General features: G+C 40.2%; 1 protein-coding gene and 2 long non-coding RNA genes across 3 annotated transcripts; 1 reads left to right on the top strand and 2 right to left on the bottom strand.

Annotated features, from left to right (window-relative positions):
• Positions 1-19,125: 19,125 nt before the first annotated feature.
• On the bottom strand, positions 19,126-27,210 carry LOC107497722. The gene is made up of 3 exons (XR_001593878.2): positions 23,410-27,210; positions 21,614-21,772; positions 19,126-20,281 (listed from the first exon to the last, which is right to left on the bottom strand). It is a non-coding gene; the product is annotated as an uncharacterized LOC107497722 (long non-coding RNA).
• A 12,156-nt stretch (positions 27,211-39,366) lies between these two features.
• On the bottom strand, positions 39,367-112,213 carry LOC107497721. Its single transcript, XR_001593877.2, has 3 exons — positions 112,102-112,213; positions 95,596-95,635; positions 39,367-40,022 (listed from the first exon to the last, which is right to left on the bottom strand). It is a non-coding gene; the product is annotated as an uncharacterized LOC107497721 (long non-coding RNA).
• APCDD1 (APC down-regulated 1) lies at positions 111,892-143,556 on the top strand. Its single transcript, XM_016119895.2, has 5 exons — positions 111,892-112,126; positions 124,380-124,563; positions 127,736-128,267; positions 140,689-141,010; positions 142,460-143,556. The coding sequence occupies exons 1-5, from the start codon at positions 112,069-112,071 to the stop codon at positions 142,909-142,911; spliced, it is 1,548 nt and encodes a 515-aa protein (XP_015975381.1). The 5' UTR covers positions 111,892-112,068; the 3' UTR covers positions 142,912-143,556.
• The last annotated feature ends 623 nt before the right edge of the window (positions 143,557-144,179 follow it).

The raw sequence follows: 144,179 nt of genomic DNA, 5'->3' as shown, positions 1-144,179 counted from the left end.
GCAAGGTTTTGTCAGCCACATTCACAATCTTCTTAAAATAAACTCTAATGGAAATCATAATCTAAAGGAGACAATTGACTGTCACAAATATTTTAACATTTAGTGAAAAAAGTTGGAAAATATAAGCGATAATGTATGCCTAAGGGAAAAACCAGCTGCTGTACTTGGGTTCCAGAAATAAAGAACAGAATAAAAAATTAAAACCCCAAGCCACTTCTAAAGAGTGTGTCTTTCATAGCAGAATATTTATTTAGAATATTTCAGAGTCTATTCGTCTGTGTTGACTGTTCTCTTGATCATTTTATGTTTATGTTTAAGATGGTAATAAGTCAGTTACCTCATTTACTCTCCCAACTTCCTATCAAATTACTCATAAAATTACACAGAGAAAAGCAAACTCCCAACAGCACTGGAAACGAGGGCTCTTCGCCACCATTAGAGAATTTCACCTACCCCATCTGTTGAATGTCTGGATAGATCTGTCCTCAATCATGATGGAGAAAAATAAGGCCAATAAAATACTTAGAACTACACAGGAAGAGCTCATTATATTCAAGAGGCAAAGAAAAGGCATATCAGAAATAATCATGTTATGAGAAATACCAGGATGTTTTAGAAAACATCTAATCATGTTCTCAATAAATCTCAACAAAACGTGAACTTCATGAAGAAAGAGATAAAGACCAAAATGCAAGCTGAGATGAAGCGCATGCTAGCAATGGTAACTTAATAGGCAATAGCAAAATGTTTAAAAATCCACAAGGGGCTCAAGTTTGAAGTGGAGCTTGGGCATATATTTACCTTTCCTTCCAGCCCCAATTCTATGGCAATGAGAGAGATTTTATAACAGAATAAATCCATAGTAGGGATGCAAAATGAATACATTGCCCCTGGCAGAATTTGTTGAGGACATTTCAAGGCAAATGAGGTTGGATTGTTAGAGAAACCAAACTCTGCCTCACCCTCAGCCTTCTAACTCAGGAGATGGAGGGGCCAGCAAGAGGAATGCGAAGTTGCCAGCTGAGAGAAGGGAGAGCTGCAGCTCAGGTAGCAACTCTCTGAATTAATAAGAGATTCCTATGGTGGGTATTGTTGCTGGAGAAAGATCCAAATGACTGTCTAAGTTAACCTGTGGCTGCCACAGCAGAGACCAAGGGAAATAGAATGACCATTGTCCCCACTCTTAACAACGATAGAAACGAAACTGTGCAAGTCACTCTGCACAGCTGTGAAGTCACAGAACACTTTCCATCCAGACTTTCCTCGGCTCACCTGCTGCCCCTGGAGACCAAATCTAAGCATCCTGGCTACTTCTAGGCTCAGAGTAAGTATCTGAGAGCAAAAAGAATGAGGCACTAGCCACTGCAGTAAAACTTAAGAGGAGTGTAAAAAAAATAATCAAGATTAATCATATTGTAATGCCATGTTTAAAAAGACAAAACTAATGCAAAAAAAAATCATAATGAAGTATCAAAAATTTAAATAATTTTATAATAATTCATTAAATAATTAGAAATTGTATTTACTAACTTTAATTTACTACTTAATAATTATATAATAAAATTAAATTAATTTAAATAAAATTTTAAAAAATTTAAATAAAGATGGGATCTACTTTTCTGGTCCAGAAAGTTCCCCTATTGCAAATTGCCCATTGATTTTGATTGTGGGGTCCGTCTGTAAACTTTCATATCCTTTGATCACAATGTGGATTTCATCCCCAGTGTTGGCAGGCTGCTGGTTATTCCTGTAGGAGATAAGCTGTTACTGGGGGGTCAGGAATAGAAAACAGAGGCAAGGGTCAGCTCTGCAGGAGTCAAAGTTTTCTGCCTGGAAGAAAGAGCAGCACTGCTCTTGCAGGAAGTAGAGAACTGAATTGCACATAAAGACCCCCACAGCATGTTCTTTGGCAGCAAGATCTGGGACCCTGTGAGATTTGAGAGGGAGGAGTTCAGAACTTAGAATCATACCAACATGTGAGTGTTGAATATTTGGATACAGTGCCTGAATAGAAGGAAATGAAACTCTTTACACCTGTTTATCTACAAGAAAGCAAAACAACTTCAAATGAAATCCTGAAGAAGAAAATCGGATACTCAGGAACATTTTTGAGGCACCTAGGGTGTGCCCTCTTCTCCCCAGCCCCACATACACCCAGTGGTACTCTTGATAGATATGAGAGCCCATTTCCTGACCTCAAGAGCTTCTGGATAGAAGAGGCACAGGACCCAAACAAGGAGTGTCTAGGGTTCTATAATAGAAGTATGGGCAGTGGGCAGTGTGGTGGTAGGGGCAGGCATGGTGTATTCTACCAGGAAGTGATGGTTTGAAAAATCTTTGTAGGAGAGGGTACCATAAAGTGTTGGTAAACAAACTTCAACTGTCATTACTTATTGTCAGTACTGGATTTAAAGAAATTTAAAGCACACTGTCTATACTGCTTAATTTTGCTGTATACTAGAAGTACTTATTAACATATTCATAAGTTTACTCTCAAATCTGGTCCTCCTACCTCTATTTCCCCCATAAGTCTCCAGTTCTTCTGTCTCAGGGGTCTTCAGAAATCAAACCTCATGTTAAGGAGAGAATCTTGTTCATCTTACAATACCAAGTGGCTGAGTCAGAAGCCAATATGAATCACTGCTCCAATGAGTACTTTTGGAAACCCATACCAACAAGCCACTCTGGGTATTTTAGGATGCTTTCATGAGGATAAGTAGGGCCTGTCACAGATATCTAACAAGGGTTTAGTTAATCAACACATGAATAATACAATCCATTATGTGTAGACTAGTTTTGCTCTTAAGTCAATCTCAGAAGGGCCTGTGTGGGGACAATTAAAATGGATAAGAAAAAATAAAAACATTTGTGGTTGAGGGGTGAGACAGAGGGTGATTGCCTCTGCTCCTGTCCATGGACTTCGAGGCATTTGTTCCAACTCTGACGATTTCTGTGTGCTGCTCAAGTATCCCAGAGCCGACTGCAAAGAAATCACAGTCTTAAGCTTTCTGTGTCCTGCCTCTCACCTAGTAGAAGGAACGACTTAGTCGAATTGTTATGAGGATTAAATCAACTTATATCTAGCCCATAAAAAGTGCAAGTTGTTACTTTGTTTATTGTCCGCCTTCGCACTCAATTATGCACCTTCAGTATGGTCACCATGTCTGCCTGCCCCTCTGATAAATGCCAGGTACTTAGCACAGAGCTAACACAGAAAGTATATGATATGATAAATACTTGTTAAAAACCTAGGTTCAGCTTTCAAAACACTGTATTTTACAGGGAAAAAAGTAGAAGCCATCATTTATACTTTTCCTTTTGACTACCCCTCTATTTTTGTACTTGTCCCTCAGTTATGCTCACAGAGCCATAAAGGGGCCAGGACTCCATGGTCACCATTTGCCTCAGTTTGTGGAGTTAAGATTTATGGCTAAATTACAGAAGACACAGAGAAACCTGTTGCCTCCACTAGTCCCTTATCAATTGCTTTTTCTCTAGGCAAACTCTTTATAGGCAATCCACTGATTCAACTCTTGTAGAGAAGATGTCAGGAATGACTCAACTGTATCTGTATGTAGTTCTTCCAAGAAAAGTGTGTGTTTTGGGCCCATCTCTGCCACTGAGAGCACCTTCTAGCTTTTCTCTTTATTTAGCTCCTGCCCTTCAGTTTAGTTTTCAGTGAAAAAAAAAAAAAGTATTGGACTGTGTTCCTGTTGATTGGCAGGGCTGGGAGGACTGAAGAGGGACAAGGAAAAGAGGCAGGAGAGTCGATGGCTGGGACCTGATGCCCTCCTACCTCCCTTCCTAAGCAAAACTGCTCCTCACATCTGCCATACACATTGATCTTCCACATGGAAGCTTGGATGTACTTTGACTCAGTCTGCTCCTTATTGAAAGCTTATATATACTTTTATAATGAGTTCAACATACAAATGAATAGAAATAGTGACGTAGTGAAATGCAAGGTGGCTTTAATCACTCTTAACAACAACAAGCACGTATGTGGACTTTCTCTTCCCTCCTGCCACCTGTTCTAAACCTGTTCTTCATCTTGTATTGATTCTCTAGTTTCAGTTGAACATGTCATCTCCATTAGATCCCCAGGTTAGGGCTGGAGATCATTTTCACACCTCCTCCCCTCCCTCCCCCAGCTCTCCTAATCTCCCCACCCCTCACCACACCCGTTCACTATGGATTGAAAGCCTCTCAAACTTGCTTGTAGTTTTCTAAATATGCCAAACTCCTACCTGCCTTCATAACTCTATATGCATATGCCCTATTCCTGAGAACGTTTTTTCTTCATTGTCTCCCTGTTGAACATTTAGATAGTCCATACTCTGACCTTTGGAACCTACTCCTTTTATAGCTTCTATCATATTTAATTAGGGTGACTCAAGTGTCTATTTCTTCTAAACTGTGAGCTCCTCCAGCGCCATGCCTGTTCCCTTTTCACCTATTCCTAGCATTAGGTAGACACTGGATACTTAGCAGGTGCTCAGTAAATGTCTGATGCATACCGAATGACTAATGTGATTATATATATATATATATATATATATATATATATATATATATATATCAATTATAGCTCTTTGGGTAGGTTTCTAGTGTTAGTTTTTGTAGTCTCACACTAAGAGAAGATGATTTTTATGAGGTAGTTTCATGGGATATTCTTATCCAGTACAGTGATCCAGAGATTAGAAGACACCTGATTAGAGAGAGAATTCTCACTAGTGATTCTCAGCACTGCACGGAGAGCAGTGGGAAAGGATGCACTTCCCTTCCAGTGTCCTAGCAAAGGAACTAGAAATCAAATTATAGGAATTACCTAGGAGGTTGACAAGTTCAACCAGGAAAAGGGAATATTTAAGGACATTGATTCTCTATTTTCAGATGTTTGAATGTCAATCATATAAGTGAGAGGGTAGATTTGTTCTGGGTTTCTCCATCTTGCAAATAAGAACCGGTGGCAATGAAGATTGGAGTGTAATATGAAGAGGAACTACTGTAAAACTCCTCTGTCTCACAGTGGAGGAGCTTGCCTCTAATGCACACCATTCTGCCCCTGACCAGGAGTAGCTTTACCTATGTCAGGATGCCCTCTGTCAGGGTATCAGAGAAGACACTCCCTCACAGAGCTGGTTAGACCAGACATATTTTCACCCCTTCTAACTCTGGGATTTTAGGTTCGACAATTTGGGAGAAGAAAAAAGATAACCAACATAAGACAGTATCTTTGGGAATTTTGATACTCACAAATAATATTAAATCCCCCACACTCCAATGTTAAACTTGCTTTGTTGCTCAAGATAGAAATACTCTGCGTCTGAGACTTTGTCATAAAATGAGTTTTTTAATTCCTAAGCTTGTTTGAGCCCTGACCTCCAATCTATGAGATGGCTCGTCATTGTAGCTCTTCTCATTATTTGTTGGAGGGGTCAGAATTAGTAATAGAAGAATATCCCTTTCTGGCCCATTTTCAATTATCAGAAGATTTAGTGGGCTTTCGGGGGGACCCTGCTCATCTTTGCTGCCCTGCGACCTCCTAAGTTAGTCTCTTTTATCTCTTTCTGGATGTCCCACATCCCAGCATGCCACACTGCACTGGCTAAATAAACTCGTAAATCTAGCTTTTGTGTCTTGCTAATCCTTTTATTTCCTAAATCTTATTTAATCCGAAAGCCTTCCTTTCATCTCTTTAACTGTCCACAGGGTCACCCTCGCATCCTATCAGCAGTCCTTGTGACCTTGGATAGAGCTGAAAAGCTTCACAGAGTCTCCCTGATTCTCATTAGATTCTGGGCAGACCAGGAGACACCTGCTAAGTGGCACATTGGAGAAAGGTCCCGCTCAGTGGCGCCTGCAGCACTTAGTGAAAGACCTGTGCACTGCCCTGCTTGCCAACGAAACCAGCCACTCTTTTTTGAGACATTCCTGGATTACTGAAGGAAAAGAAGGGCTGTATTTCTGACCTCTGAAACATGGGACCACAGGCCAATGACAAAATTAATTTAAGCTCAGAGGAACACAAAAGGACCAATTCATGCTAAATGAATTTTATTTTTGTTTAACTTAAATAAAGATGAACTTCAGATTTTGAGGAAAGAATACCATTAAATGTCACTGGTTAAAGGGAGCCAACAGGCAAATTCATATATATCCCAAATTAATATTCCTATTTTAGCTCCTTCTAGATATTTATTTGGAAAAGGAATATAATAGGATAATTAAAATACTAGTCATCACATTTACAATTTTTCTTGTCAAAGTCCTTTTGCTTCCTTTAAAAGTTTTACTCCCTCGTGCATGGCTCCAGCCTTCCTAGCTCTGATCTGTTCTCTTTCCTGTTAGTGATTGGCATTCACTGGTCTGTTCGTGTATTGTCTGGGTTGATTAATTCTGTTTGCATGAGAGTAGCTGAACATTTCTGAACTTGAAGTTGGGAGAGCTGGGAGTTTCACTTAACTTTAACTTAGGCTCTCACCACTTGTCTGTCCTTAGTTAAGCGTGGCAGCTCCCAGTGCTTCAGTTTTCTCCCATAACTTATCTACAAACTGGATAAGTTATACTGACATTGTAGAATTGGTCATGGGTTAGATGAGATAAAAAGTGTAGAGCAGCTGAAGAGAGGGACACATAGGAGGTGAAAAACAGATGTAAGTTTTCACTATCTAAAAAGTTTTGCGAGAATTCATAAGATAACACATGTGGAAGAAAGCTGCGCTCTCTACAGATAAGAGTATAAATGATGTTTGCATATGTTTTGTTTACTCATCTAGGTAGTAAAATACGTGAATTATAAGGATGTTATAATTCATCGAGTTTGCCAAGAACCTGAAAATATTCAAAGTAATATATAAGTGTAGGAAAAGAATACCTCCAAGGCCATATAATTAGCGGCTGGATTCTAGTTTAATTAACCAACTTATGGACCAACTTAAGGAAAGACTCTCTTGTCAGATGAGCCAGTGGGGAGGAGAAAATGGGAAATATGGAGAGGCAGGTTGGTGCAAGTGACCCAGCTCTTCAGAAAAGAAGACAAAGCCTCTGGGGGACAGAAGTTCTCTGAGCCACCACACCAAATTTTCATTAGCTCCACTGTTACCTGGTTGCAATATGCTTCAAGGCAATCTAAACCTACCATCACCAAGCAATCTTCTGACCACCCATCCTCTCTCCCAAGCACCTTGGAAGACAGTCCAATTCACAGAGAGTTCTTACTCACAGTAAATTAATACTTTGCTGGTCTCGGATGCACAGCAGTCTCTCTTGAGGTGAATCACTGTGAGTCCATTATAGAGAGTCTGATCTTTGCTGAAGGTGTTGTTTCTTCACCTGCCAGACTGAGGACCAAAACCAGATGACTGTAGTTCACCATGGTGATACCATAGCAGATGTCCTTTGGATAATGCCATCCTTCTATTGGGAACTGTTCATTAGATTTTAGTCAAAGCATTTAGGAATTCGAGACTTTGTTTAGTTTTCTTTGTATTTCCTATGAAGTGTGAAACACAGTGCCTGACATAAACAAGGAGATTTAAAAAATTATGATAAAGAGAGAGACATAATATAGATGGGACAGAGATGTAACAGAGTTGCTGTTTCTTAGTGATTTCACAGGACCTTCTAAATGGTCATCCCACACTGAAGTATGGATGTCAGCTGTAAAATTTCTGAGTAATGTTTCCCAGCATGTGCCTAGGTCCATCTGGTATTAGAGTTGTCAAATATATGACACTCACAGGTCTCCTTTAGGCATCTTTCCTCCTTATTTATGTTACTAAAACATCTTGACATTACTTTTTTTTTTTTTTTGTAGAGCTTCTTTTGTTCTTTATTGCTTTTTTTTCTTACTCAAATGGTCTTTATTTTTAAAAATATACTTCTAGCTCCCTAAAATATTAGCTTCTTGATAAGGTCCATGTTATGTATTCCATCTTAAAATGCCCTTTCCAAAAATACAGTAAGATCTCAACACATATTTTTTGAAAAGAATAATGCCACCTCTTGGATGTGGCTCCCTTGGATTTCTCTAGTTTTGATGTTATCTGATCGAGTATCAAAGCTGGTTCTAATTTGTCTCATGGGACATCAACCCAGAAGAACCTAAATCTGGAGGGGGGGAAGCCATATTTTTAACCTATTGAATTCCATGAGAAATACTTGAAATACACCTGAATGTTAAAAAAAAAAAAAAAAAAGGAAAAAGAAAATTCGCTAATACAGAAGATTTCACAGTATAGAGGATTTTTTTATTTCCACTGAAACGCTGAACCAAACCGTGGTACCAGGCTAGGAGAGATGGAGATGGTGAGCAGATTGGTGGTGATGACAAACCAAGGGATAGGCGTGTTACTCCCAAGTATTTGGTTGTCTTGTGGGAACAAACCTACCCTATTCCTTGAATCATTCATTTGACTGATCACATTGTTATTCTGGGGAGCTTTTGAATGTCCAAATTTCTAATACTTTGAAGGTTTTAATAATTTTTCCCCTTAAGAAATAAGTTGTATTTATCTAACAGTATGTTAAGCCATCATTTAATTCTCATGGTATGCAGTTAATTAACAATTTTTAAAAATGGGACTGGTCTTTAAGGAATTTACTGCCTCAAAAAGAGAGAGAAGGTGTTAACACAAACACGATGTATAAAACGTAATGACAGCAACCTGCAAATATAACAGGTGGGCAGAGATAGACTCACAGGTGTTAAGGGGCTTTCTCAAGGGGTTTGAACAATTGGAAACCTTTCCAAAATTCTAACACACATTAGTTTGAGCAAATACACCCCTCCAGTCTATCAAAAAGAAAAGTCAGGTATGGTGTGGGAACCAATTAGAGGGAAGACTCTCTGTCCATGAGTGTCCTCTCCTGTGATTTGACAAAAGATCCCACTCTAGTTTCCACACCCTGTGTGTTAGCTTCTATGTTTCATAGCCAAAGCACCCACCCCATGTTTTCCTTTTGAGCACATACCACACCAAGTGTGCACATGTCACATGACCAGAGGGGTATGCATCTGAGCATGCAGAGAGGGCCTGGAGAATTAGCAAGGTTCCCCAGCCCAAACTCCAAGGGGACAGTCATTAAGTGTCCGCAAAATGCCAAAAATAGGCCTGAGACTTTAAGAGGAAAGCATTTCCATTACCAGCGCTGTCCAGTCTTGCCAATGTGAACTAGCCCAGTGCCTAAATGTGAATAACCCCCTTTGAAGGGAAAAACATTGCTTTGCATTTCTACAGTTGACTTAAACCTACTTTGTTATTTATGCAGTATTACTTAAATATCTACAAACACTAAATTATGTACAGGGGCTTTACACTCTCAATGCTGAACTCTGTAGGGGACAAGGTTAAAGTGCCTACTATTAGGCAGCTCGGGGGCTCAGGATAAACATAAGTACAGTTATAGAGGTGAAAATTTTCATTTTTGTACATACATGAGTTTATGTAGTTCTGAAAAATGAACCTGTCATAATACCTGCAAATATGTACATAATCTTTAAAATTTTAAGTCATTCCAGATAACAACCATAGTGGTATGAATGTCATTTATTAGGAAATGCTGATTTGATGGAAATAAAAGCATTTTTGTCAACAGAGAAGAAAAACGCCCCTGGTAAAAATAACACATTTACCTAAATTTTCTTGGTTTCTGAAGCTATGAAAGTATTCTGAGGCAGTATATTTCCTTTCCATGAGAACTTTTTTAGTCTACTTTCATTTCAGCTTTAATCTAGAAAAATCTCTTGTATTAAATATTTTCTTGTTTTAATCTGAAGTCTCCATATGACAAGTGAAGGAGGAAGGAACAAAATAAGCTGCCCTCCAAACCTTCTTGGTCAACATGGATTTGAAAAATCTTGACAAAAGGACCCACCAGAGGCAAATGCTCCCACTTCCTGCCAGGGCTGCTAGTGCCCACTGGGATGATGCACAGGACCCACTTTCAGAGGGTGTCACCCATTCCTGCAGGGCTCTGTCTGCCCGCAGGGAACTTCAGGAAAGGCACAGCTGCCTCTAGGCTCAGGCATATCCATCCATCCATGGAAACTTGTGTTTTTCTGAAATCATCATTAGATAAATTATAAGCTCATTTTTCCTAGGGCTATTTCTTACCATTTATATCTGGTCCTAAGCTTGCTCAACATAGCACCACAAAATTAACAGAGTTCAAGTTCTTTGTTGTTACCAGCCACTTGGGAGAGTCTTGCTTCTTTCTTCTTGCGCCTTCTTCCCCAGCAAAGTCTTACCCCAAAAGGCGATTGTATGACTAATGGTAGTGGTAGGAAATGGAGAAGTAGTAGAATGCAGGATTTTTGTACTGATAATGTCCCAAGGATGGGCTTTCTCCAACATGGGCATGTAGTAAATCACAAACCCTGAGACTGAGTGGGGCCCAAATTTTGGCTTCATCTCTTGAATTCTAACACTCTCTTACCTTCGGTGCCCACATTTGTAAAGGGGGACTAATAGGAATTATCTCACAAGGTGGTTAAAAAATGCTTGCATGCTCCCTGGCATGCAGTCGGCTTTTGATAAATGCCATTTTTAACTCCCAGAATTAATGTGTTTTTGTTTAATGATTAAAAATGCTCAGGCCTTTCAAAGGATGTTTAGAAAGAATTCTTTTTCCATATCCTATCTCCTTACCCTTGCTACCTAGGGGATCAATAGCACTGTTATACCTCATGTGCCAGGAAGTAAGAAGAGTATTGATGGGACCAGATCAGCCGGAGCCCAGTGCCAAGTGCCCAAATTAGTTAACATCAAAATAAATGGGTGCAACAGGATGGAAGCCCATAAAGAAAGGCCAGGCAGTGAGGAACAGGCCAAGAGAGAAGGTATGTGGACAAGCAAGAAGAATGAAGGCACATGCAAAGAGCCATGCTAACCCAGATGTCTGTCATCCCACTTGAATATCCCCATGCTCATGTTTTGGGTAGCGTGTTTGGATTCTGACTGTAATGCTAGATGTCCAAGAAAGTAGTGTATTCGGCACATGCAAAGGGTCAAGCACTATGCTTACATAATTGCTGACCCTAACCACAGCCCTGAAAGGTTTTCTCACATGTGGATACTCAAGAATTTAGTGATAAGATCACACAGCCAGGAGGTGGCAGATGGAGAATTTCAAAACAAGGCTGAAGACAACAGAGCTGCTGTTCATGCCATGACATCACACTGTGTCTAGGCCTGAGAGACAGTCTCATCTCCTTTCCTTATTAAAAAATTTCCTGCTTTTCATTAAATCTCTATTCAATGCCATACATCTCCCCAGGAGGTTCTTGAGAGACCAGTTATGGGAGAAAGTAAGCAGAAAGTCCAATGTGAGACTTTTAGGAACTAATCTCACCTGTGGGAGCACTACCAGAGGAATCGTGCCCTGAGCGACATCTTGCTTAAGCCTTGGACCTTAATGGGGCAGAACCAGCCAGCCCATGGCTGGGGAAGCTTATAAAGATGGCCTCGCCACAGCCTCATTTTATAGACAATGGAGCTGAGGTCCTCATTTGTGAAATATGATCTTCCTTTTAGTCTGGCTTCCCAGGGGATTGGCCATTTGTTTAGTGCCTGGAGCTAGACCTCTTCTTCCCTTTTTGTAGATTGTGCAGGAGGCAGCAGCTTGGGTGACTTGGCACCAGAAGACTTGGGCCAGCCCATGCTTGTGAGAAAGCCCAGCCCAATTCCCAGCCTTCTGAAAGGAATAAGGAGGAAGAAATAATAAAGAAAATGCCAAGGAAATCAGCCTCATAAGCCAGGAAGCCTGGGGCCTTTGCTCAGTCCCACAGGTCATACAAGATGGGGCCACATATCTAGAACGGAGTCGCTGTCACTCAGGGAAGGCCCAGAGAGACACTGTGCTCCACTGTGAAGTCGCTGGAGGCTGTCTCCTTCATGTCTTGAGATTTCTCAGGATCACCTCTGTCTGTATCTTGGGTACACGGAGACAAATGATGATGACACAGTTTGTTGATGATGTCTGGGAACAAGAGAGCTCTTGGGTATAGAACCCTGCTACTGCTGAGAGCCCGTCTTTATATCCATGCAGGGGCACAGGAGGGGCCTCTTCCTCTGATGAAAAGCCACACCAGCCCTGAGATAACATATGTTATGAGTGGTTCCCCAACCCAAAACACTGATGTGGGGGAGGGGCGGCCAAACACATAAAATGTACAGGAGTTACCCCGAACCAGAGCACCTGGACAGGAGCTGCAGAGGGTGCCTAGGTGAGAGTCGCAAAGGAAGATGCTTCAGCACTCTTCCCCCCTTGTCCTATTTGTTGCCACTACATCTCTCCTTTTTCTGCATTTTCAGGGGTGCCACATCCAGGAATCTCCTCTTCCCTCTCAGCTCTCATTTTGTCAACTCCACACCCTCCCCTCCACGTGCTTGTCCTTGGATGCTCTCCAACTGCTCACTTATCCTGGCACCCAGGGCATCCCCACTCTCTACTAGGGCTCCCACGTAATTTCCTCTGCCTTCAGCTGCCATTTATAAATTCAAAGTATTAAACCCTATGCTTCAGCCCAAACCCTTCTGTTGAACTAATTCTCTATTCCCGATGGCCAACTGCCACTCCACATGGGGGCTCAGGTACCACCAATTCAGCATGTCTACATTGAAATCAATCTTCTCCTTCCATGCTGTGTCCTCTGTATCTTTTGTCTCAGCAAATGCCCTCATCGCACACTCAGTGGTCACAACAGGAGCCTGAGGAGTCCTGTATTCTCATGCTTTTCCTTCACCACTTCCCCCTCACATCCAGGCAGTGACCAAGCCCCCTGGCTTTCACATCTCTATTCTTGCTCTCCCCTTTTCTGCCTGAATTATTGCAATGGCATGATTCAAGGGACACATTCCCTCTGCGGGAACAGCCTTCCTCCTCTCCTCGGAGCACAGAATACTTTCCCCTTCATCTTCATATCCTTGCAGGGAGGCTACGTTACATCTCCAAGCCCAGCGCTAGCCTCATGTGCTCCTTCTGGACTAGACCCTGGACACCTTGGGTGGGAACTATTTGCTTATATTGCTGTCTCCTGTGAGACCAGGAACTTCACTGGAGCCAGGCGCACATTCTGCTGATCTAGCCAAGTAGAAGTGTCGTCTCATGTGCTCAATACATGTTGTCGATGGCAGATGAATGGGCAAAGATGGCGACTTTTGAAGGAATAAGCACAGGATATAAAAATGAACAGTAGAGCTAAGACATCGAGGTAGTTTTTATAATTAGGAGTTTTATATTTTTTTTATTCATCAAGGAAACTTTTGAACACATAGTTGCTTCCAGGTGCTCTTTCAACCACTGTTGACCCAGCGATGAACAAAACAGAAATAAATTTTAGCCCTTGTGAAACTTGCAATTTCGTGGCAAAATAGAAAAGTGAAGTAAAGCTGAGTCAAATAATGACAAGTGCTACAAGAAAAACAAAGCCGCGAAGAGAGAGATGGAGGTGTTAGCTAGGACAGCCGGCTCAGGGGGCTTCTGAGTAACGACTGAGGGAAGGCAGAACAGCAAGCAGACTTCCCTGGAGACGCATTCCGAGCACATGTGAGATCTTGAGGTCCTTGTGTGCCTGCGGTGTTTCCGAAGCTGCAAGTTAGAAAAATGGCCACTTGTCATTGAAGTTGTGCAGTACATCAGGGGAAAATGTATGCAAAAATGAACCCATTCAACCTGGTTCTCGGAAAAAGAAAATGTTTGGGATGGGGGAGGGAATGGTGAGAAAAAGACAAGGAAGACAGTAATTCTCGGGGTGACCACTGGGGAGCTGCGATTCCACCTCCTCTTACCCTCATTACCGGGCAGCGGGCATCCCAGGCTCAGGTGACCACATCACTAGGGATTTCGCTGGAGCCTGGCCTCCTCTTGGACAGGCCTCCCCGGCGGGGCCCAGGGGGCGGGGCAGTCACTCAATCGCTGTCTGTGTGCATCTGCAGGGCCCTGGACAAGGGGGCCTCAGAGAAGGAGTTGGCCACTGGCCCCACTGTGGCAAAAAGAATTTGAAAGCAGAGAGGGTGAATTATTTCCAGTAAGAGAAAGAAGTGGCTGAAATACTGAGAGCACAGAGGGAGATTGCCCTTTTGGAAGTGTCTGAGGCAGGGATGAGGATGTTCAGGGCCTGGGTCACCTTACCTCTGCCCTCTGGGAACGCTGTCTGCAGATGGCCTCACTGAGTGTCGCTTGTCCCAATGCACAGGCTCAGTGAGGCCCATGTGGTCATGGCCGGTTCTCAAGCTCACTCTGCATGCGCAGCTGGCCCATGATGCATGTGTTGGGAAGTAGACTGAGCCAGTGAGCAGAGATGACAGGGACCTTGCCTTGTGCCTGACACCTCAGATCGCCCCCTGCTCCACCCCAGGAGCCCTGCCCACTCCCTTTATAGCAAGCCCACCCTTTTGCCTCTGCTCATTCTCTGCTCCTGGGTGCCCACCCAAGGCTCTTTCGAAATGCTAAGAAGTGCCAAACATTGAGGATGAAACTCCCCAAGTTCATCTGCCCCCCCTAAATTTCATGTGAATTAATTCAATCAGATTCTTTCCCCAGGGTTCTCCTACACTGAGGCAGTGGGGATTTTATGGCATGGGGGAGAAGGAAAGAGAAATATTCAAGCTGGGGAAGTGAGGGGCCCCGGGCCCTACGTGTGATGCTCAGAGATGGGTTGCATGCTTCCCAGGGGTCCTCATAGCTAGGTTGGGGTCCCAGCCCTGTAGGTCAGTGTCCATGATTTCTCCAGACATGCACAGTGGTGTGGGCTCTGGGGTGACATGGCCACGGCGCAGCCCTACTCCATCCCTTGAGGAATGATGGCAATAGAGAAATCATTTGAGCTTCTGCTCTCCTTTCTAATCTGTAAATGGAAGTGCCAGGAGTACTTTCTCCAAGGACTGCTTTGAGACTCAAAGAAATGAATGCTACAAAATGCTGAACGAGCGTGGTGCAGGGCATTAAGGAAGTGTTGAGGAACATCAGGGACAGCACGCCAACACACGCCAACACACGCCAACACATGCCAACAGCACACCTTGGCCACCTGTGAGACGCACCTGAGGTGTGCCCAATGCTTCAGGCTGGACCTCTGCCCTCTGGCCATCTGAGACTATGCACTGTGAGTGAGGCTGCTGGTGAGTCCCCCTCTGCCATCAGCAGGGGTTTCCTCATTCCACTCCCTCAGCAGCCTGCCTGATCTCCACTTGGTCATGAGTCCTTCTGACCAGGGCAGAGAAATCTCACTTCTGAAACAGCAAGGACTCCCTCCAAAGCACACACATGGAATTCTGAGATATTAGGCTTTAAATAAATGAATGTGGCATTATTTTCTCAAAGCTAAGTTGCTATTATCTCTCATGGGTATGAAAGACATACCAGTATTCTACGTTTTGGAAAGAATGAAAATATAGTGCTGATTAAACTGTAACATGCCATTGATAGATACTTGCATCATGGATTTAAGGATGTCAAAATGCTGAGAGTGAATTTAAGGATTAAAAAAATATACTGTATCTTTTTGGCTTAATTAGATACCATCTTATGTTACATGTATTAGTAATGACGGTCATAAAACTTTTGAAAATGTATAAAGCACTTAAAATAAGAACATTTCCTTCAATAAATTCTGCAAATGTGAGAACTTTACTATTAAGTTTAATCAGTAGTGGGGGGAGCAGCACAATTGCATGGGAATGTGCAGAATTTCTCCCAAGAATGAACAGTCTGGGTGATGGCAGTGACTGTGTTATTTAGTCTTGGCTGGAGGCTTTGTGATCAAAAGTGACAGTGAAGTCAAGACCTTCAGAGGTTAGGCAAGGCTTGGGGCTCCAGAGGGCTCTTCTAATCAGGGGTTCTATGAGCACCAGTTGTGGTAGGCTGGGCAAGGGCACCCTACTGCAGGCACTGGGCATGTGACTGAACCCCAGTTCATTTTTTCCAACCCCCTGAGCTGTCAACCCCAAAAAGCAGCTTAGAAAGACAGGACTGACTCTATTTGGGCATAATTGGAGTCAGAATCTTTTGTGTTTTCCAGAACTTATTAATTTTAGGATCTTTACAGAACATACACACACTAAACAAATACACACTCACATATGCAAATATTCACAGACCTTCTCACACTTATACTTACACATACCCTACACAAACCCACACTCACACGCACAAATCATCCACAAACACAAATGACTGACACTCACACTCAAGTGTTTACGATTATTGCTACCATCAGAACCAAATGGTCTAGCTTGAAGAGAAAAGAGGTGTTTCTGATGTCTGAAGGGTGGGGGGTGGGAGGGTATCAGCATAGGAAAGGATCATCTTGAAGCCTCTTTGTTTTCCATAACTCAAGGAGAACAAATTACATCTGCTTTTCAGAAAACTTATTTTCTATGAAAAAAGAAAGAAAACACTGTCAGTCAATAATCTAACTTGTTGATGGGTTGTGGAAAGTATGAGAGCTGGAAAGAATCTTTGGAATTACACACACACACACACACACACACACACACACACACACCCTTGCTCACAAATTTGCAACCTGAGACTGCTTTCAGATTTCTTTCTCTTGATAAAGAAGCAATTTTTTTTTTCTGGATGCTCAAACCTAAAAGCAGGATAGATGTTACCAAATTATCAATTCCGGTTCAAGTTATTTCCTCTTTTAACTATAATATTACAAGAAAACTTATATTGAAATATAAACCATATTTTAAGGAATATCCATGTCCACATTTTCCCCTTTAGCGAACTTATGTTTACCTGTTTTCTGCATTTGCACCCGGGAGTAAAATATTTCCCTCCAAGACCAAGCCTGAGATAAGTTAAGCCATTGAAACTGTGTTCCTGGCGAGACCTCAGCTGTGTGCAGAAAGGCCCCAGAATGGGCTGGGTTGGACCTGAGCTGGAACAACGGAAGGCCGCTGCTGAAAAGTAAACCTTGGGTAGAAAGTAAATCTCGCCTTGGCATAGCCACACATAAGAAAAGCAAGAAAAAGTAGGTTTTCAGTCTCGTGGTGAGGCCACTAGGTTTTTACATATGAAAGCTGTTTAACTATGTTGACAAAATCTCAGTCCTTTGTCCCCCCTCCTCCAAACTTTGAGGTTTGTGCTTGTGGTGGGGGTAGGGGAGAAGGCAAGATTATAGGGTATGGCCCTGGCTGGGCGGTCTTTTCTGACAACAGTCTAGAAACTCAAGATTGCTAGGTTCACTTTGTCAGCCTGTGGCTTCTCCAGAAAAGGAGGGTCCTATGGAGAAGGTGGTCTGTGGGGCCATGTGTCTCTCAGTTCATAACACTCCTAGTCCCTCACTTTTGCTTTCATTCTGGGGCTCTGAATGTCTGTGTACACTAGAAACCCTTGGGAAAGCAGTTGCTTCTTGTTAGCAAATCTAAGGAGGTAAGCTGAAGTATTTAACTATAGGCTTCAGTTCTTAATGATTTTCCTCTCCTATCCATCTCTAGCTAATGCATCTGCATTAAATTCATCAATCTTTTATATTATTTATCTGTATACTTGTGCTGGATTTCATTCAAGAAAGGATTGTAAAGCTACTTACAAACTATTATATATAAGTTAAAATAAAATTTATAATAAAGGATTGAAAAAATATGGACCGAAAGGCAAAACTGCTAAACTTGAAAAAAGAAATCATCATCATTAAGCAGACACATTTCAACTCAAATTTAATACTTCATTACTTCATAAAAATAGAGATCATTTATACTCTTTACAATCAGTTCATGGCATCATCAATGTGACCTAAATGTTCTAAAAACTTTTAAAATTCAAAAAGTCCCCAACAACTTTTATAGAGAAAAGTTTTTTACAAAAAGTTGGAAAATAAAATTAAGTTTAAATAATTAAAGATAAGTAACTCTAATATTTAGGTGTGCTTCCTTCAAGTTGGAGATATATATGAATATCCATATCTATACAGATAGATTGGACATATCAGAGTTGGAGTTATGCTATAATAAGTTTTTTTCTATTCTACCATATATGAAATGTTCAGAATAGGTAAATTTACAAAGAAAGAAAGTAGATTGTCAATTATATAGACTGGGAAGTGGAGAGGTGAGAGGGGTTGCGAAATGATCATTAATGGGTAAAAAGTTAGAGTGATAAAAATGTTCTAAAATTATTGTGATGAATTAACAACTCTGTAAATTTATTAAAAGCCATTGAGTTATACACTTAATTGGGTGAACTTTATGGTTTGTGAATTATATATAAATAAAGCTGTTAAAAATATTTCAGTTAGCTACATATCAAGATTTCACAAAATAAATTTCATATTTTCTCTAAAATTTTCTTCCATCATCTTATGTTAAAAGAAATGTCAGTTTGCATTAATTTGTTATATAAATTATGAGCTTGTGAGGGTGATCGCTTTGTTTCCATCTGAAAGCTTTACAAAGTATTTAAATAAAATGATATATGGCCTTCAAGGAAAAGAAAAAGCGCGCCATTTCCTGGATTAACATACACAGTAACAATAGATATAGACTCATTCACTCATTCATTCATTTATTCAGTAACCGTTGAGTACCTGCCATTCACCACTCCCCTGTCTAGCCACTGAGTATATAGCATAGAACAGAAGAGACTAAGGCCCTGTCTTCATCAGATCTTTTCTCAGGAGTCATAGCATGCAGTGGTGCACTTGCCTGTCCCTCGAGCTTCTCTTTTTGCCAACCAGTGAAGTAATTTGTTAAATAAAGTATGAAAGGCACATTTTAGAGGAAACGTTTGAGGCAAGTATTGATTCAAAGAATTTCAAAACTTTAAAGGTCCATAGCAATTTTTATAATTCTATCATTTTATAGACACAGAAATTGATCCACAGCAGTTCGGTGATTTGATCAAGAGGTGAGTATGTAGCACAATGAAAATTATAAAACACAAACTCATGTATACAACACAGCAAAAAACAAAATATCTTGAGGCATATTTCTAGGGCAGATTTTCTAGGAGAGTCTCAATTTAGGTGCTTTTATTCTTTTCCAAAGGCTGTTTAAAATGTATAAATATACAGATTTATTTTTATTCCTTTGTTAAGGCTTATAAAAAAAAAACAAATTCCTAAGTCAAAGTGGAATTTTTTTAAAAAACATGTTTTTGATTTCATTGTCAGGCCATATTTTTGGTTTATAAAATACAGTTACCATAGCCACATTCTTCTCAAAAAGAGTAGGTGGTTGTGGCTTTGGAGTTCCCTGTCCTCTCTGTCTGCCAATATCATTAACTCGCTAAACCTGAACTTCTGCTTTACTCAAAATCTTTAATTACTCCCTACTTCTCTCAACCCCTTCATTATTACAAACAATTAAATTGCAGAAGTAACGTCATCTTTTTGACATCTGGAAGATATTATCACTCATCTCCTTTCTCTCCAACCAAACCCCAGCCCAAGGCTGAGTGGGACCCCCAAAGCTGATGTCTGTGAGGGGAGGACATGCAGCCAGAGGTCAGAACAGAAAGCTGGCTGGCCCGGAGTCATCAGGTCACTTCGTGACTGGGGATGCTCATGCTGTAAAATGAGAGACTCTGTTATATCTGTATTTCTCAGCCCCTGATACTCAAGTTTGGGTGCATGTGAAGACACAAAGAGCTATGTTGAATATTCCTTCTGGAAAGTCATTATTTAATAAAAACTGAAAACATTATTTCATTAAAGCAATCAGATGTGTGAAAGAATAGAATATCAAATTGACAAATTATTGAAGCTAAATATAGGTTTTTAAAATAAAAGTCCTAACTTTTTTTTAAGAAGTGTTTTCAGTAAAAACTTCTTGTTAAACGCAGAGCCTCCTGGGGCCTAGGGCCCTTGGGTGGGTGCTGTGAGAACACAGAGATGGCTAGCATTCTTTTCATCTTCAAAGCCCTAAGATTCTGCAAAGAAAGGATAAACCTTGTACAGAGGCCCTAAAGAAAGCCTTTATTTCATTAAAGAACAATCATCCCAGAGAGCCTAAAGGCATGAGTGACCTTTTATTAAACCAGGATCTGGATTTCCATCCAAGGGAGGAGCCTCTCTCAGTTGAGGGTGAACAACTAACTCCTCTCGGCTTCAGGAACACTTCTCTTCAGTTCTGGTACTTGGACTCCAGGGGTCTCTTCTTCCAGTTGAGCCTCCTCACACCTTGGGCAGACTGTTCCTGGTGGAGACATCTCTCAAAGAGGCCTGGGGTGGGGCGCCTCTGTGTGGGGTCCTGTGCTTGGGAATCCTCCTTGCTGGGTGGCATCTCTCCTAGCCTGCAGCCTCTCAGATCAAGCTTCACGCTGTTGACTGGAAAGAAGCAGAGAATTAAGAAAAGGTGAAGATGGCAGCCCCAGTCTTCCAGAACCAGGGCAGGTTGCACTAAGTAGAAGATGAAAGTGACTTCACACCCATTAGCATGCCATCCCCCAATGCAGTCTCCAAGAGGAAGTATCACAACCACGTCTGCTCTGGACAACTGCCCAGTGTTATAAATCATAGAAGCGCCTTGGAGGTCACTCTCCGACCTCTTCTTTCATTTGTTTGTTTTTTAATTTTATTTTGCGCTTCAAGTTATGTGTGGTTTGTTTGCTTCTAAACTTTGCTGTAGTAATAGCACATATTTTTGTTACTCTAGTTTTAGTAAGGCTTTTCTTATATAGATGGCCAATGTTAGTGAATATTATTTTCAGTCACAGTGTCACATTCTACCCAACATATGCTGTATTTTTTTCAAAGATGCTCACAACAATTTCTTTTCAATGAGACTTTGACCCTCTTTTCTTCAAGAGGAGGTGTCTATTTCCTTATTTCCCTCAAATTTGGGCTACCTTGTGACAGGACCCAGTCAACGGAATGTGGCGGAAGTGATGGTATGAGACTTCTGGGGCTGGGCATGAGAAGCCCTGCACTTCTGTTTTCCCTCTTGGCATGCCCTAAGAGCTGGGCTGGGACACTGGCAAGCCTCCTGAGGATAAGAACTAAAGCATCTCAGCCTACTGCTAGCACTGACTGCCAGGCACGTGAGAGAGATCACCTTGGACCTTCTAGCTCAACTAACCCTCCAGCTGAATAGAGACACATGAGTGAATCCAGGTGAAACAAGGCTGAGAATCCACTCCCTCAACCCAAAGAACTGTGAGAAATAGTGAATGGCTGTTAGTTTAAGCTACCACATTTTGGGGTCCTTTGTAGTGCACTAAAGGATAACTGGAACTAATAGGAAAATTATGAATTTGACAAATTTACAATCCCACTCTACCAAACCTTAGGAAGAATTTGCCTCTAGCAGTTGACTGAGTATAGAGATTTATCTGATAGTGGCAAAATTGGTGAAGAGACTTAATAGAAAGAGAATATTATAAGACAGGAACTCTCATGGTAGACTAACTTACAAAACGATTGTCTTGTAGCAAAATGAGAAAGCCAAAGTTCTCAGATGTTAAACAATTACGGATAGGGTTCAAGAGCATGGGCATTGTCACTAACCAAACATGATTTCGACTCCTATATCTGCCACTTATTGAGTTAGCTATATACTTCTTAAATTCCTCTATTTGTTTCCTTATAAGATAGAAACAACAATATCAAACTATAATATTTTTGTGAAAGTTAAATAAGAGTATGTATAAAATACCTCACCTTGTTCTGGACAGAGCACTCACTCCGTAAGTGATAGCCACTAAGGCCCTTGCCAGTGTCACATGGGTAGTAAGTGAAGAACCAGCATTGTCTCTTCCGTCTGACTCCAAAGTTCATGTTCTTTCTACTATATTTCACCTTTTATTCCTAATGCTCAGTCTGGAAAACAATGAAGAACAGATTTTACTTCATGTGTCTGCTCGTGCTCATTTGTTCAATAAATTTTAATCGAGTACCTACTAAGGACCAGGTATCAAACACTACTCTGGGATAATGTAATGAGGCAATGTGATATGAAAGCCTGTCAGGGCAGACAGATGTTTATAACACAGATAATTCTGTAATTACAAACTGTGTTCAGTGCCAGGAAACACAGGACCATGTCTCATAAAGGTGAGGGGTAGGAATATATGACCTAGATTAGGCATGGAACTGACCAAGAAAAGGTTCCTGGGGAAGTGAAATCTGAGCTGAGATGTCAAGAATAAATAGAAGTTAACTAGGTAAAGAGGGTGTGTTGAGATAAAGAAGGACAATTCTTGTCAGAAGGATAGCAGTTTTGAAGATCTTAAGGAATATGGAACTTTGGGGGAGCTCAAAGAAATAATGTAGCCGGGTACAGAGAACTAAGATGAGGCTTGTCTAAAGAAGAGACTAGAGAGAAAGCAGAATCAGATTCCCATAGGTTCAGGGGGGTGGGGGGTGCATATTAAAGACTTTGGTCTTCATCTTATAAAGAGGGAAGACACCGAACTATTCTAAGTAGGGGAGTGGCATAAACAAATTGATGAGATGGCAGCCTGGGTCTTGGTTCTTCAAAACACAGCAGAGTGATCTGTTAGAGATGTTGGTCATGATCTTGGAAGATGGGAATTATCAGTAACTCATACCAAACCCGATCATTCCGCTCTAGCACATAATAGGTAAAAAATAAGAATATGTTTAACAAATGAATGAATAAATAATTGATTTTTTAGTGGTAAACTTTCAAGCACTTTGATAGGCTAGCCAGGAAGGGATCTAGGTGAGGAGGACTTTGATATTGACTTCTCAAATTATATCAATAAGGGTAATTTATGCAACCTATGGTTGGAAAAGGACCTGATGTGTCAGATGCAGTAAGAGAAATTGGGGTATCTTGTAGCCAGCGTTCCCGGAACTTTACCAAAAGTATATGAACTTTTCTTTTTTAAAATTTCTGCTTTCCTCTAGTCTCTCTGTTTGGTAAATTGTCAGTTAAGTGTTCTTTAAACGTCTGTTTATAAGGTGCTTATAGATTCTGAGATGAAAATTATCACAGAAACACCAGAAGCTGCTTCTTCTTTCCTTTTTAACACACTCTTTTGATTTTCCTTCCATCTCTTATACAACCTTCTTCAATGGGGGTCACTGTCATTTAAAAGGACAACTTATTGCTTAAAAAATAAAAAGAGTTGAACTATTTCTTTTTGTTGCCAATTCTCTTAAACACAAGTCACCGCCCAGAAACATATAAGGAAACGTTTTCAAACCTCTTTTGCATATTCTCCTTAGAGAAGCCACACTTTGCTCTGCTTCTCATATGTGACCAAGTATACAGACAGGGAAATATACAGATAGACATTATGAAAAGAAATCCACTAAAAATAAACAAAGCTCATTCTACTATATATTTTTAAAGACACATCTGTGTAATTCAAGATCAGGCATTTAGAAGCAGCCCCACTGGATGCCACATAGCATTAAAATCCAGCCAATGTGAAATGAGTCATCCTATAAGAGCAGGTTGGACTGAGGCTGTGTCAGAAGATGCTTACATTCCTCTCTGAAATTCATTCTTTAGATAATGAAAGGGGTGTAGAGTTTAAAGTGACCACTCATGATGTTCTGGAATGTTCTCATGAAAGACAAAAGTCCTTGGAAAATATACCCAGGGGTTCAAAGATGTAAGTGTAGGGCCAGGAGGACTATGAAATTGCCTCCTCTGGGGCTAATAAGGAGCTGAGTTGCATTCTCCTTTCCTTGGTAACTTAACCTAAAAGAAAAAGTAAAAAGAAAAAAAAAAAGAACTTTATTTCAGCATCAGGCATATGGTTGGCATTCACCAAGTGTTTATTAATAATAATGACTTATGTATGCCAAACCCCCTTTAGAGCAAATTGTCCCAGATCCAAATTCCACTATGAGCCAAGATTTCAATGCCCTGGCAGGAAGCTCAAAGGATCTGGAACAATTCACACGTAGTGCAACTCCTGCTCACAACACAGTGCATTTTTCCCACCCACTTAGCCCCTCCTCAACCCACCCCCACATCTAGTGGGGTAGCTCATTGGAGCCCTCTACCATATCTCTTAAATTAATAAAGGGATGTCCTTTTTTTCTCATCTATAGCAGGCTTTCCTCATTTCCTTTGCAAGATAAACAAGGTTCTAACTTGGTTATTTCTCCCAAGAGCATGAACAAAGACAGCTTTTATGAAAGGAAAAAATGCAGCAGCTGCGCCAGCGATGAGATGGTAGTAAGAAGGGCTGATTAGTTTTCTGCAAGGATGCGCAGAGCCCTGCTACTGGGCCATTTCCCATCCTCATCTCGGAGGTAAACAGGATACTCACCTGCTTCCAGCCCTGATTACCTTGGCAAGTCTCCAGCACTTGAGAGAATTTAATCACTCAAAACATTGTTCCAAGTTTGCAGAGGAATAAACTGAGGCCACAGGTTTCTTCACCTTTGTGTCTCTCAAAGATAAATACAAGATGATGAGTACCTGGCTTGGTGAGGATGAGCCATATTCACCATGGATAAACCTTCGACTCAGCCTGTGGAACTGGGCCCACATTGCCCTCTGTTCCTTTCTTGAACAACATGACTCACCTTCTTGTCCAAGGGGAACAGAATAAGATCCTTATTGTCACTTAGATTCCCATACAATAATGGATTTTGCTAGCTTTACTGCATTTTCTTCCCCAAATCCTTTTGCTTGCACAAACACACGCAGCTATTCACATCATCTTAACTATAAGCCATTTCAATTGCCAACATTTGCCAGAGTGTGAAGGGCCAGGATAGCTTTGTTCATAGGTACAATAGGGACAAGGAGATTGTTTTGTTTCTGTAATTACTATTTTAATTTGCTTTCAAAAACAGTAATTTTACTGAGCTCTGTTGTAAATTAACATACATGGGAGAAATACTTTAGTAACAGCCAAAGAGAAAGGAATTTCATTTTTTACAGATGTAGTTCATTTTCTTTCCAGCAAGAGCATGGCTCTTTCTCCTTAGTGTCAGTCAACAAACTTCTTCAATAAATTAAGCCCCTCATGTGAGTCAGGCACTCTGATATAACCCTGAAGACACAATAGTGAGCAACAGACATGCAGTCATGGAGCTTACCATCAGATTCAAAGCAGAGATAGTCAAATAAAATATAAATAAAATGCAATTTCAGTGTTCTGTTTCTTAATCTATTTGTTGACTACACAGGTGTGTTCAATTAGTGAAAATTCAATGTACACTCTGCGTGTGTGTATGTGTGTGTGTGTGTGTGTACACATACATACACTTATATCTTCATCAAAAAGCTAAAAACACTTTTCAAATCTAATGACTAAATCTAACATATGACTGTACAAGGAAAACACATTTTTCCAGGTTCTGAAGATCATTCCCCTAAAAGAACTCACCATCTGGGACAGGGCATGCTGAACAAACACAGCAAATAGAAAATGCACAAGATAAAGAGCTTCATGTGTAACTAAAATGACTATCGATTATATCAGTGAATGTGCAAAAACAGAAAGGCAGGGATTTCATAAGTAATGTTGTGAGGTGTTTCAGAGATTCTAGTCAATTGAATGGTTTTAAAGGGAGTGTGTCTGAAAGCAAAGCCTTCTGGACCATCTGAACTATAGAATAGAGTGGGGGTGTCTGATGCTGGGCAGAGCTCTGCTCACCAAGATGAAGGGTTGGGGGTGTTGACCCTAAGTAAATAGAAGCTACATATTTCTCTAGCAAGATTGGGTTTATTTGGGAACAATAAAGGCTTGCAATTCTAGAAATGTGGTCAAATGGTGAATCATGTGCAAGTCCCGAGAAAAAGAGGAGAGGTAACTCTTTTATAGAGAAGAGGTAGTTGGTAGAGAGATTATAAACAGAGTTCTTCCTGTGACGCTCCACGATCAATGTAGAGTGCGAGAGTTCCCTTTCTGGCCTCCAAATTCATTTTAAATGAGGTTTCTGTTTATTAATTTTTACTGGGAGCATCTTATTTGATATAGAAAGTGGCCTGCAGAGATGATCAAGTGAGTCAAAGCAAAGCATAGGAATCCATCCATGGTTCAAGGAATGATCAAAGCCCTGGTATTCAGGTAAAGACCAGAACAGGGTGGTGAAAACTTCCCAGGGTGGCTGGTGAAATGGGCGCTGAGCTGTTGTTTGCAGGAGCTCTTTCCATTTATGACAGGATTCCAACCAGAGATTTCAGAATAAGGAGTGTCCAGCTGTTATGTACTAGTGGCAAAGAAGAGTCAAGGGGAATACAAAGGTCGAAGTCAAGTGAGGAAATGAGAGAGGAGGATAGAGGCAAAGCAGACAGCCAGGTTACAGAGTGACGACTAACCTAAAACTCATTCTGGGAGGTTGAGACTTCTGCTTCCAGCAAGATAGAATTGCAGGGCTGGGATTTACATTCCCACCTAAATAAATAAACAAACAAATATACAAAACCCAAAAATCCTAAAACACTAAACAAAACATTTGAAATGAAAATTTTCAGACATTACCCAAGAAGCAAGAGTGAGAGGTAAGAGATTGAATATACAAACAGACTTTGGCCAGAATACATATAAAAATAGAACTCTTACCCACCATCTATAGCAACCAGCCCAGGAGGCAAACCTACTATATGCAGTAACCACCCTGCTAACTAAATTGTAATTTTTGCCCCCACCTCCAACTTAGTACCAACCAGAGAAAGCGAAACTGTGCACCATTTTTTAACCTATCAGACAGGATCAGGATGACCCAATTCTGGTTAGCCTGCCTACAGCTTCCCCACACAAACAGCTCCAAGCAGGAAATGTGTTTGTTTTCATTTGGGTGGTCTTTATTTATTTCCGCATGAAGAAATGATTAGGTGAATCCTATGACCAACCTAGCTCACTGCCTGTGGAGAGTTTTCAGGGCACAGCACAGGGAGGGCACTGGAATGGAACAGAGTAAGAGTCTGGGGTGGACAGGCTGGCTAGAGTTGATAAAATAGAATCTTGGAGAGGAGAGAGCTGCACAGATAACAAGTCCAGGGTACAGGATCAGTCAGTTAGTGCTATGGGCAACTGGAGCTCAGTACCCTAAGGACATTTGAAAGGCTATGTAGAGCATATCTCAGTTACCCTGGCCAGAAGGTGAGGAATCTAGTGTATGTTCTCTCTCTCCAGCTGAAGGTTGCTTCTTAAACATCAGCTTCCCAGTGTATATGACTTGCTCTGCTCCAAGGGTAGAAAAAAGCCCTAGAGGGTCCCAGTTGAGATATGGGTAAGTCACTGATAATAACTGCATTACCTTTTTATTTTTAATTTGCTAAGAATTAATTTTTTTAATGAACTGACAATAAACTTTATTAAATATACTTTATACATCTATTGATATGATCATACTTTCTTTTTACTTTTATTCTATTGATGTACTGAATTACATCAATTCATTTTCAAATGTAGAACAAATCCTGCTTCCTAGAATAAACCCAATTGTTTCTATTATCACTTTTATATATTACTGATATTCACCATGTATTTCGAAGTATACTATATATACCATAAAGTATCTAGGATTTAACTGACACTTTATTTAGGGCTTTTGCATCTTTGCTTATGAGGGTAACTAGCTTGAATTTTTTTTTTCTAGTGTTTTTGTCAGGTTCTGTTATTAGTTATTCATGAGCTAGGAAGTATGCCAATATTTTCTATTTTCTGGAAAAGTTTATGTAAAATTGGTCAAAAGAATCTGCCAGTAAATCCTTTTGGTTCTGGAGATTTAAGGAATGTGTTTAATTACAAATTTGAGGGTTTTTTTTTTTTTTTTTACAAAAAATAGTACTATTCTGGTTTTCTACTTCTTCTAGAATCTCTTTTTGCCAGGTTGTAATTTTCAAGTAATTTTATCTAAATTAAAAAAAAATATGTGTAGACTGAAGTTTGGAAAAATATCAAAAGTAACTAAATTTAATTATTATTGCATATGTCTGAGTGACAATGTTGATGGGCTAGTAATGTTTGGGAGATAAAAACAATAAAGATCTAGGTAATTAAAAAGTTATTATATATTTATTTCATGAAATTTATTTTCCTTTAAATGGAATCACTATTTATGCTTCCATAATTAAAATTTCTTAAATAAATTTTTTAATTTTTCAATTACAAGAGGCATATAATATTATATTAGTTTCAGGTATACAATATAGCGATTATAGAGATTTATATAACTTAGGAAGTGATTACCTTGCTAAATCTAGTACCCCATACATAGTTATTACAATATTATTGACTATATTCCTTATGCTATACTTTACCTCCCATGACCATTTTGTAACTACCAATTTGTACTTCTAAATTCCTTCCCCTTTTTTACTCATCCTCCCAACCCACCTCCCTTCTAGCAACCATCACATTATTCTCTATCTATGAGTTTGTTTCTATTTTGTTTGTTTGTTTGTTTGTTTGGTTTTGATTCCACATGTAAGAGAAATCATATGGCACTTGTCTTTCTTTGTCTAACTTACTCCTTTCAGCAAAAATACCCCCTAGGTCCATTGTTGTTGTTGCAGATGGCAAGATTTCAGTCCTTTTTATGACTGAGTAATATTCCATTGCATCTATGCACCACCTATTCTTTATCCATTTATCCATTGATGGACCCCCAGGTTGCCTCCATATCTTGACTATTATAAATAACGCCGCAATAAACATATGGATTCACATATCCCTCTGAAGTAGTGTTTTGGGTTTCTTCAGATAAATACCCAGCGTGGGATTACTGGGTCCTTCTTTGTCTCTTGTTATAGTCCTTTTTTTAAAGTTTATTTTGTCTGATATAAGTATTGGTACCCTAGCCTTTTGTTGGGGTTTTGTGAACCTTTGAGAGTTTTTAGGAAAGCCTGTAGCATGAGCCAAGATAGGCTATTTGTATGAAAAAGCCACTGGAAGCAGTTTGGGTGAGTCCACAAGTTGAGTGAGACAGGGTCTTAGATATAGCAGCCACTAGCATCTGTACACTGGGGAGAGCTCAAGAAAGAAACAGTGGATTCTGCCAGCACTTCTGTCTGAGAGAAGGCTGCTCCTCTAGCCCTTGCCCTAAAGCCAGACAATTAACTTCCTCCCTGTATGTCCTCGGTGCCTTTCAAGCTGTTGCCCCAGTGCTGGAGCTCAGAGTGAGTGAGTCCATCAGTGAGTAAATCCATGCACAGACCATTTAAGAGAAACACCCAGGACTCCAGCAGCCCTCCATCTCATTCAGCCACAATCTCCACTGATTTTCACAGCCAGAAATTTGGGAGACTTCTCTTTCTGGTACTGGAACACTGAGCTGGGGAGTCCGGCATGGGACATGGACCTTTCACTTTTCTGGAGGGTACCTCTGCAATTGAGATATCCCTCCTGATATTTAACTGCCACACACAGGTGTGGAACAGGCCCATTCTGTGTCTCTGTCCCTCCTCCCATTCTCGAGGTGGTATCTTCTGTATATCCTTAGTTGTAGGACTCCTGTTCAGCTAGAATTCAGGTGATTCTCAGTATAGTTGTTCTGTAGTTTGGTTGTAATTTTAATGCTTTATCTATTCTGCCATCTTGACCAGAAAATCCCATAATTGAAATTTTTACGTAATTTGTGTTCTGTTGTTACTAATGCCAAAAAGAGGCAAACTTCTTTGAGCCATTGTAGTTTTTACATTGACTTTAATTAGTTTGAATTTAGAGAAAGAATTCTGCCAAGATAATAGCAACTGGGATGCCAATAAAAATGTTAAAGAAATTTTTGTATTCAGAAATTAGCCATAAATTTTAGCATACCATGATGCATACATCATAATGGGTCAGGATTAATTGTTTTTATGATAGAAAATTTTAGGAACTATTTTAATTTTATTATATCTATTGCTATCATTTATATTGTGATTTTCATCATCTGTCTCTATACAGTATTTCAGTTTTTCTTCCCCTGAATTAAAAATTTTTAGATTGTTATAAAGAAAGTTGAAAATAACAGGTATATTGTCTAATTTATTTAATTCTCTTTAATTAAAATTATATATTGTAGTTTGATCTTTAATAACCAGAATATAGTCTCTATAAAAATTGTTTTTTGGTTCTTTGTATGTTAATCTTTTTCTTTTTAATCATGTAAATATTTTCATTTAAAAAGTATCTTATAGTTTATTGAAATGGTACCCTTGTTGAAAATTCCATATACAATTTTATTTTTCCAACATTTTACCATGAGTATCTTCAGAGACAACAAATTTGAAAGCTTTTCTGTAGATAGCTATATATCTCCTACCTCATCTCTACCTTTAACGTTTTACAATTGTTGCTTTATTGCATATGTATACACTATTCGTCCCCTTATACACCCATTAGTTCACCTTATTTTTGATGCCTTATAAAGTAAATTATAAATATTAAAACAATTCCCCTAAATATTTCATCATATGTAATTTCCTTTGATTTTAAGAACAAATTTTCTCCAAAAATTCTTTTACGACTGTTAAAATGATATTGCTAAAGCTTCTCTTAAAGTAACATACTAATAGTAAATTACAGTTTGTGCTAATTATAACCATTTAAATTAAATTCATTTTATCCAAAGACCAAAATAAACTCTTTATTTGATGATATTCTATTATTTTTCTTAACTATTTCAGTGCACATCTTTTCTACATTAAATCTAATTTTTAAAGCATTTCATTAGTATTCCCATAATGTATCCAAAAGTGGCCATAAGGTCATATTTTGTGTTTCATATGGGCAGATGCAAAAAAAAAATTATCACATATAACTACTGATTCTGAAGAATAATATCATCAACACCCACACAACTGAGACCATGTCTCTTTGATAACAAATTCACAGTTTTATACTGGCACAAAAATCTTTTTGGATTTCTGGTCAAAATTCTGATGACATCTTTTCTTCTACCAGCCTTGGGTTCTATACCCTCATGGACAACCCTAGAAAGTTTCTCAAATAAGTGCTTCATGTTAAAGTTATTTTTTCAGTTCTTGATTTAAGTCAAACTTATGCTTTTTAAAATAACAGGTGTAAAATCAGTGAACTGCTCACAAATCCCAATTTTCTTGAATGTTCTGCTGGTAGTTCAATAGTATAATAAATATTAATTATTCAGTGTGACTTTTTTCCTCTAGTACAACCTAGTTGAAATGAGTAATAGTTAATTTTTTAAAATGTTATATATGTTTTCTTCTCTCACTTTATTACTCCTTAAATTATTACTCTCATTTTGAATTTTTCATCCCAGAGATTAGTCATTTGTTTTATTATTTTTATCTGTCTTTTATGTTTATAATTCTAAAATCAAATTCTGAAATTATTTCTACTAAATCTATAAATGCTCCATTATATTCCATAAATATTGTGCTGCTAATCTCTTAAAAATGTAGTTATGCTTGGTTAAATGCTAGACATTATTTTACAAGAATATCACATCAATGCACTCTATTAATGTTTACTTGTCAGCAAAACCCACAGACCTTCATGACATTTTGAAATAGTTACCTCTTATATCAAGGATATAAGGCATGACATATGGACAAATATTTTCCTGTTCATTACAAGAGTGAGTGTTTGGGTTAGTAATTTCACTTTGTGCATTTGTGACATGTAGGGGCCTCAAAAGTGTGAGACTCTTAAGAGTTCTTGCAAGGTCTGTAGGTTGTACTATCATGAAAATACTACTTAATCATATAGGTGCTCGCACTCTCTCTCTCTCTCTAGGGTTATATATATATATATATATATATATATATATATATATATATATATATGTATATACACACATACACCCCACTATATAGGGTATATAGTTGTTACCTATATATAGGTAACAGGAACAAAGTGAGAAGTAAATAATTCAACACTTTTAGTTGGAGTTTTTAATATACTTCATTATCTCTATTAGATCATGTAAATTAAGTATAGTAAAAGATATAGAAGATATAAATAATGCAATTAATAATTTCAACTTAATAGGTATATATTAAACTTGACTGTATTGTGAAGCTCATTACCACTATGGAGGAAGAAATAACCATTAACAGGAAGAAAAGTGGTCAGTAAATAAAATGTGATCATATAAACAAAAATAAGAAAAAAGTAATCAGATAGGAGAAATAATGTTCATAAAGTAATATGTAAAGACTAAAAATTATTACAATAAACATAAAAAAAGACTAAATTTTTCTATTGCAAACCAGGTATTTTCAGAATTTATTAAAACAACAAAACCCAGCTAGATGCTAAAAATTAGAAAACCACTTAAAGGAACAAAGAGGGATTTAGAATAAAGGGATAAGCAAGAAGAGATATGCAAATACAAAAAAAAAATAAGGTAGGAGAGGCATTATTTTTTAAATTCTCGAATAATTTCAAAATCCTTGTTTGCTAATTTCATAGAGAAGTCGTCTGGAGTCAGTATTTATTCACATTTTCTTGTCTATGGGTCACATTTTTTGTTTCTTTGTATGTCCAGTAAATTTTTATTGTCTACTGAATATTGTAAACAATACAGAGAGAGCCTCTAGAGTTAGTTATGTTCCTCTGATAAGTGTTGAGTTTTGTTCTAGCAGATATCCAAGCTGTCTCTCCTGTGGTGTCTAACAGCTAATTCTCTCAGTTTTTTCCACTTTCAGCTGCTTTGTTTTCTAGGCTTCTTGAATTCTCCCATGCATGTGTATGGTTCAACAGTTAGAAGAATTTATTATTTGGAAAGTCTTCTCTCTGCAGTTTCCTTTCTTCTGGAATTTGTCTCCAAATTTTCTAGTTATCTTGTCAGACCAAAACTTCGACTTCTCATTTCCAAAATTTACATAAGCCATCTGTCCTCACAGTGCAAACTGGGGAGTGCCCTCAGGCAAAAAGCCCCAAACATTTAAGTCTCACTGTGGAAGGTGGGGTTCTGACAGTCTCCAAGATTTTTAGCTCCAGTGCACGTGACCTGGCTATTTTCTTCCCCTTGAGTGTGGGGGAGAGTTATGGAAATGATGGGATTTCAGTCTTGTGATTAGGTTAATTATGTGGGAAAAATGAAGGGTTTATTTTTTCAGATGTAATTAAGTTTTCTAATAAGTTGACATTGAATTAATCAAAGAGGAGATTATCATAGGTGGGCCTGGCTTATCTGGTGAGTCCTTAAAAGAAGTCAGAGAGATAAGAAGTAGCAGATGCTCTTCTATTGGCCTTGAAGAAGCATCCTCCATGTTGTGAGGTGGACCATGTGGCAGGGCACAGTGGGTAGCCACTAAGACCTGAACACTTCAGTCTTCCAGCTGTAAGCACCTGACTTGTGCCAACCACCCGTGAGCTGGAAGAGTATCCTAGACAATATTGTAGCCCTGGCTGTCACTTTGATTGTAGCCTGGTGAAAGCTTGAACAGAGGATCCAGCTAACATGTTCCCAGATGCCTCACCTACAGAAACTATGAGATAATAAATTTATATTGTCTGAAGCCACTAAATTTGTGGTGGTTTATTATGCAGCAATGGAAAACTAATATGGTTACCCAGTTCAGTTCTCATCTTTCAAGGGTTAACTTTCCTTCAGTTTCTCTCTGCTTTTGATAGTTCTTCAGTGGCTTCTAGTTGTGACTCCTTTTTTTTTTTCTTTTTCTTTTTTTCTGGCAGGATTTTGAGCAGATTTTGTAAATGTTATCTGTAGAAACATTGATATGGCCAAACTTCTAGTCATTATTAGAAGACAAAACTCTCAAACTTTCAATTAGTTTAAATTTACTTGGGCTATTTAAATGAAACTCTTTTACAATTAAAAAAAAATTTTCTTACTGAAAGGAAGACAAAACTAATTATTTGTTTTTAGCCTCATTAACCTTGAGAGTATAAGAGAAATGGAGCTGCAACATGCATCACTCAGAAAGGAACAGAGGGACAGTCCAGGAGAATTTGACCCGTGTCCTAATTCTGTCTGAATGCTGACCCCGGAAATTTGATTCTTCTCCAAGATAATAAATAGTCAACTTTGGTGAGAGTTGCAATCTGCTGGCCTATGATTTTCCTCCTGCTTCCCATAAACCCTCCCTTGAGAACCATTTTAGCAGGGCACAAATCAGAGTATCCTATGAAATGGCAGCAGCTTGTTCAGTAAAGTTTAGGAAATTTGGTTTCCCAACAGCTTCTTAGGAATAAACAAGTCAAATGTAATTTTTAATTTGGGATATTCTATTGTTTTGTAGGAGAGAAATCATAGCTTGCCAATGTTTTAACTGGCTAAAAGAACAAATGAGACTAGTCCACATAAATTGGCCCTCAGGGGTTTTATAGGCACACATGTGCACCATGTGGTGAGACACTGGAGTGAATGTGCACCAGGAGGAGAGGGTCCGCATGAAGCAGGCGGAAGTTTCCCAAAGACATGTCTGTGTTTGCCTTATTATTTGTGTGCAGTAGTAACACTCTCTGGCATCTGCTAGGAAGCTTCTTCCCCAAACTCTTCCAATCGTGCAGAACTTTGAATTTTCAAAGGAAAAATGACTTCCATTTTGACATGTGGAACATTTGTTTATAGCTGGGCTTGCGAAAAAGAATCTGGAATTATTTATTCATAATTTGTACATTACTAAATAACAGATGGTCTGCAAAAGAATATTTCTTTTGCAACTGAAAAAATGGTTGGATTTTAAATGCTTAATGTGGAAGGAGTCTCATGTTTCATAAAAAGTCCTTCAAGGAGCACCAGCCTGCCAAGGCCAGGCAAATACCTCCAAGATCATACAAATCTGTTTAAAAACCAAGAGATTTTCTCTCTGTGACTTGGGGGTGATTCTGCCCCTGCGAATTGCTGTTCGCGTGACATGTAAATACAGTTACATGCTACTGAGGTCCTCGCGCTGGAGCTCATCCCTGCATTTCTCCAAACAACTGAGTAATGATAATGATTACAGTTTCATTTTAATTCTGTGGACACGCTGCACCTAATGATCTAACACACACAAAAAAGGAAAGATAGAGGAGTAAAGGGGAGGGACAGGGGCTGGCGGGAAGGGAAAGGAAAAGAGGGAGGAGAATAAAACAAAACAAAGGGGACAGAGCAGGCATAGCCTTGTTTGTTTTCCCTAAATAACTGCCTAACTTCTCTTGGTGGAGGTCCTACTTCCAATGATGGGGACATTTGCTTCCTTAGGAAGAAGCCGGACAGCTGCATGATGCCAGGCATCAGGCCATTTGCACTGTTGCCCCTGTAGCCCAGGGCTCTGAGAGAGGACTGCTGGAAGGTGTTAGACTGGAGGAGGTGCCCTATCACTAACAGGAGTACTTGTGCGATACAGGAGATATGGCCTAAGACATGGGGAGAAGCCCCTTTCTTTCTCTAACTATGAGATAGTTCTCTGCTTTGGCAGCTTAGGCAGCTTGCGGCGTAGGCAGTGCTGTGTTCCTCTTCCTCCTGCCTCCTCTCCAGGCTTTTGGACTGATGGAGGAAGGGGAGGGGAGGAAGGAGAGAATCATCTGGAAGACTGAGGAAGAACCAGCTATTTTCTGTCCTCATAGTGAGGATAACTGAGTAAAGATGAGTTGACTTTTTGAACTTGGAACTCTTTAAGGGCTTAGTTTTAAGGCTGGGTTTTTCTCTTTTCAGAAGAAATATAGAGGCAATACTGGCTTAAGAGCCTGAAATTATTTACAGCTGGCAAGAATTCCACTGGGGCTCTTTTTAGGCTAAAGTATTTCAAATATACCAAAAAGAAAATAACTTGAGGTGCTTCTCAATGTCCTTCGGAAGCTGTTCAGGACTTCCAGTTCCTAGAAGAAATTTGTATGGGAATTAGTCCTATTGAAACTACTTGGAATTTGAGGCTCAATTTGACCTTTACACCTCCTGTGCCCCCAGAAGTTTCCGTTTACTTAATAATAACATACAAATTTATATCAGTAGATTTTTCTTAGTGTATGTTCTTCCTATCCACTGTTTCATTGTGCTCATATCATTTTACCTTTTAATTTTTTTTTCCAGAACACATTTATAAAATTATTACCAAAGGAAGAGAGATGGAAAGTATCAGAATATCAGTAGGGGAATGCTGGGGTGTTCTCCAGAGGTACTTCTAAGCAAAAAAAAAAAAAAAAGGAAAGGAAAGGAAAAGGGAAAAAATAAAAATAAATAAATAAATAAAGGAAAAAAGAAGGAAGGAAGGAAAGAAGGAAGGAAGGAAGGAAGGAAGGAAGGAAGGAAAGAAGGAAGGAAAGAAAAAAAGAGAAAAGGTCCCTAAGATGCATTCTCAGTTAGTTTATTAAATAGAAAGAATGAGTCGCTCTAGCTTGCATTAGCCCTGTGAACTGAAGCGAGATGGGCTAATTTTATTCTCATTTTACAGATGAGGCAACAGGGATCTAGAGCAAAAATGCGACCTACCTGGGGTGAGTTCTTTAGTGACAGAGCTGTGCCAGGGCCCAGGCCTGCAGCCCTCGAGCTGCTTCCACTGTACTGGGGGTGACCCAGACAAAATGTCCTGAGAAGGTCAGGAAAAGCAGATGAAGTCATCTCACCAGGAGCTCACTGAGGAAAGGGCATCTTGGGGCTCCACGTCTGGTCATGTGGAAAAAGCCATTTGCCATTATGTATTGGTGTTGGGCTCAGACCCACTGAAACTGAAGCAACACACCAAGGCAACTTTTAGTTCAGGACTGGTTTTGTCATGCCCAATCCTGTGATTTTAATCTAGTAGGTATCCAAGGGAAAAAGAGTGAGAGAAAGACCCTTGCCTTATCACTACATAGTCTCCCAGTTGCTCACTTTCTCAGCACATTTCTTTTCTTTTTTGCCTCTCACTCATGTGAACTTCAGTGACTCCCAACCAGAGTCTCATCTCATACTCATCCTGTGGCTAGGATAACCAGAGCATCCCTCCACGCTGTCCCTCACTGCTCTGCTGGGGAACCCTCCACACCTATCCCCAGCACTGGCTGTCAGCAGCTGCTCCACAGTATCTGACCATGTGGTGAGTGCCCTGCCCTGTAGGAGCCAGTGGTCTGAGGTAAGGCTCACACAGATTTGTCCCAATTAAGGATTATGCAGCCCTTTCTCTTTTCCATCTGCAGGCACAGGAAGGAGGTTAAAGTAGGATTGGTTTATTTCTGTTGCCCTCCATTATCAACTCTGGTAAACAAACAAACAAAAAGCCTTGACTTGGCATAGAAGGAATTTAAACTATTAGCTCAAATGGAGATTTGGGGATTATCTGTGGATTTCCTGTATTTGTTCTCTTTCCTCCTTTGCCATAGCTAATCCAAATTTGATGGGAAGTGAGGCATAAGCTTTTCCAGAAACCTCACAGAATCCTTTGTGATGTGGGATCTCAGCCCAAACATGGGTTTATTTTTGTCACTTCTAACCTTCATGTCCCAAGTCTGTGCCCATCCAGCTCCGTGCATTGTGCTGTTGTATTTCCTGAGGCCATCTCACAGGTGTTTTTTGACACAACATGGTTCTTGCAGGCCCATGGCCTCGGTTAGCACTTTCCAGACCTTCCAGAGCAAGACATAAGAGCAGCCCTGACTCCAGGTCTAATGTCTTTTATATTTGGGTGAGAGCTGGGGATAAACCTTGTTCATGCTACAGACCTCTGCTCCCCACCTACACACATTTCCATGAGCCACCATGTCTCGCATGGCTCCCAAAGAATAAATAGTGATCCTAATGGGCATGTTCTCTTGGGATTTGGGAGGCTGGGATGGAGGACTGTCACTGTGAGAAAGGATGATTCACCCCTTGAGCAGCCCCCGGGAATGTCATTAAGAGCTGCACCATGTCCTGCCTGAGAGGCCCTCGAAGCTTTATAACTCCAGTTTAAAAACACGATCACCTCTGAAACATGTTTGTACAGAGGCAAAAGATAAAACTCACTTCTGTATTTTTCTGAAGCTTTTAAAATCTTGAAGGTTGGTCTGACTTTTCTGAGCGTGATCCTGACAAGGCTTTGCTCAGTACCTGTTAAGTAATTTACAAGGGCTTTTCTTTTCAAATGGGTCTTACAGTCCTTTAAGCTTTGTGTGAATTGCTATTCTTTATCTTTAAAACTTCTTTTAAATTATCAGGAAGACAAAAGGCAAGTTTAATAAATAAAAAAAGACATTTTATTAGAAATTGGAAAGTTAGATCCATGTCATTCAAGAATGAAAACTATATGCCTGCACTAATCGCATGATATATTTGAGAGCTGATTTAATAGAATTAGTCAAGAAAAGACAGAGATAAAAAGAAATTATTTCTCTCCCAGCAAATGCAAATCAACTGTGGATAAAATACACCATACAGTCAGCTAAGCTTTAGAGCTCTGACTCAGGCTCAGGGGGAGTGAAGTTCGCTGAGTGTGGGGCGTGCGTCCCACCCCAGATTAGGAAGCCTCTAGGCCCTGGGAACCGAGCGCCAGGCAAACTTTTTTTTCTTTTTTAATTTTTGGGCTCTCAAATTCTAAGAATGAAAGTTAAGTTAAACAACAGATTTTTGAAAGCAACTTTTCTGGAGAAAAAAGGTTTAGGGAACATTGTGAGATTTTTAAGTCTAGTTACAAATCTGTCCTCAAACATTTATGACTTAAAATTCCTGAAGACATCACTCATGGATTTCAGATAATTGCAGCCTGTGTGAGGGTGTCTAAGAGTGCGTGTGAGATGAAAATACAGACACATCTCAGTTCATGTCAGAAATAAATAAATGCACTTTAAATGTTCTTCAAATAGATAATGTTTTTTTTTCTTTTTGGAACAATACACAATGAAGTTATTTGAGAAAAAAAATAAGCAGCAGTAAAGATTCTGGTGGCCAGTGAAGAATTCAAAATAGAAATATCACCATAACACATTACTTATTCTAGCTCACAAAACTCAAGCCTTCATAGTGCTTGAAATACCAACTAACAGTCCTTCATCTGCTGGCTGTGCATGTTTATTTCAACACCTTAGTTAATTTTTACTCATTCTTTAGAGGCCATTTTGAGCTGTGGTTTAAGAAAGGAACATGTATAGATTTTAATTTTGATCTCTTAAGATTCCTCGGTATGGCATGTAAACACTTCAGAGACTTTGTTCCTTACACGTGTTACAGTGATCCATCGAACACGAGCTGCTTCAGTTGTCACAGCTGGGTCCCAGCCTCTTGACACAAGACCCCAAGGAAAACCTAGCACATTTTCTGCAACTTGTAGAAACAAATGAAATCACTGGTTACTATGTTCTATCTCCCCAACCTCAAATACCAGGACATTAGGTCATTTAATCCAGCAGTGAGGAAACTATTGGATTGCTTGAGGGAATGGGCACTGGATCACACAGTTAAAGAGGAAATCAAGTTCACTGCTATTTTTCTGAATGAAAAATAAGAACTGACGTTAAGATTTCAATGGCATTAGCAGTCATTTAGAGCTGAATGTAATTCCTAGACATGATAAACCCTAGTTTCACATGTGTCATACCAATTTTAACCAACTTTCAATCTGGTAGAAAATAAAAAATAAATTAACTCTCACTAATTTTAAACTGTAATATAACTTGGCTAGAAAAGAAAGATGGTTATTTAGAATTTAAAAATATATATATTTTTATGAAGGAGGGATATATAGAACTCCAATTAAACTTCTTTCAAAGATAAGTTTTGTGAATTGGCCACTACCCATCACAGACTCATAGTATCTTCAAATGAGCAAGAATTTAGAGGCAAGTTATTCTCAAATGAAACTATTGTCACCAAGTTTTAGTTACCTTCTAGATGGCAAATTCCTACAGACAGTTTTTGGTCCTGACTTTTTAATGTCTTCTATAACATTTGACACTCCTGGACATACCTAAATTGAAATTCTGGCTTCTTTTGACACCTGTGGAACTGCTCTTGCCTGGAGTCCTGTTCTTCCTTGCTTACAGCTCCTAAGCCCACTTCATGGTCTTCCCTTCCTGTGTCCACATCACAGATGTTGGAATTCACTATGGCTTCCTCTACTTACTTATTTTCTCATGCTATCCAATCTTCATGGGTGATTTCATTCAATGCCATGGCTCTACTACACCCTGAAAGCTGGATCCTCTCTTCCGGCTTTGACATGTATTACCCGATGTTTGCTGGGCATCTTCTCAGATGTCTCCAAAGCATTTCAAACTGATGTAGGACAGGGCAAATTTCCTTGAGTTGGTGGGGAGACCAAGCCCTGCACCAAGAGAAGAAAAGGGTCCTTCAGCAGAGAGTGAAGAAAGAATTCAACATATGCCAAAGTTAGAGTAAAAAAAAAAGTTTATTAGAAAAGGGGTAATACTCCACAGAGTGTGATCTCTCAGAGGTAGAGAGTGAGAGGGAAAGTGAGAGAGCGAGACAGAGTAAAGGCACCGAGAGGGGCCCAGAGTGTTCAGAGAATTTAGTTTTTATGTCATTCTTTAGTCCTTTGATATGGACATACAGTGAGGAAGGGGAAGAGAATGGAATGTGAAAAGATAAGAATATTTAGAGTGAAAGGCATGCTAGCAATTCCTAGCCTTTAATCTATAGGTTTCTCATGGTGTTAGCCATAGGGAATGACTCTTGGTTCCTACTTTCCCTTCACAAGTGTGGAGAATGGGTTACTAGTAATCCAGCAGAAATCTTCCTTTGTCCTGCAGGTCCTCCTGGCCTGGCCACAGGATAAGAGATGTATGGAAGGATTGCATCTATCTACTCCTCAATCTCCTCTGGGAAGTGGATTACAAGGTTTCTAAAAAAAAAAAAAAAAAAAAAAAAAAAAAAAAAAAGGCTCAAATCTGCCAAGAAAGAGTCAAATACCTCAGCTTCCACCTGTCACAGGGACAACACCAGAAAGAAAAACAAATGATCTGCTCAATTCCCATCCCTACCACCCGGTGACAAGTCCGCAAATTCCTCGGAGGAGCTAGCTTCTGCAGAATCTGGAAACCCAATTTCTCCCTCCTAGCCAAACCCCTCTATGAAGCCACAAAGAGGGGAGAACGGGAATGCCTACTCTGGGAATCTACACAACAGAAGGCCTTTGAAGAAATCAAACGGGCACTCCGTAACGCCCGCAGACTAGGACTCCGAGACTTAATCAAATCTGCAGAGTGGGAGTGTGTTCCAGACTCCTCCCAGCCTCTCAAGGAAACACTGGCTGCACTGGCAGACCGAGGGTAAGACATCGGCCTCACTTTCATCACACCGGAAGCTGACCAATCTACATGCAGCAGAAGCCTGAGGATGACGACTCATCAAGATGGGACCCTAGTAATCTCTTTGGAGGCTGGTTCTCCACTTTCGGTGGCTTTAAGACCTTAGCCGGGGTAGTACTCCTCCTCCTCAGGACCTGCCTCCGCCTCCCGTGTCTGTCTACTGCCTCTTGTTATCCCGTCAACCACCTGCCTCATAGAGGCTCTAGTAGAAACACTGTAGCAAAAGGCCTCATACTGTGGAGGTACCAGCCTCTAAACCAAAAATTAGAAAAAGATGATGTTCTCTGACCCAGTCCTGGGTCCAACCATCAAAGGGAAGAGTGTGGCAGCCTGGCCCTGCCTGACCATTTCCTGCTCGAACAAGTTAGTTCCTGGCTGCACCGCGCCCCCCCCCACCCCCCCCCACCCCCCCCACCCCCCCCCCCCCACCCCCACCCAGGACCCTGCAGCTGACGCGGCAGTCTGAAAACCCACTTAAATGATTAAGCCAGTTTCCTTATAGTTTGGCAGCCAGTCAATGTTCTCCTTAGGTTCTCTTTCCTAATATAAAATATCTATAGCTCTGTAAGAATGCGCAAGTACAAGATTGTATAAAAGTATTCACCATGTTGTAATTAAGGCTTAGCCTTTGGATAAGAATCCGCTGAACCAGTGCCGGCATCAATAAATGCTGCTTCCTGCTTATAGCCTCGGTGTCCCATCTCTCTGTTTGAGAATCCTGCAACATTCCTGCAGTTTTGAAAAATTGCATGCATTGGCACTGAAAGCATTTGGAGAAGGCATGGGACGGAAGCAGTAGAGCGCCTGCAGCAATGGCGATGGGATACAGTAGCAGGGATGCTTCCGGGCTGGTGCACTGCAACACCCTGGATAGGAGGGCCGGCCCAGTGGGTTTCATGAGTTCACTCCAGTCACAGTCTGGTAATAGCCTCCCTGACTGGTAAGTACTGCTGCAATTTGAGCTATGGGCCCTTTGTGGGTTTGATATAATTTTTGCTTAACTACACATGGGCTTTTAGAGTTTTTAAAATGCTTTTATAAATATGATTACAACCACTTATTCTATGGGGAAGGAAACCAAGTCTTAGAAATTGATATATCTTATCCAGATTCACAAGGCTGACGACTGGATGCACAAGGAAATAGAAACTAGGGTTTTCAAATTCCACTTTATGACACATGCAGATGTCTAATTTAACTGCATCACACATGTGAGGAAGAAACCTAGAAAATGAACAATCAGATATGTGGTTTATGCTTTGTTAAGGGAGGGTAAAGGGCCAGGGGGAGGATCAGCACGCCCGAGTCTGTCAGTTCTGGCGCTGGCCAACAGGGGTGGGCAGGGTGGGGAAGGCTTGGAGGAGGAGACATGGACTTTCCCTACGTGAGGAAACTTTGGACTAGCTTTTGCTGAGAAGGCTGTGGACACGTCTTCCAGGGTCTGAAAGGGCACCTGGCTTGTCTTGTGAGTGAAATTCTTCTGTGGGGCATGACAGCATGTGGGTGGAACAATTACACTGGACCAGCTTCTCTCACACTAATCAAATTATCATGGAATGACATTAGACGCCACTAAGCTTCAGAACTTCATAAACACAGCACAAAGGCCTGCAAGGAAAACTGTCCTCTAATAGTTTGCTTTCCCCATGATTTTAAACAGTCTATGCTGGTCCCTTTTATCTTGTTATGACTATTTATTTTTCTGCTTTGTTCTGTTGGGAGAGCCTAAGGCAGAGTGTGGTGGCAGGCAAGGGCTTCCCGGGACAACCAAGGCCAGGGGGAACTGTCTTTTCCTGGGAGAGTGAAGAGCGCAGGTGGATGATTAGAGTGCTGTTTTTGGAGCCAGGCAAACCAATGTTTGAGTTGTGGCTCCCCTTACGGAGTAAATTTATACAAGCTGTTTATCCTCTCTAAACCTTAGTTTCCTTCTCAGCAGTGTTGAGATAATAATAGTACTGTGTACCTACCTACCTCAAATATATTGTCTTCCATGATGTGTCATTACTTCACTGAAGTCTGTCTTCAACACATTCACACACATGCACACTCACATGCACGTACAAATGCATAGCCCCACACAGATGCACGTACACTCTGAGTCAATCTAGTTGATTCCAAGAGAAATGCAAATAAAGTGTCAGTAGTTTCACCTGCTGTGACTAATAGCATTCCAAGAGTGAGTTGGGTATTTTCCTGTTGTTTATCTGTTTTTATATAAGGGAGTATTAAGTGGCAGTAATGAAGATAACGGGACCAAAGAAACATTCAAACTCTACAAAGATTTTTTCGCCTCCTAGGCAGTTGCACAATTTTTATAAGTTTGAGTGTAAGCACTGTCATTGACATCAGGGGTTGGCAAACTCTGGTCTGCTGCCTCATTTGGTACAGCTTATGAGGTAAGTGATTTTTACCTTTTTAAATGGTTGTGAAACAATCGAAAGAATATTATTTTGTGACATGTGAAAAATATATAAAATTCCATTTTATGTTTATAAATAAATGTTTTCCGGTGCACTCATTTATTTAAATATTATCTACAGCTACTTCCATCATATAGCAGCACAGCTGAGTTGTGACAGAGACTGCCATAGGTCTGCAAAGCCTAATATATATTTACTATCAGCTCCTTAACTGAAGAAGTTTGCCGGCCCTAGATGTGCATGGTTTAGTCAGTTAATCTCTCTAGGTCTTCGTTTTCGGATCTGTAGAATGGAGAAAATGATTCGCAACTCACAGGACCATAGCGAGGGCTGGATGATATCATATGTAACCTATAACACAGTCACTGGTGCACAACGGCCATGAAATGAATCTTGGTTCCTCCCTCCTTGTTCTCTCCTATCCCCTTCAACCAAGACACAGATGCCATATAGCTATATTTATGGAAGGATATGCCAGTCTCCCATGGCTGCTAAGAGCAGTCTGATGGTGCCATTACAATCATGTTTGTATGTTCTGCTGTCTTCTGGAAGTCTAAAGGTGGTGGCAGCCCTGTGCATTCATAATTGTGAGGGAGGCTGACTAAGTCTTGATAGTTCTCTTTTTCTGTAATGTATCAGTTATCTATCAGCACAATAACCCCACACAACAAACAATCCCAAAACATGAGTGGCATATAAAAATATACATTTACTAAGCTCCTGAGTCCAAGTTATTCCACTGATCTGGGTGGTTCCCTCACATTTCTGGGATTTGGTCGGCTTTTGGCTGCCCTAGGGTGGCCTCAGCTGGACTAGACACAGGGGAAAGACACAGGTTCCCCTGTGTCTTTCAGCCTTTAGCAGGCTAGTGAGGACTTGTTCAACTGACAATTGCAAAGGTGCAAGAGCAATCAAGCCCAATTACCCAAGTGCCTTTTAAGCATTTCATCTGTCCCACCGGCCAAGATAAATCGCAAGGCCTAGCTCAGAATCCGGATGCTGGCAAATAGACTCCACCTCTTGATGGGAGAAACTTCAAAGTCTGTTGAAAAAGGGTGTGAACAGAGGGAGGGCTGAGGAACACTAATACTATGGGGCTCCTTGACTAGAGCTTTTCTGCTGTCTTCCCATCCTCCCAATCAATACCTATTTTCAAAGCAAGTTCTAGAGTGCATTCATAAGCAAAATAGCTTTCAAAGGAGTAACAAAAGTTTAAAATAGTATCCTAATTAGTAGTATTCAAATTTTAACTGGGAATAAATTTTGAATTAAAAGCATAGCCCTCTAATGGTGGAATTTCAGGCAGCGAGAGGCAGTAGTAGTTCAGAGAATTGTGGGAGAGGAGAACCTGCCTTCTCATTTCCTTTGGGGGCACACAACTTAGGTGGTCTCCCACTTGGCCAGCTGGCAGCAGGAGTGGAAATGGAAGCTATTTACTCAGGGAACTCTGACCGCATGACTATTAAAGTCTCTTGGAAACCCTGACAGCTCTCCACTCACTACCATTAAAATGGCTTGAGCTCCCTTGCCAGCTGGTGGGCCTGGGAGTGACCCTCTTTCCCCACCTATTCCCACATTAGCATTCTGCCAAAAAATACATTTGTCTTCCAATTGTCGTAGAATTCATAGAAAACTCTCCAGACATTCAAGTCACTCATTCTTTTTAAAACGATCTCTTCGTGTGGCTGTATTCTGATTTGGTAACCAGTGTTTAAGCTAAGATTTATTTGTTTATCTGTAATGTCTCATTTTCTGTATATGTTCTGCTCTCTTTGGCTAATATTGACACTTTTTGCATATTCATGTCCAGTCGTGGAAACAGAAATCATTGGTTCTAGGAATTCTTGCATAAGACTGGGAAATTATGTGTATATTCTTAAATATTTTTTTTACTCGTGTGTCAGAGAGGTCCCCTGGAACTATTGTGTGTCTTCTCTCTCACCCTAAGCAGTTAGTCTCATTTTTTTTGTTCATTAACATTCAATGCACTTTTATTAGGCAACTAGCATGTTTGGCATGGTCTGTCCTATTGATCCAGAAATAAGTAAAATATGGATTTGATCCCTAAAAACACGGTCCACTGAGCACTGCCAACAAAAGAGACTTTTTAGATAATTCTTTCCAATGTGGCCAACAGTTATCCACTTTTCTAGTATTCAGAGACATTTATCCAAATGAAACTGTAGCCATGCCTCTATCGGGACTGTAAGGAAATTGAAGAATTGATCCATTCCTTTTCCTTACTTCCTAAGGGAGATGGAGGCTTTTGATCATCACAGGTTGTGATAGCAGAGGCAGAGCTAAACTTTTCCTATAATGGTTGAAGGTTGTTCACTTCCCTTCCCATAATAGGTAAGAGACTTTGCAGTTTCACAGCTGACATGGCACAGACCTCAGGCCCTGGTGGGTCACTTTAAGGCCCGCCAACGAATCAAAATACACTTTCCTTATATAGAAAGAAAGTGAGGAAGTGTAAGATGCATATAAAAGGGAAAGCTCCCCTGCAAGAGAGGGGTGGGGTGGGGGGGATGGGGGCAGGAAGGGAAGGTTTAGCCTTTGAGTGAATCCTCTGAGCTGGTTCCAGAACCAATAAATGTTATTCCTGCGTATTGCCTCGGTGTCCCACCTCGCTGTCCTAGTATCCTGCAACAAGGTCACATCGTAAAGATCTCTCTCTCTCTCTCTCTCTCTCTCTGGTTATCTATCTAGTTCCCTTCACTGCTTCTTCAGAGAGGATGAAAATTCACCCATATGTCCAAACTCAGCCAGAGTTCAGCCTCAGTCCAGAGAGCAGACATTCACTGAGCCAGGTGATAGATCCAGATGCCTAAGATTTGGTCTTTTTCACAAAGACCAGAGTCAATAAGGAAGACTCAGTCAGTGTCCATAAATAAATTCCAGTGCTGTGCATATACTTAAAGTCCTGTAAGGACATAGATGAGGGAGGAATTGATGCTGGAGAATTAAGGACTTAGCAAGGTTCCACAAAGCCTTTGGAACGAGCTCTGATTGTTTCCTTTTCTTAAATTCACTCAAACATGCAACCATTTATATAAACATCAGTGTTTCAGTGATTCTGTGGGAATTCTAAAATGTGCATCTATTTAGTCTAAGATGAAATACTGGTTATAAGATGAAAAAAATTAAACATGCATTCTTCAGTGCTAGGACCTCAACCATAAACTGAACTCACAAAGAGTCATTAAATCACAATGTGTGCTTAAAATAACAAATTTGAAAGAAAAACGTTCCAAGACATTAAACTTCGAAATGATCTCCAACTGTGATACTACCTCTTGCTCTTGGGTCTGGACATCATTTGGGCTCCCCCTAAAACATCCAGGGAGAGACTGGCAGGGGGACCTGGCAGGGGACACACATGGGTCATGCTGAGGGGGAATATAAGTAGTCGGGGGCTTGGAGTCCCCAGAGGATGCAGCATTCGTAACAAGTAGTTTATGTGTGAACATCAGAGTCTAGATTCAGCTTTAAAACCCACAGACAACTTTTCTTCCCCTTGAAGATTCTGAGAGAGGAGAGAAGCAGCTATAAATGGGCTCACTTGGGCCAGTGAGTAGAAATTTCTCTGTGGAATGCAGGAGGGACAAATCAGGTGTCTTTCCTCAAAGGGTGAAACATTCTTGGGGCAGGGGTCCTCACTTCTAGTAAGGGGCATGTGAGTATCAAAGTCACCTGGAAGCCTTTTGTGAACTTCTCTGTCTTCCACTGCTCTGGCCTGCTTCCTCCCCTTGCAGAGAACCTCTGCCCAGGGAAAGACCAGCCAGGGCCATCTATACTACTTGTGCAGGAGAAGAAGAAATAGTGACTAAATTGTATAAAATTTTAGATACACATCTTTACTCCAACTACTGATTGATTACAACCAGAAAATCAGATATATATTTATAACCTTATAATAATAATACTATGTTCAAAAACAATTACTTTCTGACTTTAATTGATGGCTGGGTACTTACAGTCTATCAGAGGGTGGGAGGATGAACAAGATTGCAAGGTGAAGGGGTGAGGGGGTGTCTTTGGCTCTAGACCAGCCCAAACAACACGAGGGTAGGGCTGGCATCTGGGATGGTGAAAGAACTAGAAACCAAGTCTTAAAAGGGATGCTTAAAAAACTACATGTTTACTGGAGGCAAAAAAGACAAAGGGTAGATGACAGTATTTCCTTCAAATGTTTGAAGTGCTAATGTTTAGAGGAGAAAAAGCTTTATTTTGTTTGGCTCCAGAAGATAGAATTAGAGCAGATAGGAAGAGGTTACAAGGATCCAGGCTTCGCATCAATATAAAAAGCATTTCTAACAGAGTTGTTTAGAAAAACAATAATCATTCCCTAAAGAGAAAGAAATTCATCTTTGAAGTCATTTAGGAAGAGCTGGAGAAGCACCTGTCAGGGATGCTGGAGAAGATGCCCCTAACCCCTGATTTGAGACAGACGGGTGAACCAGATGACCTCCAGGTTTCCTACTAAGAATCAAATTCATTGTTTAGAAGTTAGCCATGAAGAGCTGAGGCTGCTTTCCTTGCTGATCTCTGGGGGAGGGGAGAAAAGGTTGATTCATCCGTTTGTCAGCAGAGTGAGCCCTTTCTGAGCTGGCAAATGTGGATGCTGTAAACATTTTCCTACTCTGTTCCATATTTGTACAAACAAATGTGTTTTTCCTGAAACTAATGTAAATGTGTGCTTACTAATGAATGCATTCGCCCCAAGCACTGAATAACCAAACAGACCTCTTTCTTCAACTCAAATATCTAAGCCCAGTTGTTCTAAACATTAACTAATTTAAAAAAAAAAAAGGGTCCATATTTGTCTTAATTCTTAACTGTAGAAATGACTGATAACAAATCTGAAGCCATAGCACCTTCCTGATAAGCAGGGAGATAGATGCAGTCAGAGTGTAATGGTGTTTCATGAGCACACAGTATAGACGGAGTCCAGGATTGAACAAAAAACTCCCATGTGGCACAATCCCACAGCAACTGTGTAGAGGGCTCACTACTTGTCCCTCTAAGAAAGAAGCACAAGAATGCTTAGAGGTCTGGGTTGTTGTAAATTCAACAGGCATGTCAATCACCAGGGATCAAAGGGTAGTTATGAGGGTCATTTTTGTCAAATGATCCCTCCCAGTCTCCAAAAGAAAATAGAGTAAAAGACTATTTGCCCAATAGTCCAAATAGCATCCACATACTAGGACCATTCTATGAGGATTTAACAATGAGTAATAATGTTAAGATTTATACCACCATAATAATGGAAGACTAATGTGCTATGGCTCGTAGCCCGTGATAATGGCATAATTCACAAATTGTAAATGACTGGTTGTGACACCTGATATAACCTGATGAGAAGCATCATAACTAACCAGGTAACTCCATCAAAGATTGTTCCGTGTAGTGAGAATCTTATGCATTTCATCCCCAAATAATCATTTCCTACTGAGCTGATCAGACTCCAGATTCACATAGAAAAATAAAAAATTCGAATTGGGAAGTTGTGGCAAGAGCAGACGATACTGGCAAATTTTTTCTAAAGAGATGTTCAATCATTTTCCACAGACGTTTATAACAGATTCTGATGATAAGTAATCTGGCCAAATCCTCCCCTGCCCATCGCAAAGATTTCCCAGGAAATAATATTCTCCTGTATCTTCTTATTATTGTATGATGTTTTGGGGCCACATTTTAGGAAATAAGTGAGGAATGCATATTACGATTTTTCAGAGTGGAAATCTACAAATTAACTGTGTTTGTTGACTTGGTGTTAGAGAGAGTGTGTACACAGTTTAGAAAGAACTCTTGACTGGAAGGCAGTAAATGTGGGTTTAAGTTTAGGTTCTCCATTTAGGTTCTCCAACTTCCTCATCTGCTGAGTGAGAGAGCAACAGCTAGCCTACCCACACCTGCAGAGTTGCCTGAATCAATATAGTGTGTAAGTTGAAAGCACACAGGAGACTTTGTGGCAATTTGAAAAAGTGCGGACATGGAACCACAATAACCCAGGTTGGAATCCTGCCTCTCACCGCTTACTCACTCCTGATACTTTTTAATGAGACTTGGGTTTCTCAATTTGAAAAATGAAGATTACAGTCCCTAACTTTTATAATTAAGTATGATAATTTTTAGATACTCCTAGCAGAGTGACTTGAAAATGTAAAGTGCTGAACACCAACAACATATTAGCTAACATTTATTAAGCACTTACTATATTCCTGGCACCCTACTAAGTGTTTTACAAACACTTTGCCATTTAATCTTCATGACAACCTTGTAAGTATGTAGCATCATTAACCCCACAGAATATATAAGGCTATCAAGTATTAGAATAGCTTTGTGACTCATTAAATGTCATATGGTTTTTTTTCACTTTTTAAAGAAATACACCAGAAATTCATCATTCAATTGAGGATAGCTACTTGAGGAGCTAGTGGATGTATTCTAACAGTTTACTTCTGTTTCTTTTGGGGAAATATCATTAGTGCTAGGATATTAAGCACACACAAGAAATCGGTCTTATTACGTGATACTCATTTCTTGTATTTTTCCCCCAAAATGTTATTACCTAGATTGGTCACCCACCTTGATCACTAGACTCAACTCAGAGTGATTTTCTTTTATGCCGCAAATCTAGACACCTTTATAAAAGATTTGCCATCACTTTAGGCCTTCAACAGAACCATTTTAGGGTCTAAAGATTTCTTTTTCCTTTTTTTTTTAAATAGAAATTAATTTTTATTTATTTCTTTTTTTAAAAATTAAGTTTATTGGGATAACATTGGTTAATAAAAGTATATAATTTTCAGGTGTACATTATAATTTGACATCTATATATCCTATTATGTGATTACCACCCAAAGTCCAGTTTCCTTCAGCTACCTATATTTGACCCCCTTTACCCCATCTACCTCTCCCCTCATCCCCCACCCCCTACCCTCTGGTAACCACTAGTCCATTGTCCATGTCCTTGAGTCACTGTTTGTTCTGTTCATTTGTTGCTTTTAGGTTTATATCCCATATATAAGTGATATCATGTGATTTTTTAATTTTCAGTCTGGCTTATTTCTCTTAGCATGATTATATCGAGATCCATCCATGTTGTTGCAAATGGCAGTATTTCATCTCTTCTAATGGCTGAGTAATATTCCATTGTATATATGTGCCACAGCTTCTTTAGCTAATCATCTATTGTAATATACTTGGGTTGCTTCCATGTCCTGGCCACTGTGAATAATGCTGCTATGAACATCTGTATGCAAATATCTTTTTGGTTATGGATTTTCAAGTCTTTGGGGTAAATACCCAGTAGTGGGATTGCTGGATCATATGGTAGATCAATTCTTAGTTTTCTGAGAAACCTCCACACTGTTTTCCACAGTGGCTGTACCAATTTGCAGTCCTACCAGTAGTGCATGAGGGTTCCTTTTTCTCTACATCCTCTCCAACATTTGTTATTATTTGTCCTTTGATTATAGCTACTCTAACAGGTGTGAGATGGTATCTCATTGTGGTTTTCATTTGCATTTCCCTAATAGCTAGCGATGTTGAGCATCTTTTCATATGTTTGTTGGCTATTTGTATGTCCTCCAGGGAGAAGTGTCTGTTCAGGTCTTCTGCTTATTTTTAAATTGGATCATTTGTTTTTTTGTTGTTATTGAGTCATATGAGTTCTTTGTATATTTTGAATATCAGGCCCTTATCAGAGGCATTGTTTGCAAATATATTTCCCATTTGGATGGGTGTCTCTTTACCTTGTTGACGGTTTGTTTTGCTGAGTAGAAGCTTTTTAGTTTGATGTAGTCTCACTTATTTATTTTAGCTTTTACTTTCCTTGCCTTTGAGTTCAAATTCATAAAATCCTCTTTAAGTCCAAGGTCCTTGAGTTTCATTCCTATGTTTTCTTCTGTTCATTTTATTTTTTTCAGGTCTTATATTCAGGTCCTTAACTCATTTTGAGTTAATTTTGGTGTGCGGCGATAGACAACAGTTTAATTTCATTCTTTTGCAGGCAGCCTTCCAATTTTCCCAGCACTATTTATTGAAGAGGCTTTCCTTTCTCCATTATGTATTTTTGGCTTTTTTTATTGAAAATTATTTGCCTGTATAAATATGGGTTTACTTCTGGACTTTCAAATCTGTTCCACTGGGCAACGTGTCTGTTTTGCTGCCAATACCATGCTGTTTGGATTACTGTTACTTTGTAGTATACTTTGAAGATGGGCAGAGTGATGCCTCCAGCTTCATTTTTTTCCTCAGGATGGCTTTGGCAATTTGGGGTCTTTTGTGCTTCCATACAAATCTGATGACTTATTGTTCTATTTCTTTAAAAAATGCCAATGAGATTTTGATGCGGATTGCATTAAATCTGTATAATTCTTTAGATAATAAGGTTATTTTAACTATGTTGATTCTTCCAATCCAAGAACATGGAATATCTTTCCATTTCTTTGTATCTTCTTCAATTTCTTCTAATAGGGTCTTGTAGTTTTCATTATATAGGTCTTTCACATGTTTCATTAAATTTATTCCTAGGTGTTTTATTCTTTTTGTTGCTATTGCAAAAGGAATTATTTTCTCCACTTCTTTTTCTGACACTTTTTTATTAGAGTATAGGAACACTATGAATTTTTGAACATTGATTTTATATTCAGAAACTTTACTGTATTTGCTTATTTTTCTAATTGTGTTCTTGTGGAGTCTTTAGGGTCTTCTCTATAGAGAATCATGCCATCCGCAAATAGTGACAGTTTGATTTTTTTGTTTCCTATTTGGATGCCTTTTGTAGCTTTGTCTTGCCTAATTGCACTTGCTAGGAATAACAGTGGTAATAGTTTTTGCTTTACATATTTTGGGCTTCCTGATTGGAAACATAGATATTAATAAATGTTATGTCTTCTTGGTGCATGATTCCCTTTATCATTATGAAGTGTCCCTCAGTATCTTTCTTTATCTTTTTTATTTTGAAGTCTATTTCATCCAATATTAGTACTGCTACTCCCTCTTTTCTCTGAATGCCATTTGTTTGAAATATCATTTTCCACCCTTTCACTTTGAGTCTATATTTGTCTTTGAAGCTGAGATGTGTCTCCAGGAGGCAGCATATGGTTGGGTTTTGTTTTTTGACCCATTCTGCAACTCTGTGTCTTTTTATTGGTGAGTTCAGTCCATTTACATTTAGGGTGATTATTGAAACATGAAGTCTTCTTATAGCCATTTTATCTTTTGCTTTCTAGTAGCTCAGTGTTCCCATTGCTTCCTTGTCCTTGTGTTTCTGTTTTCTTTATTGTGGTTGGATTTTGTGGGTTTTGTCTCTGATTCTTCTTGTTTTATGTTATATACTTCAGTTCTGACTCTATGGTGTGTGGTTACCATTATAAATATGAAAAAGATAGTTTGTGTGTGCGTGTGTGTGTGTGTGTGTATTCGTCCCTTTTCTTCTGTGTGTGCCTTATCTCCATTCCCCTTTGCAAATTTGGATCTTTGAATCCTCCCCTTTTCAGTCATTGTTATCTCAATTTGTTTATATGTATGCTGAATGTCCATTACTATCTTGTTTTTGCGATTCTCTTATTATTTAAGCCAATAATGCCCTATTCTTAGTAAGGGTTGCACTCCTCTGTTTCTATTTGCCTGATAGTCACTTTACTATTAATTTTGAATTTTTTGTTGTTGTTATTTTGTTTTAGGTGAGCTGACCCATTTCGGAATTTTCTGTAATGCAAGCCTCGTACTGGAGAATTCCCTCAATTTTTGTAAGTCTGGAAGGGTCTTTATTTCTCCTCCATATCTAAAGGAGAGCTTAGCTGGAAACATTATTCTAGGCTGGTAGTTTCTTTCGCTTAATAGTTTAAATATTTGATTCCATTCCTTTCTGGCTTGTAAGGTCTGCGCTGAGAAGTCCAATGATAATCTAATGGGTTTTCCTTTATACATTACTGTTTTCTTCTCTCTGGCTGCTCTGAGAATTTGATTTTTGATAATTTTAATACAATGAGTCTTGGTGAAGGCCTTTTGGGTTGAGATAATTGGGTGTTCTGTTGACTTTTTGAATTCCAAGCTCCAGTTCATTCCTTAGATTTGGTATATTCTCATCCACTATTTGTCTGAAATGCTTTCTAGATCCTGCTCCTTTGTCTCACCTTCGATAATGCCCATTATTCTTATGTTTCCTCTCCTGATGGTATCAGCTAGTTCTTCTATTTCTCTTTCATTATTTTTCATTCTTCAGTTTCTCTCTTCTTTCTTTGGATTTATTTTTAGACTTCTGTCTTCGATATCACTGATCCTTTTCTCCATTTGGTTGACTCTATTTCCCAAGCTTGCTATTTCATTTTCAACTCTTGCAGTGTGATTTTTTATCTCCAGAAGTTCTATTTTGTTCTCTTTGAGGGTTTCAATCTCTTTGCTCTGCTCATCTAGCTGTTTTTGTAATTTCTGAAATTGTTGACATGACTTGTTCTGGAACTCAGTGAATTTTTTCAGAAGTACCATCCTGAATTCTCTGTCATTTAAGTTGCATATTTCTATGTCTGTAAGTTCATTTTCTGGAGATTTTTCTCTTTCTTTCTGAGGTGCCTTGTCACCTTGGTTGTTCATGGTGTTTAATGGACTATTTCTCCACTTGGGCATTAATGGAAATGTATTCTGTTGTTGTTGTTGTTGTTGTTGTTGTTGTTTCAGAAAGAAGGTTTATTATATAAAGGTCTCTCTTTAGCCTGCTGCAAAAAAGGTGCTTTTCTTTTGATTTCAAGTAGGTGGTCTCTAAGCTTCTTGGATCCCTGCTTTATATAAAGCCTAATGTCTTTTATTTTCTTGTAGTTTTTAATCACACTCACTACTCTCAGTTTCAGTCTCTGTCAGTATTAGCAACAGTTTTGGTAATGTTTTCCCAGATTCCCCTGGGGCTCTGTGGTGATTGGTCTCAGAGGGTATGGGGGGAGGGGCCCTCTGGGTTGAGGGTTGGGGTTTGCGGTTCAGCCTTGGTTTTGCAGCTGGAGCTGGTAAAATCAATTGTTGTTTCTCTGTAGTCCTGTCTTACTTCTCTGCTTTCTTCCCTGATGACTGAGCCCTGCTGCTGGCTATATAGAAAAGTCCCAGCACTTCCAGGCAGGGCTGTTTAGGCAAGCTGCTGCCCCTTCACCTCTCTCCCCTTCTCCTGCAAGGAGCTCCGGCAGCTGCCAGAGGCAGCTTCTTTGTCTCAGTCCACTGCCCAATACCCAGGGTTCTGACCTGTGGTAGCTCTTATGCACAGATCCCATGCTCAGACACACTGGTGTGCAGTTTGGGTGTTTTTTGTTCAGCTTTTGATGTTTAGCTTATTGTTTCAAGGGGAGAGATCTGAAGATGTCCCTCAGTCAGCCATGTTTTCCTCAGAATCCTTCTTTTTTAGCTGGAGATGATGCTCTGCCTGTCATTCCTCAGAACACAAGGTCTCAAGTCCTTTAGGCTACACGCGCAGCTTAGCACTGACCTTAAAATCACACATAAAATTCCTCAGCATTGGGGTCTCTTATTTTCTCTGCATGATGTTTTCAGTGACTCCTCCTCTAGCATTGGGCACCTTGTTCCCCTTCCATCTGTGGCTCTTGACATGAGTCATTTCAAACCCCGGCAGGAAGCTTTATCTTTGAGCAGTCCGGACATTCTTGAGTTGCTTGCTGTACTTTCCTTACGCCTTCCATTGATCAATAGTGTTTCCTTAGATTTCTGTTACACACTGTTCATATTCCCTTCAGGGTGTCTGTTCTCAGTCATCCATAGTTTTAGTATGTATTTGTTTCCATGTGTTTATGCCCTTTAAACCAGTATTCATTATTTTATTCATCTATTTTGCATTATTGATTTCTTATCATTTCCATTTTAAATGATAGACCATCTCACAATGATTTCAAGTGAGGTCAAACATTTAGCCTTGAGGAAACTCTTTCCTGAGGATAGGTAAAATTATCTTTATTTTCCAAATAGAGAGTTGAGTCTGAGAGAGGTTCAGTAATTGCTCAGGGTCTCACAGCTTCTAAATTGCAGACCCAGAGTAAGCACTTTCCAAGTAAGGCCTGAGGAAGAGCCCTAGCAAGTTGGTATTTATAATTTTGTATTATTTTCCTTTGAAGGTTCCCCAAACTTGCAGTGGAACTGCAACATACTATCTGTTTCCTTTACTGCTCCTACCCAGAGCTGAGTACGTGCAATCCACAGGACATGGCAAATTCATCACACACTGGAGAATTATGATGCATCTTCTCTACCACAGCGATGCCTCCTCTTTGCATCAGTCTTTTTTAGTTTACAAAGTTCTATCAATAGTGTTGTCTTGTTTGATCCTCCTACCAACTCTACAAAGTAGATTTAATAGAGAGCGTCATAGGAGAATATTAGGAAAGGACAAATGGTTTAGTGTTTTAGAGCAAAATTTGGAATTATTCAGACAACCATGGGTTCATCTTGCTTGCCCTTCCTCCCATCACTAAGCCTTATTACTTTTGTAGAGAAAATAGAGAAACCAATGGCACCTAGCGCAGGTTCTGTGTAGATTCACTGAGGCTCAGAGAGACAAAGTAAATTTTCTAGGCCATCCAGCTATTGAATGGCAATTCTTCCTGACAGCAGCCAGTGCTCTTTCCATAGTGCCTGGCTCTCTGAAGTCACGACCACTTCTTTTAGGGATGAGGATGCAAAGACATAAGAGGAGTATGTGCCTCATTCAGGTCACAAGCAAGCACGGAGGAGGTTTATCCTAATGCACATACATAAGAGGTGGTGTCAGGTGTGGTATTAATACAGATCTCAGGGCAGTCTCTCTGCATTAAAATCACAGCTCACTCTTTACTATAAGAAGCTAACCTTGGATGAGTTACTCCTTCCACTTCAGTTTCCTCATATAGTAACAATAAAAATGCTCGTCCCAAAGGATTTGGAGTATTAAATGAGTTACTGTTCACAAGACAATTATAACAGAATCAGGCATGGAGCAGAACCCAGTAAATGTTGGTTATTTTTGCTAAGCAAAGTTTCACCTGTGCCAGAGCATGGTTTTCTGCTGGCCCTATGGAAAGGCTTTTACCACCTAGGGATTGAAAGGACCCAAGGTCTGTCCACAAGGAGACTTTATCTGAATCTGCCTCAATTCCACCTTTTTTTTTTTCCCCCAAGGCAGCCACTTTAGAATCTTCTTAAATCTTGGGAGGATGGAAAGGATAAAATATAGTTGCAGAAAGGGAGGATAGAGTAACTAATTCTAATTCATCATACTTAAAAAAAATGTGTCACAAATATGGTCAACAGTACTTATGTAGTAGCTGTGGTCATTATCGGGGAGGCTATTGTTGGAGGACTCAGCAGTTGTCAGCCACAACATTAAATCCTTGGTCAGCCCAGCTCAGCCTAACAATCTTGTCCCTGGGGGCATTAGTGAGCCCGTCATTAAGGGCAGGCTGCAGTCTATTGGTCCTCTACCCAAGTGTTCTCAGCCTTCAGGTATGAAGGACTCAGACTCTCACCTACCCAAGCTGCCTGGAGCCACATACCTCATCCTCCCAGCCCCATCTCTTGACCCCAAACCTGTGGTCTCAGGAAGTGGGTAAAATTGTGACCAAATAAAGCAAAAGCCAGGAGGTTAGAAATTTTGGCCCCAGTTGTTTCAGAGGACACTTCCCTATGCTGGCCTGAGGTATCAGCCTTCGTGGACATTGACCTAGGTGGCTGAATCTTCTCTTAAAGCTATCTCTTGCCTTTCCAATAAATACATGTAAATATAAATTAAACAAGCAAGGTTTAATTTAAATGAAGACGTAAATAGTGCTCATTTTCTATGGCTAATTTTAATATAGGTAATTTAATATTGTTAATTTTAGTATTTAGGGGAGTAGTTGTACCTTTTTCTCTTATTTATTTATTTATTTATTTATTTAACTTTGAATGCACCCCACAAGCAAATTGTTAGTCACAGTCCTGTAAAGAATTCCTGTATATTTCCCTAAATGTGGATGGTAATCCAATATCTTCAAGTATACCTTCCTTGTCACGTGAAAGTGCTTTCTCTATTCCAACTATTACGCAAGCCACACTTACCTCTGCATTTCTCTTAAGCATACTGTCTTAATCTTCTTGGGCTGCTATAACAAATTATCACAAACTGGGTGTATTAAACAATCATTTATTTCTCATAGTTCTGGAGGCTAGAAGTCTAAGATCAAGGCATGGGGAAATCTTGCATTTGATAAGAACTCTCTTACTGGTTTGCAAATGGCTGTCTTCTTGCTCTATGCTCACACTGGGGTTGGGTAGTAGCAGGGGAGAGAGAGAGGGAGGGAAGGAGAGAGAGTGAAAGAGAAAGAGAGAACATGCTTTACTGTCTTTTTTTTTTTTTTTAAATAAGAGCACCAATCCCATCTTGAAGCTTCCTGACTTATAGTGTAATTACCTCTCAAACTCCTTACCTCTGAATACCATTCCATGGAGGCTAGGTTTCAACATACAAATTTTTGAGAAATACAAACAAGCAGCTCATAACAGACACCAAATACTGCATGCTTTTCTATAGAGTCAGGTGTAAACCAGTGTGCCCAGGCATTCAGCTGTACACTAGAGAGAACTGCCAACAGGCCACTGTCAGGCACTGGCAGAAGTCTGTGTTCTCCTCATGCTTTCAAGGGCCTAAAATCCTCAGAATTGAAACTTTTTGTAATTAGAGAATGAGAACTTCCCTCCTTTGTTCTCAAAAGAACAAACATACATAGAAGAAATAACACTTTTATTCTGAAAAGCTTCCCAAACTGAGAGTCCAACATGTTACAAGAAGTCAAGTATGTGTAAAATCACTTGAAATGCTCCTGTTCCCAGAGCAATTTTTAAAAGGTGTATGAGGTGGATTGGGGATGGGAGGAGGGAAAAGTGAGGGAAGAATACAGAGACAGCCGGAACCCAGAAGACCTTGCCTTCTGAAGAGTGAGAGAGCTGTAGAGAAAGCCACAAAATAAGAAGTCAGGAGACACAACGCCCCTTGTGTCACCATCTTCCCCAGAACCACTCACTTTGGAGACAAGGTTGCTGGGGAAAAACACAGACTCATCTTCCCTGACTCACATCCCTTGTCCTTGGATGCTCTTTTCCAGTAATTACGTCTCTTTATATTTATTCCCTCTTTTTTCTCCAGGGCAAATTTTTCTTCTTTTTTCTCCAGGGATCCTCCATTCATAATCACTACTTTCTTGAAGTCTCCAAATAATTGGCCTTCTATGTGATTCTTCAGTCTCTCTCCCTTTTATCTATGTTGTCTGAAGGACAATAATCTGAAACCAATTTTGCAATCATCTCATCCCTAGCAACCGTTTTAGTCCTGAGTTATTCATCGGGGGCCAGAATCATCGTCATTTCTAATTACATGACTAGAAATTCCAGCCAGCAGCTTTCAACCAAAGCTCTTCCAAAGCAAATTATAATTGGCTCCATTGATAAACTCTCAAGGGTCACACTCTATGATCCCTAACAGATGAATCACGGCCAAAACACCCACTATGTAATGTCCAGCGTCTTTGCAACTACAGCTTTCCCCAGGTAATCTCCTGCAAGGTCTGGCTGAGGTCTGGCTGAGTTCCCTTCTGAATCTGAGTTTAATGATCAGACTTCAGGCCTCTGTATACTTATTTCTTTCTTCCAACACTCACAGCACAAGGTATCATTCATGGTATCTATTCTCTTTTATATTTAAAAACAATATTTTGAATAAAAGTTAGCTATCATCTGTTGAGCATCTACCATCTGTCAAGTACCCTGCTAGGTATTTTAAGATGAGGTTTCTGTACTTTACATCCACATGAATATTGGCATTTTTCCATTTTTTAATTTATGTCTCTCATTTAAGTACAAAATAACGTCTCACCTTAATTCATATTTTCCTAATCACTAATGATCTTGCATATCTCTATATGTTTGTTAGCCTTTTGATCTACTCTTCACAAATTATTTGTTTACATATATTGTTTGCCTATTTTTCTATTGGATCCAATCTTACTTATTTTTGATATATTCCTAGTTAGCATAGATATTAGTCTCTTTTTAGTTTACTTATTGCAAATATCTTCTATCCTCCTGTCACACTTTCTAGCCTCATCTATGGTGTCCTTCATTTAACATAAGTTTATAATTTTAATATAATTACATTTAGCATTGTTGTGCCTTATATTTTTTGCTTTAAGGTTATGTTTGATAAGCCATTTCCCATGCAAAGATCAATAGGGTATTCTTCTACATTCTTAGATTATTTTATTGTTTATACTTACGCTTTTCAGGTATGTTACCCTTTTATAGTAGACATTTATTTGTAAACGATGGTAGGTAAGAATCCAGTTTTACTTTCTTCATAAGGTAAGTCATCCAGTGATGTGCTAGTGCTGGCATGTGCCAGGTGGAAAGAGCTAACTGTTAAATGTTAAGAAATTTTGCAAGCTGATTGCGAAATTGCAGGTAGTTGAAATTGGCTGCATTGGGAGGATTTATACCATGGAAATCAGCAATATTATACGGAAGGGCTTCTTTTTTCCTTGCAGAATTATTTTACCAGTATACCACTGAAGTGGTCTACTTAAGTGTTACTCTTTCTCCATTAACCTAGACTGCACTTTGTCATGTATAAAGTTCCCAAATATAGAGAGATTTGTGTCTGAGACTTCTATGTCATTTCTTTGGCCTATTTATGTGTTCTTGACCAGTGCCATACTATTTTTATTACTGTGCCTTTGAAGCATATTTTAATAGATTGTAAAACAAGATCCCACTCTTTGCTCTCCTTTTTGAAAGTTCATTTAACTCTTTACAGACCATTAAATATTAGAATATTATGTCATGTACATTATAGAGTGTTTATCAAGTATCTTAAAAATATATAAATAAATATAAATATGTATCTGCCATTTGATTGAGGTTGTCTTGAAATTATAGAACAATGTTGGGAGAATATACTCAAAACTTAGTCATTTTTGAAATTTGGCCTCGCTGAACTCTTCTTTCTTTCTTTTGGGTTTTATTAATTTTTTTATGGTCAGAGTGTCTGAAAATAATGATAGGTTTATCTCTTCTCTTTCAATCATCATGCTGTTTTTTTTTTCATTTTTTTTTTTTATAATGATGGCCATGACCTATGGTACATGGTAAAGCCATAACAATAATAATAGGCAGTCAAGAGAACTTGACCTAGAAATGATCCAGATATTAGAACTATCAGAGAGACTTTAAATATGTAAAAGAATCTAGTACAACAGATTCTAATACAACAGATGTTGGATTTTGGCAGAGAGATATAAACTATTAAAAAAAACTAGTCTTAGAACAACATGTTGTCATAGATAAAGAACTTCTTCAATGGGTTTATCAGCAAACTCACCACCTCAGAGTAAAAAAAAATCAATGAAAAGAGATATGCAAATAAAAATTATACAACATGAAACAAAAAGAAAAAAGAATAAAGCAAAATATATGAATTGTAGGTCAATATCAAATATACATTATTAGAGTAGACAGAAAAAATATTTGAACAGAAAATGGCTAACAAATTTATTTTAATTAGTGAGAGCCAATGAACTACAGACTAAAAAAGCTCAAGGAAGCTAAAGCACAATAAATAAAAAGAAAAACATACATATGTACGTCATAATCAAACTGCAGAAAACCAAAGATACAAGAGAAAATCTTGGAAGCAGCCAGAGAATAAAGAACACTTACACAGAGAGAGAAAGATAAGCATTAAAGCCAACTTCTCATGAGAAATTAATTAAGCCTAAAGAAAACCAAGAGACAGCTTTAAAGTATTAAAAGAAAAGTCAATCAACTCATCATTCTATATCCAGTGGAAATATCTTACAGAAATAAAGGTAGAACAAAGACTTTTTAGACAAAACTTGAAAGATTAATTGCTAACAAATACTGAAGCAAGTTTTTCAGAAAGAAAGAGTAGGATAGCAGATGGAAATTTTGATGTCCATAAACAAAAGAAGGGTGATGGAAATAATAAAAATGATGTTAAATACAGTAGATATATTTCTTATTTTAAATATCTTTAGATGATAATTAAATATCTAAAACAAAAATAATTGTATATGTAGAAATAAACTTAAGAGATCATAATAACATTTTACACACATGTTTGCCATAAGAGAAGAATAAATAAGATTCAAAATCTTATAGTACACAAAATGTCTGGAATATAACTGAAAATCACTTATCATACCATGAACCAGGAGAATCTCAAATGAGAAAAACAATTAACAAAGGCCAACACTGAAGTGATATAGGTATTGAAATTATCTGAAGGATTTTACAGCAGCCATCACAAAAATACTGCAACAGTCAATTATAAACATGCTTGAAACAAAAAATATAATCTTAGCAAAAAACATATATAAAGAAATACAGAAGAAAAATGGAAATTTTAGAATTTAGATTATTTAATAACTGAAATGAAAAACTCTATGGGTGGGTTCAGCGGACTAGAGAGGACAAAAGAAAGGATTAGTGAACTTGAAGATAGAACAATAAATATTACCCAATTCTAACACTAGAGAGAAAAATTTTTGTTTTTTAAAACACAAAATGAACAGAGCCTCAGGGATTTGTGGTGCTATAACAAAATTAACTAATTCTTGTGTCATAAGAGCTTCAGAAGAAGAAAAGAAAGGCAATAGGATTTAAAAGGTAATCAAAGAAGTATTGACTAAAATTTCCCAGATCTGACAAAAGGCATAATCTAAAATTTCAAGAAGCTGAGTGAACTCCAAACAATAACCTCACTGCACCCCCAATAAATTCCAAGATAAAATGTAATCAGACTTTTAAAAACTAAAAACAAAGGAAGTACCTTGAAAACAGCAAGAGAGAAACATTTACCTATAAGGGAAACAATTTGAATGTCAATGGATTTCTTATATGAAACTGGAAGTCAGAAGGAAGTGTCATAAGAATGGCTAATGGAAATTCTTGAAACTGAAAGTGATAAGAGTGGAACCTTGAAAAGTGTCAGGAATGAAGGAGAAACCAACATGTTCCCCAATGGAGAACTAAGAGAATTTGTCACTAGTAGACCTGTCCTAAAAGAATGGCTAATGAAAGTTCTCGAAATTGAAAGGAAGTGATAAAAATGGAAACTTAGGGAAATTATGAAGGATGAAAGAACATGGAAAAAGCAAAAGTACAGGTAAATAGAATTTCCTTCTCCTCTCGAATATTCTAAATTACGTTTGTTATTTAAGCAGATATACATTTTCTGATGTGGCTCTCAATGTGTATAGAGGAAATATTTAAATCAATTCAACTATAAATGTAAGAGGGTCAAAGGGCTTAAAAGAAATAAAGTTTCTACACTTCATCAAATTAGTAAAATGTCAACATCAACAGACTGTGATAAGTTACATATGTATAATATCATACCTAGAGAAACCATGAAAAAAATCTATTCAAAGAGATACACTTGAAAACACTATAGATAAATCAATACAGGATTTGAAAAAAAGTTTAAGTAACAGAGGAGCAGACAAGAAAAAGAAAAAAGAGAAATATAAACCTAGAAGAAACAAAGAGAAAACAAAAAGTAAATGGCAGACTTGAATATTAACATATTAATAGTTACATTAAATATAAATGGTTTAATGTATTAATTAAAAGACAGAGATTGGCAGAATGGATTTTTAAAAAGTTCCAACTATATGCTATCTAAAAGAAATTCTATTCAAATATAACATAGGTAAGTTGAAACTAAAAGTACAGAAAAAATATGCCATGCAAATTTTAATCAAAATAAAGCAGGAGCTCTTCTTATAAATCAGATAAAGTATACTTCATGGCTAAGAAAATTACAGGGTAGAGAGAAGAACATTACATAATGATAAAAAGGTCAATTCACCAAGAAGGCATATAACAATCCTAAGTGCTTATGCACCAAATAACAGAGCCACAAAATATGTGAAATGAAAACTAATAGAACTGAAAGAAGAAATAAGAAAATCCACAACTACTGTTGGAACAACTAGACAAAAAATCAGAAAGGCTATAGACCAATTCAGCAATACTATTAATCAACAGGTTGTAATTAACACTTATAGAACACTTCATGATTTCAGAATACACTTTCAACTGCTTGCAAAACATTACCAAGATAAACTATATCCTGGGCCATAAAACAAACTCAACAAATACTAAAACACTGAAAAAATACAGAGTATATCCTTTGACCACAATGGGATCAAACTACAAATTAATAGCAGAAAATTAATGCGAAAATCTTAGAAACTAAATAACATGCTTCTAAATAACCCACAATCAAAAAAGAAATCTCAAGGAAAAATATTTTAAAAATACACTAAACTCAGTGCAAAAAAAAGAAAAATACAACATACCAAAATTTGTAGGACACAGCTAACAAGTTAATATTTCAAGTTTGTGTATTTTTTTTTTGTTCTTTCAAGCCTCAGATAGTCAAAAGATATTATTCTATCAAATGATCTTGCTCAATCATTTCTTTGTTTGAATTTAGGAAATTTTTTTCTCAGGCTTTAATATAGCTAAAAAAGCAATATGTTGGTTTTAGCAGAATGTTCTGGATTATAAGCAAACAAAGATGAAAAAGATTGATTATTATTTCTTTTGAACTTAGTGATTTGTTTAGACATTCAATGAGTTATCACTTCAGCATATCATATCCATTGCTAAACCTTGCCAGTGATAGAATGTGAAAGCGATTAATTCAAGAAGCACTCATCACAGAATGCACGTGAATTGATTGCAAGACATCTTTATCACAATGTCTCTATCTTCTATCTGAGAGAGGAGTTTCAAAGGTATTTGAAATTTCATAGGCCAGAGATTCTTGATGCAATTGTATATTTGCTCTTATATCCCATATAAACTTGGAAGAAATGAGAAGTTTCATTTGATATGGCAGTCACAACACATCTTAGTTCAGCTGAGAGGGCCATCTCCGACTTTTAGGTCTATTTTGCAATTGATTCAGAAACTAATATTTATCAAGAGCCTACTATTTTTCAAAAAATACTGTCTAAAATACAGTAGTCTCTCAATAAATGATAGCTGTCATTACTACTCTGGTTAATGTTATTTAAGATGACCAGCATATGGGAAAAATTTCTGGCTTTGTAACTAGACCAACTGAATGAGGAAAATGAGGTAGAGAGGGAGAAACTTGCCTAGGATCACACATGAGTTAGGGTCTCAGGATGATGATAAAAATACACCTAGAATGATTGCTCCAAGAATGAAATGAAATATGTGCAGGGATGCACTTTAAATAAACATACAGCTTTAAATGAATATAATGAATAAAAGTTATAACATGTCTCAAAAAAAAAAACCCACACAGTAAATGGAATACATATATACAATTGAAATAAGTACAGATATATCCAATAATCACATTAACTATAAATTAATTGAACTCACATGTTAAAAGAGATTGTATTTTAAAATCAGCTACATGCTGATTATGTGAATAAAAATAGATTTTGAAAATATTAGGCTGAGTTTAAAAAATAAAGTTTATTGAGATGATACTGTTTATATATAATTTTAAAACACAGAACAAAACTATGTATTGTTTATTTTTTATATTATTGAAATGTAAAAAATAAATAAATTGAGGGACACTCACCAAATTTGTCATGGTGGTTCTCTGAAGAGTAGCTGAGTGAGTTTGAACATGGGTGTCAAAGCTGGATGCAACCATATCATCTTCTACATGTTTCATTTTAATAATAATATCAGAACAAAAATGACTAAATGTTAATTTTTGAGCCTTTTATAGTGAGCATTGGGTATTTGTATATGTTTCTGCTTAAAAATTAAACATGGAAGGAAGAAGACCTTTAGAATAAAAGCAGATAGGAACTTTTAGGTTCAACGCGAAGTGATTCCAGTAACGATGAGAGGTGGGAGATGGCCTTCCAGATTCTCACCTAAGAATGGGCACAAGTTTGCCCTTTTATTGCTCTGGACATTAATACGACTGTGTATTATGTACAAAAAAGTACTGTGCTCACTTGAAAGAAAATGTATGCAATAAAAATGTAGAGTCAGGGTCTTGTTTAGTTTAAAATTTCACATCAAGGTATAACACCCACTACAGTAAATATGTGTGATTCTGACAAAAGACACTCACTGCTATGGAACTCTGGGAAACCCCATAACCATTCGAAGATTGTTTTGTCATCCGAAAAACAGTATTATTGATAGTAGGCTTATATGAGAACCAAATGACATATTTGCAAAATCTCCTGCATTTTCTAAACTAATATATGCATAAGTTATTACTCTGTGATTACTAAGAGTTAAGAAGTACACAGTGATGGAATAGCCAAGTCCATGATTTCATTTTCATTTCATAATTTGAGATTATGGCCTTGAAGAAAGTTATAACACACAGAAGACTGGTATTTGTTTGGCTAGTACAGAGAACCTGAAATTAACAAGGGAATAGTTTTAAATAAGCCACTGGTATTTCTGTGTGCCTAAGAAAATGCATTTGAAAAACCATATGTAAATGAGAACTCACTGAAAACTGCTTCTTAAATCTAGCCAACTTTTCCTGGTTGAATGATTTTTTAGAATAACATTAAAGCCTATTCATTATTTTGATATTGAAGGCCAACTTCTCACAAACTCATCTACCCAGGGAGTCCTCATGATCAGCTGGGAAAGCCAGGAGGACTTGGAGCTCTGAAAATTGTTGAGAATTGAAGTAATTATTTCTGGCAAAGCATAAGTGTGAACACCATCTGTCTGCTTAGGGCGAGAGGTAATGAAGAATGCTGAGTGAAGATGCAACCCTGGGATGGGAGACTAAGGGAGGCCAACTTCTGTTACAGGGATCTTCAGACACACAGACACGAACAGTCCTCACAACCCCCCCCAACACACACACACATATACCTGTTCACATGCATGTAAAGCAGAGTTATCCAAATTATCTTGTGTGTCACTGCTCACGCATTATTCTCATAATTTCATTCAATAAAATCAATTTCTATGATCCTAGATTCTTAATAAATGAAACCTGTTCCTTTTCACTGATAGGTTTATATGTCACAATGTTACATGTAAATGTATTTGACAAGAAAAAGTCAAGCTCATAAAATATTTTCACTCTTATTCTCTGAAGCAGGGACCAGAGGTTTCTTCCCCCTCTCTTTATATGTGTCAGCTTCAGAAAAGGTTAAAAGACTTCCTCCCCTCCCCTACATCCTGTTTATAGTAAGATGTCAGTGTATCTTTCTCAACTAAGACTACTCATGCTAATAAGGAGCAGATAATACAGAAATCACTCAAAGCAATAGCCAATTCAAAACTAATTTACATTTAGTTTTGAAATATATTAAAAGGCACTCATTCCATTTTTGTGCGTGTGTGACATGCTCTGAATATCTATGAAAACAGGAAGCTATCAATCGATTTCAAGCCTCATGGACCTATGGTCTTGTCGTACAGGCATGGTCCAAACAAGCCATGGACCAGCAAAGCTCTGTGTCTTTGCTTGGCTGTTGAGAATACCATTTCATTCCCTGCCTTCTGTCGATGGGACTCATGTTCACTTACAACCCACACTACTAACTAGTCTAGTCCTGGTAAGAGCACAAGGGGTAAATGTGCTTCTAATGTCAAACTCAAAACAACGAGGGTGTGACTCCAAAACACCTCCGTTCCCCTAGGCAGGACATTGTCAGTCATCCATTAATGAGTTCAGAAATGGAGAAGATGCAAACAGAGAAAGAGAAGTGCATCTTAAACATGAGAAGACATGCTCAAGCTCACTCACAGTAAAGGAAGTGCTAGATAAAACTGCACTAAGACACAATTTCTAATCTAGTAGTTTGAGAAAATTTTTTCAGGTTTGATGAAACAACTATGTTTTAGGCTGTGAGGAAAAGGGCATTTTCCTATAGAAATAGCAGGTGTGTAAATAAGTAAAACAACTGGGGAAGGCTATTTGGAAATATTAATAAATTATAAATACCTTCATCCCTTGACTCAGAAATTCCAGGTCTAGGAATGTGTCCTACATATATACTGGCACATATGGGAAATAATGTATGTACGAAGTTATTTAATACATCACTGTAACAGCAAAAAATTATATCCATTAACAGGAGATTGGTGCATTCACCAATTATATTAAATTATTAAGATACATACAAACTGCAAAATGATGCAACTGCAGAAAACATAAGGAATATCTATATGTACCGAGAGGGAAAAATCTATAAGATTTATTGTTATGTCAGGTACAGATAGTGTAGGTAACATTTTCAAAGTGGGGAATATGTATTTGTATTTACTTATGCAAGCATAAGAAAACTTCTGAGATGTTATACAGGAAGCCAATAATTATGGTTACTTGTTGCTTTCTTCTAATTTGGTAAAGGAGAAAACTGGGCAAAGAGGAATGCGATGGAAGAAAGATTATATATATATATATATATATATATATATATATATATAAAATATATATTTTCTGATTTGTAAAACATGTTAATGTATTCTCTACTAAAAATTAAACAAATACATTTTTAAATATTGAAGTGGACTTTCCACTTTGGGGGCTCACTCCAAACATTGGAAATCACTGCCTGATGTGATGCAATAAGAATCCTGAGCCTTCATTGGAGCTCATTGGGAAAAGCTATTCTGATCAATTGTAGGTGTCCACACTGGTGGAGGAGCAAAGAAGAGGGATGTGGAAGATGAGAGAGGAGGGGAGTGGACATAGCATCGCATGATAAGAGTTACTTTTTGGCTGAAGCGGCTCTTGGAATAATGTTAGGTAAATTTATTACCATCTATTTTTCCTTTTATTTGAACAAAAATGACTCAGTTTTTAGGGCATAATGGAATCACTTAATCATAGTGCTCTGTGATTTGAGAAATGAGTACCCAACAATCCATTTAATTCACAATTATAATGACAAGACCAATAGAACTGAAAGAAAAACACTGGATTCGAATTTCAGCACAACTGTGGGGAAAGCTGTCCTATTGGAAATCACTTAAACCATCTGAGTTTTTAGTTCCTTTAATGAAAAAAGGAGTCAGCAGTATCTATCTTGTTCTTCTCAGGATGTTGTCAGATTCCATGTGACAGTGAGCTGAGAGAACACCATCATCCAAGTGTCACCTTCTAAACCAGTAGTGTCGTAGGTGTCCTGGCATGGAGCAACCTATTCTGCATCCTCCTCACCTCCCTCAGGACCACACAGGTGTGGCGAACGGAGGCTCCCAGTGCCCAAAGGCAGACACAGTCCCAACAGAAAGTGCTGTTCCTAGCTTCCTGCTCTTTCTGACAATGGTCAGCTTTCTTCGGTCTTCCAGAGGACGAAGATGGCAGAACAATGGGTTGATGACTTCCAGAGGCACATCTACAATAACTCCTGTGCTCAGGAGCTCAGAGCCCATCTAAGTTGAAGAGGAAATTCTGCTCCCCAAAAGAAATTGTAGACTTCGCATACACAGATTCATCTGCCATGTTTCTCTGGGTTTCAGCAGGTGGCCCTTAGATCAGCCTTAATCTTTTCAGCAGACATGTATTCATAGAGCAGGAGCCACCACTCCACAGCCTTTAAAATCAAACTTCTAAACACCCATGATCAGGCAAGCAAATTCCTTTCTATCTTGTTGGTGCTACTTCTCTAACATCATAAGATGGTCTTGGAGACTTCACGGTTAACAAAGCATGTAGAGAGGTGCATCCATGTTTCTTGATCACAAAAAGACACATACAGTAAAGCAGGCATTATGGCCAAAGAGGTTCGAGGCCCTCTGAATGTCTGTGGAGTGAATGCCATCAGTAAGACTTAACATCTTCCTGACACAAAACTGCACTCATACACACAAAAGGGAGTAGGAATGATGAAATCTTAGTCAATAAGTTCATAAAAATGTACTCTCGGCTTTGGAATCCATCTCTCTGATACTACATATCTATCTATCTATCTATCTATCTATCTATCTATCTATCATCTATCTATCTATCCATCCATCTATCTATCTATCATCTATATACATATATAATAAAATAATAATCATCATCATTATTCCTAGTTGCACTTTGATGTATTGGCTTCCCAGTAGATAAGCACCTTAAGTCGAAAGAAACAATACTAGCCAGAAGTGAACTGATGAAGAAAATGAATCCCTCACACAGTTTTCAAAGGAACTGATGTGTCTGGAGAGAATGAATGGTTGCTAGCCCCAGCTGGAGCCTCTGGCATCTTTGCTGCTTCTAAGATGAACTCCATCCCCTCCCCTCTGGCATCACAGTCCTTGGACATACCGGAGGGCAGCACCCACTATTCCTCTCAGTGAGACCTAACCCTTGAAAGATCCTGAGGGAATGTAATTATGTAGCCTGAGTTCTGAAACGGCTGCTGAAATGTCAGAAGCTTAACAGTGATATTTCCGTACTAAGAAAGTTTTACCATCATGAGAAAAAAAAAATGTTCCTTCATTTTAGCATTATGTCCCCCTCTGGTGATGGGGTCACTGGGTGTACAATTTTGATTTTCAGATTAAAAGGTCCTAATGCTTTTGTGACTAGCTGAGTAATCCTTTGCCACACAGACCTATTGTCCCACTTGAACTCACCATAAATGAAGAATAAGCTCCTTCCATGAGCTCCTTAATTTCCGCAAAGGCTGAAAAAACTCCCTGGCAACTCTGGTCTTGCTTTGCATCCATGCAGGGGGATTTGCGTGGCCAGTCCCCACCCCCACCCCGTCCCCTGCACACAAAAAGGCTTCTATTTTTTCAGGGATTACATGGAGGGCAGAGAAAAGAGCAGCTGAAACACGTGACTCGGGGGTAGTGTGAATAGCTGGGCACTTAAATGAATCTGTGACTAATTTACTGCATGAGTTTCCTTTCCTGAGGCTTTGAAGGAGCAAGTTGCACTCCGCCCATCAAAATCATAATAACTCTACATATCCTTGAAATGCTTAGAGTGCCTTTCACCCAAAGAACTCAAAGGTACTTTGGCTTACTAGAAATAAAATAAAATAAAAGGGATACTCAGAGAAATCCTTTTACCTAAAGCCCATTGCCTCAAATCACAGTTCTGGATAGGCCTCTTAAGAATATCATCTTATTCTATTCTGTAGAGCAGCTTCCACGCAAATGTTTTGGCTATGTACTCAGCTACCCCTGGACTAGCCTGGTTTGTCCACTGGAGCGGGCCTACCCTGGCTCATCCAAGCAGGGCATGGAAGGGCCTAGCCTGAATCTTTGCCCGCTCTTGGTTTCTAAAAGTCCATCGGTATGTCTCTAGGCTTTTTCACTGAGCACAGAAGTCCTGAGCAGAATAACAAGCCCAGTCTGGTTTTCCTGCCAATTGATTTGATCAGAGCCAATTCCTTCCTCTGTTCCCGGAGGTTCAGGGCAACCAGAGAGAATGGGAGCCTAAGAGGATTAGATGTCCAATGAAGAGCGATGCAAAAAACAAATGGCAAGAACTGAGAGAGGAAAAGAGTACAGGGACTCTCGCATTTTAAAGGCTGCAAGTTTTTACATTTTATGTCACCTCCAATTTTAGTGGCAAATTAGGAAAATGAAAGTGCTGAGTTTTAAATCTAATTCTAAAATTATGTATGATTACCAGAGTCTGCTTACTCCTTTTGCTCACAGATGAGATAACTAGAAAAAAAAAGTTTCAAAACAGGTCAGGCTTCAAAAGTACCTTAAAATACAATTTTATTTGTAGGTATCATCAATTTTCAGATTGGCATTGTTATAGCTTAAAATAAAGTTAAGGTTCATAATATTGCATTGGAATTGCAATTAGAATCAGTTAAACAAAAACTACTTATATTGGGATTCGTGGTCATTTCACACCATCCTCTATCTCAGAAACAAATTTTGATTATAAGATGATTCATAATTTATTAAAGAAAAATGAATTTAGAAGCTAAAGATGATCGAGTTTGTATTGTGATATTCATAACCATGTAGTTACCATTAAGTGTGCAATTTCCTTCCATTCTTCACATCTCTAAACACTCACTCTCATCTGTCAATTTTGTCACTTTAATTCTGATAAAAAATGAAATGTTCAACAGTGCAATAAACAGTACATGGTATTATTTTTAACTAGGAGACTTAAATAAAACTTGACAATACGGTGAATAACTTCATAACACTCCTGATCATTTGACTCATTTCAACCTCATCTTGTGGTCCGAATGTGAATTGTGGAAATCAGAGCTCGGACCCAGAGCCCTGGTCACATGAGAAACAGGGTCCAGGGCCCCCGGCCTCTTAGATCGCTCTGTGCTCCTGACAGCTGCCTGCATCTGGAAAACATTAAATAGCCTCATCCTTTATGTGGATCCATTATGTTCTCTCAAATTCATTATCAGTTATCAACTGATGGTGAAGAATGTCTGAAATCAAAATGAAGAGAAAATAATTAATGAAGAAAGGGATCTAAAATGAAAGCTGGGTTCTGGTGATGGCGACAAGGAGACAAGCACGTGTGTTCCCTCACATGCGATGGCTTTCGCAGTACTTTTTAAATCAGTGCAAGATAAGAAACTTGGCTCTATTGTATGTGAGAAGAAGCAAGGCTAAGATCTAAGCTGATGTCTATATTAAACAGAAGGTTTGTGACATAGCAACAAAGCCAGGTTTATAGCATATTGTTATCAACAAAAGGAAACTTTATACAAGAACAACCTCTCTGAGAATGAGACTCCCAAAGCAGTATAGGCTCTCAAGGAAAATTTTTCCCACAGACAATACCCATGGCAGCGAACTCCCTAACAGACCACTGATCTAAGGGTTGAGACTACAGTTCACAGAGAGGGCCTGCCTTCTGATCCATACACCAAACCTGGGACAGTTACGGACCTTCCATAAGATAGCTATTCCTCCTGTGACTCTACACCTGGTTTCTGAAAACCTTAGAAATTGATGCTGAGAGTGCATAGTCCTACATTGGGCAATAAGAGCACTCACTGCCCTAATATCAGTCCCCAGAAACAGAAGGTGTAGCCATTGGAAGGTGCTAGCCCCGAGATTTCAGACCCTCTACCTGCATTAACAGACAGGTCCACATGATTACACGTGGGCCCTAGAGGAGTGAAATACAAGAGGGAATCACATGTTCCCCTCTTCAGCTAGTCAGAAGGGCATGACAAAAATGCTTCCACCTTTTACGACAAAGAATGCAAATTGAGAGAGAGAGAGAGAGAGAGAGAGAGAGAGAGAGAGAGAAAGAGAGAGAGAGAGAGAAACTTTTGTATGAGCTCTGAGCTCATTATTAAGAGGTCTTTCCTCTGCAGCCGCCTTCAGAGAATCATCTGTTGATGTAGCCAGGAAACTGCTGGCTGGGAGCTGACAAAGGAGGCCAGAAGTGCTGGCTCTTTGGCACCTGTGTAAATGTCTGTCGCAGCTAGAGTGACTGACCCTATAATCACCTCAGCCTTTTTCAGGCAGAAGTTCTCCATCAACCTGAGCCTGATTTGGGCCACATGTCTGCTGGTCCCCCTCCCAGGAAGGAAATCAGTTGACTCTCCCAGCCCTACACAGCCCACAGCCCCATGGTGGAAGCATCTGTTCCTCCCCTCAGGTGGGGAGAATGCCCCTCTCAGTCCTGACATCAAGGACTTTACTTATAAATACCCCAGCTGGGGGCTTTCTTCTGACTCTTCAGTACTCGGCCAGGAAGCATGTGAGCCTGGGATATATTTGTAAAGTAAAGTAAGCTCAGAGTCCAAATTTAAAAACTCGGAGGAAAGGAGTTTTCCAAGTATGTCTGAGCTCGGTGGTTCTCGAACACTTGCATCTCAACATCCCCACCTGGCCTCCACTCCTTTGCTGCTCCCTCACTCAGTGGTGGGTGATGTGATACATCATTCTCAACACGTGTGAGGAGGAATTGTTATGCACTGAACTGATGCGAGGAAATACTTTCATTAAGTCAATCAATTAACAGGCATATACAATGCTTTTAGGAAATATATTAGTGTTACCTTTCCAATTTTAACTTTTCTGAAATCCAAAGTCAAAACTCTGTTTTATGCATAGCATAACCTATATGGAGGCAAGGTGCATTTTACAGTACAGATGATGTTTAGGGTTTAAAGATCTATAATGCTATTTAAATAAATACACAAAGAAATAAATTTGAAAAGTAAAAATATCACGCCTATAAGTACACACTAAAAATATCACTGATAATTAATGAAATGTGAATTTAAGCAATGGTAAGGTATCAGTACAATCATTATAAACCTAACCAAAAATCATCTAAGAATGGTAAAACCTAGTTTCAGTAGGACTTGAGTGGACCATTCAATTTTCTGTGGCAAAGTTATTTCAATATTTCTGATGTTATATGTATTTAGAGTAAGCTCACTATTCAGATTTAACCCTTATCCTTTCAAATAACCTGCCTCTTACAGAAATAACCCAAGAAAAAATTAAATGACTTGTGAAAAATTAGAGAAAAATTAAAATAAACTCAAATACTCTCCAAACTGAATACACTCCAAACTGTTTGAAGGTAATGTCTTAGAGAGTTCGAAAGAATGAGAGGGTATAGGTTTAAGCATGAGGACATGGTTATAAGATGGTGGGTCCAGGTGAGATAATGAACTGTCTATTTGCCAAAGGAGCTGTCCACACCCCCACCAGGCCTCTCAAGAGTTTGGAAATAATTATTAACCTTTCAGTGCCCAAGTAGGAAGGACTCACAACCTAAGAGGGGAGCACAGGCAGTGCCAGGCAGGGGTTAAGAGCATGGACTTGGGAGCCAGCATCCCTGGCTTTGAAATCAGGTTCCACTTGCTGGCTGTGTGACCATGGGCAATGAATGACCTACCTTCTTTGTGTCTCGGATTTTCTCATCTGTAAAACAGTAAGAATAATGCCTACCTCCTAATATCTTGTGAGGATTAAACATTTGTGAAGCTCCTAAAAAAACTTCTGAGCTTATATTATAATTGTTAAATAATATTCATGTAATAAATAAGCAATATTAAGGTACAAAAGCTGGACTTTTCCAAGTTTCCCCTCACTGTCCAGTACCTGGGGATCTTCTCTAGGAGCTGAAAACAGCTAACCTGAAAGCAGAGACCTCAGTTCTACCACTGAAAAGAACAGGATTTCTTCAACAAATGAAAGAGCTTGGAAGATAACTCTGAGCTTTAAATAAAAACCATGGTGCAGCTGACAGACACCCTGACTGCAGCCTCTCAAGATCCTGAGCAGAAGGACCGATCAAATCATGCCCCAACCGCTGATCGACAGAAGTGTGAGCTAATAAATGGGTTTTGTTTTAAGTCACTAAGTTTGTGGTAATTTGTTATGCAGCAATAGGTAACTCATACAAAGGGGAAAAGAAGTCCCAGTCTCATAAACAAATATGACCTCCGAGTTTCCTCAAGGGGTATTGTTTTCTTCCTTACAGGATGAAAGGAGAAAGCTCTAGTGACTGAAGAGACTCCAAGATGCTCCATGATGAGATGCATACTCAATTATTTTCTTTCTTGGAAATAAAGTTTACCAGCATGAAGGTGCAGAGACTTTAGATGATTTGAGTTCCCTCAACACAAGGGGGATTTTTGCAAATGACACATTGATTCCTATTTCTCATTCCAATAAAATATAAAGAAAAAAAAGAAAAGAGAAAAGCCAGTGAAAGTGATGAGCAACAGTAGAACCATTTTGTAACTCATGTCCATTGGATGAAAGTTTCTACACAAACATTCATTTAAAATGGATGTACATAAATTTTAACAGAAACTAAGAGAAAATAAATAATTCTTGAACTCTTTTTTCATCAGTTTCATTTTACTTCCTACTTTTATCAATGTCGTCATCTATTTTTACTTACTACAACCTGGCTATTAACCTATGTTAATTTTGCTCCTTAATCAATGCTATTCCACATGCATACACGATTCCATATCTCAATACAATCTTTGAGAGCTGACTAAAGATCATGGAATTTGGGTTATAAAAGATGGATTCAAGGATGGGTTAGCTTCTTAACAATGGTAGTCTTTTAAAGCCAGTAACTTAACAGCTCTGAGCTCCCTTTTCTTGAGCAGTAAGTGGGACCCTCAGTAATACTTAGTCAGAGCCATGAGTGTCAAGTCAATATAGATGTAATATATCTCCAGCCTTGTGAACTGGTAAGATGTCTGCAAAGTTTGATTTTTTAACTCTCTTTTCTCTAAGAAGCTTGCAATTATACTCAAATAGTATCAGAATAATGTTAGCCCAACTACCGTGGCTTGTCTGGAGTCAGCAGGCCTCCCAGCAGCTCCATGAGTTTCCCATAGCTCAAAGAATGAGGAGAATGACTGGCCATTTCCATTAAGAGCTGGGGTTTCAGTCCTGGGCCCAGGCCCTGGGGCTGTAGGAGACACTCCAGTGCTGAAAACTGGCTGAGTACAGCTGGCAAGGCAGCCCCAGGACACAGTGTGGGAGCCCAGACTCCCGGGAAGTGTAGGAGTTGAACTCCACCATCCTTGGCCACCATAAAATCACCTGCCCTCTGAGGAATTTTTCTCTCATTCCCAGAGGGTCATTAAGGTGAACAGGAGAATCCTTATGATTCTGGGTGATAGAAACAGCTAGGACTGTGAGTCTCAATCTTTATTCCCCATGGCCGCATCTTTCCCTGGTCCACAACACCCAGCAATTACTTTTACAGGTACCCATGTGCCACCTCTGGCCGGGATGTGCACCATTCTCAGACTGATGGTACTAGTTCCCGCCCCTTTCTTCCCAGTCAACTGAGTGAGAACACGTATTTTAAAAAGTAAATAACTTACATACAAAGTTTGATGGAATCCAGCTGTGGAATCAGATCCCACAGATTCACTTCCCAGCTTATAACTACTCACATCTGCTCATCCTCTTCACGTCTCAGTTTCCTCTGCAGTAAGTGGGAAAATTAACGACACTGGGCCTCATAGAGTCATTGTGAATGATAACAAGGACAAAAATGTAAAGTGCTCACAGGTCTGGCACACAGTGAGTACTTAATGAATATCGCTGACCATTAGTAGCAGAAGTACGAACAAGGTAGTTTTGACCCACAGGCCCAGTGGTGCATCACTACCGAGCTGTGGTTATAATGGTTTTTCTAAGGGACATGTGTAAAGTGGAGCAGAACCTCTTCCCGAGTGGGACATTTCAGTCTACCCTCATCCTAGAACCCTTGGGCAATGGCTTGTCTCAGTTACTAATTTTCCTCAGGTCTACATGTAGTCCCTGAACTGTATAATGTCTGAGCTGAGAAAGGGCTTAAAGGCTCCGGGCGGCCCTCAGGTCTCACGATGCAGATGACAAAGCCCTGAGCAGAGGACGGCAGGACTGCTTGTCTCATTTTTTTGTTTGGTATTGAAACTTACATTAAACAAACACCTGGTAGAGGCCAAGAAGGGTCTGGGTGACTGTTTTAACCAGGACAAAAGAGCAACCAGGATTCCCAGGCGGTGAACTCCTTCTGGTTAGTGGAGGCCTTCTCCCACTTGTTCACACCTCAGTCCTTACCCATTGGGACAGTAAATCCCCTTCCTGTGACAGTCCACTTCTGTCACAGTCTCTGCTCTCAGATGGTCTGAAGGCCCACTCTCAGGCCATCTGCAAAGCCAGCCCTTTGCCAGGGAAGGTCCTCCTACTACCCAGGAGTCTCCTAGGGTACCAGGGTGACACTGGGGCAGAAGAGGGCAGTGGGAGCCTTCACTCGGGCAGAAGCAGTCACCACAGGGCGAGCCGCTGCCGCACTGCACCCACTGTGTGCCGGACACTGCTCTAAGTCTGTCTACACATCGGCTCATCTCCTCCTCAGCGTTACATTTTTAAAGTGAGAGTAACTTGCCGTGGTGCCACAGTCAGTAGCAGAGTTGTGGGATCTGAAGGGCTAGGGAGTCACTGGATCTCTCTACAGAGATCCTGGACGGAGTGGGAAAGGCACAGGGATTTATCGTTTACTATGTGCTGAGGGCTAGAATGCAGTTTTTCATTCAATCTTAAAACCTTAGGAGGCAAAGACATCCACACACAGATATCCACACACACACACCTCCCAGTCTTGATGTCCTTTTTCTGCTTTATCATTCCCATTGTATTTGTCACTAACTAATATAATATATATTTTACTTATCAGAAAACAATGAAAAGCTGAACCTTCTCTCTGGTATTTCTACTTATCATCCCAATTACTATTTGGTGATAAAAATGAGTCTTAACACCTTTCCTCTTAACAGTCTTCGACATTTGCCAACAGTCATTGTTCTGTCTTGTACATGGTCAGGTTCTCATACCAAGCAGCTTTTCTATTTAGCCCCTGGACATGGTTTAGTCTGTCCTTCTAAAAGCATGATGCAGAGCCCATCTCAGGGTACACAGAAATAGAAGAGGAGTAAGCAAGCAAAATGGAAGATTCACTTGCTTGCACGTAGGGTCTCCTTGAGATCTTTCTATTACTACTCCCCTCCCATTTATCCCAGCAACGGCTCAGCCCAGCTCCTCTATCTTGCCCATTACATGATGAGTTCAAAGTCGCTGGCCATTTATCTATTTCCTCTGCATAGACAGTGTTATGTGGGCAGAAGAAGAAAAGCCACTGGCAGCCTGCAATCCCATCTGTGAGGCGAAGGGCTGCCAACCTTCTGCAGCTCCTCTGTAGGCTGAAATCAAGATCAAGCAGGCCTGTGCCAATGTCCTATCTTCTCTGTGTTCAGACTTGGTAATATCACATTCCTCGCATAATTTCCCATCCTGTGTCTGCGAGGCATCACTGCGTGGGAAGGGCACCCTTGGCTAATGACCTTGGCTAAATCCAGAATCTCTCATTTGTGTGGGTGCCCCTTTGTCCCTGGGCTGACATAAAAGGTTGCCATTGAAACAGAACAAACAAGTATGAGATGGAAAATCTCTCAACCCCAGGAAATCCAATATTACATTTATTTAATTTATAAAAAAAAAAAAAAGAAAAAAAAAGAAAAGGCTGAAAAATATTTCCTTTGCCTTTATTTTAAGATGGCACTGTTAGACTTTGTTGGTGAGAGGATCCCCACTTAAATTATTTGCCAAACCTAACAGGGCAAGGTTGCCTGCACACAGCTCATGAAAGCACAAGGTGTTCCTGAGTTCAGAATTCCCTATTGATCTTCTTATTGTCACCATTCTGGGGAGAATCACGCCCATATGTTTACAGTGTTCTGCCCTCCTTCACCAACTCAAGAATGTCTTGGTTTCTCCTCAGTCAATAACAGCGACTCTGGCTGGAGCAAAGCTGAATGACATGAGTTATCTTATGCCAAAAGACTTTTTTTCAATGCTATTTAACTTTGAGCCTTGCCTCTTTCAGCGGTGGCCAACATGACTGCAGTAAGTTCTGGGTCTTAGAGGTGTTTCATCAGAAATCTCCAGAACATTTTGTACATTATCATGCCTCATGGAATCGTGGCTTGGCAGACATTAAAATATCCATTTTTCAAATAGGGGAAGTAGGTTCTTTGAAGTTAACAGCATTCAGAAGCATCTTGGAAATGGCTCCAAAGCAATTATTTTAAGTACAAATGGCTGTTTTGATCTTGGGAGTTACCTGTTCAGACTCTACCAGCAGCTGTGCACAGATGAATCACTACAGCTGGCCTTCTACATGGTGGTGGCTCTGTGCTCTGACTTGAATGTCTCCTGCTGTGGAAATGTTCCTGTCCTTTTGTTAAGCAGCTGATGTACTTGACATTCTCAAGTTTCCCTCAGAGGTGGTCTTCTTCTAACACCAGGTAGTTTGAATTATCCTAGGGAAATGGGCTCTGGCTTTCTCTTCCAAAATGGAACACTATAGAATATGCAGGGAAAAATCCAAATGATGTCTGCAAGAGACAAACATAACTCCACCACTCAGCCAAGAAAGGACCATTTGGCTTCTGACCACCTGGAGTTGAGAGCAGTTGCCATCCCTGTTGCTTCAAGCACTTCCACTGCTAAGCATGGAGTCCAGCTAGTCTCCCTGTCAACAAGGCTTCTTCTCCAGAACTCTTTCTCTGTCCAGCAGCCAGAGGTGTTTTCTTAACAATTACTTTCTCATTCCCCTTCCTTGCTTGACCTTGAAAAGGCTTCATCTGCCTTTCAGGACACAAGTCGTACTCTTCTTCATCCTGATTTACAAAATCCTATGGAATGTGACCTGCCACACCTCCCACCCATCCTGGACACTGCTTGCCCACAAGGCCCCAGCACACAGGCCTCTTTTTCTCTTTGAACTTGCGAAGCATATTCTCACCTTAGAGCTTTAACTTGCTCTTCCCTTGGCTTAACAATGCTCTTCCTCCTAATTTTATTTACTTAATCAACTCTAATATAGCAGAAGATTTATGGCTACAATTTACAACTATTAACTCGTTTTCCCTGATCAGTAGTTGCTCTTCTTGCTTTTCACATCTCATCTTCTCAGTTAACCCAACAGAGGCCTTTTGCGATTATCCACACAAAATCAGCTGCCCAGTCACAGCATGCTGTTTCTAGTTCTTGTCTTGCACTTGCCACTACATGCTGTTTTCTTTCTTTGTTTATTATCGTCTCTTTCCCACTGGACTGTAAACTCCATGAAAACAGGCCAATTGTGTCCTTAGTGTCTAAGAGAGCCTTGGCAGCAATCATTCTTCTTTGAAGAATTAATGAATATATAGAACATTATGCATATTTTCCCTCAATTTTCAGTGCACATGATACTCTCAACATAGGCACAATTATTTATTCACAAACTTGTAGAAATAACTCTCCTGGTCACAGATGGGGGCCGACCTTACAAATTCAATTGCATAATGTAAACGAACCCACGAACGGAAAATATGTTCCAAAGATGCAATCATAAGGATGATGTTTTTGCTTTTGGGTCTTCACACTACCATTTTAGTCCTTAGGGTCTCCTGCTGGACACCCAGTTCCTTTAACATTTAAAAAACAGAAATACATTCCATTCCTTATACTATTCATCTTTTGGAACCTAAAAGATATTTTTGTTTTATATATATTGATGACTTAGGAAAATGTAATTTTCAGGTCTTAAACTATTATTGAACATATAAACAGAACTGCAAGTAAACCTGCTTTACTCAAGGGTTTTTAAAACTAAGCAAGACCTACAGTAAGAATTGCATTTTATATCAAACTGGTATTCATACATATATGTCACTGAAGTGAATAATTCACTGAACAATCCATACCTTTACTACACATAATATTCTGCTATAGTTCTGTTCTGTTCTATTCTATTACATACTTCAAAAGGCTGACTCTAACTTACTAAGTTAATTTCAAAACTTGCCAATGGGTTTATAACCTACAGCTTGAAAACATTGATTTGAATCCTACCCCTTTTCCTTGCAAAGAGAAGAGCACAGCCCAGAAGTTGTGAATTGCTCAGGGTTTGATAGCTAGTGCAGAATCAGGATAGAGCCCAGAGTCTGATTTACAGTTCCTATCTGAACACCTGCTTCACCTCTCTAGTGTGACTACTCTTTGATCACCAGGGAAGGAATTCCAATAGTTAAAGCATAGTCTTTTGGAGCCTATGAAATTTAAGTGGTGCTCAGCAATTAGCAGTTCACAGACAAGGTCTGGTTGTTGACACCACATATATGATGGCCTTTCCTCTTCAACATGATCAGTTCATTTGCTGACCCAGAGGCCCTTCCAGATTTAATGACACTCCCAAAAGGCAGACCCTTAACCTGGCAGAGTGTGTATAAGCACACAGAGCATTGTGCCCCAGAGGGCTAATGACATTGCAAAATAGTATATTTTCTCACATTTTTCTCAAAGACAATGACCAGATCTAAAATCTTACAGAGAAAAAGCATTTATGAGCATAATCGCAGAAGAGAATTCCAAGGTCAAAGTTAAATGGCTAGATACACATTAGTTCTATATACTCATTAGTTCTTAATACAAAGTAGGCCTGGAACTCAAAAGGGAATATTTTAGACATTCAAAGAAGGAATCTGAACCAATAACAAATGATATTTATTCTAGGTTTAAAGGAAGAAAAAGAAATACCAGGCTTTATGTGTATACTCTTGGTGGGTGGTTTGAGAAAGAGCACTCAGGCCCCCAGGAGGATAGATGTTGCCCCTGATTTATTCAGTAAGTATGTCCTGAGCTACCTAAGAGTTACACCTACATCTGTGGCAAATTTGTGCACAGTATATGAATAGTAAATAAAAAGTATAAGCAGCTGGGAGTCGAAACACTCCCAAAGGAAAAGTCAGCCAGGACAGACAGGCAGCATGGAAATTCCACACCAACCAATAAAATGAATTTGGCTCATACCACAATGGTGGTCAGTTTACTTAGGTAATTTAGAAGTGCCTTTGTACCTTTATCCTCGGCTACTGTGCTCCCCCAGGGACCAGACAGTGAGCCATCATGCTCAGGTTCAGGGCCTCCCTGCCCTGACTCAAGAAGCATGGACTGCACTTCAGATGTTCAGCCCATGAGCTATGTCACTCACTGTCTGAGGCTTCCTCCCACACAGCAGATCCTGGGGCGCTGCACCTGAGCTGCGGTGGGTGGGATCTGCATGCCAAGACCGGGTGTGGCAGTTTGGGTAGGACTTGCCCCTGGGCTCTGATACTTGGAGTCAAGGGAACCAGGCAAGAGAAAACACCTATGTAAAAACCAAAATCAAGAGGGAGGCAGTTCTTCCAAGTGAGAAGTTGGATTTGAAGAAGCCAGATACAAAGGGAATCAGATGCGAGCTGTAAAACCAGGAGGAATTCTTTGAGCCAGGAGAATACGTCCAAGGTCAGTCTTCTGAAGGATAGAATAAGAAGAACAGATAGGATGGGATAGAACAGAATAGGAGAATATTATGTTAGGGCACAGATTGTCCTGTGAAACATTCATTTCAGTTATGTATGTGTATGAGTACTGGGTTGTGATATAAAATCCACCTCCTATTGGGGGCATCTTGGTTAAGGAAAAAGGGCTTTGGTGACCCACTGAATGGGTTCCAGCTAATAGCATGTCTCCAGAAAGTGACCATGTTTCCCCAGCAGAACACTACCTGTGGCCTCAGAGTCAGGGGCCTTTGTTTGGTGTCAGCTGCATCACCTCCTGGACCTCAAGGGCACTTTTCTAGGGTGGCCTGACCTGAAGAAAATGTGCTCAGCCCCCTGGCCTGTGCTCCACACCCTTCTGACCCACCTCCCATGTGGGTGCTTTTTCTCAGATGGGAGCTATGATATTAGCCAAGAGTAGTGACTTGACAATAAAACGCACGACGAGACGATGCCTGGATGACACGGAGCACAGCTACTGACAGGGCAGCAAACCAGTAACCATCCCTTCTCTCTCCATTATTCTTTATCAATAAATTACTATACTTCTCCTGAACCCATGAATTTTGTAATACATGTTTAAATCAAGTTGTGTAGACAGGACCCCTACAAAAAAATTTGTCCAGGACCCTGCAAACCTTGAAGCCAGACTGGTAAGAAGGACGGTCACCTGATCTTAGCCTTAATCTTATCTTTAATCCTCCTCTCTGTTGGCCTCCTTCAAATTGTGTCCACAGTGCCAGCACAGTGCCCAACATACATCCAGTCCCCAATAAATAAACATGTTCTGGAAGGAAGAGAGAGTTGGTGGTACCAGTGATGCCCCTAATGTTTTATTTTTGATCTTCTCAAAAGCTGAGTGTAGTAAGGGAATTATCCTAAGCAATGAAATAAAAGTACTTCTGGAAGGAGGTGAATGTGAAGGTCAGCTTTTAGGCTGATTTCAAATTAAAGTTCAGTTTTAGTTAAAAGTAACGTTCTCGGCCTAAAGCTGCTCAGAGATGACACAGTGAGATAGAGGGTGTGGGGGTGGGACAGTGGGCAATGGGACAGGAGCCTTTGACCTCTGCTGGAGGGCCAATTCTTTTACAGATTAGGAAATATGCAGGAACCACAGGGATAGCAATGTTGGCTAAGGGACACACTCAAATGGGAAACCCAGAAAAGAACATACTAGTTCACAATTCGTAAAAGTTGCAGGAAAGACAGCACATTTTAAAAGCAGTATGCATTTCATTACTAAGTAAATTTACTGATTTGTTTCAGTTTTATGTCACTGGAAAGATCTATGTTGGCAGGATTTCCATGTTGAGATCACTCCGTGTTGCTGCTTTTGATTTGTTCCTTCCTTAGCGGTGACCTCTACCAGAACTCCTGACACTGAGCCATGATGTTCTCAAACACGCTGCAGTGCCAAGCTGAGGCACTCAACCAAATGATTACAGTTGAAACTTCTCTGGTCTCTTCTGTTTTTGAAATTTGGGTTGAATATGACAACCTAACCAGCACTAGTTTAAATTGCTGAAATGATTGTTTTCTAGCTAAAAATGCACATATATAAACACATGTGATAACAAAACACACAACTAGAGAAACTGTTACATCCCTCCCTGCAGTTTCTGATAACCTGCCTCCCTTCGTCCAAAACCCTGATAAATACTTAGCTTCTCAGAATTAAAGGATTAAACATCTTTTATTAAACACAATTTCTTCCCAACTCTGAAAATGGTGATGTAGATTATTGTATTTTCCAGATTGGGAAATGGCAATAGAAAATGTTCCCAGTACCAGCCCCCAAATCCAAAACCACCACTGACCCCTGCTTACTGAGGCCACAAATACCCACTATGCCTGACCCCCTGGGCAGACGTCATTTAGGGTGTCTTTGCTCGCAAGGATGATTGTAATCTACAGTCGTGCTTTCCTTTGCAGTGACTGAGAAGGTGAGCCAGGAGATATACATACATTTTTGTTGGATGAATTAATACATAAATTGAGGCTGCAATGGGCAACTCTCTGCCCCTAGAGAATGGACCCTATGAAACCTACCATTGCATTGCATATGAGATACACTAAAAAAAAAAACAGAGGTGTGAGCACATGAGAAAGATGGACCTGCCCCTAACCTTTAGCAGGATCTACTTTCAGAGATTCCTAGGGGAAAAAGCTTATCCCTTTGACCATGTCTTTCCTCCTCATGTGATGCCATTGGGATACGGGCTGCCCAGTTCCTTCTTTTGCATTTCCATAAGAGGCAACAGGATGCTCTCTGAAGTCAGGGCTACCAAATTATTTTTCTCCCAAAAAGTTCCCCCACTGGTGTAGAAGAGCTGTGATGATAACTAGATAAGAGGGAACAACAGAAACACAAATATGCCAAATGAGTGAAAAAAAGAGAATCGCTTTGTGGCCCAAACCATTTTAACAGTGTCTGGAAATAATGGTTTTGTAAAAGCTAAAGAATTGTGGAGTCTTGGAGTTGGAAGAGATTTTTCACTCATCTAGCCCAACAGTCAGTCAGCTCAGGGATCCTCTCTCAAATATCTCTAGCAGGATGTGCTAAAACCTTTGCAAGGATAAGGGATTTTCCAGCTGAAAGGTATCTACAGTATAACTATAAAGAGCCTTTTAAAAATTAGTAGCTTCCAATCTAAGTGTCCATTGGTAGGTAACTAGATAAAGAAGATGTGGTATATTATATACAATGGAATATTACTTGGCCATAAAAAAGAATAAATATTACCATTTGTGAGAACATGAATGGACCTAGAGGGTATTGTGCTGAGTAAAATAAGTCAGACAGAGAAAGATAAATACTATGATTTTACTTGTATGTGGAATCTAAAAAACAAAATAAAGAAACAAAACAGAAACTAATAAATACAGAGAAACTGATGGTTTCCAGATGGGAGGGGAGTTGGAAAGCTAGGTGAAAAAGGTAAAGAGATTAAGAAGTAAAAATTGGCAGTTACAAAATAGTCACAGGGATGTAATGTACAGCATAGGGGATATAATCAATAATATTGTTAAACTATGTGCGGTATCCAGTGGGTACTAGACTTATCAGGGGATCACTTTGTAAGTTATATAAATGCCTAACTACTATGCTGTCTACCTGAAACTAATATAATATTGAATGTCAATTATAATTGGAAAAATTTTAAATTAAATTTAAAAACTTGAAAATAATAGTAGCTTCCCTTTGTTGAGGACATACTAGGTGTGATGCATCTTAAGTTCACTCTCAATCTTCATAACAACCTTACTAGATAGGAACTACTAAAATCTCCATTTCATAGATAAGGAAACTGAGGGTTAGACATGCCAAGTAACTTGTCTTTGATCATACACCAATAATCGGCACAGCCAGGATTCAAACACAGGTGTGCCTGGCATCAGAGCTAAACAAGTAACATAACTGTCCTTCCCCTGTGGCCTTGTACCTCATTAACAAAGTCTTAACTTTCTCTTGAGGTCAAGAGGGGCCTTTAAAGGCTTAGAGAATAAGAATATAGCTCCTTCCTGAAGGTGCTTCAGAATGCCAAGAAACCTCCCCAAATAGGATATTCAAAACTCCTGCCATTCTACATGTATGACATACCATGGAACTGTTAACTTCCTTTTTTAAAGAAATACTCATGACCTAACTCATTAATAATTGGCGGTAGAGTTTTACCATCGACCTTTCTCCCCTTTTGAAAGTTAAGGACATTTTCTCATCTCCAAACTTTTGGTATTTCTCATATATTTTTGTAAGATATTACCAGCAATGTTATTGATAATAATGTTAAAATCCTATCTTGAATTTTTCTGTTTTATGAATAGTGTTATTAGAATCACACACACACACGAAGTCTCTGAAGGTGGATTTCTCTCTCCCTCAGGCATTTAAGACATTTCTAGTAGATTTTAACGTACTTCCCAACACATCAATAAAAAGGGGCAGGTAAACTGAACTTGTGAATGAAAGATTTTTTTTAGTTAAAATTTTTTAAATGTTATTTTACTTAAAATTCTACTCAAGGAAATACATTGTAGACCAACTTCATGTTTCTTATCTTGGTTTTATTAGGACTTAAATTTAAGTCACTGGCATTTACATTTAAGTGGGGACCATGATAATGAAACACACGATTTTGGTACTGGAGCCATCCCTCCCTTTACAACAATCGGCTTCTCTTTTGTCTACAGCGTAGTATAGAATGATTGATACTTGGAGATTATTAATAATCCTCAGGAGTGAAGACTTCCTCACAATTAGTAGTTGAGGTAGGACCTCAGTGAACATCTGGTATAGTCACCTGGGCATTCGAAACTAGCTCAGATGAAAAGAGCCTCCTCTGATGAATAGATGGAGCACAGAAGATTTTTAGGGCAGTGAAATTACTCTGTATGACACTATAATGGTGGATACATGTCATTATACATTTGTCAAAACCCAGAGAAGATACTGCCCTAGTACATGATGTTAATAATAGGGGAAACTGTGGCATATATGGGAATTCTGTACTATTTCCTTAATTATTTTTCTGTAAACTGAAAAAATGTTAAAAGAAAAAAAATTTTCTTTTGATTAAGAAAAAATGCCTCCTCTTAGCCAATGTCCAAATCTGGGGTGGGGGTGCAGGGGGTGCTCGGAAGGGAAAAAAAGAAGCATTACATGACGAAGGACACAATTAGGAAGAACAGAACTTATGAAATGGAAGAAATTCCAATATAACTTAAGAAAAAGAAGAAATTCCCCAAGTGCTTTACACTATGGAATTTTGAAAACACATGTTAATAAATGACTATAGAATATGGCTGTGATCTAGCCAAGAAAAATGTAAAATAACGCCGAATCCAACAAGGCAGTAGAAAGGTTAATTAAATTTCACGTCACAAAATAAATTGGCAGCAACATGAGTACATTGCAGAATTCCATCTGTCTGAGGCAAGGATTAACACCTAGAGAAGAGCAAAATGGGAAAGACAAACAGTGAGCACAGGATGGGCTCATTGTAAATCTAGATCCCACCTAAAAGTGAGGTTTTGGGGTTCTCTACTGACCTAACCTTGACTATGACAAAGGTTGAGCATATTCATCTGTGGCTTGAGGCCACCACTAGCACTTGACCATGTAAAGTGCTTTTGTATAAATTAGAAAAAGTCACCAGCTCTAGGAGAACAAGTTGATGAATAAAAAGATGCCCTTCTGGCTGTACCAGCCAGGAAAAGGCAGCCCCTATGAGCAGAACAATTTGTACAAGCACCTTTCCTTTGCTGGGACTGTGGGTTGGCAAAGTGCAGACTGGTTTTCAGTTCCCATGATGCCCCCTTGAAGATCCCCTGGTACAGGGTACAACCTGCACAACTGTACCTGACTTTTTTGCTCGGATGGATTTATCCTACAAGGGTGCAATCCCCAGTTCCTACATCCTGTGCTCAGATCCCTGGGTATAAGCAACTGCACTGATGCCTAGAATTGCTGGTCTGGGAAACCCCAGTCTAACTGAGGAGGCAAAACAACCCTTTTTTATTGAATATAGAAATGTATCAATACATAGGGCTTTAATAAATAAATATAGAGATAAAGTAATTCTAATTTATAAGGTTAATTATTTGTGTTAAATTTACATTTATAAATAGAACAAGATTTGTGGGTTAAAGTCTTGAAATTAAGATTTTAATATTTATAATTTTAATCAAATGTTTATTTTAGTCAAAAACTCATAAATAATCCTTTCTGTACATAAAATCACTGTTCTAACATTAAAAAGAACTCCATAAAACAACAGGCAAAATAAGATTTAAAAAAAAAAAAACATTAAGGGTTACAGAATTGTAAAACTGAAGAAATAAACTGAGCATAGAAATAATACCATTACTGAACCAATAAATAGAAACAGCAAGAAACAAAATAGTTAAGGTCAGAAATCAATTATTGACATAAAAGAATGGCTTCAAATAATCGAAGTAAGCCAAAAGGAAAATGAAAAATCAGTTACAACAAAGAGAGTGTAATAGATGAAAAGTTAGTGCCCTTAAAGAGAAAAAGTCAGCAAATGAAAAACTAAAATCATTCAAAGATATATCGAGTAAAGAATGCAGGGAGAAGGAAACCCTGGGAACAAAGGGGCACATTTTCCAGAGAACTAATACAAAATGATGACTATTGAGACTTATCCTGGTTATTATTAACCTTCCAAGCAAAAATCAAGAATTCTTCAGTCATTCAAATAGAGAAGCTTCTAGGGAATGTCTGACTGGCCTCAGACTTGTCTACAACAATATTCATAGTCAAAACACATTTGAGCAATGTTATAAAGGAAAGAAAGCATGATCCAACAATGTTATACCCAATCAAGATGTCATTTAAGTACAAAAAAGTCTCAAACATGAAAGAACTCAAGAAATACATCACCCTTGGGAACTTTTTGAAAAGCTATGTATTGGTGTAACCGAGGAATAAATGGAGAAACTGAGGACTAATATTTAATGCCAGAAGAGTGTGAGGCAATATTTATATATTCTAAGAGAAAGTTATCCAGGAATATGATATCTAGCCAACTTTTCCTTTCAAGCATTTAAGTATGAAATCTAGCCAACAAAGTGATAAATTAAAATAAAGAAACAAAGAATAGAATAACTTCAGTAAAATAATTAATGATGAGTAAGGAATCATTTACAAAGAGAACCAAGGCTGAACAACCCATGGTTACAAAATCAAATATAAATATTATAAAACGTGAAATCATAATAGAACCTAAGAGAGGAGGCAGGAACAAGAGTGGAAGTGCTCAAAAGTCCTATTTTTCACAAGAGTGAATCTACTCTATGTAAAAGTGAAATTTGCTTTAAGACAACGAATGACTCCTATCACTTACTGTTTTCCTTATCTTTTTCATTAATCCTGGAGGAATCTCTTAAGGAAAGGATCTTTCACGGAGAACTAAATCAAAACATTGATCTGAAAGTCTTTCTTTTTTTCATGTCTCTGCTTAATTTATGAAAATTTAATTAATGTGCAGCACAGTCTCAAGTTTAAAAGATTATGTTGTAAGTCCGTCTATATTTTTATTTATATATATGTTCCTAGAAAATGGAAATTTATTTTCATATACTAATGATACTTAATTCTTTGAGATGAGATTTGAAGATATTTTTTTCTTTCTTTGCATTTTTCTGCATTGCTACACTTTTCATAACAATTATGAATCACTTTTACAAGAAGTACAAAGTAGTTATTCTTAAAGGAAAATAAATTGGCCTCAGGAAGGGAAAAAATGGTGGATGGTGGGAGGGAGAGGGCTATATACACCGAAAGTCAGTTTAAAAGGAGTTCCTATAGGAACTAACCTCAGACAAGCAGAGAAGACACTTGCCTACATTGCGTGATTTGAAGGACACAAAAAGATACCAGCCTATATAAAATTATCATCCTTTTGAATTATCAACTACAGTTATATCCACATGAATTTGTTTATCAAATCCTTTCGACTTGCTGGTGGCTGAAAGAGGAAGATCCAAAGAGATGACAGATGTACACTGGCAGTCTGGACTGAGCTAAGAAAAGCAGTACTCAAGGTCAGCAGGTGCCCGGGGCCTAGAACCCTGGGAGAATGAGGATGGAAGAAAGCAGAGATGGTGTACAGAAGCTAAACTGGCCAAGGAAAAGGTATTTGCAATCTAGCAATCCCCAAAGATTGAATATATAATACCAAAAAAAGAGTCAGTTTGAGAACCTAAGTCAATTAAGAACTAAGGGACAGAATAAAAGAATAAAGTTGAGATGGGGACACTAAGAGTAATTTATTTTGGGCAAGTTATTTGTCAAACCCTTCTCTGGGAGGCCCCAAGCTCACATTAAGGCTCAACTTGACAATTTCAGCCCCTGAGATGTGTAGTGATAAGGCTGATATGTTAGGCATGGTCTGAGGTGGGCTAGCTTGGACGGAGCCTGGGAGCAGCAACAGATGTCTGAGCCTCCCCTGAGAGTACGGCACAGCATAGCCTTGATCGGAGGGGGTGTGTGGAAAGATAGACGATGTGTAAGCAAACTCCAAACATCAATTTCACATGCCTTCCCCATGTCTTCATGCTTTCCCCATCTCCAGCCTGTCTTGCCCCTGTTGAAACTGTGGGACCCACCCATTATAAGAAACCAAAGCAAAAATACCTAAGAGCCACTAAAAAAGGTAAGTCCAGTTTACAAGTTGCTGGTCTCCTTTTGATCAAGAGAAGGGCAGATATCCATGCTGGTCACTCTGCACACAGCCATGTCCAGGACCCTCACCTGTTTCTGAATATTAGACTGGTTGACCTTAGCCAAAGGCGAAAGACAGGGTTGGCCCCTGTTGGCACAGCAGGGAGAGAAATTACATGGAGTATCTATCTATTAAGCTAGCTGACTCACGCTGAATCCCAGGATTTAGCTCCAATTAACAGAGTCGTTAAGAAGAAGGTGCTCCTCAAGCAGCCTTGAAACACTCCCGCTGTGTCAATATGGTTCACAGAAATTGTCATACAGTGGGCCAGAAATGGAGACGGGATTAATTTTGAGCAATAGAAATTAATTTAGAAGCCAGCATTAGTCATTTTAGTGTACAGCCAGAGACTGACAAAGGCCATATCTGCATGCTGCCTCACTGATGAAAAATTTGGAACAAAGACTAGAAAAAACAGGCATACAGAGGGTCAGATTAAGAGTAAAAAGCCATAAATGAAATATAATAAACCATGTGTGCCATCTAAAAAGAGGCAAGATGCCTCCCTTAAAGGAAGTCCAGTACCAAAGAGATGTTCTGATCTCAGCAGATGAAGACAGCCTCTCATTGTCTCTAACGTCTTTATGGTTCCTCTAATAGAAGACCACTATAGAAATGTTATCCCTATGTAACAGCCATGAGGATGTAAAAAATACTATGTAAATATGATAGTGAATACAAGAGGTTGAGTAGCATAGTAGAAATGAGTGATGTTAGAAAATATCGTATTACAGCTCCTTCACTAGTTGACAGTCTAGCTTTGGCCAATCATTTAAACTTTCCAAGTCCCAGTTTCCTTGTGCGTAAAATAATGCACTGTTTATCATCACCATCCACTCAGCCCCAAACCACGAACCTGAGAGTCGCCCTACTGTCTTCAACACCTGGATTCTTCAGTGGGTCAGCAAGTCTAGTAGATTCTGCCTCAGCCTATTTCATATCTTTTCCTCACACCACAAACACCTTGCCACAGGTCATTCTATCTCTCACCAAATCCAACACAGCAGCTTCCCGCCTACTTGAATTTCACCCTCTTCTAATCTATCAGTCACATGACTTTTGAAATGACTTTCATAAAACATAAAATTTAATATGATTCCCCTCTGCTGAAGCCCTTTTATGGCTGCACATGGCTTCCCGATTAGAGTTAAAGCCCTTTGACTTGGTCCAGGGACAATCAGCTTGTGAATTATGCCCACCTGTGTGGCCTCAGACCCTGCTGTTCCCAACTGATCAATCAACCGGTTTGCTCAGGACTGTCCTGGTTTTTTTTTTTTTTTTTTTTTTTTTTTTTATCTTGTGTTCTAGGAAACCTCTCAGTCCCTGTCAAACCAAGACAATCAGTTTCCCTACCAGGGCCCTTCTCTATAGCACTAAGGGCTATTTGTAATCCCCAAAGATCCCCATCAGGCCTTTACTCTTGGTATTATGTAAGCCTGTGATGGTCCTCTCTCTTTCTCCTCCTCTGGGATAGTGGTTCTCGAAGGGTGGTCCCCTAACCAGCAGATACAGCATCCCTTGTGAACTCGTCAGAAGTGCAAATGCTAGGGTCCTACCCCAGACCTACTGGATCAGAAATTCTCTGAGTTGGGCCCAACACTCTGTGTCTTAACAACGTCTTCCAGGGGATTCTGATGCTCCCTGAAGTGTAAGAATAATTACTTCAGAAAACCTTCCCTGAGCAATGGCCTCTCCTCAAAGCAGCATGGCCTGTTCCCTGCTACACATTACCATGAGACTCACCACATTAATTTGCAATTATTTACCTCTTCAATCTAACTACAAATTCTTTGAAGGCAGTGTCACCACTTCCTGTTGCTTCTCAGGTAACATCCGACTATGTTTTACAAGTCCTCGGCAGTTTTATTAACCCTTTTATTAAGGGAACAGACTTACTAAAGTATATTTAGTTTCCTAAGTCAAATCACGTTGCAGAGAAGTGTAATCCTAGGAGAAAGAACATCAGAGAATGACAAAAGAGCAGGTATTCACATGCTGCCCTGAAATGTCTGTATGAGTGAATTTTACCCTAATTTTCATTAAAAGCCACCAATCGCGGCTACTCTCATTTAATTGTAATGATAAACATTCCTGCTCAAGGTATTATCACTACTTTTCAAAATATCTTATCCTTTGAGTTTTAAGGCTGCACACTGAATTTTTAGGTATTAAAAAAAATCTGGGGACTAAAAATTGATGTTAAATATTTCCCAGGCTCTGAGTTTGCACCGTCTTTGTACTAGGAAGAACCCACACTTTTGGTCTCAATTTAAAACACTGCCACATGTCTGCTATTAATAATGACAGCAATTTACTTCTGTTGAAATTGAAAGCCTTCAATTCTCTTTGAAAAACCTAAATGCATTTCACATGGTTTACAGACACGTTTCAAAGCGTTTTTCTCCTTTATAGTTTTTTCTTTTTGTTTTTTAAAATAGACTTAATTTTCAAACTTTATGATTGCCATTTTGTGTCTGAAGCTATAGATCTAAACACACACATGTGTATATGCATGTGCGTGTGTATTTACACAGATACTGATATTTATATGTTGTGGTCAAACCAATAGTTCTGTCTTTTGAAGCAACTTGTTATTGTTCATGTGAATATAATTTAACTTTTTTTCCTAGCACTGTTAGTCGACATTTTAAGAGTCAATGAAACTACAAAAAGAAAAGAGAAAAAAAGGAAAAAACTTTTCAATGAAGAAACATAATTGTTTTCAGCAAACCACATGTGACATTTCAGATGTATGTTTTATACAGTATTGTCTTGAAAGAGTATATAGTTGGGAAGATTTCTTAAAGTAAATCATTAGGAGGAAACCTAAAGCAACCAATTAACATTCATCAAATACAGAAGAAGAGATGTAATTTGGACCACATCAAATGTTTGTTTTAATAGTCTAGTTTCATACACTGAACATTTAAAAGGCAGATTCTGATTCAAAAGGATTATGCCCTCCCCCAAACAAGTGTATGTGTTCTAAAGTTGCTGGTATGGGTCAGGAGACATCTGGAAGCAATTGAGGCAAGATTTCCCCAAAATGCAATAGGAAGCAAATCCTATGCCAGGGCCCTGGACTCGAAAAAATAAAGGGTCAAAATTTGGATTAAGTAGAAAGTTTTTAAGGCAATAATTTGGAAAACTTATTTTTAAATTATTTTAACCCCATTAATAACAAAGTTTGGGATTTTGTTTGGAATTTGTTCAGTTTGACCGTCTTCATCGATCATATTTATTGAAGTAGCTTAGTCATCCCATTTTGCTGAATAGACACAAAATAAACCCATATGCAATCATGTAATTACCTATAATAGAAATGAGCAGAAACTGTTCTATATTTATGATGGATCAATTGAACAATTTCACTTATTCATTTATTTATTTGTTCATTACTGAAACTGGTTCATTATAAATGTTCAATAGATTGGATATTTTAAATCGTTCAGTAACTATTGTAAATTCCTAACAGATATATGACTTTTCATTTAACTTTGTGACTAGGAGTTGAACAGGCCAAATAGTTCAGGGTTATTCAGTTTGGCTATTTTCAGATACACAAGGTGAAAAGGACATATAAATATGTGGTAATTATTAAGAAACTAGGTGGTAGTGACAGTATATTGCTGAATCAAAAGTAAGCAGGTAAATACACTGAAAATCCAAACACTGCTATATTATTAGAACTATAGGACTTTGTTATTAAAATCAAGTAAAATATTAATCATAAATAGCTAAAGTAAAATAACTAGATTTCACCGAACATGTAGACTATATAAATCTTTGTGATAAAGTTGATGTGGCATAAACATTTCCCAAAATTCCACTTTAGAGCATATTATTTATAGGAGCCATTTAAAAAAGCTCTGATATTATTTACTAAACCATTATTTAAAATGTATCAAAATTAGAAGCTGAAAATAAGTCTTTTAAGATAAGTAGAAATCAAACAGGCTAGAGTTCCTCTTACTATATTCAATTGCTCAATAGTTCTGTATTATAATTTTTAATCTGCCACATGCTATTTTTGCTCCTCACTCATTTAAGAAATGTTTAAAAATATTTAACACTTAATATACTTACGAATAGTTCAACATGTAAAATTATACACACTTTCTCAAGCCAATACTCTAAACTTTGTTCTTAATTTTTTGAGACTCAAAATTAGTAAAGTTCAGTAATCTCCTTGAAGTTTTTAATTTAGCCTTATACTGTGCATGAAAGCAGCTTCTAACCAATGGAGAGATCATCTTCCATTTGCCTCATCTGTAGAAAGGGATCCAATTTCTTCTAATTTTATAAAACATCTACAGCTGAGGTCTCCTAACATCTGTCATCATATACCTCTATCAGTTTTTTAAAAAAGCATCACTCTACTATATCCTTAACAAAATATACATAAATACTATTTTTTTAAAAAGGACAAAATAAGGATAAACTAAATACTATCTTAAACCTTATTAATGGTACAACAACCTTTTTGCTTTATGATTGACTATGCATTTTAAAAAATCTTTGAAACCTTGCTTTAGTACTTTGTGATAAAGAGATTTAAATGTTTATTAAACATTTAAATGGCTATGATGGCCAAAGAAAGCAATACTCAAAATGACTAGCTCCAAATGAAAGAAACTTTATATTGGTTGGGTGTTCTAAATCATGACACTCATTTTTCAATCCTACCAACCATTTTTATCAAGGTTTGCATTGAAATGGACTAAATATATCCATTTCTTTATATCAATCAAGACTTTGTACTGTTCTGTTTCTTTGCAAACAGAAAGTTTTGCATTTTACTGTTTGGGCATTAAGTCAGACAGTTTAAAAATTTTCTTTCCAAATGTTTTATGAGTAGAGTTATGAAGGCTTTTATGTCATTTTAGCAACAACATCATATAGTGATTGAAATAATCACAAACATCTATCTTTAGGAGTATTTTTTGGTAGCAAAGGGCTCTCCTGAAAACCAGTTTCATCCTTGTTTATTGTTTTTTTTAAGTCACCTTTGTTTTGGGAGTAATATAATAAATAACTGCTGTTACTTACTTTTGAGCCTTGCTTATCCAAGAGATTGCTTCCCTCCTCCCTGCCAAAAAAAAAAAAAAAAAAACCCTGGTAAGTAGCTTAAGTGGCTTTCCACTGACACAAACTTGTTATCACAGAAAAGGATAAAATTACTGAAATATGTTGTCTTTTACTAATAAGAAAAAATACTACTTAATTTTATAATAGACAATTCTCCTAAGAACTTTACCATAAGATAACAGTAAATCTCAGGGTGGTACAAAAGATTTTTATGTTAACTCACAATCTCATTGTAAAGTTTTATAAATATTTCCCACTGGAAGTTCTTAGTTTATGAAAACAGCAATTTGGTGGCATCCTAGGATGCAAACTGCTAGGCCGCAGTGGGCTGCAGGGAAAGCATGAGAGTGGCAGCCTGCTGCCTGTGAGGGTCTTGCTGGGGCTGTGCCTCTGATACTGACTTGAGGCCTCCTGATGCGCAGAACCACCCAGGGTGATGGATTAGCCTCTGTATGAAAAGTTAGAACAACTTAATTTTTTTTTCTTATTTTTAACACAAGAATAAAAATAAGTAAAAGTGCTGCTATTTTCTTCCTGTTCCCTTCAGGAGGCAGGAAGTATACTAGGACCACTTTGGAAGCCACTGTCTTAGCGGCTTTCCCAGTACCCTGTTCATGCGGGTCTATTCTCCTGTCTCCAGTCTAAGGTCTGGGAATAAGCAAAAGTAAAACCACGTTGTATGATGTCAAATCGACACATGCCAGTTATACCTGGGAAAGTTGATGTTGGCCTTTCCCAGTGCACAGACAACTTGGGGGTGGGGGAAGCGTTGGTGATCTTTCAGAAACTTTCCTGGTTTGGCTTAACGAGGAGTAAAAGTTCCATGAGCAGCCGGGGTGGGGAGGGTACATGAGGTGCTTCTTCAATCCCCCTCAGTACACATGGTCGGGACTCAGAGAGTCCATGTCTGAGACACATGACAAGGAAAACAATGCTCTGAGCTGCCTTCCCAACAACCCAGGTGCTCGCCTGCAGTGCTGGTGGTTTTGAGTCAGTTCTCTCAGCTGACCATTCTCAAAATCCAGTGATATCTTCTTCCATGTGCACATGCCTGCACATTGCTTTCTATTCCCAATGTGTTTTCCCTCATTTGGATCCCTAGGACCTTCTCCAAAAAGGCCCATCAGTTTCTGCCTTTTGAGCTATAGGGAATACTGAGGTCATTTGCAGATAGGTAAGCCAAAATGAAATCTATGAAGTATCCAGAGCCCAGCCACCATCCAGTCCTCAAACAGTCCTTCCTGAGCCACAAGCTCCTAGGTGCTGGAATCCACTCTGACCTGGTAGTAGGATCAGGCACCTCCTAGAGGGCTGAGTACAGACAGCCTGAGTAAGAACAGCCCATCCTTCCCCAAAGAGTAACTTCAAGGAGTCCCAAGGAAGCAAAAACACTCATCTTCCCACCCTGGGTTATAGCTGAGACTTGTGGTGACAAGACGGGTCCCCTAGGAATCCATTCTCATAAGTGGGGTCAGCAGGGGCAGCTAGTCAGCACTTCATGGGGGACAGTTCTGGTGGCCATTCCCAGGGTCCAGTGTCAATAGCGTCCACAAGGCAATCTGTACTGTCTTTACCAGAGCAGCTCTACGTTTTCTGTTTAAACTAGCTAAAGTTGGTCTCTGTTGCTTTACAGTCCACAACCTTACCTCATATAATTAGTGATTTCAAATAGGAGATTTCAAGGCAAATGTGAAGAATTGTGATTAGCTCTCAGAGCTGGGTGCTGGCACGGGCTGGCATCATTAGGAACGCGTCTGGTCAGCTTATCTCAAAAGCTGCTCAAGTATTACCACCAAACACTCATTTACCGACATTCACTAGGCACCAGGAGCTGTGCACAGAGCTTTATGTGTCATCTCATCTAATCTTCACGACAACTCTATGAGATCCTCACTGCTGTTGTTACAGTTTCACAAATGAGAAATTAAGGTTTTTGAGAGATTGAACACTTGCCCAAAGTTACATAGCTAAAGATTTGAAACCAGGCCCATTGCCTTACAAAGTCCATGTTCTTACCAGCTGCAGTCCTCTAAACTCGTGCATTTACTATCATGCATATCAGCAACATGTTGCTGGCCCTGACCGGACCTCACAGTTTGATCCAGTATGAACTGATTTTAAAATGAGGAACAGTTTTCAACCTAAACATTTGGACCTCTGCTAGCAAAATGCAGGTTTGAAAAACAGCTGTCGAAACGGCTAATTGAGATCGCTATAGATGTGGTTGTGACCGTCAGTGTAGCTGAAAAAAAAAATTGCCTAAATCATTGTTGACTCTATAGCCTTATGTAACAGAAGAGAAACCTGTTTTTCACCATTCAGCGGTCTGTTGTATGCTCTCCTGGGAGCCAGCGGGAGCGCACTGAGTCAGAAGCCAAATACCCCAGCAATGAATAAGGTGGCCTCGTGGCCTTATCCTACCCAACACTCACCAGGAGACACTATCAAAAATATTTTTAAGCCTCTGATCAACTGCCTTCCTGTCTTGTCCCAGCTAGTCCTAACCACATGTCGCTACATAATTAAGCATCTCTTTTGTCAACTGTCTTGTGGCTGGGCATAGCCATTACCAGGCATAGGGACAATAGAAAATCAGTGCACTGAATGAATGCTCATTCAATGCAGATACAAGTCCCAATCACTCCTCTCTATGCACTGGTCTTGAGCAGATGGTTTAGGTTAGTTTTACAATGCTATGTTGTCTAATCTAGTGACACCATCTACAATTCATAAAAGGAGTTGGTTTTGTACTATATGGTTTTAATATTTTCCCTGTTTGTATGAATGTGTCATAATGCTCAAAGGAGATTGTGAACTGATTGACAGTGTTAACTATCTTGTTTTGTTTTTCTCGTTTGTTCATATTACCATGTGTATTCTGCAAGTGTATGAAGCAGATAGCACCCACACACACTGAGCTTGATTCTATAGTAGCCTCCTGAAGATGGCTTCATTGCGTAGTAAGATACAATGTTATTTAATACTATTTTTTTCTTTGTGTTTGTAATTTCAGGCTAGTTTTTAGACATTCTGTATATTTTATAGACTATAAGTAAAACTGCTCCCAAAAAGCAAATGAATTTAAGCGGAACTATTCCATTTTTCTTTTGTTAACAACTTGTCTCCACTTGAAATAAAATTTATTTAATTAGTTGAAGATGCACATCTTCGCATTACTAGAAGAAGTTGTTTTACTTTGAAAGAATAAAAAGGGGAAATTTTAAAAAAATGTAAAAAGCCCACCTCTGAGTAGAAGTAAGGAACTTTTCTTTGCATTTCTTACCTCTTAAAGAGTTACAAGACTTACTACAGTACAGGAAAATTTTTTTAGTTTTACTGTTCATTTTGTCTTTTTATTTCTATTTATTTTAACTTTAAAGACTTTTGTATCCTAAAAGAATAGAAATTGTGAAAAATTACTTTGGAACTATAGTAAGAAAATACCTCTGCTTACTTGTAATAACAACAAACTACTTTTATAGTAAAAGAAACAATCATGAGGCATCTCTTAGAGTCTATCTTGTTGATTTATTTAAACCAGGTACACTAATTCCCATAATGAGCTGTAAATAAGTTTGTTATAACTGATATCTACATGCCAAAATCCCAAATGTGAAAATAGACTACTTATCTTTTTATTAGGTAATACTAAAATATTGGAGTAATTTTCTTGGGTCTTGGTTCAGCCATATCCTAGTCCCAGGCCACCATCACCGAAGTCAGGGTCTTTGACCTATCTGGAGATCTGTCTAACCTGCAAAGTCCATCATGGCACAAAGTGCTACTTTCAAGTGTTTTCACCAATTTCCCATTTCATAGAGTGTCCTTAGACAACAGGAAAGACCATCAGCATATTCAATTATGGGATCATGGTTCAGCTCTTAAACTGCATCAACTTCCCATCTATTGCAGGAATCCACATTGGTGAGGCCACTGGCCAGCAGAGAAAAGGGACCAGGAATCTCGAATCCCTAACTTGCTGATGATGGAAAATCACTACCAAGATGAAAGATATGGCTATTGGGGCAAAGTATGGAATGAAAAGTAGGTAGAGCTTTGGCTTACTGCCCTGAACATCAAGTCTTCTCCCCAGCAATACCTTATAGAAGATACAGTGACTTACCATGGGAGAGGAAAGAAAAGGAAGGGCGGGGAGGACAGGAGAGGAGAGTGGAGGAAAGGAGAGGAAAGAGGAAGGGAGGGTAGTGAAGGGGAGGGGAGGAGAGGACCACGTGTCTGAAGTAAACAATCCTAAAAATCAAAATAAATATGCACAGTGATTGTCAGTAGCTAAATCCCACCCTTCTTTGCTTTCACTTGTGAAGGAGAAGTGTTTTGCAACCCGAATAAGATAATATAGATCCTCAATTTATATTACATAAGGTAGAAAACATAATAGAAGTAGATAACATTTACAAGTTAGAACAGAACCAAAAGATAGCACTCCAGTGACATTACCGGTCTCCACCACCAGCTAAAAATAATAAAATAATCAGAGTGATAATGTAAATGGAAGAGAAATCTGGCTTCCCTGAAGTTCAAAATAAACACAGAGAAGCCAAGTCTCCACCACTCCCTCATTCACACTCTTACCTGGGGAGTGAACAGCCTCTTAAAACAGGCATAAAGGCTCCAGGCCACGCAAGCCTTAGCAAGGGTGGGAGAGGGGGCGGGGAAGGGTGTGTGTGTGTGGGGGGGGGGGGTAGGGATTATTCCAGCTAGCACCTTTTTACCAGTGCCTTTTGTATTCCAACTGACCTCTGAAATTCCATCTCTCAGGTTTTATTCTAGCTCAAGGTTTCATCTGCAGTTTAAATGCTAACAATTTGGACTTATTTTAATTGATCTCATGAATGAGTTCATGAGATCAATTCTTTTTTTGTTAAGTAAGAAGGGCTGAGAACATGGGGCACTCTGGTATCTTTGGGGAAGGTGGAGCAAAGGAAGGAAGCCCCATCAGATGACTGCTGGGCGTGGCAGATCCAGGGCAGAGCCAGGGAGAAGAAGACTGGAAATACATCTTTTTGAGAGTCCTCCCTCTAATCCTGGTGCTCTTCTGTGCTTTTCTTGTGAAAATAGTGGTATACTTACTTCGACTGTGTCTGAAACCCAGAAGCTGCTTATTGAATGGATAAATGACTTACAGCAGACACTAAGGCTTTCCCTTAGCCTGTTGGCTCTGTTCCAAGTGATAGCCATAAATGAAGGCCCACAATGTGGGAGGATATGCAAGGCAAACCTTGCTGCGGCCCCTCTCGGGCTCACCCCTCCAGGTTTCTGGTGCCTTAACATCCTGGAGGCTACTGAGGAAGACACAGTGCTGAGCGTTTACATAGTTCACATCCCTATTCCACACAGCAACCCCAAACTGTAACTATTTCACTATTGTGACTTCACAGATGAAAAGCATGAGGCTTGGGTCACCTGAGGGCTCACAGACAATAAGAGGTAGAGTTAGAATTTTAATTCTGTACTCCCTCTTTTGCTGTTGCAAAAGTGAAAATATGCTCTCATTTGTATCATTATGTTTTTTTTGAGTCTTATTATATCTTATTATATACCAATGGTTTTCAAATCAGGAGTGTATCTGTCAGGAATAATTCCCATGCACATTTGACTATACTTGTATCCGCAGAGATTTTCATTTTCAAAAATACTCTCAAAGCTACGTTTATTTGCAAACATATAGGTGTATGTATGCGTGTGGTGCACATACGTGTCGCTGTTTGAGTAATAAAACAGGGAGGCAGGAGCAAAAAGAGCAAAGGTTATGCCTCTGAGGACCGTGTGTGTCTCATCTTTGACATCATCTCCTTTTCAATAAACGTTCACAGGCACAGAGAATCACCAGCCACTAGGATAGGCTGATGGGCAGTGTGCACAGATGTTCTCCTAGGGTAATCTTTGGTTCCTCTCTGTCTTATTCTGCAGCAGCCACTTGTTTCTATGGACCAAGTTTCCCGCATGTGCTGCTGGTCCTCCTGCCCTGCAGACAGGTGTGTGTTTGTTCCTTCTCCCAGGGAAGCACCTTCAAATGCCCCTCACCCTCCAAAGCCCAGCTCCGTGCCCAGTAGGCCCAGTACAATACTATAGTCAGGAGCCCAGGATCTGGAAACTGAAATGTCTGGATCCGAATCCTGGTTTAGCCTCTTTTTAACCTTGAAACCTTGGGCGATACACACCTGTGGTACTGAGTTGTGGGTAAGATGAGGATGGTAATAGCTCATTGCTCACCAGTTACAAGAACTGGATTAATTGGTTCAGGTGCAACTAGAGCTCAGTATTCAGAGGACAAGGAACAAAGGAATTTCCCAGACCTTAGCCTGATGTGTACTTAAATCTTACTGCTATTCTTTTCTACCAAGGACGCTGGGAAATACAGTACTTTAATAGGTCAAATCCCCGCCCCCACCCCCAAATAAAAAAATACTGGTACTAAATCAAAAGGCTAGGATAGGTATTAAACAGGCACCCAGCCACTGTCACATTTGGTCATATATTGTCCATATCTCATATGGAAAATATATGTGCCCTTGCCACATATATCCTCGATTGTCTACTTAAAAAGGTTGAATAAAAATGACATTCTCTCATGCCAAAAGTAGCATCCTTTGGAAAACCTATTTCTTAAGATCGGGAGTTAGACCTTCAGTGGTTTCTGAACACGAATGGGGAAACTGAGCCCATGAACTCTTAGGAGCAGAGTTGAAAAACTCCTACGCACTTTCTCGTCCCTCCCAGCTTCCCCTGTGGTCTCGTGTCACCTCATCCTAGGTTATCGACTGAATGTGTTCAGAAGTCATGATTCTCAGCACACTCCTCACACTGACTGCGAGCTACTCTGGGCAGGAATTCAGTTTGAGTCATATTTTTATTTCCAGTACCTAGTTAGTTGTCCGGAACATAGTATTTATTCTTTTAATTATTCAGCAAACATTTATTTAATGTGAAATTGTACCATGCCCTGTCCTGGATGTTGGCTTGAGGCTCTGCCTTCCCACACTCATCCAGTCAAGTGAATTGCCATCACTCAATGTGATCAGGGTTTCCAGGGGGGCAATGGAGGGACACAATGCCTGAGACCCAGGAAAGCTTCCAGGAAGAAGCGACATCTAAACCAAAATCTGAGGGATGTGTAAGAGGAGAAATAAGACATGGTTCTCAATAAATATTTGTTAAATGAAGTTGAAAGGTTTTAAATGTTTTCCTTTCTTTGCTGTAGGCTCTCTTTATATGTCAGCTTTATTCTAAGATTGCTCTGTAATGTTATTTTTCCTTATTCTTTTTTATTCTTATATTGTTCCTTTTCTTTGGCTTATTGGAGACAGCGTACATTGCTTTCAAATTATTTTTGCTACAATCCGACTTCAGTGATTGCTTGTGCAGAAGTCTCTAGTCATAGACATGCTTATACCAGCTTATCTCTTTGAGTTAACCTAGCCAGCAATGAAACATCTACAACAACATTACTTATTATCCAGGGTGGCAATTTAAAGTGTTGGAGCTGGACTAACGTACCTGTGGACTTGTCCCCTGGCGATAACTGTAATAACTACTTCTGTCTATACAGTGCTTTAGGGCTCTTCCACTCTAGCATCCACCTTTCACACCCAAGTTCAGCTCTACACAAACACTTGGGCTTCATGGGAAGGACATTTATCTATGGCAGAGTGGTGGATGAGTATACGGGAGGGGAGATAAGAGGAACGGATCTCCTATGCAATATTTTATGAAGGGTCTAGATTTTAAACCTGAGTTACTGAACTCAATATAATATGTGGGGTCAGCCCTCTTCAAATGGCCTTCTTCTAACAAGCAGTCTCACTTCTGAAAGTGTCTGTCTTTGTTGAACAAAGAAGAGACCTGACTTCTAAGAAGTCTGTCAGCTGCAGTGACTTCCATAGAATTGGTGAAAGTAGCGCCATGTTAAATTTAGCACAGGCTGGGAATGCCTTAGTCTGACTTCCATGAAGAATGGAACCAACCACCTTCCCTCTCTGTACCTGCCATGTCCTTGGGGGAACTGCTAAGTCTTGCATCCTCACCATGTCCAGCTATGCAATGGCAGGGGAGATGTTTCCATATTTCATTATGCACTAAAACACTAGAAAAATGGGTCAGATGATCTGGGACAGTATGGCAGAATGTATATCAGGATGTGGCATCTAATATCTGTCCTTGGTCTCTCCCCAGGCCTGCTCTGCAACATGAATGAATTCTTCAGGAGTACTTCTCCCTGTGGCTCACAGTGGCCATCCTGCACAGAGGGGCACAAGGAAAACAGCTACTATGACAGAGCTCTCCCGCTACAAAAAAAATTGTGGGTACCACAGATAAGCTTCAATCACTGTGTTCGCAATGTTAAAACTTATGTAATGATTATAAACCAGAAGCTTGTTGTGAAGTAGAAAATACTTGGTACTGGGACAGAAGAACCTAACATAGCTCCAGAAACAGCAAAGCCAAAATCAATGCAATGAAGGAATTAGTGATGCAGATATATACTTAAGAGGAAATCCAGAATACAGTTAACAAACATAATGCCTCATAAGGTCCTGCTTTCCAAGTTTTTAATCATTACGAGAAGGAAAATATAAATCTGGGAAAGCAGAAGATGAATATGAGTTCGGAAACCTGGTGTCTGGCCCCAGCTCCGGACCTGGTCCCCAGCTCCTGTGACTTTGAGGAGTCCGACTTCAAGGGACCCCAGTCTCCTTGTAGCGCTGAGCCCTCTGGCTGTGACCCAAGTCTCTTTGCCAGCCATCACAGATAACCTCCACCTCCCGAGTTCAGGAGTATCTGCTTAGCATTTCTGTCATCTACTTTATGGTCAGTTGTTTCACTTCTGACCGCTTTGGAGTTGCTCGACCCTTCTCAAATTCCAAGATGAAAGAAGTGACATCTGGCCCAAATGCCAACAACACGACTGTACAGCTTGACCACCTGCTCCATCTCTGGAGCATCTGTAGACACCGTGTGTGACAGCCACTACGAGCCATCCCCATAGCAGTGCTATTTTGTATGGCCACTCCCACTGACACTGGGTCAGCCAATCGGTCAGTGTTAGGCTCATAGGCCCAGAGAATCCTTCCTAAACTAGCTAGTCCTTTAGTTCCGGATGAGCTTACTGTCATATTAACCTCTTGTTCTATGAGTTGGTTGGTGTACTTGACCCAGTTTCTTATCTCCTTGTCTATTTTCCAGCATAATTTTGCCAGCATATTAGCTGCTTTTCATTTGGCTCAATGGATCCCGTTATAGGGAAATATTTGGTTTTATCTAATTGCTTGAGAGTCTAGGAATAGCTACTAATTTAGGCACTAGGCTAAAGCAGAAAAAAAATCTAGAGACAAAATGTGAGGAAATAAACTATACACATGTAAAGTTTTCCTAGATTTATATAGGTAATTTATTTTCAACTGAACTCCGGTGCTTTTTGAGTGCTTGTGTCTATTTATAAAAGGCTCCCATCCTCCTCTCTGCTGTCTAAGGATAGAGGCAGCAAAGAAACCAAGTTTCTGTATAAGAAAATAAAACAAATTCTAAGTTAGGTCCTGATCTGCTTCCATGGGAATGAAGTGCACACTACCAGTGCCTGGAGATGCAGAACCGTGATGCGTGCTGTGTCCATGGGGATCTTAGTGGAGACATTAGAAACCTCTACGAACCTCAAGTTTGCACCTCTAAATCAGAGGCAAATCATTCTCATACATATCTATCCTTACTTTCAAATGACTGCACATACATATCTGATACTCAGGAGTTGGTCAATACATGTTGGATAGATGAATGAATGAATGAACTAACAAATGAACGCTAAGCTCACAAACATTTTATTGGTTTTCCCTGGCAGTCTTCTGGCCTTCATAAAATCGCATGAAGATCAAAGAGACTAGGTATTTGGAAGTCTTTTGAGAATTACAAAATGTTAACAAAAATATGAAGATGAAGTATTGCTATGGACTTTGCGATGTGAAATTTGGTGGCTAAGAGATGTGAAATTTGGTGGCTAAGAGGATTGTTTTGTTTAATCTCAGCTCTGCTTTAGAGATCTAACCTTCAGGTAGCTGAAATGTGATTTCACATGGCCATATCTACACATCTCACTACTTTGAATATACATGACTCAAAACACAATAACAGATGTGTACATTCTGAAAAGGCTGGCCAAGTCCTATACTGAAAAGTTTAGACACTCACAGCAGCAGGAAGCATTTTAGAGACTATATGGTCCATTCATATATTTTATGAAGTGTAATAATCTGTTCTAAAAACTAAACTATTTGGATACTTTACACACAGGACAGTAAAATGTCGCACAAAGCATTCGGATACCAACTGCAACAAATGTCTGAATGACCTATATAGCATTCCGCTTTTAGCTTGAATGTCTCCAAATACATCAAAACCAACTTTCTACTTCTGAGAGGTAAAAAGCAATTTTCTTTTACAACTTTAGAGGTGAAAATTACACCTTACTGGGAATAAAGAAACCTGCTGAATGTGCCTTATAAATTTTTGTCATTTTTAGACAAACCATCCAATCTCTTTGGCCTTAGTTTTCCCATTTATAAAGAGAGACTAGTAATAACTGAAGTATCTAAATCTAAGATAAACAATATTGAATGTGATGTTATGATGATGTAATCAGATGGTAGAATGCCACTTTAGATGGTCACTGAAGTAAGACATACTTGGTTTCATATAATTGAAATATATCCAGCAAATTAAAGAAATAAAGTTATTACAAATGTTCAACATATAATTCATATTAATGGAAATAATGTTATACTTTATGGCTCTAATACAGGGTTTTTCAATCTTTTTTATTATTATTATTGCCCCCAAGGAGTCTTCATTAAATTGTAGGCAATGTAGATATACATTATACCAGTTTAAGTACTATCTCTTTGGAGGACCATAAGCCATTGTAATAGCTAATTTTTTTTCATACCTTACCCCCCAACAAGGATCAATTTTTGTCTCCTTGGGGGCAATTTCACCATTGTTGAGAAGGTATGGTCTAGTCTTAAGTTATTATTGTCAGCGAGTTATTTATTAGGGTACACTTACTTAGTGCTTAACTATGTGTGGGTATATGCTACTATTCTGTGCCCCCCACCCCCCCCATTTTACAGCTGTGTTAGGTAACTTGCCCAAAGCCCTCCAGCTGAGAGATTTGAGCCTAGTGCATTTGGCTCCTTAACAAGTGTGGCATACTGCCTCTCACTTGTCAACATGTTTGAGTGTTGCTATGTAGGCCATAACAACCCAGGGCGTGCTTGGATTGAATACCAGTGTTTTTGTGTCTTCCTGTGTCTGTAGTTGGGTGCCGCGGTGGCTTGGGGGGTGTTGGCCTCATAAAGACTCTTTCTTGATGGTCTGATCTTATCCTGCCTCATATACCAGCCCAACAAATGCCCATTATGGAAGGACTTATGAAGGGGCTAGGGGGGAGATGCAAACATAATATCCAATTTTCTTCCTGCCCTCAAAGAATCAAATAATCTAGTTAAGCAGATAAAGTAGTTAGGCATACAAGGCAACCAGCACTACGAGAAAGAATGAGAGTCACATGAAAGTATAGACAAAAATATTACTGAGATCTTTATTGCCTCCTGCCCTTATTTTCCTCCTGTGGTTAGGGTCCTCAGTCTTTTCATCAGTCCCCACCCCCACCCCCAACCCACCCCGCCCAACTTGTGACAAAGGGTGAATGGTTGGTTAAACTGAATCACTCATACATAGCTATCCTTATTTTTGGATGGTTGCACATATCTATCTGATACTCAGGAATTGGTCACTACATGTTGGATGAATGAATGAAGGAATAAACGAACTAACAAATGAATGCTAAGCTCACAAACGTTTTATTGGCTTTCTCAGATAGCTGCCATGAATATAAAATGGAATGTAATCTTTAATTTCTTAAGCTCAGAAGGCTATGCCACTCAGATACATCTAAACTACATTTTATTTTCAAAATAGTTTGTTCTAACATGTTTTAAAAATAGAACTCAGAAGTACACTCCTTTCTAAGGACTCCTCGGGATAATTTTATTAGCTCTTCCCTGAGAAAGCTCTATAAGATTTTTTTTTTTTCCAATTTAAAGTCTTTACTATTTATCGAAGTCCTACCATGGGCAAAATACTGAGAACAATGGCTTAGGTGCTGAAAGGGGTATAGAGATGACTAAATAAAATTCCTGTCCCCCAGGTGCTTATGGTCTAGAGGAGTTATCCCGGTATCACAGGCTTAGCACTGACATTTAGGAACTAGAAAAGTCTGTTTATTCCTGGTGAAATTTCCCATCCTCTGGGGACGGAGAGGTAGTAAACCATATACATAGTTGAGCACATTTAGGAGTTAATGTTTTAATTCCTCTGATCCTTCTTAAAACTGTCATCGGTTCAAGAACTGAAAGACCTGGAATCTCTGAAATTCCAAATGACTTGCATGATAGCACACTTTCAGATCAGTTTTCACAAGAACTACATTAGGAAACCAAATTGCAGCACCGGTTTTAAAGGACATTGGTCCTTATGTCTCCTAGGATAACATGTAATTGAACTCTCTATAATTCTTTGTTCACTAAAAATCAAGACACCCTCCTAAGAAAATCAAGTCGAAGTGATCACTCAAGCTCTGTGCCCAGCACAGTATAGCCCAGAAAATTTGTTCGATTCAGAGTTACTGTGGAAGAGCAAAGGGCTGGTTCTGACTCAAGACAAAGCCAATTATAGAGGCTCTTAGCTAGGATCAGCAGGGCTCGTGGGAAAAGACCACTTAGTAAACGCATGAGAGGCCTCGTGAGCTGGTGACTGAACAATCATGGGAGTTCCAAGTGTTCCTGTGATGTGCCGTGTGGCTGAGAACTTAGCCCCTTTGAGTTTCTTCTTCCCCATCAATGTGATGAAAGTTATTTATGAGGAGCTCTGAATATTCTAATATCCTTACTGATGCTGCTAAGGGAATTTTGTCCAGCTACCCTAGCCAAGGACTCTCCTGGTATAACCAGGGCCTGGCTACACACGCTCCTACTCAAGGCTTGCTCATTACAAATAAGTGAGTGGTCTGGGGAAGTTCTTTGTGCCAGTTCATGGAGCTAGATTCTGAGCTCATAATCATCTTCCTGAAAATGCCTTTCTCACAATTCTATTACTATTAGCATATATCCACATATAATCACTCTAAGACAAATGTATTTTGTTCATTATTCACCTCCAAAAGAGAGTACATTAAACAGCAAAAGTAAAAAGTAATGCAGGAAGTGAACCCTATTGCTATAGCCTAGATCTTGTAGACAGGCAGAAGGCAACGAGGGCATTTCTGGGAGTTGCTGCTACTCTGGCAGGATGTTATGTTGAAGGTCGACCATATAAATCTATGACACTACTTGTGGAAAATAAACTGGCAAAACAAATTCAAACTGATGACATCATTCTGGCTATGTTTACACCACAGTAGTAAAAATGAGTTGGAAAAACAAAAATTGAATCAACGTGACTGTCAAAATGACACAAATTACTGCTGGCCTGCTGGTTTTCTTCTTTAAAAAAAAAATCAAATAATTATTTAAATAAATGTATCACCTAGTTGTTCTGCTAACATGTGATGAATGACATTAACATTTTTCAATTACTATCAACTCAGTTGCTTATAAACACCCATCTCTAAGACTCTTATGTTGTTTGCTTGTTTCAAATATTCCCTGATAGATCAAAAGGCATTGAACGACTAAAAGGCCTAGAAAAACTAGACCTTACTATGTGTGCTTGGTGACAAAGCTACTTACTGTTCTGCTTACCATCGCCAAATATGTTGACATCATTTTCAACGGTCAACACTCGTGAGGAAATCAAGTTGCTCTTTTAAACCCAATGACCCTTGGGCAACATTTAAATCCCATAAGTCATAATCTGCTACCCAAACCCAGTAATAGGGACAAGCAAGAGGGACAATCAAGTGAACAGGAATAATGTTGGCCCAGAGAGATGCTTGCAGAGCAAGCCCAGTTCAAAATAAAATGCTCCTGCTCATAGGCATTATTATGACCATCTTTTCTCTCTCTCTCTCTCTCTCTCTCTCTCTCTCTCTCTCTCTCTCTCTCACACACACACACACACACACACCTTTCATTGTCGAGATTTGCAAACACTGGCACTTTAATCCTCACAATATCCTTGTGAGCAAGGCAGGTGGTACATATTATAATTCCTCATATTAAAGATGGAAAGATGATAATGATGGTGATAAAAATTAAAGCACATCAAAGGGTATCAGCTCCATCACATCAAAAACCTATGGTTTTCTCGGGGGGGAAAAAAATGAGAAGTGTAAACTGTCAAATGGATTCTCATCTATTTTACAAAATTTTACACCAGTGCTGAGGTCCCACTAGTTTAGAAAGTCTAAAGCATAAGGAGTTTAATTATTACATTGTTCAAAGGCGCAGAACACTCTCTTGGGAAGCCAGGCATTTTTTTTTTTTTTAATTTATGAAAAACACCAGCAGAGTTGAGTCAAGAAATGTTCTCTTGATTCCACCTGGCTGCTCCTTAGCTCAGTGTGAAAAGGAGGTGACATTTAGCCTAAGGGACTGGAAAAATCTCCTCCTGGGAGCAAGAGAATGGCCCCTGGAGGACCTTAGCAGAGTGATCGCCAGATAAATCGGAGTCCAGGGCACATCAGCCCAGCAGAAGAGCCGCCATTTACAGAGAGCAGCTAGTACCAGAGCCCTGGGGAATTATGAGAATGGAAGCTGTTCCTGCCTTTGAGTCTTAAAAGCCAATGTAAAATTGAACATAGCCCCCATAAACCACAGAACACAAATAAAAATCAAGACTTGGCCTGGAAGAGAGGAGGAATCACAGAAGGGGCCTGGGTGCACTTTCTCCGGGACTGACATGGAGTGTTTCTCTGAGATTTATCCCGTGTTTCAACAAGTCCTTTGCCTCCCAGAAGGGGGAGGGAAAGGGGAAAGGGCTCCAGCTGCCTACACCATTCCCTCCACAGGTTGGGGCCTGTGACAGGGCTCCAGTGCTCACCAGGGGAGCCCAGGCACTAACCTGTGGTGAGGATTTTCAGTTAAGGCACCACACTGCACTGCTGAGGGGGCGGGCACTGCAGCATCCCCATCTGAGCAATTTCTCCCACCTCCTCCCCTCCCCTCTTCCCCTTCTCTTTCCCTCTTTTCCCCCATTCCCGCTCTCTCGCTCTCTCTCGCGCTCTCTCTCTCTCTCTCTCTCTCTCTCGCGCGCGCGCGCGCACACACACACACACACACACACACACACACACCCCGATCTTTGCAAGCCAACTTTTCTCAGACCCACTTGAGACGCCCAACCGCGCATTGCTCCCCGCCGGTCCCTTAGCAACACCTTTCACACGCGGTGCATCCACCCCTGTCGAGGGAAGAGAAAAGGTCCCGAGCAGCCCCGGGTGGAGGCAGGGAGGTGAAGCGCACACTTTCTTTCCTTGCTGATGGTGCCAAGGGATGTAAGCCTTTCGCGGGAGGAAGCTCCCACGGAGCGGGCCGCTGAGGAGAAAAGGGGTGTGCAGAGCCGGGGGGTGAGGTGGGATGGGGAGAGTGAGGACATTTGCAGGAAGAGAGGAGGTTGGGAATTAGGAGGGTAAGGAAAGCGGGTGCTGGAGAGCGGGAGGGGTGAAAGGAAGAGGAGTGGGAGGCGAGGGGGAAGAAAAGGTAAGAGAGGAGAAAGGGAGAGAAGAGAGAGGAGGAAAGGAGGAGGAGGGAGGCGGTTGGAGAGCGAGGCGGGAGGAGGGAGAGGCGGTGCCCCAAGCGCCCTTTCAAGTCTCCGCGCCCCCATCCCTCCCACCCCCCGCGGCAGCCCGGGGGGCGGTGGCGCGGCCTCTCCTCCCCCGCCGCCTCCCCGACCCCTCCCCCGGCCCCTCCCCCGGCCCGCGGCCCGGCCGCCCCGCCGGCCGCGCTCGGGAAATATGAAGAGACGCTGCAGCTGCGGCGGTGGTGACGGCCACTGCAGCTCGGAGCGGTGCGCGTGGCGGCGGCGGCGGCGGCGGCGGCCAGGGCGCGACGCTGCGGTGCGGCGAGCGGAGAGGACGCGAGCGCGGAGAGGGCCGGGCCGGGCGCGCAGGGCCCACCCGCGCCGAGGGAGCGCGCGCCCCGCAGCCCCTGCGCCGCGCCCCCCGGGCATGGGGCCCCGCGCCGCGGCCGCCTGAACGCGGGCCTGCCCCGGCCGCACGCGGGCTGGGGCCGAGGAGTGGAGTCACTCCTGGGTCCCCGCGCGGGAGCGCTCGTCCCGCTCGGTGCCGTCGCCTCGTCGCGTCGTCCGGGGCTGGAGGCGACAGCGCAGAGCGCGCGCGGCGCCGCGGCGGTTCCCGGGGAGCAGGGCCCCAGGACGGCGAGCTGCTTCTGCGGTTCTGGGCGCGCGGGGGGTCCCGGAGAATTGGAGATGTCCGGTCTGTGCCGTCTCCTGCTCACATACCTGTTCCCGGCCCTCCTGCTTCACGGTGAGTTCGGAGAAGGGAGGGGGGAGCTCCGAGAGCTGCAGAAACGTCCCCGCGAAGCCAGGCTCCATCGCTGCAGCTCCCCGTCCCCGCGCCAGGCGAGTGGAGCCCACGCTTCTTCCCGCTCACCCTTGGACGGGGAGTCGGCGTTTCCTAGGCGCCGAGCCCCTCTCCTCTGGCGGCGCCCGTAGTCCTTTGGTGGCTGGAGTTCTTTTTCTGGAAAGGTACAAAGCTCTCACACGGAGACACATTTTATCTCTTGAATAGATTGCCTCAAGTCCTAGGGAAAACTTGTATCTGTCCAGTCACTTTTGGGTTTTCAAACCGTAGACTGTCATGGAATCTCAGGCTTTGCGATCCTGTTTCCAAAGTGTCAGTGCAGGAGAGTCTCTTTATGTGGTCCAAGGGTTTATGGGACTGTAAAGAGAAACTAAGATCGTTTAAGCAGAAAAACAGCTCGCGGGTGTTTCTGTGTGCCCTTCCTAAAAGTAGTGTTTGTTGAAAGGGTGGTAATGGTGGGGTTCTCTCTGAGATAGAATGGATACAGTTTTAAGGAGCAGGGGACTTCTAATATCCAAGATGTAATAATTAAAACCAGTCTCCCAAGTTCTCCCTAACTTGACGCCTGATTTCCCCCAATGCTCTTACTTGATCATTTTGTCCCTGTGCTTCATGGGCCATATTTTTCTCAGGAGCTCTAGTAAACTTACCGAGAGAACATCAGTGCTTAAAAAGAGTTCCAGGAATTGCACAGAGAAAAAATAGGACAGAATTGCCTAGGGGTCACTAAGGCAGATTGTGTGGTAGATTGGTGTTGACCGTTAGGACAGGCAGTGGCAGAACACATCGTGCTGATTCAGATGTACGGAGCAAACATTCGCTGACGGTGGACACCTGACATTTCACCAGAGCGTCTCCACCAGGAGCTTGGTTCTCCTTCCTCAATACCCACCACAAGGACCCCAAATTTCTGCACATCAGATCAGAACCCTCAAGTACTCTCTAAGTTTCTAAATAGAATCTTCAGCTGGATGGAGCTGCAGAATGCATTGTAGCCAGCACTGAAGATCTGGCTGTGGCCTCCCCAGAAGATCTAGGAAAGTTAACCAGCCAGCTGTACATGGTTGTTTTCTTCCTAGTCCTGCTTGGGGCACCAAACCTGAGCAGCACAGTTCCATTGGCCTTGCAGACATGCTGGGCTGGGCCAGACCTGCTTGATGGCCAAGGTGTGTTCTGAACTCCAGTGATCCCCGACTTTAAAAGTCAGGATGGAAGGCTTGCAATTCTAGGGCCAAAGAGAGAAGGTATAATTATAGGGTTGTGCTCCTAGGCCCATCTGCTTAGAATTACAGAGCAGTTTTAATCTTTGGCTGAAACATGAAACAAATCAGAGCCAATGAACAGATCAAACAGCAGCTGCCACACACACCAGAAAAAACACCAGAAAAAAGAGGGCTAGAGAGATGAAACAGAGAAAATTGTCCCTTAAAAAAAAAATCCGTTGTGATGTCTGTGAAGAAAAAAGATAATATGATTAAAATGACATCAAAATGAAAAGTTACTTGAAATTTGACAAAACCTGTTTATTATTATTATTTTTTATTTTTTGCATAAAACCATTGACTTTTGGATCACAAAAGTGATCCTCAGAGATGCACCCTGGGCTAGTTCATACTGAGATTCTTCTCCCTCCTATCCCCCTGGTTCAAGTGGGGATTTTAATAGCTGGCAGGTAACAGGAGCCCAAGTATATCCTTAGTGAGGTCCTGGTAGAGCCCTAAATCTTCAAGTTAGAGTCTGTTTGGCCTGAACTCCTTGGGATCAGGGATGACCCAACTGTCCTGGGAGGAGAACGGTCGGAGGGAGGCCGTACGGAAGGGACAGTCCGGGCTGTAAGTGGGAGGACAGTGGGGCCAGACCCTGTGCTTGTGTGTGCATATACTATGTACATGTGTGTGGCAAAGAGGATAGAAATTTAAAAAAACAGGTTTCCAAAGTTGAATTGGGTGACATGGATAACCTTGCAGAAAGTTATCCAATTTCCTAGTGAACCTACAATAGCAAAGTTATTAACACTGAAGTTCCCCAAATATCTACTTAGATCCTGCAGGGAGTGTTGGACTGTAGTGAAGAACATAAACGGTGAATAGTTACTCAACGTATAAGTCCTTGGGATTTAAGAAAGGCTTGTCATAATTTGTTAGGTTAATGTAAAACACCAGGAAAGAATGGGATATTCTCTCTTTCCCCTTTATCTACCCGATTTTTACTTGATTGAAGTAGTTTTAAAATAAAATGGGTATTAATCAACCTAACCCAAGAGAATGGCTGTGCTATACTATAGTTAGGGGTTTTACAAGCACTGTAGTAAGAGGTAGTGCTTGATCATATATTTTAATAAACATTGTAAATCTGAAGGAAATTACCTGAAAGTTCCTTAGAATGACTCAATGATTTCTTTTCTGATAGATATTTTACTAACCTGAGGACACCATTTGTCTATTTATAGTGGCAAGTAGAGGGTAAAAACATATTTTCTGTGATTATAAATGTACTTGTGACAGACATTAATAAATTTACTTTTAGACATCACAGGTTGTTATACTAATAAGTCACATTAATATGATTAAAAAGTGTACAAGGTCTTCATAAGGATTCTCTGTGAGGATGCTATTATGTTTGGCATCCAATCTTTGTTCAGTTATTTGATTACTTTTATTTCAATTCATTGCAAGTTATATTGGTGAGTAAATTAAGCTCTGGCAAGACTTGAGCTCATTGTTCATTTTTGTTATTTTTTAAAACTGTAAATGTGCAAGATTCAAGTTCAAAATTTGATGGCATAAAAGTATCAGTGTTACTTTCCTCTCAACTTCTGAAAACTATTGCATATCTTAATCCAAATAAAACCTATTGAATGTCGCGAAGGCATACACCTGGAAGATGTCCATTACACTGTTTTTTTCGCTTAGATGAAAAACCACAAAAATCATTCAGCTTCAGAAGCACAGATTAGCATGGAGTATTCTAGAATAAGTGATGCTTTAATGTACAGCAAAGTGTTAATTCTCTTTGATAATGGAAACACTTGATTTTAAGTTTTGGAGCTGATTTTGGGAGAGATGTTCTTATTCCCCAATGCTATTCACTTTTGTAGAATTCATCGACCTTTCTGAAAGAAGACACTTTTGAGCTATTCCCAAAACGTTTAAAAACTGTAGATTACCAAATGATATCTTAACTGGCAAAACGTGAGGAAACTTTTAAATAGGGTGAGAAAAGAACCTTTGAAATACTATTTAACTGAAGATAGTATTGTAACCAAGAAAACATTGTCTTTCCTGCACCTTTTTTCCTTTAGTGTAAAATGAAATGTTAAAAGGGAGTATGACTCATCTGTGCATAATGGGGCCAGGTTCTTAGATGTTACATGCTATTTTGATAAATTGACTTGCTTTAAACATATGGCTAAGCAGATCTATAATCGCAATGTTCATTCTTTTTCTCCCTAAATGAGAAAGAACTAAGCATAAGTGGATGATATGACTGTGTAATTACATACTGTTTAGGGACAGACTGATAACGACTTCATATAATCAGAGTAAAGCATAAAACGATTCAGACAAGAAATAAAAAAGATAGGTTGGTGATCGTATACATCTGCTGAAAGCTTACATAGCAGGACACGTCTTCAATAGACTCTACATATAGAGTGAAATGAATACAGAGAAAAACTTCAGTAAAAACCTGCCGTCATCGTCCAAGTGTGACTTCTCACTGTGCCAAGGTTTTATGTGTAGAGTTTGTTTAGTTCTCTCCAGTTGGGGAATGAAATTATTCTGGAGAGTCACATGATATGTATCTAGGTTAGAAAAAGGGTATGGTGTCACCTCCAAATAATAACAGTATTCTGTTCTATAAGGGTTTTCATTCATTCAGCTAGTGTGTTTATGAGAGCCTGGTATATGCCAAGTGCTACTGCTTGCTAGGGACAGGGGTTGTGAGGAGGAACAATCCTGAAGATTCCTGAAGAATATCTAAGGATGAAGAATAAAAGCTTATTGCAGAGCCCCAGAGGTAGGAGGCTGGCACCCTGCAGTTGATTGTAGCATTTTCCCTCCTGGAGTTCCAGCATACCACACACACACACACATACAAACACACTGTGCTCACAATTATGCATGTGCACACCACACATGTACACTACTGTGCTGAAGAGCATGGGTGTGGCAGAAGCAGTCAGCTAGGGACACAACAAGCAAATTTAGCCATCTGTAGTTCAACTATATTGTCTAGTCTGGGGACTGTAGCATCAGAAAAAAAAAATACAGAAAATTACCTCAACTAAAGTCATGTTCTCAACCAAAGTCAAATGGAGCCATGCATTTGAAACCTTGACTCCATTATACTTCTCATAAAGAGAAAATACTTTTAGACATGAAAATTTAAAGATTGGCAAAAGCAGCTCTCTGCTTTTATCCAAAAACAGGAAATCAAAAAAAAATCAAAAAATTGAAACAACAGCCTGGTAAGCACAGGTACCCCGTATGGTAGTAATACCAAATATGTCTGCGATACATACATGTTTTTATTATAGAACATGAAAAGCTGTGCTGGAGTTTATCTAGCAGGATCCACTCCAAAGCATACATTTACAGTAATGACTGCATATTTAATTGGGCAGGGCGATTTCATAGCTAAGTAATTACCTGCACTTAATTTAATCAGTCCCATTTTATCAGCTTCAAGTTTTTACTTATCATACCAGTTTTAACCTGAGAATACCTTCTCACTCTGATTATCAAAGGAATACATGTCACATTATATAAAATACAGGAACACGCAAAATGAGCAAGAAAAGAATCATGCAAAACGCTCTACCCAGAGACAGCCATTGTTAATATTTTGACATTATACTTAGCCTTTAAAATTTTTTTTTAAGCATTAAAGTACATATATAAGAGACTAACCTGATCAAATATTAATTCAGTCCCAAGTGTGGTTGAAAATTGTTTCCTTCCTGACTAATTTTACATTTTATTATGTGTAACCTGGTTTAGAACTTTTGGTTCTCAATCTAAATAAGTGGGTGAAAAACTGCAGACTATGTCTGGATAACTCAGAATTTTTAAAATGTTAAAAAATCAAGAACTTGGACATGAAGTATATCTTTTCACTTTTCCTTTTCTATGTAAAAACAATGGCCCATGCCTGAGAGATAACCTCGCACATAGTAGGCCTCAACTACATGTTGAATGAATGAATATTGACTTTCAAAAGACAAAGCATTCTCTGTACCATTTCCCTTTCCCACACGGTTCACCTCCTGTCTGGTCCCGTTAATGGACTCACTTGCTTTTTGAGGGCACCATGGGTTTAGGAATAAGCTTTGTTGTGTATGACAGTCATAGAAGTACTATAGTTGTTCCCTGTGAAAATGTGTTAAGTACTGCTTTCTGAATACATAATCTGGTGGATTCAGTGATGTTAACAGTCATCTGGTGACAAATGCCGTTTATTTAGGGTGTAAATCTCTCCTTAAATGGTTAACCTTATGCTTCCTTTCATTTTGGGAAATGTTTTTTATTTGATATCATTGGGAGTTGTCACTCTCTGAACAGAAGATTATTGCAATTATGATAGTACTTAAGATTGTTTTATATCATTTAGGAGTAGTGCTGTGGAGTAATTTATTCCTTGGGGGTAAAACACTCATGCATATACATATGTGTGAAGACACACACACATGCACACACATGTGTGTACGTAAATAAACCCTCCAGAGCGCCAGGATCTCCTTTGGTTCTCTGGAAGTAGTAATCTATAAAATTGTACCCTAGAGCCTTCAGGAATTAATTCGTTTTCAACAGGTGAACAATTTGCTTGCAAACTATTTTCTGTCACACTTATTTGTTATTTGTCATGATAACTTTATGTGGTCCCAGGCCATGGACCCCTGATGTTGGAGACCATTTTATATTGAAGTCATTTTGTTAACTTCCTTATTCAGAATGCCACTGAATTGGGAACAGTGCTATGGGGAGCTTCCAGTTTAGCTGGTCTCATGGCCGGCTGTTTATATAACATTTCACATTAAAGCATGGTTCTCCACTTATTCCTTTCCATACTCATATTGTAACTACCATTTGATACATGAGAAAAATATACATAAAGTATATTAAGTGTTATACAAACTTTAGTTATCACCATTATTATAATTTTTACTTTATATGGGGCAGGGAAGCACATCAGATGACTTATCCTAAGCAAACCTAAAGACTGAATACTCAGAGCTACTTTCTTAACTGTATAGTTTTTAATCCTTTGAGATACTCTTTTCCTTGGATTTATTTAAGCAAAATCTTAATGAATGGGAACCCAATTAACTAGTCTTCTTAATTAACCAAAACATCCGAATTCTGAATTACTTAAAATGTTGATGTTATTTGTGTGTGTACTCACACACACTTTCTCACTCTTGTCTTATGAGAAAAATAAGGTGGGGGCAACTTTTCATGTCTGAAGCAGGGCTGTTACCTGTTCACTCGAGTACCTCCACATCCAAAGGACCATCCTATGGGCACTGATGTTCCTAATAATGACCTTGAGCCATTTTAAGAACGTGAATCATCAGAGAAGGATCATGCAACTACGTTCAGCATACAGTGGCAGAAATTTCAACAACTAAGTACTGTGATTAGCCAACACTTCTAATTAAACAAATAATTCAATTAAGTGAATGTTTTAAAAAGTTATTATATATAATAAGCACATTTATGATTATAAATAGTAGGTATACTCAGACAGAAATTATCATTATAGTAAGTTGCCATACTTGAGTACTGCATTGCTAAGTATAAGGATGATTGATTTATAGAATTTAAGATGTAGTAAAATAGGACGTAAATATTTTGCAAAAGTTTCTCTTCGGGAAAAAAAAATGATTCTCTTCAGATGTAATGCTAAATTAGCAGAGGTTCCTACTTTCCTCCTTCTCTCTTTCCCTCCTTCCTTTATTTCCTTTCTTTTAATATAACTTCTTGGTAATACCTCTCCCCACAACATGTAAAAGATAATCAGTACCTTTCCAGGACTGATTATTTGTTAAAAGCAGTTCCCTTCTCTTATCTTTCTCATTTATTCAGACAAAAATGATGCACTGAACCATTGTAGAAGCTTCGTCATTGATTTTCCTGCTTCCAATCTGCTTCCCATCCCTCCAGATAAGGGAGAAGTGATCTTCCCAAATTAAATTCTTAACATACCATTACATTGCTTAAAATCTTTTGGTGGTTTCCCTTCACCTTTCCAGTTAATTCACATTCAGTATGACACATATGACATCTTGATTATGGCCTTGCCTTTCTTATGCTGTTCTTCTGTCCTGGGCCACCCTGTGATCTCCACTCCTCCAATTCCTTCTACACAGATCTTGCCTCCCTGCCTGTTTGAATGGGCTGCATACTCTGCCTCAGCCACTTCCGTTCAGTCGTCAAAGCCTAGCAGCCCCTCCATGAACCCCACAAGGATGAGTTCAGAGCCTACTCCCTCTGTCTCTATGAGTCCCTCTACAACCCTGTCTGGGTCCTGGTTCCTTGCCCCACTGAGACTCCTCAGGGCATAATGTTTGTCTACCATGCTTAGAACAGTGCCTGGCCCTTCTAAGCCTTTCTGACTATTCGAATGAATGAGTGAGTTGCTAGTTTTAGTCCCACATTATAGTTGACATATACCAGGTTATGCAGTGAGCACAAGGGTCCCTGGGTCAACCAGAAATCTAAGGCTGGTCTCTTTGGAGGGTACCATGGCTGATGCTGAGAAGGAAGTCTTGGGTCTAAAGATACAGCTGGTACACTTGGCCTCTCTTGCAGCTGAACTTGATGCTTCAAATGACCTTTTAATTCTCAGCCCTCTAATACAAGTAGCACTCACAAGAAGGCTGTCCACATTTTCCACACCAGATAAGCCAAGTAAATATTGGAGACCACTGTCAGTTTACTGTAGACCTAAGAGAGTTTCTCATTCCTTACAAGAACTCTTGCTTTCACTTGACCCATTTAATTGTGCTTCCTATGAGTAATCAAGGTGGTGGATACTTTGAAGGGAAAAGATGAAAAGAGAAGAATACCAATCCCACCCTTTCCACCCTAAAAATACAATATCGTCCTACAGCGTGAACCCAAAATCACTGTGTTCTGAGAGAACTGTGCTCACGGTGGAGTTTTTATCTGATTGCACACTTTGACAATCTTCTGCACTGACAGCCTTGCCAGGTTCATGAGCTTCACTCATTGTTAAATAAAAGCAGTAGTGAAATGGAGATTTGACCCTAGAAACTATGAGTGATTTATTCTTTTGCCTGCTTTCTAATGTTTGTATATTGGTTGCTCTTGGAGTTTATTTCTTCTACCCGTGGTTAAAAAGCATAACTGGAGGCTCCCTTCCTGTGTGACTCTAGCCGTACGAATGACCCATGCAAATCCTGACCTCACCCCGCATCATCTCTACACTTGTTTTCTGACATCCAGGCCAGTGAAATCTTAAGAGCCTCGAGGTCAGAAAAACTTATCTTTATTCTCCTTTATGTTTCTGGCCTCTAAAGTATACAAAGTTATAGTGAATAGGTGTTTGTTAAACTGAGTGAAACTTGTCAACAACCACAGGGCCCAGCGCTTTGCCTCCCATTGTCTTCTACATCAGGGTCATCAGTTAACTTTGCCTGGGACCTTTTTGTCTTTACTCTGAGCACTGTTCTTCTTGGAGCTCAGAGTGAACCTGGTTCTGGATGACTTTTACCATTATTTTAACAGTACTATTAGCTAGAAAGGATTTTTCGAGAGCCATCTATGAACCTGATCATTTAAAATAAGAACATGAGAACATGTGCCAGGCCCTGTGTTAAAGAAAAACGTCCCAGTTAACCCTGAGACCAACCCTAAGAGATAGGTAATGTTATTCTTTCTTTACAGATGAGTAGACTAAAGCTTGGAGAGGTTAAGTAATTTAAAGTCACAATACTATAGTGTCTTTCATTGATGGTAAAATATACATTTTTTCATATTTTAAGATCTTTGCATCTTATGGTCAGTGGGATTTCCAGTCCCTATTAACCTGCAGGCAGCAGTTAGGAGGGGGTGACACTGTCTTTGCCTGTGTCACCCTGGACACAGCTGCTTCTATTGTCATCACATGACGTCACTCACTTCCTTCACATGCATCCTTGGTACTCTGTATCTTGAGTTTAGTTGCAAATTGGCTGGTTTTGTAAACTAAACATTTGAGCCAAGTGTGCTTGGGTTTGTTTTTTATCCATAACTCTCCTATAAATTAAACTTAGCACAGAAGAAAAATCACTGTGAAAATCAGGCCTCTTGACGAAGCAGTAGAGTGTCATTTGACAGTGAAGCAAATATTGACCATTGGTGGAATAACTTCAGTTCCATATATTTTCTCACAGCACACAATCAGTTGTTTGGAAAGAAAGATACCCAGAAAAAGATGAGGCGGTGTTTGTGTTTTGTTTTTGAGACACATTCAGAGGAAAGGGGTGAGCTGTCACATGTGAAACAATGCAACTAAAGGAGGAGGAGACAGTGCCACATCTCTTTGAATTGATAAAAGAAATGTCAAAGCCTGAGGCTGCCATGGGTATCTCAAACCTGTTGTTAAGGCATTGTGTAATTGTTCAAACGCAAGTGTTTTGCTACTGGTAATAAAATAATGATGCATCTTAACAATCATTGAAGTCTTGGATTGATTCGATGAAATCCTTTAAGTGGCAGATCCAGTTTCAAACTCAAGCAGCCTGGCTATGGAGATTTCACCCATATCCACTACCCTCCAGGCTTTTTATCTTTACAGGAAAACACTTGCAGAGTATAAAGGGGTTTACAAATCAATTTTTAGAACATAGCTTGATTGACAGTGAGATGATGACATATTTACTGAATGCTTAGTGTTGTATTTAAAGTAGAATCTTTCCCAACTCTCAATGTCTCATGACTTGAATTAAATCTATTTTAAGTTAGCCACATCATAATTGATCACCAAACAGCAAATTGTACTATGTTTCAATCCTTGAATGCTCAACAGTGAATTCAGGAAATACTTTCTATCATCAAGATAATTATAACTATTGGGGTTGGTGAAGGTACAGTGACTAGTACTTCTCTCCTGAGGCTAGTTCAAAGCCAACAGAGATCATAGGTGTCAGGCAAATGGGGATTAAAATGTTAGAATCATGATAAATATGTGATCAGAAGATGCAGTATAGACAGATATTCATGGTAGGATTGCTGATAGTTCATTCCTGGATTTTTCAGACTTTCCTTCTGGTGCAGTGCTACAGCCCAACAGCTGAATGGGCAGGGTACATGAAGGGGAGCTGATTAAAATGCATGCATTTTGAAAACAGGCAGGTTTTGAGGAAAATGACTGAGTCAAACACGCTTGTTTCATCCTCCATCACACACACCACTTCACTGGGTGAGGGTTTAATGAGGGATCGGGAGTACCTTCCCTTAGATGGAAGGATGAGGCCATGGGAAAGGAGGTTCTCCCTTCGTAACCACGCGCATTCATGTACACACCACTTGGCATAGATTTCTGAGTTTTTGTGTTTCTCTCATTCTAGTTCAGGCCTGAGCCACCTGGTTTGGCCAGACATGGTGGGTTGATGGTGAGGTTGCTTTTAATGTGAATGACACCATCGTGTTGTTTTACTATCTCTTTCCACAATTTTCATTTAGTTGAATCATACCTGTAGGTATCTTTGCCTTCTTGCCTTTCACTTCATTTAAGATCTGCAAGAACAATCTGAGGCCATCGTTTCATCCCAGGGTAGCATTTTACTCAGAGGAAAACCCCAATAATTTTCAGTGCTTTTGATAAGACTTTCAGAAGACTATAGATAGAAGATTAGGTCAACCCCAGAACCACAGCAGATATCTGCATATTTTACAAATGTCTGCACATTGTCAACCAGTGGTTCTTAGTTTCTCCAGCAGATTTTCATCATGTTGGTGTAAGTTGCTGTGTTCTGGTTCTAAAGTTTCATTTTCAGATGATCTGTGATAAACCATGGTTCCTTTATGAAGTTATTCAGGTGTTGATTAAAAATATATAATTGCCTCCTCATAGGTAGTGTTCTAACAGGTGCATTTATTTATTCTGTGTTTATTTTTATTTGTGTACATTTGTCTAGTGTCTTCTTTGCTAACACCTGCTGAAAACATAGTAGGTCCACAGTAAAGACCTATTGATTTGTTAATTATTGTAGGAGTGACTCCCAAAGGAAACAGTGAACTTTCAGATTATAACTCAATTTATTTCCATTGCTTTATTCTAAACACTGATTTGGGGAGAGTCTTCTGCTATTTATAAGATAAATTACTTATACTGAAGATGAATTCAGTCTAAGTAGCCTCAGTTCAACTATTTCTTTACCCATGGAAAATAAAAATGCAATCTTCTATGTTATATATTTAGCCACTGACTTTGTGGGGATTTGGAAGGGCCAGACTTGGGAAATAATTGGGGGGGAAAGGCCATGCCCTAACCGTATTGTAGGGCAGGTATATGACTTGCACCCCACTGAGAGCACCTCCATTTGGAGACTGAGAGAACCAGAGATGCATGACTTGATGTGAGCAGATGGGAGCCACGCCAGGGAACAGATCACAATTGGGAATCTTGGGAACTGCTGTTCCTTGGGCCTTTCTCCGTTCCATCAAAATTCCCTTTCACCGATGCCAGTCTCCTTGTTCTTTCCCTTCCTAAATGTATCACCGTGCATGTCACCTTTCCCAAACACCCCTCTGTTCCCTCTCCCTTCAGTCACATCTACTCCTCTTTGGTGGCTCTAGAACATGTACATTTCTCTCTTCTACAACCCCTGTGACATTCATTTGTCTGCACTGCACAACTGCTCATTTAGATGCATGACCTTGTTTGCCATTCACAGAGACATGGATTTGAGCTCAAGCTTTGGCAGGAATTAACCAAATGACCTCTTGCAAGTCCCTGTTTGTTATGTCCATGAGCCTTGGTTTTCTTTCCTGGGAAATGATCTCCAAGGACACTTCCCACTTAGGAATGTGTATTTTTGAGGACAGAGGCAGTGGTAAAGCCTGGTGAGGTTGGGGTAGGTGTGCGTTTCCCACTTGCAGTAATTACCCTGCCACAGAGGAGGATCCTCAGCCTGATTCACGTCTGCCCTTAGCCCTCCTATCCTCTGACTTCCATTATTCTTTTTCAGGGCTGGGAGAAGGTTCTGCCTTCCTTCATCCAGACAGCAGATCACATCCTAGATCCTTAGAAAAAAGTTCCTGGAGGGCGTTCAAGGAATCCCAGTGTCATCACATGCTCAAACATCTCCACAATGGTGCGAGGATCACTGTGCAGATGCCACCGGCGATTGAGGGCCACTGGGTGTCCACCGGGTAAGAGGGCCAGGGCAGGAGGGGAATAGGGAGGGACCCAGGGGCGCGTTCTTTGGAAGTCTTTTCTTAGAGTTTCACAGATGTGGAGAGACTATATAACGTACAATGATTTAGGTGTTGTCTAAATTCTAAGTAAGCCAAACAACGTTTTGAAACTCTGATTGGTAAAGAAACACAGCTAAGTAGTATAGAAATCTTAGCTAAAGCAGAACTGATATTGTATCACTGTTAACCACAGGATATGAGTGAATAGGTCCCTCTGTGGGAACACTTGTGTATAAAAAGAAGCCATTAGCAAGTGAAATTAGGAGTCTCCCTTTCCCCAACCTGAAACAGGCCTTGCAAGCCTCTGATGGTCTAAATATTCCAGCCATATTCTGGTAATTTAATATATGGCTTCAGGGTTCTCTGAGTAAGTTTAAAAGGTACTCATGCTACCTCTACTAGCCAGGGCGCAGTTCTTGGATTCTTTTCCAGGCTGTGGAGCTGAGATTTATCCGGGTTTGAGCTCTGGCTTATCTTCCATTAGCGCTTTTAAAAATAGCCCAGAGGCAGACCTGCAGTTTTTCTCCAACCATTAATTTGTTGAGAATTAGCAAGGCTAACTCTGGGATCTGATCACTTCTCCCCTGCAGTTTCTGGGTACCTTAGGGAAGGATCAAATAAATACCAAGAAGGAAAAGAAATTTTATAAGATAATGAAGACACAGAGGGTGTTTTTTTTCTACGTAAAAATGAGGTTTCTCAAAATAAATACATGATAAATATTTGCACAATCTTAATTGTGATGTACTTTTAAACAATTTGTTACTTTATTTAACAAATATTTATTGAGTGTACAAATATTTACTGTGTGTCAAGCATTATTCTAAATTTTGTGTTTATAGCAGTGAACAAAGCAGACACAGTCCCTGTCTTCAGGAATTTTACAAGTAAACACACAAAGAAGTACTGTGATGAGGAAGAAAACAACAGGTGCTAAAGGAGAATACCAGGGGCCCTATTTTAGGATGCGGGTGGGGTCAGGAAAGGCTAGCAAAGAAGGGGACACTTGAACTGAGATGTGGTTGACTATGCAAAGACTGAGGGAAGGGTTTTCCATCTAGCAAAGGCCGAATCGGAGAAATCACTGAGGTGGAGCACTTGTAGCTGTGGTGTAGTAAACCAGGAAGAACAGCCCCAAATGAGGCTGCCAAGGAGGGCAGGGCCAGCACCCAGGGCACCTTACAGGCCAGGTCTCCTCTCTGAGTTTAGCTTTTAATCTAAGAGAACTGGAAAGTCAGTGGAGGGTTTTCAGCAAGGGCCATGCTGAAGACATGATTCAACTCTGGCACTCTGGCTCCTCTGTGGCAAATGGATGGTCAAAAAAGTGATTTGGGGGTGACCAAAAGGCAACAGTTCCCACTAGAGATGAAGGAGGCTTAGGTAAAGTGGTCACAGGGCCAACAGAGAAGTGATTGGACTTGAGATATGCTGAACTCCAGAGGCCAAATCAATAGATCGTCAATGCTTAGATAAAATATTACAAATAAGTGATCTTTGCTAAACCTTGAGGGACATTAATCACTGCTCACATTGAACTTCTCTTTCCTTGGGGGAGAAGTCTTGGGTCTTCTTTCCTTTTTCACGGATGATGGATGCTCAAATAACTGCTGAGTGCTTTCTGTCTGTATTGTATTATTTGACATCTATTGACAATCTACCCAGTGAAAGGTACCCACTTCAAAGTAGTGTTTCTCTTCTACAAGTTTGTTAACTAAAAAATGGAAATGTTAGTAATTTTGAGAACACTGGCCTTTGGGATTTTAGCTCCACTGTTTGATTTGGCAATGCCAAGTTAGCTCAAACCAGAATTATTGTATATAATAGGTAATAGAGAATAGAGAACATATAATATGTAATTATAAAATATATATTAGAAACATGAGCAGAATTATGAGTCAAAATTATTATATATAATATATAATGTTATTATATAATATATGCAATAATTGTATAATTGCAAAATTATGGTAATAATATCTAGTGGATATTATATACCCAATTTATGTAATATATAATATATATCATATGTAACAATACATAATATGTGCAATATATAATATGATATATTATGTAACTATATAATATATATTACAGACATGAGCAGAGTTATAAGACCAAGATTGATGACATGAAAGTCATTCTGTAACTGAGACTAGTATCTAGCAAAAGGTTATGGACAGATGAATTTTTCGACCAACACATTGAAGAAAACCTCCACCATTTGCCTGGTGTGGTCTGTGCTGCGTGTATATGAATTGTGATTACGATTAGAGCAGTATGAAGAATGTACCTGAGGTAAAACCTAATGAGCCATTTGTCCTTTGTAGACTCAGTCCAAGTATTTCTGGCTTAGGAATGTAGCATTTATTTAATGCCTCTTAAAAAATGTTTTGTCATTGTCAACAGCACAAAACAGAAGGAACCCTTATTTTTGGTATTACATTAGCTTTATTTCACTAATTGCCTCTTTATTTTTTTCTGCTAGAGGGAATATTAATTTTGACCAGATGAGAGGATGAATTTCTGAATGCCTCTTAAGTGACACCTCCACAATACTAGATTTTATTTCAGGATAATGGATATCTAGCACCTGCCTGCTCTAGAGAAGGTGCATAAAAAAAGAAGTGATCAGGAAATCAACCATTTCTGAAATAGCGTAACGGAACTTCTTTAATAGGGTAGAAATACACTTCTCTTCCTTCTTCCTACCAGTAAGGTAGAAATTTCTCAGTAAGTTAGGTCTGTGGGTAGAACTGAGGATGGCAAGTTTCTGCTCTCCAGGCTTGTTCATAAGGTGAATGAGAGACTTTCTGGTATAGAGTGGTTAGGCTCATAGCTGCTAGACCCAGACTGCTCCAGTTTACTATCTGGCTCTGATGCAGATTGGTTATGTGATCTTGGCCATGTTTTCTAATCTCTTGTGCCTTTGTTTTTCCATCTGTAAAACATAATACCCACATAGCTCATAGCTTGTCATGAGGATTCAATGAACTGGTATCTAAATAGATATACAGGACTTAGAACAGTGTAATCATTTTGTTATTACTATAATTTCTTAACACTGTAATGAATCTCTTCCTCGCGCCTTTGGGCTTAAAAAAGTCTTCCTTCTCCTTTTCTTCCTCAGCTGTGAAGTGAGGTCAGGCCCAGAGTTCATCACAAGGTCCTATAGATTCTACCACAATAACACCTTCAAGGCCTACCAATTCTATTATGCTGGCAACCGCTGCACAAACCCCACCTACACCCTCATCATCCGGGGCAAGATCCGCCTGCGACAGGCCTCCTGGATCATCCGCGGGGGCACAGAAGCTGACTACCAGCTGCACAATGTCCAGGTCATCTGCCACACAGAGGCAGTTGCCGAGAGGCTCAGCCAGCTGGTGAACCACACGTGCCCCGGCTTTGTCCCCACCGGGGGCGCCTGGGTACAAGACGTGCCCTATGATCTGTGGCGGGAGGAGGATGGCTGTGAGTGCACCAGGGCTGTGAACTTCGCCATGCATGAGCTGCAGCTCCTCCGGGTGGAGAAGCAGTACCTGCAGCACCATCTGGACCGCCTGGTGGAGGAGCTCTTCCTCGGCGACATCCACACCGATGCCTCCCAGAGGACGTTCTACCGTCCTTCCAGTTACCAGCCTCCCCTGCAGAATGCCAAGGTACCTGGCAGCTGACTGCCCTCTGAGCCATGCGGCCTCCTCTCTGTGAAGTAGAATGAGGGACCTAAAGGCCTGTTGTATCAGTGGGGTCAAAGGTGACCCATGAGAGTGAGAGCTGACTCATGGAGGGAGGCACTGCTGGGAGGTAAGAGGACTCCTAGAGAACTTCTTGGGGAGGGACACAGAGCCAGAATTGGAAACCTAGTTGGCCACCAACTTTCCCTTGTGGGGCCTCGATTTTCCTGTTTGATGCGGGTGTTGGTACTGACAGTGGTGGTGTGGTAGGGGCTCAGGTGGTTGTCTTAGAAAATTCCTAAAGCTTCTTTCAGCTCCTGCACTCTAGGAACCTCTTCTGTGCTTCTAAGAAGAGAGCAGGAAGGAAATATGGAGATGTTCTAACCAAACTTGAGAAAGACACGCAAGCATAGAGGTGATCCCAGCCTTGGAGGAGGTCGGGAGGCGCCAGAGAGGGATGCAGCAGTGCTGTCTGCATATGGCCATTGACCTCATGAAGATCTTCCACCCACATTACTGTTTTCAGTCTTCACAATGACTCTCTGAGGCAGATATTACTATCCTCTTAGGCAGAAGATTCTGCTTAAGAGGCAACTAAGATTCAAGGGGTTAGTCTCCTGCCCATGGTCACCCGGTGTATTTCAGTGCCAGAACTTGAACCCAACCCTCTTTCTCTAGACCTCACATTTGACTAAATGAAATGTAGTCCCTATGATCAGAAGGGAAGGTGGAAGGAGGCAGGAAATAATTAAAACCTTATAACGGTCTTTTCTTGAATGATAGGCTAATAATTGTATTTGGAATTCACAGAGTATTTCCTTCCCACGGGCTCAGAACCCGTGTCAACATGTAATACAGTTGTTTCCACTGTAGAAGTTCGGGGAGCTGGAGGCAGGGAGGGCGTGCGGGATTCTGATCATGGTGGGCCAAGGTGGCAGGCTTTAGAGTGGCTCCCACCATCAGATTGGCTTTTCTGGAATCCTTTCTGGAACAGCAATTTTCAGTGCAGGGCCCTGAGTGACTTTTGTTTGGCAGTTTGTTTGTTTGTTGTTGTTTGTTTTTTAATCTTTTTTTCTTCTTAGTCCTTGAGCTCAATTCATGACTGGTGGAAAGATCATAGTACTTCTCCTGCTAAAGCCCACTCAGTGTTATATTTTTATCTGTGTTATTGTAAGCTCAAGTAATACAAGTTACCCTTACTGTAACTGGGAAATCTGCTGAGGAAGCCCACTTGATGGAGGCTGCTTCCTCTGGACACGGCTGGTCAGGGACGGTCTCGACTGTGAGGTGAGGCCGCCTGAGGGCTGAGGACCAAGGGCCCCAGACCTGGTGCTCCCTGGGCTCCCTGCATGCGGGTGGCTCACCAGCACTGCTCAGAATGCAACTGGGGGTCATTCCAGTAGACAGCAGGAGCCAGGTCCACTGTGTTCAGAGGTGCTGAGGAGGAAAAGTTGAGTCAGGGAAGTGAGCAAGAGGGCGCTGTTCATGCCCACTTCGAGACATCCTCTCAGGATGGGTGAAGTGGGGAAGCCACAGCTCTGCCCGGCACACACATTGATGCACAGGCATCAAGAGGAGAATCTTCCATAGGGTGGCACCTAGGCGAGGGCCTGGTTTCTGGGAAAACAGAGCAATAACAGGCTCCCAGTTCCATCACGGGACCTTTCCAGTTGGTAGTGTTATCCAGAGTTTGTGTTGAATGCTGCAGCTAAGTAGTACTTTTCTTGAAATCTCTGGTGTGTGATAGCAGCAGGGGAAAGGGGATTTTCATGCATACGTTTGGCTTCCTCTGCATACATTCTAGCCAACTTTTAAATTATCTCTGGTGATGTGAGGTAAGAACGTCATGAATAAAAATGGTCCACAGATAATCCTAAAAACTCATGCGAGCCAAGAGCACCAGCCCCTGTTTCACCCTGAACCTTTTTGAAGATCTGCTAAGCCAGCAGAGCCCTTTTCATCCCTGTTCACCCTGCAGGGGAGACTCTAATGAATAGCAAAACAGCCTAGACTCAGGGGTAGTGAGGCGAGGGGCTGAGGAAAGAGGAAGGAGGAAGGCTAAGTTGCTCCAGGAGGAGGCAGGGTATAGCTCTGGAACCTGGGCTGGAGTCAGGACCCCTTTCTCCTGCTCCATCCCTGACCTTGGGCTGGTGGCTATCACACACTCAGGTTCAGATTATGTTTCCTCACCTGCAGATGCCCATGTAGGTTCTTTGATCTCTTAATCTCTTTTTAGGACTCTGAAAAAAATAAGTGAACTGTAACCATTTTCTTTTCTCACTCCCCGTCTCTTCTCCCTCAAACTCACTGTTGTACTTCTGGCATGGCTTTTTTAGAAAGTCTAAAAGGTAAAATCAATATTCCTAATACTTGTAGCTCCAGATGATTCTGTCCTCCCTCTCCTGGTTCTGTAGGAGGGAATTCTCCTTCTGGTCAGCGTCTTCCCCTGAACAGAGCCTGTCTGTTGGGAGAGCAAAGGCATACAGTTGTGGCTCCAGAAGGAAAAATGTCTTGAGAGTGAGTTATTAACATTGGCATGGGGATTAAGGATGAGAGTTGCAAGGCTTACCTTAGAATTTTTATAAACAAAAAAGTCGAAGAGGTTTATTTATTTAAGACTGTCTGGATAAATTGGCAAGAATATAGACTTGGAGATGGTAGCGAATTCTGAAATTCAGTTCTACTGTGTTCATCAGCTGTGGGGCATCAGTAGTGTTATCTAACCTCTTGTAACCTTAGTTTTTCTTTTTTATAAAATGGTAAAAATGGAAGGATCAATTGGGTTAATCTGAAGAAAAGACACCTCACCAAAGTTCCCTTCTCCCCGGACCTGGAGTAAGTAACCTTCTGGCCACATGGCTCCCAGAGGAATGAGAATGACAGCTGACCGGGGCATCAAAGTGTTTACTGATGCCTAGCTATGAAACCTTTCCTCCCATTTTGTCCTCCCTCTTCTTCTAAGGCAGTGGGAACATTTACCCAGCTTAAGAAGTAAACTCTTGAAACCCTACGCCGGATTCCCTCATTAAAGATCCTTGAGCCTTAGATACTATCTAAGATGTACTGTTAAGTTAAAAAAGAAAAAGAAAAAAAAGGAAGGTACAGAATTGCATGAAAAGTATGATACCATTGTGTAAAACTAATCATAAAAGACGAAAAGCTTACAAAGGAATCAGTATTTCTGGAAAAGTGCATCAAGATTGCCTCTGATGAAGAGGACTGGGGGACAGTCTGACAGAGACTTGTCACTATACCTTTTTGTACTTTTTGCAATTTGTGCCATGATCTTATATAAACACAATCACCACACAAAATTAAAATAAAATTTTAAAAAGTACGACTCTAAGGCTCAGAGGAGTGTAGTGGCCACAGATGAAGGTGGCGGCAGGGCTGGGAAGAGAACACGGGCAGGAGTCCAGGGCCCGGCATGTGCTCTCCACCACCTGGACTGCCAGCTGGGTGGCTGAAGAGGTCCTTCGAAGGCCAGAATCTGAGGTCTGAGTGGCTCCGGGAGCTGAAAGGGCCCGTTCTTCTCTGTTGTCCCTGGCATTGTACATCTTGGCCTGCAGTGTGCAGCAGAGCCTTCCGGAAGTTTTTAGATCCTTCCCCAGGACAGCTATGAGAAGGAGTAAATGGACGTGACCCTTGGTGCTTTTCCAGGCACCAAATGCAAAGCCCCAGGTGCTCCGTGCCCCATGGGCCTGTGGGAAGGGGGCGGGGCTGGGAGCGCATCCGGAAGACCGCAGGCCCCCGCCACCCCCTTTTTGAACTCCTTGCCTTTCCTAATTGCCAGTCCATAGAGACCTGGCTGAAAATTATTTTAAATGCTAAATTGAGTTTGAAACCACTAGTCTCAGCCCTTCTGGAAACGGGACACCATATAAAAATAGAAACTTAAAATCATCTTGTTTTTCTAAGCTTTATACAGCTTTGCTGTGAGGTACAGAGTCCTTTGGCAAATAAATTATGTTTGAAGAGAATCAGGTGTGCTGGGAGGATTCTTTCAGGATCAAATTGGCTACTCTTCATTTAAAAAAAAAAAAAAATCAAAGCCACCTAAAATAACCCTGAGAGAAGATGCTATGCCTGAATTGAGTTTAACATCCAGGAAGCAATTACCCCCTGCCTAGATTCATGTGCAGTTGAAGGGTTAGCAAGGTACTTTTTTTCCCGTGGTAGAATCAAATAGTAATTAAAAGCAAATGATTGCTGGGGTCGTTGGCAACACCAGAGCCTCAGGATCAGACTTGTTAGCAAACGAAATTGGTCTTTCTCCAAAATCCTGCACTGATTGAGCCACAGGGTCGTAAATCAAAGGGTCTGTCAGAAAACCAGACAACTTTCCCCAAGCCATGTATCTTAAATATTCTACCCCAGCATGCTTACAGCAGTGGGGCTGCACGTTGGAGGAAGAAAAACACCAAACGTTTTTAAGAGTAGCTGGGCACTGTAAGTGAAGAAGGAATTACTCGTGCTCTTTCTTTTCTGAATTCTGTAGAAACCTCTAGACTTTGACCGAATGAGCAGTTGTTTCTGAGGGATCTTGCTTTTCCAATCTTTTCAGAGTATGTGAAAAACGCAGCTTAACTGTGAGACTTTCTGATATCTGTGACATCAGAGGCATTTTGGACCAGCTGGCATGGGCAGTGGACTTTTCAGCCCAGCTCCAGGAGACAGGTCTGCAGCAGGAAGGGGTCTCTTCTTAGGCCTGCGCTTGGTATGGCTCCGGAGGGGTGGGGTGGTGACTAGGTGTCGCCTGGGTAACAGCAGAAGGAGCCAGGTGTTACTTGGAAGAATTTGAGTCCCTTCTCCTTTGTCAGTGTAGGGAAAGGAGGGGGTTTGCAGAGGTGGTGGAGATGAAAGAGCTGGGAGAGGACCAGAGGTTCAGGGAGTCACGACCTAAAACGGTTTCAGATGCCTGTCTTTCATTAAGGGTGGATCCTAAGGAAAATGGTGATCCTGCTTGCGGGGGCTGGGCATTTTAACTATAAGGCAGCAAATATTGCTTGTTATACGAAATTGGGGTTGGATGATGTGGTCTTGATTCTGAATGCTTGCTTGTAGGGACATTTTATGTGGGCCGGGGTATGAAGTGTCACACGATTGCTGCACTATTCAGATGCTGGCATACACTTTTATTACAGAAACAGTTATGTTTCTTGATTCCAGAGTATTTCAGCAGATAAACAGGCATGCAAGGTTTCTTTAGTTAAGGAGTTAGCAGACCAGGAAATACTTCTTGTCGGGGGCAATACAAGTGGTAAACATTTTATTCCTTAAAAGGCGAGAAAGCAGAGAGAGCAGAGTGAAAACCTGAGCAAGCAGTAATTCAACCATTCAGAAAGTCGGTATTAAGTTCCTACTGTGGGAGTACTGGCTTCACACTGCAGAGAGAGAGGACAAGGAGAAACAGGCCAAACTATGGGTGGGGTCTGCTGCATTTACAGCATATTTAATTGTTAACATGAATCTGCTTTAATTATTTACATGAATTTTAATTAATAGAAGAAACAGACAAGTGATAAATAAATAAAAATTTTCTTCTGAAACCATTTTTTTCTTCTGAAACCATTTTAAAGTCATTTCTGTTAAAGAACCAGCAGATTATTGTTGTCTTTATCTAGCTGTTGAGTCTATGCATAGTGTGTAGAAGCAAGGTGGAGGCCAAATTATCTTTTGTATGATTTGCTGATACTTCATAAAACAACAACAAAAAACCTTTGTGAGCTAACTTCTTAGATTCTAAACTTCTTAGAAAACCCATTTCTGGATATATAGTATTGCTCCTGAGGGCAGACAGACTACCAGCTTCTGGAAGTGGCCCCTCAAACTGCACTTAAAGAGACCCAACACGTTTGGTCATGGCAATACACCCTACATCCTTCAGAATGTGGAATCATCATGATCCCTTTAAGTGATGAAAATGAGCCTGAGATCATAAACTCTCAGGATCCCAGATCTGAGGAGCACCTCAAGAGGCCCCTCCCACCAGGTGATCAGCTCTCATTGTTTGAGATAAATGCTGCCCTACTCTATTTATATTTTTAAATATCCAACGACATGTTTCTATCAATCATTCTATCAGTTCAGAACCTTTATCATACCAACTGCATTCTCCTATATGTCATGGGAAATATGAAAAAGAGAGCACATTGTTCTTGGACTCAGCTCATAATGAAATAGAGTAGATCCAAGAAGGATATACATGTAAGAATACCTACAGTAGAAATTTAATCAAACACATGGTGAATTGTAGTTAGAAAAAGTTTTCAGCGGCGATCATTGGCCATGGCAAATTTCTTCCTGAGAAACAATATGTTTTTATCCAATGGAACAAGACTCTATGAAAGGAACTTTCCATCCTCTATTCTCATTTCTCCTCCTCCTTGAACAAAACTCTTAGCCCAAGAAATGTTTTATTCATCCTCCTTCTCTAGTTGATCTATTCACAACAAGTTCATATCAAGTCATTTCTTCCATTCTGGGAAGACATTGGAAACAAGTGGATACTGTCAGCAAATGTTGTTGACAAACCAGTTCTCCAGAAATAAATATTGGCAGGAAACAGGAGGAAGCCTGAAGAATCCCTATCAGTCATTGGCCAGAGAAGACCTTTTCCAGAGACTGGAGTCCTTCATAGGGAGACATATGTTCTTTGCAGGACCTCAGCCTAAGAAGCAGCCCAGGGCCATGAATTAACACTCAGCAAGCCCCAAGACCAAATTATGTTCCAGTTTCTCCTTTCAGCTTATAAAGTCACCTGGGCCACATTACTCCCTTTCTCTGTGCCTTGGTGGCTTCATCTGTAAAGTATACCTATGGTCTCTTTTGGAGGTTGTAAACTTAAGTATTTGAACTTCCTCAGAATCAAATACCCTGTTTTTGCAAGCTGTGGTTATTTAACATGTTACCAGGACTCTGAGAAGGAATCAGAAGGGAGAGTGGGCACTCTTTGCCTAGAACATTGCTCACTTACAAAGTTTAAGGTTGATTTTTAGAATAAGCTTGATTTTTTTAAAGAGATTAATTAATTATCTAAGGATCTTCCCCCCTGCCCCACCCCTTTGAAATTAAAACTTTTTATAGTTGGTGCAAAGAATAGCAACAAGGAAACATGTTTTGGTCCCTCTACTTTAACCTTCAGAGCTTCCGTGTACAGAAACCCTGACTTTAAAATAGCCTTTTCTGAGATTCATAGGAAGGGAGTGATGTAAAAAGCCCAATTGGCAGGCCTGGATGCTGACAGCTTCTCGGGTGAGAATCATGTGTCAGAGCATGGACCAAAAAAAAAAAAAGAGCAACTTCATAAGGCAGACGATATTCTATAGTACAAATCACTCTTCGTGTTGAAAAACTGTTCCCATTTATTAATCTTGAAAGGCTACTTACTGTTTAAGAAAAGCATCTTGGAAAAGAGAAACATGAGAGCCAATATAATTTGTAAGCTTTAATTTCTGCTTTCCATAGTTATTCCTGGGTTTATTCAAGCCAGGGGTGGCGGAAATTAAAAGTACAAATTAGTGTTGTTTTTCTTTTTTTTTTTTTTTAATTTGTCTACAAAACAGAAAGGTGTTTCCCTTACCCAGCTATAGCTAAACTGTCCCCATGTTGACAATATTCACAGAAGGGCCAAAGAGCCCACCCTTGTTTACGACATCTTGATTTCTTATTGGCAGCAAAAGGGTTAAAAAGTATCTAATGAGCTCACTGAGAACAACAACAATACTGTTAACAAATGGGCAAAGGATATGAATAGACATTTCTCCAAAGATATACAAATAGTTTATGAGCACATGAAAAGATGCTCAACATCACTGATCATTAGGGTAATATAAATCAAAACTACAATGGGATACCACCTTATACTCACTAGAATGGCTATTAGGAAAAAAAGAAAATAATTGTTGGGGAGAACGGAGAGAAACTGGAACCCTTGCGCACTGCTGGTGGGATGGTAAAATAGTGCAGCTGCTGTGTAGATGGTATGGCAGTTCTTTAAAAAGTTAAACATAGAACTGCCATGTGATCTGGCAGTTCCACTTCTGAGTATATATATGCTCAAGAGAATTGAAAATAGGGTTTGGAATAGATTGTATACCTATGCTCGTAGTATCATTATTCACAGTAACCAAAGAGTAGACACAACCCAAGTATCTATCGATAGATGAATAAAAAACAAAATGCGATATATACATGCAATGGAATACTATTCAACCTTAAAAAGGAAGGGAATTCTGTGTAGTATGCTACACCATGGATGAACCTCAAAGATATACTATGTGAAATAAGTCAGTATTTAAAATGGCAAATACTATATGATCCCACTTATTTGAGGTACCTAGAGTAGTCAGGTTCGTAGTGGCAGAAAGTAGAATGGTGGTTCTGCAGGGCTGAGTGGTGGGAGGAAGGGGAGGTACTGTTTAATCTATGCTGAGATTCAGTGTGGGAATGTGAAAAGGTTCTCGAGATGGGTGGTGGCGGCTGCACGACAGTGTGAATGTACTTCGTACCATTGAACTGTACACTTAAGATGGTCAAGATGTTAAGTTTTACATTACACATATTTACCACAATAAAATAACATAACATTGGTAGTTTAGGAATTTGGCAAGACCGATCAAGGCCTAAGGCCAGGTTCCCTCCCCTAAATTCTCACATTACCCAACTGGTAGATGGCAAGCTTCCCCAGAATTATCGGACTTGCTTTGTCTGCTGGGGAACAGAAACACCTCAGCTCAGGACCATCATGCACCTGAAACAACCACAGTTCATCTCAGAACTCAGGACCCCACGCTGCTCTTCTTAAAGGAGAATACCTCATGAACACCAGATGCTACCACGCTGTACGTGGCACCTTTCTGGAGCAGCTGGGGCCCGAGAGCTGTGCCCACCTCCCCTCACTGAGCCTGTAACTTGTCTGATCTAAGAAGCTCCGTGGACAGTTCCCTGAATTGATACTGGCATTGGAGGAAACAAACATCTCTTCAGGGATTGAGACTCATACTTTCTTAGAATGGCTAGAAATGAAGTGGTCACAATTGATGTTTTTAAATTCCCAAATTAGAGATAGCAAAGCAGGTTGTGAATAGGAGGAAGAGGAAGTGGAAGCTGGGTTGGCATATGATAGACAGTCCACTTGGTCTGTTTAGAATCTGCTCAGAGAGCATGTGGAGCAGTAGCAGCCTGCCAGCTGGCGAGCTCCAATCAGAGTAGCATGGAGCTCTTTGTGGGTAATTTGGAAGCTGCCTGACCTGTGCTCCTTGAGGGTCCTCTCTCTCTTTCCAGGGCCATCTCCTGCAGAGCTGAGTGTCCTTGCTAACAGACACCAGCACCAGAACACTGCTGTCCTGTCTGTGAAATTTCAGAGATTTGAATCTGAGTACAGGGCTGGTTTCACTCCAACCACGTAGGGCAGGGGCTGGGGAGCAGGTACAGTCTGATAAACGTGCTGATCATGATGAAGAATGAAGGGGCTTCTTCCTGGGTTTGGGAGCTAATATGTTACACCTAAATCATACTAACTTCCCACCCCAGATTTTGAGTATCAGAACCCCTTATAGGGAAAAAAGATTGAGAAATATACCTCCTGGTAGTTTACTAAGAAAATGTATAATGATAAAATTACTTAATTTGGTGATGCTTTCTTTTAACTAAATTTGTATCTTATTCACCCTAATGTGCATTTGAAAGATAGCGACACATATAGTAGGGGACATGCCATTTATTTAGTATTCCTCAAAGTGCAGTGCAAGCATGTGTGCGAGCATGTGACCTCACGCCCTGCTCTGCTACCCTGAGAAACCTCTCCCCGCAGGGCTTCTGGGTACACGGAGTGGGAACCACCTTAATCTACTGCTCATTTATTGCAGCAATTATACAAGTAAGTATAACATTCCCTATTCTATATATGAGCACAGTGAAACATAAAGAGATTAATAACGTATCCAAGGACACCAGCTGCTCAGCTGTAGTCACTGCCGAAAGCGTGGACCTAGCACATGGCTTTCAGGACCTGGCTGGAACCATCTATTCCTATGCAGTTAAGCACTGCCCTAGTGGACTGTTAAGGTTTTCTTCCCTCTCCATTTCCTCGCTACAGCTTTCAGACAGCAGCTTGCTACTGACCTCGGGCTGCTGGGCAGTGTCTTCCATGTACCCCTAGAGCCCTTTGTAGGAAACCATAGACCCACAAATGCAACCGGACCCAGGTCAGTGAGTCCTCCACCTTCATCTCACCCTGTCCTGTCAGCAGAGGAAGCCTTCTCTCCCATGGATTACAATTCTAGGTTCATCTGATGAACACAGCAACACGTGGGTGAGCACTGAGTTCTCTTGGGAGGAGAATATAGAGGGCTGGCAGCTGGAAGGCCCACTTCTCCCCTGCTTTCCTGCTCTCCGAGATGACTGAATATTTAACTGAACCTCAGCCACAGCAATGTCACATTGAGTCAGTGCTGGACTTGAAAATCTTTGGAGATTTGGATTTCTGACTTTAGAAAACAAGTGGATGCCTTCCCAGAGTGCCTGCCCACTAGCAAGCCACTGCAGTGCATGGACCCCTGGGTGGGGGCATGAAGGGTGGGGGTCCATGAGCTGGCCACCGGGGTGCTGAGCCTCAACTGTCAGCTCTACCGTAGCACTGATTAGATTTGAGTTATGCTTCTAGCATGGCCAGTGCCTATTAATCCAGCTGGCTTTACAGCTCTCTGTGTGGGAGGGAAAACAGCAGAGAGAGATGGTCCCCACATCTAGAGGAGGCAGGTCCTGGCTCACAGGTATCCTGTGACTTAGGTCAAATAGCCGGGCAGTATGGCCAAGAACCCAGCTTTACTATCCTCCTGACTTTTAACTTTTTTGTAAGCCCTGAGCCTTCTGGGCCACCAGCATTTATGTGGCTGACAGATTCTGGCCACTCTACTTAGAGTAGGTTTTCTAAGCCACAAATCTAGACAGCCCTTGGTCCGGGGTCTGTGTTAATGCTATAAATATAATGTTATAAGAGGTGCTCCCGAAAGACTGAGAGGCAGCTATCTTTCACTCATTAAATGGCTTAAAGCTATAAAGCAAGAAGACTATGAAGAGCCCATCAACTTCCAAACCCCGAGGCCAGCAGACACCAGTGGATGACAGGTGTGCCTGCCAAGTCACAGAGGCTCTGCTCTTACCTTCTTGGCGGTTTCCTTTGCTCCCTCCTTTGAAAGAACTTTTGCCTCTAATCACTAAACATCTCCCTTTCTCATCCTCAGCAATTGGATACTGTGTTTTCTTTTTTAAATTTTGTGTTTCATAATTGTTTTTAATGAAAAATATCTAATTGTAGCAACATACACAGAACATAAAATTTACCATCTTAACCATTTTTAGGTGTACAGTTAAGTGGTATTAAGTACATTCATGTTCTTGTGTAACCATCACCATCATCCATCTACAGAACTTTTTTGTTTACTTCAACTGAAACTGTACTCATTAGACACTAACTTCTCATTTCCCCTCCCCCCAGTCCCTGACAACCACTATTCTACTTCCTATTCCTGTGAGTTTGACTACTCTAGGTACTTCATATAAGTGGAATCACACAGTATTTGTCCTTTTTGTGTCCAGCTTATTTCACTTAGCATAATGACCTCAAGATTCATCTATGTTGTAGCATGTGTTAGAATTTCCTTGCTTTTTTAGATTGAATAATATTTTATTGTATGGATATACCACATGTGGTTTATCCATTTGTCCGTCAGTATACATTGGGTTGTTTCCATGTTTCGTCTCTTGTGAATAATACGGCTATGAACATGGGTGAAAATATATCTCTTTGAGACCCTGGTTTCAATTTTGAGGGTGTAAATTAGAAATGGAATTGCTGGATCATATAGTAATTCTTTCTCATAGCAGCTGCACCATTTTACATTCCCACCAGTAGTGCATACACAAGGATTCTGATCCGTCCACATTTTTGTCAACACTTATTTTCTGTTTATTTTTATTTTTATTTTATTATTTTTTAATAATAGCCATCCTAATGTGTGTGAGGTGATGCCAGCCTTTCTTTATGAAAAAGTGTTCAGCACATGTAATAGGATTCTAAAGAGAGTCTATATCACAGCTAAAATATTTAGGCACATTTCTAATATCAGCCAAACACATCGTGTGTACACATGCACACATACCCTGTCTGTGCCCCATGGCACAGTTCTAGGTGCCTCTTGGTACCCAGATCACAAATGGCAGTGGCCAGGTGCCTCGCCCACTGCTATGTAGTGAACCCCATTTGCAGAAAGCACATGACATTTTGAAGGTCACTCTTGAAGGCAGAAGTCTCTCCTTATGTTTGTTTCTTCTTTTAATTTATTTTTAATGTATTTTTTAATTTTTAGATTGTAGTTGACAAGTGTTTGTTTCTTGACTGCAGAACCATGACCATGCCTGCATAGCCTGTCGCATCATCCACCGGTCAGACGAGCACCGCCCGCCCCTGCTGCCCCCCAAGGCAGACCTGACCGTCGGCCTGCATGGCGAGTGGGTGAGCCAGCGCTGCGAGGTTCGGCCCGAAGTCCTCTTCCTCACGCGCCACTTCACCTTCCACGACAACAACAACACCTGGGAAGGGCATTACTACCACTACTCTGACCCCGTCTGCAAGCACCCCACCTTCACCATCTACGCCAAGGGCCGCTATAGCCGGGGCGTGCACTCCTCTAGGGTCCTGGGAGGGACGGAGTTTGTATTCAAAGGTAGGGCTCCTGCCTCAGATCCCAGTGTAACAGCCCAACAGGTGAGGGACAGTGAGCAGTTTTGTGACATTTTTTTGTTGAAGTAGAACCTGAGGGCAGGGGCCTGTTTTTTGCTGGAGATTTTGAGCAAGAGGTTATGGAGTACTTCCTATCCCAGGGTCATCATTCGCATTAGCCTCTGAGCTCCTTTCTGTGCAGAGCAGGGCCCGACAGTGTGGGCGGCTCGGCCTGCAGGCCATGCTGCCATGGAGCCCACACCACTGTGCACGGTGTCAGGTGTGGTCCAGGACTTACTAGGAAAGAAATCTCAGGTCTGCATGTTTTCTTTTTTTTGTGCAGCTCATGGCAGATTCTGAGCTACTTCTGTGCTAACATCATATTTACTGCAAGCACTGTACTCTCTTTAGTGGATAGTAAAGAGCAGATATTAGTTATACCTCAGGACCTCAGAGTCATCACTTCCAAAGCTGAGTTTGTCTTGCACCAAGTTGTCATGTGCTCAGAGATCAGAGGTTTGGGATACATAATGAGCAAGGAAGGTAAGAGATAAGATTGGCTGAGGTACTATCAGGAAAGGAGGTCTCATGGTCTCTATGTCTAGATTTCTTTTTAAAGCGTGTACATCTTTATAAGATGGTGTGAGCTTGGTCATGGCCAAGAGGGATTGCCTGGACGCTGGGTGTGACCCCTTTCAGGATAGAATTTGTTGTTTCAGTTTATTTAGTATAAAGTATTTCTACTAATACAGGTTAAGTCCTAGGGTGTCTTAGCCTTCCTCTTAGAAAGGAAGATTTGTTCCAGGAAGAATGGAGCTTTGATAGTTGTAGCTGAGAGAACCATCATTTTTGTCTGATTTCACCCCAAGGCTCTCGTACTGTACACAGAACACAGTCCCCTGGGAGGGCCTTCTACAGGTGCTGGAATTTGTATGTAATACATTTACCCATATTTTTGTTCCTTTTACTTGCCTGACTTATGGGCCAATATTAATTTATAAGACTTCTAAGTAGTATAGGTTTTGACAACAAATCTATTTTAAAACTTTAAGACCTTTTCATAAAAATAAAATTCCAGTTTTATTGAATATTTTTTCCATCGAAAAGAATGTCACCAAAGATAACTCCTTGGAGACACTTTGTGTGAAAGTTTGATTACATTATAACAAGTGCGATCAATTGCAATCTGGGCTCAGCATTTATATGCCAAATGTAGTAGTTTTTTTCTAATCACACCTGCAGTTCGTCCGTGTGATCTTCATTCAGAGCAACACGTTGGTCTTTCTAGCTGACGACGATTTCATGAAGGCTGCAGTCAGATGGGTGGGTGTAAGGGCTGGTTGTGAAACAGGAGGCCTTGTGGAGATGGGGTGCTGCCTGCAATGCTCTGTGGGCTTTCTGTACTGCACGCCCCCTCCCTTAGAGTCACGGTGCTGTCTTCTCTCTTATGCAGTGAATCACATGAAGGTCACCCCCATGGACGCGGCCACAGCCTCACTCCTCAACGTCTTCAATGGGAATGAGTGTGGCGCCGAGGGCTCCTGGCAAGTGGGCATCCAGCAGGATGTGACCCACACCAATGGCTGCGTGGCTCTGGGAATCAAACTACCTCACACAGAGTATGAGATCTTCAAAATGGAACAGGATGCTCGTGGCCGCTATCTACTGTTCAACGGCCAGAGGCCCAGTGATGGATCCAGTCCAGACAGGCCCGAGAAGAGAGCCACATCCTATCAGATGCCCTTAGTCCAGTGCGCTTCCTCTGTGCCCAGACCCGAGGACTTCTCCGACGACCACAGGGCTCACCAGTACGGGAGCCGGGCACCTGGGAGGAGCCCTCGTCCCTGGTTCCTTGCTATGCTCACCTGCCTTTTGACTCTGCTGCACTGGAATGTCCTCAGATAGAAATTTTAAAAAGTTATATTTTTCCAAACCAGATTCCTTACAATTTACAGATTTTTTTTCTTAGGAAAAGAAAAGAGACTTCTTCCAATGCACTTGAGTGCCTGAGAACTGTCATTTTTTTTTCCTTCTCTGCCCCACCCTCCCTGCCAGCCTGAGTCAGGAGCAGCACTATTTGAAGTTTCTGCTTTAACTCTGTACAGTCGGGTCCCTGGCCTGGGCGCCTTCATAATAGTGATTGCACTTTAAGATCACAGAGCATTTTGGTCTAGTGTGTGTAGTAGAGGGAGCAGGGTGAGAGCTGTCCTCTTCTTTTCTTCCTCTTAATTATTATTATATTTCTGAGTTGAACTTAGAAGAAACAGATAACCAGCTACACTTTTTCCTGCCATTTTACCTTGATTGCTTCCTGTCCTTCTTTGAAACTGTTTTCCTTTCCGAGTTTTACAACCTGGAATCCAGAATTGGTTTGAGACTGTGATCAAGACACCGTTTAATAATAAAGCAGAGACTTGGGTGTCGATATGTACATAGGAAAAGACACCCAGTTTCACTTAACCACCTTGACAGACTGCAAAAAAGGACAATTCAAACTTTCAAATGTTGAGTGGAAAACTACCTGTAATTAAAGTTTCAGAATAATTTAAACTATTGTTTTAGACTGTTGGGAAAGAAATGATGGTTAAATGCTGGTTCCTGGGAGGTTGGGGAATGCACGCTGTTTTCCTACCTGCTTGGGAAACAGGGGTGGCCCAGCAAATATCAAAAGCAGTCCTATTACCAGACAGATAGGAGCAGCACGGGATGGTGACCGTGTGGTAAGTGCCACATGACTGATAAAGTGCCCATTGGTTCCATCATTTCCTCTTCATGGGACCATTGTCTGGACTTATGCTGGATATGATCAAGGGTGAGCAGATGGCACTTCACTCTGGCATCTCTGCCACCTTAAAGATGAATACTCAGAGACCATGCTTTGGTGTTTAAAGGCCCGGCTATTTAAAGAAAGTGCAGTGTGGGCTTCCAAGCAGGGGGCTCCATTAGACCCTCGACTTGTGTGAAACCCAGGCTTTGTGTACCATCTCATTACCCGCCGACATGCCAGCTTGACTCAGTTTCTGTCCTGCCATTGCCTTGGCTCTGTCACTGCAGAGAGTCTCAGGGTCACCTTACACACACTATATGAGCTTCTTTCTCACAGACATTGGTAGCGTGCATGAGTCATGTCTGCCCATTACTTTGGATTATTACAAATGGTGCTATCTGAACAC

This window comes from Rousettus aegyptiacus, unplaced genomic scaffold (genome assembly GCF_014176215.1).
Source record: "Rousettus aegyptiacus isolate mRouAeg1 unplaced genomic scaffold, mRouAeg1.p scaffold_m13_p_12, whole genome shotgun sequence".
Taxonomy (NCBI): Eukaryota; Metazoa; Chordata; class Mammalia; order Chiroptera; family Pteropodidae; genus Rousettus; species Rousettus aegyptiacus.
This window is presented reverse-complemented; position numbering and strand designations above follow the sequence as displayed.

Coding starts and splice junctions, on each gene's coding strand:
- APCDD1 (XM_016119895.2), top strand. CDS start 112,069: ATGTCCGGTCTGTGCCGTCTCCTGCTCACATACCTGTTCCCGGCCCTC. Junction 112,127..124,379: donor CCCGGCCCTCCTGCTTCACG/GTGAGTTCGGAG, acceptor ATTCTTTTTCAG/GGCTGGGAGAAGGTTCTGCC. Junction 128,268..140,688: donor CTCCCCTGCAGAATGCCAAG/GTACCTGGCAGC, acceptor TCTTGACTGCAG/AACCATGACCATGCCTGCAT.